The sequence below is a fragment of the Phyllobates terribilis genome, unplaced genomic scaffold (assembly GCF_046119375.1).
Source record: "Phyllobates terribilis strain yellow unplaced genomic scaffold, ASM4611937v1 Scaffold_13__5_contigs__length_258822181, whole genome shotgun sequence".
In the NCBI taxonomy this organism is placed as follows: domain Eukaryota; kingdom Metazoa; phylum Chordata; class Amphibia; order Anura; family Dendrobatidae; genus Phyllobates; species Phyllobates terribilis.
Window position 1 is genome coordinate 10868747 of NW_027362773.1, and position 144179 is coordinate 11012925.

The following is a 144179-nucleotide window of genomic DNA, read 5'->3' on the forward strand; positions in this document are numbered from 1 at the left end:
ATGACATGCTGTATACAAGTGGGGTCCCCATGACATGCGGCATGCACTTGGACCCCCCATGACTTGCGGCATGCATTTGGTTCCCCCATGACATGCTGTATGCAAGTGGGGCCCCCATGACATGCTGCATGCATTTGGGCCCCCTATGACTTGTGGCATGCATGTTGGACCTCCATGACATGAGTCACGTATTAGGGGCCCACATGACAAGTGGCTTACATTTGGTGCACCCATGACATGCGGCATGCACATGGGACCCCCATGACATGCGGTATGCATGTGGAGCCCCCATGATATGCGGAATGCACGTGGGGACCCCAAGACATGCAGCATGCATTTGGGGCCCCCATGACATGCAGCATGAATTTGGGCCCCCATGACATGCGACATGTATGTGAGTCCCCCATGACATGCGCCATACATGTGGGGCCCCCATGACATGAGGCATGCATGTGGGGCCCCCTTGACATACGGCATGCATTTGGGTCCCCCATGACATGCAGCGTGCATTTGGGGCCCCCATAACATGCTGAATGCATTTTTGGCCCCCATGACATGCAGCATGCATTTGGGGCCATCATGACATGCGGCATACATTTGGGGCCCCCTATGACATGCGGCAAGCACGTGGGGCCACCATGACATGCTGCATGCATTTGGGGACCCCATGACATGCGGCATGAACATGGGACCCCATGACATGCGGCATGCATGTTCGGCCCCCGTGACATGCGCCATACATGTGGGGCCCCCATGACATGCGGCATGCATTTGGGGCCCCCATGACATGCGGCATGCATTTGGGGCCATCATGACACGAGGCATACATTTGGGGCCCCCTATGACATGCGGCTTGCATTTGGGGACCCCATGACATGTGGCATGCATTTGGGGCCCCCATGACATATGCATGCATTTGGGGCCACGATGACATGCAGCATGAATGTGGGGCCTCCATGACATGCGGCATGCATTTGGGTCTCCCATGACATGCGGTATGCATGTGGAGCCACCATGACACGCAGCATTCACGTGGGGACCCCATGACATGCGGCATGTATTTGGGGCCCCCATGACATTCTGCAAGAATTTGGGGCCCCCGTGACATGCGGTATGCATGTGGGGCTCCCATGACATGCGACATACATTTGGGGCCCCCATGACATACAGCATGCATTTGGGGCCCCCATTACATAGGGAATGCATGTGGGGCCCCCATGACATGCGGCAAGCATGTGGAGCCCTCATGACATGTGGAATTCATGTGGGGCCCCATTGACATGCGGCATGCATTTGAGGTCTTCATGACATGCGGCATGCATTTGGGGCCCCATGACATGCAGCATGCATTTGGGGCTCAATGACTTGCTGCATGCACGTGGGGCCCCCATGAAATGTGGCATGCACGTGAGGTCCCCATGACATGGGACATGCATTTGGGGCCTTCATAATCTGCGGCATGCATGTGGGACCCCCATGATATGCGGTTTGCATATTGGGTACCCGTGACTTGTGGCATGCACGTAGGGCCCCCATGACATGCCCCATGCATTTGGGGCCCACAAGACATGCGGCATGCATTTGGGCCCCCATGACATGTGCCATGCACGTGGGGCCCCCATGACATGTGGCATGCATTTGGGCCCCCCATGACATGCCCCTGCATTTGGGGCCCCCATGACATTGGGCATGTATTTGGGGCCCCCATGACATGCAGCATGCATTTGGGGTCCCCATGACATGCGGCATGCATTTGGGGCCCCCATGACATGTGGCATGCATTTGGGGCCCACATGACATGCTGTATGCAAGTGGGGCCCCCATAACATGGGGCATGCATTTGGGCCCCCCATGACTTGCAGCATGCACGTGGGGCCCCCATGACATGCCGCATGCATTTTGGGCCCCCATGACATGCGGCATGCACGTGGGGCCACCATGACATGCAGCATGCATTTGGGGACCCCATGACATGCGGCATGAACATGGGACCCCATGACATGCGGCAGGCATGTGGGGCCCCATGACATACGGCATGCATTTGGGGCCCCCATTACATGCGGCATGCACGTGGGACCCCCAAGACATGTGGCATGAATTTGGGGCCCCATGACACGCGGCATGCATGTTCGGCCCCCGTGACATGCGCCATACATGTGGGGCCCCCATGACATGCGGCAAGCATTTGGGGCCCCCATGACATGCGGCATGCATTTGGGTCCCCCATGACATGCAGCGTGCATTTGGGGCCCCCATAACATGCTGAATGCATTTTTGGCCCCCTTGACATGAGGCATGCATTTGGGGCCATCATGACATGCGGCATACATTTGGGGCCCCCTATGACATGCTGTATGCAAGTGGGGCCCCCATGACATACGGCATGCAATTGGGCCCCCCCATGACTTGCGGCATGCATTTGGTTCCCCCATGACATGCTGTATGCAAGTGGGGCCCCCATGACATGCGGCATGCATTTGGGCCCCCCATGACTTGTGGCATGCATGTCGGGCCCCCATGACATGAGTCACGTATTAGGGGCCCACATGACATGTGTCATACATTTGGTGCACCCATGACATGCGGCATGCACATGGGACCCCCCTGACATGCGTTATGCATGTGAAGCCCCCATGATATGCGGAATGCACGTGGGGACCCCAAGACATGCAGCATGCATTTGGGGCCCCCATGACATGCAGAATGAATTTGGGCCCCCATGACATGCGGCATGAATGTGAGTCCCCCATGACACGCAGCATGCATGTGGGGCTCCCATGCCATGCGCCATGCATGAGGGGCACCCATGACATGCGCCATGCATGTGGGCCCCCACATGACATGCGGCATGCATTTAGGGCCCCCATGACATGCTGTATGCAAGTAGGGCCCCCATGACATGCCGCAAGCATTTGGGCCCCCATGACTTGCGGCATGCACGTGGGGCCCCCATGACATGCGGCATGCATTTGGGGCCCCCATGACATGTGGCATGCACGTGGGGCCACCATGACATGCGGCATGCATTTGGGGACTCCATGACATGCGGCATGAACATGGGCCCCCATGACATGCGGCAGGCATGTGGGGCCTCATGACATACGGCATGCATTTGGGGCCCCCATGACATGCGGCATGCACGTGGTCCCCCAAGACATGTGGCATGAATTTGGGGCCCCATGACACGCGGCATGCATGTTCGGCCCCTGTGACATGCGCCATACATGTGGGGCCCCCATGACATGCGGCATGCATTTGGGTCCCCCATGACATGCAGCGTGCATTTGGGGCCCCCATAACATGCTGAATGCATTTTTGGCCCCCATGACACGAGGCATGCATTTGGGGCCATCATGACATGCGGCATACATTTGGGGCCCCCTATGACATGCTGTATGCAAGTGGGGCCCCCATGACATGCGGCATGCATTTGGGCCCCCCATGACTTGCGGCATTCATTTGGTTCCCCCATGATATAATGTATGCAAGTGGGGCCCCCAAGACATGCGGCTTGCATTTGGGCCCCCCATGACTTGTGGCATGCACGTGGGTCCCCTATGACATGCGGCATGCATTTGGGGCCCCCATGACATGCGGCATGCACGTGGGGCCACCAAGACATGCTGCATGCATTTGGGGACCCCATGACATGCGGCATGAACATGGGCCCCCATGACATGCGGCAGGCATGTGGGGCCCCATGACATACGGCATGCATTTGGGGCCCCCATTACCTGCGGCATGCACGTGGGACCCCCAAGACATGTGGCATGAATTTGGGGCCCCATGACACGCGGCATGCATGTTCGGCCCCCGTGACATGCGCCATACATGTGGGGCCCCCATGACATGCGGCATGCATTTGGGTCCCCCATGACATGCAGCGTGCATTTGGGGCCCCCATAACATGCTGAATGCATTTTTGGCCCCCTTGACATGAGGCATGCATTTGGGGCCATCATGACATGCGGCATACATTTGGGGCCCCCTATGACATGCTGTATGCAAGTGGGGCCCCCATGACATACGGTATGCAATTGGGCCCCCCCATGACTTGCGGCATGCATTTGGTTCCCCCATGACATGCTGTATGCAAGTGGGGCCCCCATGACATGCGGCATGCATTTGGGCCCCCCATGACTTGTGGCATGCATGTCGGGCCCCCATGACATGAGTCACGTATTAGGGGCCCACATGACATGTGTCATACATTTGGTGCACCCATGACATGCGGCATGCATATGGGACCCCCCTGGCATGCGGTATGCATGTGAAGCCCCCATGATATGCGGAATGCACGTGGGGACCCCAAGACATGCAGCATGCATTTGGGGTCCCCATGACATGCAGCATGAATTTGGGCCCCCATGACATGCGGCATGTATGTGAGTCCCACATGACACGCAGCATGCATGTGGGGCTCCCATGCCATGCGCCATGCATGAGGGGCCCCCATGACATGCGCCATGCATGTGGGCCCCCACATGACATGCAGCATGCATTTGGGGCCCCATGACATGCTGTATGCAAGTAGGGCCCCCATGACATGCGGCATGCATTTGCCCCCCCCATGACTTGCGGCATGCACGTGGGGCCCCCATGACATGCGGCATGCATTTGGGGCCCCCATGACATGTCGCATGCATGTGGGGCCACCATGACATGCGGCATGCATTTGGGGACCTCATGACATGCGGCATGAACATGGGCCCCCATGACATGCGGCAGGCATGTGGGGCCCCATGACATACGGCATGCATTTGGGGCCCCCATGACATGCGGCATGCACGTGGGGCCCCCAAGACATGTGGCATGAATTTGGGGCCCCATGACACGCGGCATGCATGTTCGGCCCCCGTGACATGCGCCATACATGTGGGGCCCCCATGACATGCGGCATGCATTTGGGGCCCCCATGACATGCGGCATGCATTTGGGCCCCCCATGACTTGCGGCATGCATTTGGTTCCCCCATGATATGCTGTATGCAAGTGGGGCCCCCAAGACATGCGGCATGCATTTGGGCCCCCCATGACTTGCAGCATGCACGTGGGGCCCCCATGACATGCCGCATGCATTTTGGGCCCCCATGACATGCGGCATGCACGTGGGGCCACCATGACATGCAGCATGCATTTGGGGACCCCATGACATGCGGCATGAACATGGGCCCCCATGACATGCGGCAGGCATGTGGGGCCCCATGACATACGGCATGCATTTGGGGCCCCCATTACATGCGGCATGCACGTGGGACCCCCAAGACATGTGGCATGAATTTGGGGCCCCATGACACGCGGCATGCATGTTCGGCCCCCGTGACATGCGCCATACATGTGGGGCCCCCATGACATGCGGCAAGCATTTGGGGCCCCCATGACATGTGGCATGCATTTGGGTCCCCCATGACATGCAGCGTGCATTTGGGGCCCCCATAACATGCTGAATGCATTTTTGGCCCCCTTGACATGAGGCATGCATTTGGGGCCATCATGACATGCGGCATACATTTGGGGCCCCCTATGACATGCTGTATGCAAGTGGGGCCCCCATGACATACGGCATGCAATTGGGCCCCCCCATGACTTGCGGCATGCATTTGGTTCCCCCATGACATGCTGTATGCAAGTGGGGCCCCCATGACATGCGGCATGCATTTGGGCCCCCCATGACTTGTGGCATGCATGTCGGGCCCCCATGACATGAGTCACGTATTAGGGGCCCACATGACATGTGTCATACATTTGGTGCACCCATGACATGCGGCATGCACATGGGACCCCCCTGACATGCGTTATGCATGTGAAGCCCCCATGATATGCGGAATGCACGTGGGGACCCCAAGACATGCAGCATGCATTTGGGGCCCCCATGACATGCAGAATGAATTTGGGCCCCCATGACATGCGGCATGAATGTGAGTCCCCCATGACACGCAGCATGCATGTGGGGCTCCCATGCCATGCGCCATGCATGAGGGGCACCCATGACATGCGCCATGCATGTGGGCCCCCACATGACATGCGGCATGCATTTAGGGCCCCCATGACATGCTGTATGCAAGTAGGGCCCCCATGACATGCCGCAAGCATTTGGGCCCCCCATGACTTGCGGCATGCACGTGGGGCCCCCATGACATGCGGCATGCATTTGGGGCCCCCATGACATGTGGCATGCACGTGGGGCCACCATGACATGCGGCATGCATTTGGGGACTCCATGACATGCGGCATGAACATGGGCCCCCATGACATGCGGCAGGCATGTGGGGCCTCATGACATACGGCATGCATTTGGGGCCCCCATGACATGCGGCATGCACGTGGGGCCCCCAAGACATGTGGCATGAATTTGGGGCCCCATGACACGCGGCATGCATGTTTGGCCCCTGTGACATGCGCCATACATGTGGGGCCCCCATGACATGCGGCATGCATTTGGGTCCCCCATGACATGCAGCGTGCATTTGGGGCCCCCATAACATGCTGAATGCATTTTTGGCCCCCATGACACGAGGCATGCATTTGGGGCCATCATGACATGCGGCATACATTTGGGGCCCCCTATGACATGCTGTATGCAAGTGGGGCCCCCATGACATGCGGCATGCATTTGGGCCCCCCATGATATACTGTATGCAAGTGGGGCCCCCAAGACATGCGGCTTGCATTTGGGCCCCCCATGACTTGTGGCATGCACGTGGGTCCCCCATGACATGCGGCATGCATTTGGGGCCCCCATGACATGCGGCATGCACGTGGGGCCACCAAGACATGCTGCATGCATTTGGGGACCCCATGACATGCGGCATGAACATGGGCCCCCATGACATGCGGCAGGCATGTGGGGCCCCATGACATATGGCATGCATTTGGGGCCCCCATTACCTGCGGCATGCACGTGGGACCCCCAAGACATGTGGCATGAATTTGGGGCCCCATGACACGCGGCATGCATGTTCGGCCCCCGTGACATGCGCCATACATGTGGGGCCCCCATGACATGCGGCATGCATTTGGGTCCCCCATGACATGCAGCGTGCATTTGGGGCCCCCATAACATGCTGAATGCATTTTTGGCCCCCTTGACATGAGGCATGCATTTGGGGCCATCATGACATGCGGCATACATTTGGGGCCCCCTATGACATGCTGTATGCAAGTGGGGTCCCCATGACATACGGTATGCAATTGGGCCGCCCCATGACTTGCGGCATGCATTTGGTTCCCCCATGACATGCTGTATGCAAGTGGGGCCCCCATGACATGCGGCATGCATTTGGGCCCCCCATGACTTGTGGCATGCATGTCGGGCCCCCATGACATGAGTCACGTATTAGGGGCCCACATGACATGTGTCATACATTTGGTGCACCCATGACATGCGGCATGCATATGGGACCCCCCTGACATGCGGTATGCATGTGAAGCCCCCATGATATGCGGAATGCACGTGGGGACCCCAAGACATGCAGCATGCATTTGGGGTCCCCATGACATGCAGCATGAATTTGGGCCCCCATGACATGCGGCATGTATGTGAGTCCCCCATGACACGCAGCATGCATTTGGGGCTCCCATGCCATGCGCCATGCATGAGGGGCCCCCATGACATGCGCCATGCATGTGGGCCCCCACATGACATGCAGCATGCATTTGGGGCCCCATGACATGCTGTATGCAAGTAGGGCCCCCATGACATGCCGCATGCATTTGGCCCCCCCATGACTTGCGGCATGCACGTGGGGCCCCCATGACATGCGGCATGCATTTGGGGCCCCCATGACATGTGGCATGCACGTGGGGCCACCATGACATGCGGCATGCATTTGGGGACCTCATGACATGCGGCATGAACATGGGCCCCCATGACATGCGGCAGGCATGTGGGGCCCCATGACATACGGCATGCATTTGGGGCCCCCATGACATGCGGCATGCACGTGGGGCCCCCAAGACATGTGGCATGAATTTGGGGCCCCATGACACGCGGCATGCATGTTCGGCCCCTGTGACATGCGCCATACATGTGGGGCCCCCATGACATGCGGCATGCATTTGGGGCCCCCATGACATGCGGCATGCATTTGGGTCCCCTATGACATACAGCATGCATTTGGGGCCCCCATAACATGCTGAATGCATTTTTGGCCCCCATGACACGAGGCATGCATTTGGGGCCATCATGACATGCGGCATACATTTGGGGCCCCCTATGACATGCTGTATGCAAGTGGGGCCCCCATGACATGCGGCATGCATTTGGGCCCCCCATGACTTGCGGCATGCATTTGGTTCCCCCATGATATGCTGTATGCAAGTGGGGCCCCCAAGACATGCGGCATGCATTTGGGCCCCCCATGACTTGTGGCATGCACGTGTGGCCCCCATGACATGCGGCATGCATTTGGGGCCCACATGACATGCGGCATGCAAGTGGGGCCACCATGACATGCTGCATGCATTTGGGGACCCCATGACATGCGGCATGAACATGGGCCCCCATGACATGCAGCAGGCATGTGGGGCCCCATGAAATACGGCATGCATTTGGGGCCCCCATGACATGCGGCAAGCACGTGGGGCCCCTAAGACATGTGGCATGCATTTGGGGCCCCCATGACATGCAGCATGCATTTGGGGCCATCATGACATGAGGCATACATTTGGGGCCCCTATGACATGCGGCTTGCATTTGGGGACCCCATGACATGCGGCATGCATTTGGGACCCCCATGACATATGCATGCATTTGGGGCCACGATGACATGCGGCATGAATGTGGGGCCCCCATGACATGTGGCATGCATGTGGGGCCCCCTTGACATGCGACATTTATTTGGGGCCCCTGTGATATGCGGCACGTATTTATGGCTCTCATGACATGCGTCATGCACTTGGGGCCCTCATGACATGTGGCATGCACGTGGGCCCCCCATGACATGTGGCACGCATTTGGGCCCCCACATGACATGCGGCATGCACGTGGGGCCACCTTGACATGCGGCATGCATTTGGGGCCCCCATGACATGCGGCATGCATTTGGGGCCCCCATGACATGCGGCATGCATTTGGGGTCCCCATGACACGCGGCATGCATTTGGGGCACCCGTGACATGCGACATGCATTTGGGGCCCCATGACATGCAGCATGCATTTGGGGCTCAATGGCATGCTGCATGCACTTGGGGCCCCCTTGACATGTGGCTTGCATGTGGGGCCCCCAAGACATGCGGCATACATTTGGGCCCCCCATGACTTGTGGCATGCACTTGGGGCCCCCATGAAATGCGGCATGCATTTGGGACCCGCATGACATGCAGCATGCATGTTGGGCCCCCATGACATGCGGCACATAATTGGGGCCCCCATGATATGCGGCATGCATTTGGGGCCCCCATGACATGCGTCTTGCACTTGGGGCCCCCTTGACATGTGGCATGCATGTGAGGCCCCCATGACATGTGGCATGCATTTGGGGCCCCATGACATGCGGCATACATTTGGGGCCCCCATGACATGCGACATGCATTTGGGGTACCCATGACATGCGACATGCACATGGGGTAACCACGAAATGTGGCATTCACGTGAAACCCCCATGACATGCGCCATGCATGTGGGGCCCCCATGACATGCGACATGCATCTCGGGTCCCCATGACATGCGGCATGCATGTGGGGCCCTCATGACATGCGGCATGCATGTGGGCACCCATGACATTTGGCATGGATTTGGGGCCCCCATGACATGCGGCATGCTTTTGGGGCCCCCATGACATACGGCAGTTATTTGGGGCCCTCATGACATGCGACATGCATTTGGGTACCCCATGACATGCGGCATGCATGTGGGGCACTCTTGACATGCGGTACTTATTTGGGGTCCCCATGACTTGCGTCATGCATTTGGGACCCCAATGACATGCCTCATGCATGTGCCATGACATGCTGCACGTAATTGGGGCCCCCATGACATGCGGCATGCACGTGGGGCCCCCTTGACTTGCGGCATGCATTTGGGGCCCCCATGAAATGCGGCATGCACGTGGGGCCCCCATGACATGGGGCATGCATTTGGGACCTTCACAATATGCGGCATGCATGTGGGGCCCCCATGACATGCGGTTTGCATATGGGGTACCTATGACTTGTGGCATGCATGTGGGGCCCCAATGACAAGCGCCTTGCATGTGGGGCCCCCATGACGTGCTGCAATCATTTTGGGCCCCCATGACACTTGGCATGCATGTGGGGCCCCCATGACATGCGCCATGCATTTGGAGCCCCAATGACATGCTTCATGCATGTGGAGCCCCCATGACATGCGGAATGCATTTGGGGCCCACATGACATGCAGCATGCATTTGGGGCCCACATGACATGCAGCATGCATTTGGGGCACCCATGACATGCGGCATGCATTTGGGGCCCCATGACATGCAGCATGCATTTGGGGCTCAATGACATGCAGCATGACCGTGGGGCCCCATGACATGCGGTATGCACGTGGGGCCCACATGACCTGTGGCATGCATTTGGGGCCCCCATGAATTGCGGCATGCACGTGGGGCCCCCATGACATGGGGCATGCATTTGGGACCTTCACAATATGCGGCATGCATGTGGGGCCCCCATGACATGCGGTTTGCATATGGGGTACCTATGACTTGTGGCATGCATGTGGGGCCCCAATGACAAGCGCCATGCATGTGGGGCCCCCATGACATGCAGCATGCATTTGGGGAGCCCATACTATGCGGCATGCACGTGGGGTCCTCATGACATGCGATATGCATTTGGGGCCCCCAATGACATGCGACATACATTTGGGGCTCCCATGACATGCGGTATGCATGTGGAGCCACCATGACACGCAGCATGCACGTGGGCCCCCATGACATGCGGAATGCATTTGGGGCCCACATGACATGCAGCATGCATTTGGGGCACCCATGACATGCGGCATGCATTTGGGGCCCCATGATATGCAGCATGCATTTGGGGCTCAATGATGTGCAGCATGACCGTGGGGCCCCCATGACATGCGGTATGCACGTGGGGCCCACATGACCTGTGGCATGCATTTGGGGCCCCCATGAAATGCGGCATGCATGTGGGGCCCCCATGACATGTGGTTTGCATATGGGGTTCCTATGACTTGTGGCATGCATGTGGGGCCCCAATGACATGTGCCATGCATTTGGGGCCCCCATGAAATGCGACATACATTTGGGGCCCCCATGACATGGGCATGCATTTGGGTCTCCCATGACATGCGGTATGCATGTGGAGCCACCATGACACGCAACATGCACGTGGGGACCCCATGACATGCAAAATGCATTTGGGGCCCCCATGACATGCAGCATGAATTTGGGGCCCCCATGACATGCGGTATGCATGTGGGGCCCCCATGACATGCAGCGACTATTTGGGGCCCCCATGACATGTGGCATGCATTTGGTACCCCCATGACATGCGGCATGCTTGTGGGTCCCCATGACATGCGGCATGCATTTGGGGCCCTCATGACAAGCGTCATGCATGTGGAGCCCACATGACATGCGACATACATTTGGGGCCCCCATGACATGCATCATGCATTTGGGGCCCACATGACATGGGGAATGCATGTGGGGCCCCCATGACATACGGCAAGCATGTGGAGCCCTCATGACATGTGGAAAGCATGGGGGGCCCCCTTGACATGCGGCATGCATTTGCGGCCCCCATGACATGCGGCATTTGGGGCCCCCATGACATGCTACATACATTTGGTGGACCCATGACATGCGGCATGCTTTTGGGGCCCCTATCACATGAGGCACGGACGTGGGGCCCCCATGACATGCGGTATGCATTTGTGGCACCCATGACATGCCGCATGAAATTGAGGCCCCATGACGTGCACCATGCATATGGGGCTCAATGACATGCTGCATGCACGTGGCGCCCCCATGACATGCGGCTTGCACGTGGGGCCAACATGACATGCGGCATGCATTTGGGGCCCCCATGAAATGCGGCATGCACGTGGGGCCCCCATGACATGGGGCATGCATTTGGGGCCTTTATAATCTGTGGCATGCATGTGGGGCCCCCATGACATGCGGTTTGCATATGGGGCACCCGTGACTTGTGGCATGCACGTAGGGCCCCCATGACATGCGGCATGCATTTGGGGCCCCCATGACATGCGGCATGCATTTGGGGGCCCCATGACATGCGGCATGCATGTGGGGCCCCATGACATGCGGAATGCACCTGGGGACCCCATGACATGCCACATGCAATTGGGTCCCACATGACAAGCAGCATGCATTTGGGGCTCCCATGACATACGGCATGCATTTGGGGCCCACATGACATGCGGCATACATTTGGGGCCACCATGACATGCAGAATGCATTTGGGGCCCCCATGACATGCGGCATGCACTTGTGGCCCCCATGACACGCGGCATGCATGTGGGGCCCCCATGACATGCCGCATGCATGCGGGGCCCCCATGACATGCCGCATGCATTTGGGGCCCCCATGACATGCGACATACATTTGGGGCCCCCATGACATGCGGCATGCTCTTGGGGCCCCTATCACATGAGGCATGCACGTTGGGCCCCCATGACAGGAGGCATGGATGTAGAGCCGCCACGACATGCGGAATGCACGTGGGGACCCCATGACATGCGGTATGCACGTAGGGCCCCCATGACACGCGGCACGTATTTGGGGCCCCCATGACATGTGGCATGCATTTGGCTTCCATGACATGCAACATGCATTTGGGGCTCCCATGACATGCGGCATGCTCTTGGGGCCCCCATGAAATGCGGTATGCATGTGGAGCCACCATGACATGCGGAATGCACGTGGGGCCCTCATGACATGCGGCATACATTTGGGGCCCCCATGAAATGCGGCATGCACGTGGGGCCCCCATGACATGGGGCATGCATTTGTGGCCTTCATAATCTGTGGCATGCATGTGGGGCCCCCATGACATGCGGTTTGCATATGGGGCACCCGTGACTTGTGGCATGCACGTAGGGCCCCCATGACATGCAGCATGCATTTGGGGCCCCCATGACATGCGGCATGCATTTGGGGCCCCCATGACATGCGGCATGCATGTGGGGCCCTATGACATGCGGAATGCACATGGGGACCCCATGACATGCCACATGCAATTGGGTCCCACATGACAAGCAGCATGCATATGGGGCTCCCATGACATACGGCATACATTTGGGGCCCACATGACATGCGGCATACATTTGGGGCCACCATGACATGAAGAATGCATTTGGGGCCCCCATGACATGCGGCATGCACTTGTGGCCCCCATGACACGCGGCATGCATGTGGGGCCCCCATGACATGCCGCATGCATGCGGGGCCCCCATGACATGCCGCATGCATTTGGGGCCCCCATGACATGCGACATACATTTGGGGCCCCCATGACATGCGGCATGCTCTTGGGGCCCCTATCACATGAGGCATGCTCGTTGGGCCCCCATGACAGGAGGCATGCATGTAGAGCCGCCACGACATGCGGCATGCTCTTGGGGCCCCCATGACATGCGGTATGCATGTGGAGCCACCATGACATGCGGAATGCACGTGGGGCCCTCATGACATGCGGCACGTATTTATGGCCCTCATGACATGCGGCATACCTTTGGGGCCCCCATGACATGTGGCATGCATTTTGGGCCCCCATGACACACGGCATGCATGTGGGGCCCCCATGACATGCAGCATGAATTTGGGGCCCCCATGACACTCGGCTTCCATGTTCGGCCCGCGTGACATGCGGCATGCATGTGGGGCCCCCATGACATGCGGCACGTATTTGGGGCCCCCATGACATGCAGAATGCATTTGGGGCCCCCATGACATGCGGCATACATTTCTAACCTCCATGACATGCGGCATGCATTTGGGGCTCCCATGACATGCGGCATGCTCTTGGGGCCCCCATGACATGCGGTATGCATGTGGAGCCACCATGACATGAGGAATGCACGTGGGGCCCCCATGACATGCGGCACGTATTTATGGCCCTCATGACATGCGGCATACATTTGGGGCCCCCAGGACATGCGGCATGCACGTGGGGCCCCCATGACAAGCGGCACGTATTTATGGCCCTCATGACATGCGACATACATTTGGGGCCCCCATGACATTCGGCATGCATTTGGGGACCCCATGACATGAAGCATACATTTGGGGCCCCGATGACAATCAGCAAAAATTTGGGCCCTCATGACACGCGACATGCATGTTCGGCACCCGTGACATGCGGCATGCTTGTGGAGCCCCCATGACATGCTGAATGCACGTGGGGACCCCATGACATGCGTCATGCATTTGAGGACCCCATGATATGCAGCATGAATTTGGGGCCCCCATGACATGCGGCATGCATGTGGGGCCCTCATGACATGCAGCATGCATGTTCGGCCCCCATGACATGCGGCATGCATGCGGGCCCCCCATGACATGCGGCATGCATGTGAGGCCCCATGACATGCAGCACGTATTTGGGGTTGCCAAGACATGCAGCATGCACATGGGGCCCACATGACATGCTGCAACTATTTGGGGCCCCAATGACATGCGGCATGCATTTGGGGCCCCCATGACACATGACATGCATGTGGGGCACCCATGATATGCGGCATGCATTTTGGGCCCCCATGACAAGCGGCATGCATGTGGGGCCCTGATGACATGCGGCATGCATGTTGGGCCCCCATGACATTCGTCACGTATTTGGGGCCCCCATGACACGCGGCATGCATGTGGTGCCCCGATGACATGCGCCATGAATGTGGGGCCCCCCTGACATGCGGCATGCACGTCGGGTCCCCATGACATGCGTATTTGGGGCCCCCATGACATGCGGCATGCATTTGGGGCCCCCATGACATGCGCCATGCACGCTGGGCCCCAATTACATGCGGCACGTATTTTGGGCCCCCATCACATGTGGCATGCATTTTGGCCCCCATGACATGCGGCATGCACGTGGGGCACCCATGACATGCTTGACGTATTTGGGGCCCCCATGACATGCGGCATGCATTTGGGGACCCCATGACATGCGGCATGCGTTTGGGGCCCCCATGACATGTGGCATGCATGTGGGGCCCCATGACAAGTGCCATGCATGTGGGGCCCATGACATGCCGCATGTATTTGGGGCCCCCATGACATGCGGCATGCACGTGGGGCACCCATGACATGCTTGACCTATTTGGGGCCCCCATGACATGCGGCACTTATTTGTGGCCCCCATGACATGCGGAATGTATTTGGTCACCCCATGACATGTGGCATGCATTTGGGGCCCCCATGACATGAGGCATACATTTGGGGCCCCCATGACATGCGGCATACATTTGGGGCCCCCATGACATGCGGCATGCACGTGGGTCCACCATGACATGCGGCACATATTTATGGCCCTCATGACATGTGGCATGAATTTGGGGCCCCCATGACACGCGGCATGCATGCGGGGCCCCCATGACATGCGGCATACATTTGGGGACCCTATGACATGCGACATGCATTTGGGACCCCCATGACATGAGGCATACATTTGGGACCCCCATGACATGCGGCATGCGTTTGGGGCCCCCATGACATGCGGCATGCATTTGGGGTCACAATGACATACGTCATGCACTTGAAGCCCCAATGACATGCAGCATGCATTTGGGGCCCCCATGACATGCGCCATGCATGTGGGGCCCCCATGACATGTGGCATGTATTTGGGGTCCCCATGACATGCGGCACATATTTGGGGCCCCCATGACATGCGCCATGCACTTGGGGCCCCCATGACATGCGGCATGCATGTGGGGACCCCATGATATGCGGCACGTATTTGGGGCCCCCATGACATGCGGCATACATTTGGGGCCCCATGACATGCGGCAGGTATTTGGGGCCCCCAAGACATGCGGCATGGATTTGGGCCCCCCATGACATGTGGCATGCACGTGAAGCCCCCATGACATGTGGCATGCATTTGGGGCCACCATGACACGCGGCATGCATGTGGGGCCCCGATGACATGCGGCATGCATGTTGGTCCCCCATGACATGCGGCACGTATTTGGGGCCCCATGACACGCGGCATGCATGTGGGGCCCTAACGACATGCGGCATGCATGTGGGGACCCCCTGACATGTGGCATGCACGTCGGGCCCCCATGACATGTGGCACGTATTTGGGGCCTCCATGACATGTTGCATGCATTTGGGGCCCCCATGACATTCGCCATGCATGTGGGGCCCCCATGACATGCGCCATGCATGTGAGGCCTTCATGACATGTGGCAGGTGTTTGGGGCCCCCATGACATGCGGCACATATTTATGGCCCCCATGACATTCGCCATGCATGTGGGGCCCCCATGACATGCGCCATGCATGTGAGGCCTTCATGACATGTGGCAGGTGTTTGGGGCCCCCATGACATGCGGCACGTATTTATGGCCCCCATGAATTGCGGCATACATTTGGGGCCCCCATGACATGCTTCATGCATTTGGGGCCCCCATGACATGCTGCATGCATGTGGGGTCCCCATGACATGCGGCATGGATTTGGGCCCCCCATGACATGTGGCATGCAAGTGGGGCCCCCATGACATGCGGCATGTATTTGGGGCCCTATGACATGCGGCATACATTTGGGGCCCCCATGACATGCGGCACATATTTGAGGCACTCATGACATGCAGCATTCACGTGGGGCCCCCATGATATGGGGCATGCGTTTCGAGCCCCCATGACACGCGGCATGCATGTGGGGCCCCGATGACATGTGGCATGCATGTTGGGCCCCCATGACATGCGGCACGTTTTTGGGCCCCATTACATGCGGCACGTATTTGGGGCCCCCATGACATGCGGCATGCATTTTGGGTCCCCATGACATGCGTCACGTATTTGGGGCCCCCATGACATGCGGCATGCATTTGGAGCCCCAATGACATGCTTCATGCATGTGGAGCCCCCATGACATGCGGAAAGCATTTGGGGCCCACATGACATGCAGCATGCATTTGGGGCCCACATGACATGCAGCATGCATTTGGGGCCCACATGACATGCAGCATGCATTTGGGGCACCCATGACACGTGGCATGCATGTGGGGCCCCCATGACATGCGCCATGCATTTGGAGCCCCAATGACATGCTTCATGCATGTGGAGCCCCCATGACATGCGGAATGCATTTGGGGCCCACATGACATGCAGCATGCATTTGGGGCCCACATGACATGCAGCATGCATTTGGGGCACCCATGACATGCGGCATGCATTTGGGGCCCCATGACATGCAGCATGCATTTGGGGCTCAATGACATGCAGCATGACCGTGGGGCCCCAAGACATGCGGTATGCACGTGGGGCCCACATGACCTGTGACATGCATTTGGGGCCCCCATGAATTGCGGCATGCATTTGGGGCCCCCATGACATGCAGCATGAATTTGGGGCCCCCATGACATGCGGTATGCATGTGGGGCCCCCATGACATGCAGCGAATATTTGGGGCCCCCCTGACATGTGGCATGCATTTGGTACCCCCATGACATGCGGCATGCTTGTGGGTCCCCATGACATGCGGCATGCATTTGGGGCCCTCATGACAAGCGTCATGCATGTGGAGCCCACATGACATGCGACATACATTTGGGGCCCCCATGACATGCATCATGCATTTGGGGCCCACATGACATGGGGAATGCATGTGGGGCCCCCATGACATACGGCAAGCATGTGGAGCCCTCATGACATGTGGAAAGCATGGGGGGCCCCCTTGACATGCGGCATGCATTTGCGGCCCCCATGACATGCGGCATTTGGGGCCCCCATGACATGCTACATACATTTGGTGGACCCATGACATGCGGCATGCTTTTGGGGCCCCTATCACATGAGGCACGGACGTGGGGCCCCCATGACATGCGGTATGCATTTGTGGCACCCATGACATGCCGCATGAATTTGAGGCCCCATGACGTGCACCATGCATATGGGGCTCAATGACATGCTGCATGCACGTGGCGCCCCCATGACATGCGGCTTGCACGTGGGGCCAACATGACATGCGGCATGCATTTGGGGCCCCCATGAAATGCGGAATGCACGTGGGGCCCCCATGACATGGGGCATGCATTTGGGGCCTTCATAATCTGTGGCATGCATGTGGGGCCCCCATGACATGCGGTTTGCATATGGGGCACCCGTGACTTGTGGCATGCACGTAGGGCCCCCATGACATGCGGCATGCATTTGGGGCCCCCATGACATGCGGCATGCATTTGGGGGGCCCATGACATGCGGCATGCATGTGGGGCCCCATGACATGCGGAATGCACCTGGGGACCCCATGACATGCCACATGCAATTGGGTCCCACATGACAAGCAGCATGCATTTGGGGCTCCCATGACATACGGCATGCATTTGGGGCCCACATGACATGCGGCATACATTTGGGGCCACCATGACATGCAGAATGCATTTGGGGCCCCCATGACATGCGGCATGCACTTGTGGCCCCCATGACACGCGGCATGCATGTGGGGCCCCCATGACATGCCGCATGCATGCGGGGCCCCCATGACATGCCGCATGCATTTGGGGCCCCCATGACATGCGACATACATTTGGGGCCCCCATGACATGCGGCATGCTCTTGGGGCCCCTATCACATGAGGCATGCACGTTGGGCCCCCATGACAGGAGGCATGCATGTAGAGCCGCCACGACATGCGGAATGCACGTGGGGACCCCATGACATGCGGTATGCACGTAGGGCCCCCATGACACGCGGCACGTATTTGGGGCCCCCATGACATGTGGCATGCATTTGGCCTCCATGACATGCAACATGCATTTGGGGCTCCCATGACATGCGGCATGCTCTTGGGGCCCCCATGAAATGCGGTATGCATGTGGAGCCACCATGACATGCGGAATGCACGTGGGGCCCCCATGACATGCGGCATGTATTTATGGCCCTCATGACATGCGGCATACATTTGGGGCCCCCATGAAATGCGGCATGCACGTGGGGCCCCCATGACATGGGGCATACATTTGGGGCCACCATGACATGAAGAATGCATTTGGGGCCCCCATGACATGAGGCATGAACTTGTGGCCCCCATGACACGCGGCATGCATGTGGGGCCCCCATGACATGCCGCATGCATGCGGGGCCCCCATGACATGCTGCATGCATTTGGGGCCCCCATGACATGCGACATACATTTGGGGCCCCCATGACATGCGGCATGCTCTTGGGGCCCCTATCACATGAGGCATGCTCGTTGGGCCCCCATGACCGGAGGCATGCATGTAGAGCCGCCACGACATGCGGCATGCTCTTGGGGCCCCCATGACATGCTGTATGCATGTGGAGCCACCATGACATGCGGAATGCACGTGGGGCCCCCATGACATGCGGCACGTATTTATGGCCCTCATGACATGCGGCATACCTTTGGGGCCCCCATGACATGTGGCATGCATTTTGGGCCCCCATGACACACGGCATGCATGTGGGGCCCCCATGACATGCAGCATGAATTTGGGGCCCCCATGACACTCGGCTTCCATGTTCGGCCCGCGTGACATGCGGCATGCATGTGGGGCTCCCATGACATGCGGCACGTATTTGGGGCCCCCATGACATGCAGAATGCATTTGGGGCCCCCATGACATGCGGCATACATTTCTAACCTCCATGACATGCGGCATGCATTTGGGGCTCCCATGACATGCGGCATGCTCTTGGGGCCCCCATGACATGCGGTATGCATGTGGAGCCACCATGACATGAGGAATGCACGTGGGGCCCCCATGACATGCGGCACGTATTTATGGCCCTCATGACATGCGGCATACATTTGGGGCCCCCAGGACATGCGGCATGCACGTGGGGCCCCCATGACAAGCGGCACGTATTTATGGCCCTCATGACATGCGACATACATTTGGGGCCCCCATGACATTCGGCATGCATTTGGGGCCCCCATGACATGAAGCATACATTTGGGGCCCCGATGACAATCAGCAAAAATTTGGGCCCTCATGACACGCGACATGCATGTTCGGCACCCGTGACATGCGGCATGCTTGTGGAGCCCCCATGACATGCTGAATGCACGTGGGGACCCCATGACATGCGTCATGCATTTGAGGACCCCATGATATGCAGCATGAATTTGGGGCCCCCATGACATGCGGCATGCATGTGGGGCCCTCATGACATGCAGCATGCATGTTCGGCCCCCATGACATGCGGCATGCATGTGGGCCCCCCATGACATGCGGCATGCATGTGAGGCCCCATGACATGCAGCACGTATTTGGGGTTGCCAAGACATGCAGCATGCACATGGGGCCCACATGACATGCTGCAACTATTTGGGGCCCCAATGATATGCGGCATGCATTTGGGGCCCCCATGAAATGCGCTATGCATGTGGGGCCCCCATGACATGCGGCATGCATTTGGGGACCCCATGACACATGACATGCATGTGGGGCACCCATGATATGCGGCATGCATTTTGGGCCCCCATGACAAGCGGCATGCATGTGGGGCCCTGATGACATGCGGCATGCATGTTGGGCCCCCATGACATTCGTCACGTATTTGGGGCCCCCATGACATGCGGTACGTATTTGGGGCCCCCATGACATGCGGCATGCATTTTGGGTCCCTATGACATGCGTCATGCACGCGGGGCCCCCATGACATGCGGCACACATTTGGGGCCCCCATGACACGCGGCATGCATGTGGTGCCCCGATGACATGCGGCATGAATGTGGGGCCCCCCTGACATGCGGCATGCACGTCGGGTCCCCATGACATGCGTATTTGGGGCCCCCATGACATGCGGCATGCATTTGGGCCCCCATGACATGCGCCATGCACGCTGGGCCCCAATTACATGCGGCACGTATTTTGGGCCCCCATCACATGTGGCATGCATTTCGGCCCCCATGACATGCGGCATGCACGTGGGGCACCCATGACATGCTTGACGTATTTGGGGCCCCCATGACATGCGGCATGCATTTGGGGACCCCATGACATGCGGCATGCGTTTGGGGCCCCCATGACATGTGGCATGCATGTGGGGCCCCATGACAAGTGCCATGCATGTGGGGCCCATGACATGCCGCATGTATTTGGGGCCCCCATGACATGCGGCATGCACGTGGGGCACCCATGACATGCTTGACCTATTTGGGGCCCCCATGACATGCGGCACTTATTTGTGGCCCCCATGACAAGCGGAATGTATTTGGTCACCCCATGACATGTGGCATGCATTTGGGGCCCCCATGACATGAGGCATACATTTGGGGCCCCCATGACATGCGGCATACATTTGGGGCCCCCATGACATGCGGCATGCACGTGGGTCCACCATGACATGCGGCACATATTTATGGCCCTCATGACATGTGGCATGAATTTGGGGCCCCCATGACACGCGGCATGCATGCGGGGCCCCCATGACATGCGGCATACATTTGGGGACCCTCTGACATGCGACATGCATTTGGGACCCCCATGACATGAGGCATACATTTGGGACCCCCATGACATGCGGCATGCGTTTGGGGCCCCCATGACATGCGGCATGCATTTGGGGTCACAATGACATACGTCATGCACTTGAAGCCCCAATGACATGCAGCATGCATTTGGGGCCCCCATGACATGCGCCATGCATGTGGGGCCCCCATGACATGTGGCATGTATTTGGGGTCCCCATGACATGCGGCACATATTTGGGGCCCCCATGACATGCGCCATGCACTTGGGGCCCCCATGACATGCGGCATGCATGTGGGGACCCCATGATATGCGGCACGTATTTGGGGCCCCCATGACATGCGGCATACATTTGGGGCCCCATGACATGCGGCAGGTATTTGGGGCCCCCAAGACATGCGGCATGGATTTGGGCCCCCCATGACATGTGGCATGCACGTGAAGCCCCCATGACATGTGGCATGCATTTGGGGCCACCATGACACGCGGCATGCATGTGGGGCCCCGATGACATGCGGCATGCATGTTGGTCCCCCATGACATGCGGCACGTATTTGGGGCCCCATGACACGCGGCATGCATGTGGGGCCCTAACGACATGCGGCATGCATGTGGGGACCCCCTGACATGTGGCATGCACGTCGGGCCCCCATGACATGTGGCACGTATTTGGGGCCTCCATGACATGTTGCATGCATTTGGGGCCCCCATGACATTCGCCATGCATGTGGGGCCCCCATGACATGCGCCATGCATGTGAGGCCTTCATGACATGTGGCAGGTGTTTGGGGCCCCCATGACATGCGGCACGTATTTATGGCCCCCATGACATTCGCCATGCATGTGGGGCCCCCATGACATGCGCCATGCATGTGAGGCCTTCATGACATGTGGCAGGTGTTTGGGGCCCCCATGACATGCGGCACGTATTTATGGCCCCCATGAATTGCGGCATACATTTGGGGCCCCCATGACATGCTTCATGCATTTGGGGCCCCCATGACATGCTGCATGCATGTGGGGTCCCCATGACATGCGGCATGGATTTGGGCCCCCCATGACATGTGGCATGCAAGTGGGGCCCCCATGACATGCGGCATGTATTTGGGGCCCTATGACATGCGGCATACATTTGGGGCCCCCATGACATGCGGCACATATTTGGGGCACTCATGACATGCAGCATGCACGTGGGGCCCCCATGATATGGGGCATGCGTTTCGAGCCCCCATGACACGCGGCATGCATGTGGGGCCCCGATGACATGTGGCATGCATGTTGGGCCCCCATGACATGCGGCACGTTTTTGGGCCCCATTACATGCGGCACGTATTTGGGGCCCCCATGACATGCGGCATGCATTTTGGGTCCCCATGACATGCGTCACGTATTTGGGGCCCCCATGACATGCGGCATGCATTTGGGGCCCCCATGACACTCGGCATGCATTTGGGTCACCCATGACATGAGGCATGCATTTGGGGACCCCATGACATGTGCCATGCATGTGGGGCCCCATGACATGTGGCACGTATTTGGGGCCCCCATGACATGCGGCATGCATTTGGGGCCCTCATGACATGCGCCATGCATTTGGGGCCCCCATGACATGCGGCACATATTTGGGGCCCCCATGATATGGGGCATGCGTTTCGGGCCCCCATGACACGCGGCATGCATGTGGGGCCCCGATGACATGCGGCACGTATTTGGGGCCCCCATGACATGAGGCAGGCATTTTTAGGCCCCCATGACATGCGCCATGCATTTGGGGCCCCCATGACATGCGGCACATATTTGGGGCCCCCATGACATGCGGCATGCATTTGGGGTCCCCATGACATGCGGCATGCACGTGGTTCCCCCATGACATGTGGCATGCGTTTGGGGCCCCCATGACACGCGGCATGCATGTGAGACCCCAATGACATGCGGCATGCATGTTGGGCCCCCATGACATGCGGCACATATTTGGGGACCCCATGACATGCGGCATGCATTTGGGGCCCCCATGACATGCGCCATGCATGTGGGGCCCCCATGACATGCGGCAGGAATTTGGGGCCCCCATGACATGTGGCATGCATGTGGTCCCCCCATGACATGTGGCATGCACGTGGGGCCCCCATGACATGCGGCATGCATTTGGGGCCCCCATGACATGCGCCATGCATGTGGAGTCCCCATGACATGTGGCACGTATTTGGGGCCCCCATGACATGCGGCATGCATTTTTAGGCCCCCATGACATGCGGCAGGCGTTTGGGGCCCCCATGACATGCGGCATGCATGTGAGACCCCAATGATATGCGTGCATGCATGTTGGGCCCCCATGACATGTGGCATGCATTTAGGGCCCCCATGACATGCGCCATGCATATGGGGTTCCCATGACATGCGGCAGGAATTTGGGGCCCACATGACATGCGGCATGCATGTGGTCCCCCCATGACATGTGGCATGCACGTGGGGCCCCCATGACATAGGGCATGCATTTGAGGCCCCCATGACATGCGCCATGCATGTGGGGTCCTCATGACAAGAGGCATGTATTTGGGGCCCCCATGACATGTGCCATGCATTTGGGCCCCCCATGACATGCGTCATGCACGTGGTGTCCCTATGACATGCAGAATGCATTTGGGGTCCCCATGATATGTGCCGTGCATGTGGGGCCCCAATGACATGTATCACGTATTTGGGGCCCTCATGACATGCGGCATGCATTTTTAGGTCCCCATGACATGTGCCATGCATGTGTGGCCGTCATGACATGCGGCAGGTATTTGGGGCCCACATGACATGCCGCATTCATATGGTCCCGCCATGACATGCGGCATGCACGTCGGGCCACCATGACATGCGGCATGCATTAGGGGCCCCCTTGACACTCGGCATGCATGTGGGGCCCCCATGACATGCGTCAAGTATTTCTGGCCCTCATGACATGCGGCATACATTTGGGGCCCCCATGACATGTGGCATGCATTTGGGTCCCCCATGACATGAGGAATACATTTGGGGCCCCCATGACATGTGCCATGCATGTGGGTCCCCATGACATGTGGCACGTATTTGGGGCCCCCATGACATGCGGCATGCATTTGGGGCACTCATTACATGCGCCATGCATTTGGGGCCCCCATGACATGCGGCGCATATTTGGGGCCCCCATGACATGTGGCATGCACGGGGTGCCCCCATGACATGCGGCATGAATTTGGGGCCCCCATGACATGCGGCATGCACGTGTGGCCCCCAAGACATGTGGCATACATGTGGGCCCTCATGAAATGCGGCACGTATTTGGGGCCCCCATGACATGCGGCATGCACGGGGTGCCCCCATGACATGCGGCATGCATGTGGGGCCCCCATGACATGCGGCATGCATGTGGAGCCCCCATTACATGCGGCATGCGTTTGGGGCCCCATAACACACGGCATGCATGTGGGGCCCTGATGACATGTGGCATGCATGTGGGACCCCCCTGACATTCGGCATGCACGTCGGGCCCCCATGACATGCGGCATGCATGTGTGACCGTCATGACATGCGACAGGAATTTGGGGCCCACATGACATGCGGCATGCACGGGGTGCCCCCATGACATGCGGCATGAATTTGGGGCCCCCATGACATGCGGCATGCACGTGTGGCCCCCAAGACATGTGGCATGCATGTGGGGCCCTCATGAAATGCGGCACGTATTTGGGGCCCCATGACACACGGCATGCATGTGGGGCCCCCATGAAATGCGGCATGCAAGTCGGGGCCCCATGTCATGCGGCATGCATTTGGGGCCCCCATGACATGCGCCATGCATGGGGGATCCACATGCATGCCACATATCATGGGGCCCCACGTGCATTCCGCATGTCAAGGGGGCCCCAAATGCATGCCGTATGTCATGGGGGCCCCATATGTATGCCGCGTGTCATGTGGGCCCCAAATGCATGCCACATGTCTTGGGGGCCACAAGTGCATGCCGCATGTCATGGGGCCCCCAAATGCATGCCGCATGTCATGGGGCCCCCACATGCATGGTGCATGTCAGAGGGCCACACATGCATGCTGCATGTCATGGAGGCCCACGTTCATGCCGCATGTCATGGGGACCCCAAATGCATGACGTATGTCATGGGGGCCCCAAATATGTGACGCATGTGTGTCCGTCTTGACATGCGGCAGGAATTTGGGGCCCACATGACATGCGGCATGCACGGGGTGCCCCCATGACATGCGGCATGAATTTGGGGCCCCCATGACATGCGGCATGCACGTGTGGCCCCCAAGACATGTGGCATACATGTGGGGCCCTCATGAAATGCGGCATGCAAGTCGGGGCCCCATGTCATGCGGCATGCATTTGGGGCCCCCATGATATGCGCCATGCATGTGGGTCCCTCATGAAATGCGACACGTATTTGGGGCCCCATGACATGCGGCATGCAAGTCGGGGCCCCATGTCATGCGGCATGCATTTGGGGCCCCCATGATATGCGCCATGCATGTGGGTCCCTCATGAAATGCGACACGTATTTGGGGCCCCATGACATGCGGCATGCATGTGGGGCCCCCATGACATGCGGCATGCATGTGGAGCCCCAATGACATGCGGAATGGACATGGGGACCCCATGACATGCGGCATGCATTTGGGGACCCCATGACATGCAGCATGAATTTGGGGCCCCCATGATGTGCGTCATGCATGTGGGGCCCCGATGACACGCGTCATGCATATGGGGCCCCCATGATATGCGGCACATATTTGACGCCCCCAAGACTTGTGACATGCACATGGGGCCCCCATGACATGCGTCATGAATGTGTGGCCCCCATGACATGCGGCATGCACGTGTGGCCCCCAAGACATGTGGCATGCATGTGGGGCCCACATGACAAGCGGCATGCACGTGGGGCCACCATGACATGCGGCACGTAATTGGGGCCCGCATGACATGCGACATGCATGTGGAGCCCACATGACATGCGGAATGGACATGGGCACCCCATGACATGCGGCATGCATTTGGGGCCCCCATGACATGCGGCATGCATTTGGGCCCCCATTACATGAGGCATGCATCTGGGACCCCCCTGACATGCGCCGTGCATTTGGGGTAACCATGACATGCTGCTTGCACATGGGGAAACCAAGAAATGGGGCATGCATGTGGAGCCCCCATGACATGCAGCATGCAAGTGGGGACCCCATAAAATGTGGCACTTATTTGGGGCCCCCATGACTTGCGGCATGCATTTGGGACCACAATGACATATGACATGCACTTGGGGCCCCCATGACATGCGACATGCACTTGGGGCCCCCATGACATGTTACACATAATTGGGGCCCCCATGACATACGTCATGCATTTGGAGCCCCCATGACATGCAGCATGCATTTGGGGCCCCCATGACATGCGGCATGCATTTGGGGTCCCCTTGACATGTGGCATGCATTTGGGACCCCATGACATGCGGCACGTATTTGGAGCGCCCATGACATGTGGCATGCATGTGGGGCCCCAATGACATGCGCCATGCATGTGGGGCCCCCATAACATGCGGCATGCATTTGGGGCCCCCATGACACACGGAATGCATGTGGGGCCCCCATGACATGCGGAATGCATGTGGGGCCCCCATGACATGCGGAATGCACGTGGGGACCCCATGATATGCGGCATGCATTTGGGGCCCACATGACATGCGGAATGCATTTGGGGCTCAATGACATGCAGCATGACCGTGGGGCCCCCATGACATGCGGTATGCACGTGGGGCCCACATGACCTGTGGCATGCATTTGGGGCCCCCATGAAATGCGGCATGCACGTGGGGCCCCCATGACATGGGGCATGCATTTGGGACCTTCACAATATGCGGCATGCATGTGGAGCCCCCATGACATGCGGAATGCATTTGGGGCCCACATGACATGCAGCATGCATTTGGGGCCCACATGACATGCAGCATGCATTTGGGGCCCCCATGACATTCGGCATGCATTTGGGGCCCCCATGATATGAAGCATACATTTGGGGCCCCGATGACAATCATCAAGAATTTGGGCCCTCATGACACGCGACATGCATGTTCGGCACCCGTGACATGCGGCATGCTTGTGGAGCCCCCATGACATGCTGAATGCACGTGGGGACCCCATGACATGCGTCATGCATTTGAGGACCCCATGATATGCAGCATGAATTTGGGGCCCCCATGACATGCGGCATGCATGTGGGGCCCTCATGACATGCAGCATGCATGTTCGGCCCCCATGACATGCGGCATGCATGCGGGCCCCCCATGACATGCGGCATGCATGTGAGGCCCCATGACATGCAGCACGTATTTGGGGTTGCCAAGACATGCAGCATGCACATGGGGCCCACATGACATGCTGCAACTATTTGGGGCCCCAATGATATGCGGCATGCATTTGGGGCCCCCATGACATGCGCTATGCATGTGGGGCCCCCATGACATGCGGCATGCATTTGGGGCCCCCATGACACATGACATGCATGTGGGGCACCCATGATATGCGGCATGCATTTTGGGCCCCCATGACAAGCGGCATGCATGTGGGGCCCTGATGACATGCGGCATGCATGTTGGGCCCCCATGACATTCGTCACATATTTGGGGCCCCCATGACATGCGGTACGTATTTGGGGCCCCCATGACATGCGGCATGCATTTTGGGTCCCTATGACATGCGTCATGCACGCGGGGCCCCCATGACATGCGGCACACATTTGGGGCCCCCATTACATGCGGCATGCACGTGAAGCCCCCATGACATGCGGCATGCGTTTGGGGCCCCCATGACACGCGGCATGCATGTGGTGCCCCGATGACATGCGGCATGAATGTGGGGCCCCCCTGACATGCGGCATGCACGTCGGGTCCCCATGACATGCGTATTTGGGGCCCCCATGACATGCGGCATGCATTTGGGGCCCCCATGACATGCGCCATGCACGCTGGGCCCCAATTACATGCGGCACGTATTTTGGGCCCCCATCACATGTGGCATGCATTTCGGCCCCCATGACATGCGGCATGCACGTGGGGCACCCATGACATGCTTGATGTATTTGGGGCCCCCATGACATGCGGCATGCATTTGGGGACCCCATGACATGCGGCATGCGTTTGGGGCCCCCATGACATGTGGCATGCATGTGGGGCCCCATGACAAGTGCCATGCATGTGGGGCCCATGACATGCCGCATGTATTTGGGGCCCCCATGACATGCGGCATGCACGTGGTGCACCCATGACATGCTTGACCTATTTGGGGCCCCCATGACATGCGGCACTTATTTGTGGCCCCCATGACATGCGGAATGTATTTGGTCACCCCATGACATGTGGCATGCATTTGGGGCCCCCATGACATGAGGCATACATTTGGGGCCCCCATGACATGCGGCATACATTTGGGGCCCCCATGACATGCGGCATGCACGTGGGTCCACCATGACATGTGGCACATATTTATGGCCCTCATGACATGTGGCATGAATTTGGGGCCCCCATGACACGCGGCATGCATGCGGGTCCCCCATGACATGCGGCATACATTTGGGGACCCTATGACATGCGACATGCATTTGGGACCCCCATGACATGAGGCATACATTTGGGACCCCCATGACATGCGGCAAGCGTTTGGGGCCCCCATGACATGCGGCATGCATTTGGGGTCACAATGACATACGTCATGCACTTGAAGCCCCCATGACATGCAGCATGCATTTGGGGCCCCCATGACATGCGCCATGCATGTGGGGGCCCCATGACATGTGGCATGTATTTGGGGTCCCCATGACATGCGGCACATATTTGGGGCCCCCATGACATGCGCCATGCACTTGGGGCCCCCATGACATGCGGCATGCATGTGGGGACCCCATGATATGCGGCACGTATTTGGGGCCCCCATGACATGCGGCATACATTTGGGGCCCCATGACATGCGGCAGGTATTTGGGGCCCCCAAGACATGCGGCATGGATTTGGGCCCCCCATGACATGTGGCATGCACGTGAAGCCCCCATGACATGTGGCATGCATTTGGGGCCACCATGACACGCGGCATGCATGTGGGGCCCCGATGACATGCGGCATGCATGTTGGTCCCCCATGACATGCGGCACGTATTTGGGGCCCCATGACACGCGGCATGCATGTGGGGCCCTAACGACATGCGGCATGCATGTGGGGACCCCCTGACATGTGGCATGCACGTCGGGCCCCCATGACATGTGGCACGTATTTGGGGCCTCCATGACATGTTGCATGCATTTGGGGCCCCCATGACATTCGCCATGCATGTGGGGCCCCCATGACATGCGCCATGCATGTGAGGCCTTCATGACATGTGGCAGGTGTTTGGGGCCCCCATGACATGCGGCACGTATTTATGGCCCCCATGACATTCGCCATGCATGTGGGGCCCCCATGACATGCGCCATGCATGTGAGGCCTTCATGACATGTGGCAGGTGTTTGGGGCCCCCATGACATGCGGCACGTATTTATGGCCCCCATGAATTGCGGCATACATTTGGGGCCCCCATGACATGCTTCATGCATTTGGGGCCCCCATGACATGCTGCATGCATGTGGGGTCCCCATGACATGCGGCATGGATTTGGGCCCCCCATGACATGTGGCATGCAAGTGGGGCCCCCATGACATGCGGCATGTATTTGGGGCCCTATGACATGCGGCATACATTTGGGGCCCCCATGACATGCGGCACATATTTGGGGCACTCATGACATGCAGCATGCACGTGGGGACCCCATGATATGGGGCATGCGTTTCGAGCCCCCATGACACGCGGCATGCATGTGGGGCCCCGATGACATGTGGCATGCATGTTGGGCCCCCATGACATGCGGCACGTTTTTGGGCCCCATTACATGCGGCACGTATTTGGGGCCCCCATGACATGCGGCATGCATTTTGGGTCCCCATGACATGCGTCACGTATTTGGGGCCCCCATGACATGCGGCATGCATTTGGGGCCCCCATGACACTCGGCATGCATTTGGGTCACCCATGACATGAGGCATGCATTTGGGGACCCCATGACATGTGCCATGCATGTGGGGCCCCATGACATGTGGCACGTATTTGGGGCCCCCATGACATGCGGCTTGCATTTGGGGCCCTCATGACATGCGCCATGCATTTGGGGCCCCCATGACATGCGGCACATATTTGGGGCCCCCATGATATGGGGCATGCGTTTCGGGCCCCCATGACACGCGGCATGCATGTGGGGCCCCGATGACATGCGGCATGCATGTTGGGCCCCCATGACATGCGGCACGTATTTGGGTCCCCCATGACATGTGGCACGTATTTGGGGCCCCCATGACATGTGGCATGCATTTTGGGTCGCCATGACATGCGGCATGCACGTGGGTCCCCCATGACATGCCGCATGCATGTGGGGCCCCAATGACATGCGGCACGTATTTGGGGCCCCCATGACATGAGGCAGGCATTTTTAGGCCCCCATGACATGCGCCATGCATTTGGGGCCCCCATGACATGCGGCACATATTTGGGGCCCCCATGACATGCGGCATGCATTTGGGGTCCCCATGACATGCGGCATGCACGTGGTTCCCCCATGACATGTGGCATGCGTTTGGGGCCCCCATGACACGCGGCATGCATGTGAGACCCCAATGACATGCGGCATGCATGTTGGGCCCCCATGACATGCGGCACATATTTGGGGACCCCATGACATGCGGCATGCATTTGGGGCCCCCATGACATGCGCCATGCATGTGGGGCCCCCATGACATGCGGCAGGAATTTGGGGCCCCCATGACATGTGGCATGCATGTGGTTCCCCCATGACATGTGGCATGCACGTGGGGCCCCCATGACATGCGGCATGCATTTGGGGCCCCCATGACATGCGCCATGCATGTGGAGTCCCCATGACATGTGGCACGTATTTGGGGCCCCCATGACATGCGGCATGCATGTGAGACCCCAATGACATGCGGCATGCATGTTGGGCCCCCATGACATGCGGCACGTATTTGGGGCCCCCATGACATGCGGCACGTATTTGGGGCCCCCATGACATGCGTCATGCACTTGGGTCCCCCATGATATGCCGCATGCATGTGGGGCCCCCATGACATGCGGCACGTATTTGGGGCCCCCATGACATGCGACATGCATTTGGGGCCCCCATGACATGCGCCATGTATGTTGGGTCCTCATGACATGAGGCATGTATTTGGGGCCCCCATGACATGCGTCATGCACGTGGGGTCCCTATGACATGCAGAATGCATTTGGGGCCCCCATGATATGTGCCGTGCATGTGGGGCACCCATGACAGGCATCACGTATTTGGGGCCCTCATGACATGCGGCATGCATTTTTAGGCCCCCATGACATGCGCCGTCATGACATGCCACAGGTATTTGGGGCCCACATGACATGCGGCATTCATATGGTCCCCCCATGACATGCAGCATGCACGTCGGGCCACCATGACATGCTGCATGCATTTGGGGACCCCATGACATGTGCCATGCATGTGAGTCCCCATGACATGTGGCACGTATTTGGGGCCCCCATGACATCCGGCATGCATTTGGGGCCCTCATTACATGCGCTATGCATTTGGGTCCCCCATGACATGAGGCATACATTTGGGGACCCCATGACATGTGGCATGCATGTGGGTCCCCATGACATGTGGAACGTATTTGGGGCCCCCATGACATGCGGCATGCATTTGGGGACCTCATTACATGCACCATGCATTTGGGGCCCCCATGACATGCGGCATGCATTTGGGGCCCTCATTACATGCACCATGCATTTGGGGCCCCCATGACACGCGGCACATATTTGTTGCCCCCATGACATGCAGCATGCACATGGGGCCCCCATGATATGGGGCATGTGTTTCGGGCCCCCATGACACGCGGCATGCATGTGGGGCCCCGATGACATGCGGCATGCATGTTGGGCCACCATGACATGCGGCACGTATTTGGGGCCCCCATGACATGCGGCACTTATTTGGGGACCCCATGACATGCGGCATGCATTTTGGGTCCCCATGACATGCGGCACGTATTTGGGGCCCCCATGACATGCGGCATGCATTTGGGGCCTCCATGACACTCGGCATGCATGTGGGGCCCCCATGACATGAGGCATGCACGTGGGGCCCCCATGACATGCGTCAAGTATTTCTGGCCCTCATGACATGCGGCACGTATTTGGGGCCCCCATGACATACGTCATGCTTTTGGGGCCCCCATGACATGCGCCATGTATGTTGGGTCCTCATGACATGCGGCACGTATTTGGGGCCCCCATGACATGCGGCATACATTTGGGGCCCCCATGACATACGTCATGCTTTTGGGGCCCCCATGACATGCGCCATGTATGTGGGGTCCTCATGACATGCGGCACGTATTTGGGGCCCCCATGACATGCGGCATGCATTTTTAAGCCCCCATGACATGCGCCACATATTTGGGGCCCCCATGACATGCGGCATGCATTTTTAGGCCCCCATGACATGCGGCAGGCGTTTGGGGCCCCCATGACATGCGGCATGCATGTGAGACCCCAATGACATGCGGCATGCATGTTGGGCCCCCATGACATGTGGCATGCATTTGGGGCCCCCATGACATGCGCCATGTATATGGGGTTCCCATGACATGCGGCAGGAATTTGGGGCCCACATGACATGCGGCATGCATGTGGTCCCCCCATGACATGTGGCATGCACGTGGGGCCCCCATGACATACGGCATGCATTTGGGGCCCCCATGACATGCGCCATGCATGTGGGGTCCTCATGACAAGAGGCATGTATTTGGGGCCCCCATGACATGTGCCATGCATTTGGGCCCCCATGACATGCGTCATGCACGTGGGGTCCCTATGACATGCAGAATGCATTTGGGGCCCCCATGATATGTGCCGTGCATGTGGGGCCCCAATGACATGTATCACGTATTTGGGGCCCTCATGACATGCGGCATGCATTTTTAGGCCCCCATGACATGCGCCATGCATGTGTGGCCGTCATGACATGCGGCAGGTATTTGGGGCCCACATGACATGCGGCATTCATATGGTCCCGCCATGACATGCGGCATGCACGTCGGGCCACCATGACATGCGGCATGCATTAGGGGCCCCCATGACACTCGGCATGCATGTGGGGCCCCCATGACATGCGTCAAGTATTTCTGGCCCTCATGACATGCGGCATACATTTGGGGCCCCCATGACATGCGGCATGCATTTGGGTCCCCCATGACATGAGGAATACATTTGGGGCCCCCATGACATGTGCCATGCATGTGGGTCCCCATGACATGTGGCACGTATTTGGGGCCCCCATGACATGCGGCATGCATTTGGGGCACTCATTACATGCGCCATGCATTTGGGGCCCCCATGATATGCGGCGCATATTTGGGGCCCCCATGACATGCGGCATGCACGGGGTGCCCCCATGACATGCGGCATTCATGTGGGGCCCCCATGACATGCGGCATGCATGTGGAGCCCCCATTACATGCGGCATGCGTTTGGGGCCCCATAACACACGGCATGCATGTGGGGCCCTGATGACATGTGGCATGCATGTGGGACCCCCCTGACATTCGGCATGCACGTCGGGCCCCCATGACATGCGGCATGCATGTGTGACCGTCATGACATGCGGCAGGAATTTGGGGCCCACATGACATGCGGCATGCACGGGGTGCCCCCATGACATGCGGCATGAATTTGGGGCCCCCATGACATGCGGCATGCACGTGTGGCCCCCAAGACATGTGGCATGCATGTGGGGCCCTCATGAAATGCGGCACGTATTTGGGGCCCCATGACACACGGCATGCATGTGGGGCCCCCATGAAATGCGGCATGCAAGTCGGGGCCCCATGTCATGCCGCATGCATTTGGGGCCCCCATGACATGCGCCATGCATGTGGGTCCCTCATGAAATGCGACACATATTTGGGGCCCCATGACATGCGGCATGCATGTGGGGCCCCCATGACATGCGGCATGCATGTGGAGCCCCCATGACATGCGGAATGGACATGGGGACCCCATGACATGCGGCATGCACTTGGGGACCCCATGACATGCAGCATGAATTTGGGGCCCCCATGATATGCGTCATGCATGTGGGGCCCCGATGACACGCGTCATGCATATGGGGCCCCCATGATATGCGGCACATATTTGACGCCCCCAAGACTTGCGACATGCACATGGGGCCCCCATGACATGCGGCATGAATGTGTGGCCCCCATGACATTCGGCATGCACGTGTGGCCCCCAAGACATATGGCATGCATATGGGGCCCCCATGACATGCGTCACATTTTTGGGGCCCCCATGACACACGGCATGTATGTGGGGCCCCATGACATGCGACATGTATTTGAGGCCCCCAAGACATGCGGCATGCACATGGGGCCCCCATCATATGCGTCACATATTTGGGGCCCCCATGACATACGTCATGCATTTGGGGTCCCCATGACATGCGGCATGAACGTGGGCCTCCATGACATGCAGCATGCATGTGTGGCCCTCTGACATGCACCATGCATGTGGGGGCCCCATGACATGCGGCATGCATTTGGGGGCCCCATGACATGCGGCATGCACTTGTGGCCCCCAAGACATGTGGCATGCATTTGGGGCCCACATGACACGCGGCATACATATGGGGCCCCCATGACATACGGCATGCATTTGGGGCCCCCTTGACATGCGGAATGCACGTGGGGCCCCATGACATGTGGCATGCATGTGGATCCCCCATGACATGTGCCATGCATGTTGGGCCCCCATGACATGCGTCACGTATTTGGGCCCCACCTGACATGCGGAATGCCTTTGGGGTACTCATGACATGTGGCATGCAGGTGGAGCACCCATAACATGCGGCATGCACGTGGGGCCCCCATGATATGCGTCATGCATGTGGGGCCCCCATGACATGCGGCATGCACGTAGGTCACCCATGACATGCGGCATGTATTTAAGGGCCCCCATGACATGCGGAATGCACATGGGGCCCCCATGACATACGGCATGCACGTGGGGCAACCATGACATACGGCACGAATTTGGGGCCCCCATGACATGCGGCATACATTTGGGGCCCTCATAACATTCGGCATACATTTGGGGCCTTCATGACATGCGTCATGCATATGGAAACCCCATGACAAGCAGAATGAATTTAGGGCCCCCTTGACATGCGGCATGCATGTGGGGCCCCCCTGACATGTGGCATGCACGTTGGGCCCCCATGACATGCGGCATGCATTTGGAGCCCCCATGATATGCGCCTCGCATGTGGGGCCCCCATGACATGCGGAATGTATTTGGGGCCCCCATGAAATGCGGCATGAATTTGGGGCCCCCATGACATGCGGCATGCACGTGGGGCCCCCATGACATGCGGCATGCATTTTGGGCCCCCATGACAAGCAGAATGAATTTAGGGCCCCCATGATATGCGGCATGCATGTGGTGCCCCCATGACACGCGGCATGCATGTGGGGCCCCCATGAAAGGCGGGACATATTTGGGGTCCCCAAGACATGCGGTATGCACGTTGGGCCCCCATAACATGCGGCACGTATTTTGGGCCCCCATGACATGTGCCATGCATGTGGGGCCCTCATGATATGCGGCACATATTTTAGGCCCCCATGACATGCAGCATGCATGTGGGGCCTTCATTATATGCGGCACGTATTTCGGACCCCCATGAAGTGCGGCATGCATTTGGGCCCCCCATGACATGCGCATGCACGTGTGGCCCACATGACATGCGGCATGAATTTGGGGCCCCCATGACACACGGCATGCATGTGGGGCCCCCACGACATGCGGCATGCATGTGGGGCCCCCACGACATGCGGCGTGCACGTGGGGCCCCCATGACATGCCACACGAATTTGGGGCCCCCATGACATGCGGCATGCATTTGGGGCCCCCATGACATGCACCATGCATGTGGGGCCCTCATGACATGCGCCATGCATGTGAGGCCCACATGACATGTGGCATGCATTCGGGGTCCCCATGACATGCGGCATGAACGTGGGCCCCCATGAAATGTAGTATGCATGTGGGGCCCCCATGACATGTGGCACATTTTTTGGGCCCCCATGACATGTGGCATGCATTTGGGGGCCCCTTGACATGCTGCATGCATGTGGAGCCCCCATGACATGCGGAATGGACATGGGGACCCCATGACATGCGGCATGCATGTGGAGCCCGCATGACATGCGGAATGGACATGGGGACCCCATGACATGCGGCATGCACTTGGGGCCCCCATGACATGCGGCATGCATGTGGAGCCCATTGACATGCGGAATGGACATGGGGACCCCATGACATGCGGCATGCATTTGGGGCCCCCATGACATGCAGCATGAATTTGGGGCCCCCATGATATGCGGCATGCATGTGGTGCCCCGATGACACGCGGCATGCATGTGGGGGCCCCATGAAAGGCGGGACATATTTGGGGTCCCCAAGACATGCGGTATGCACGTTGGGCCCCCATGACATGCGGCACGTATTTTGGGCCCCCATGATATGCGCCATGCATGTGGGGCCCTCATGACATGCGGCACGTATTTGGGACCCCCATGAAGTGCGGCATGCATTTGGGCCCCCCATGACATGCGGCATGCACGTGGGGCCCCCATGACAGGCGGCACATATTTGGGGCCCCGAAGGCATGCGTCATGCACGTTGGGCCCCCATGACATGCAGCATGCATTTGGGGCCCCCATGACATGCGCCATGCATGTGGGGCCCTCATGACATGCGGCACGTATTTGGGACACCCATTACATGCGGCATGCATTTGGGCCCCCCATGATATGCGGCATGCACGTGCGGCCCATATAACATGCGGCATGAATTTGGGGCCCCCATGACACGCGGCATGCATGTGGGGCCCCCACGACATGCGGCATGCATGTGGGGCCCACATGACATGCGGCGTGCACGTGGGGCCCCCATGACATGCCACACAAATTTGGGGCCCCCATGACATGCGGCATGCATTTGGGGCCCCCATGACATGCAGCAAGTATTTGGGGCCCACATGACATGCGGCATGCATTTGGGGTCCCCATGACATGCGGCATGAACGTGGGCCCCCATGAAATGTAGCATGCATGTGGGGCCCCCATGACATGTGGCACATTTTTTGGGCCCCCATGACATGTCGCATGCATTTGGGGGCCCCTTGACATGCGGCATGCACATGGGGCCCCTATGACATGCGGCATGAATTTGGGGCCCCCATGACATGCGTCACGTTTTTGGGGACCCCATGACATGCGGCATGCAAGTCGGGGCCCCATGACATGCGGCATGCATTTGGGGCCACCATGACATGTGCCATGCATGTCGGGCCCTCATGAAATGCGGCACGCATTTGGAGCCCCATGACATGCGGCATGCAAGTGGGGCCCCCATGACATGCGGCATGCATGTGGGGCCCACATGACAAGCGGCATGCACGTGGGGCCCCCATGACATGCGGCACGTATTTGGTGCCCCCGTGACATGCGGCATGCATATGGAGCCCCCATGACATGCGGAATGGACATGGGCACCCCAGAACACGCGACATGCATATGGGGCCCCCATGATATGCGGCACATATTTGACGCCCCCAAGACTTTCGACATGAACATGGGGCCCCCATGACATGCGACATGAATTTGGGGCCCCCATGACATGCGGCATGCACGTGTGGCCCCCATGACATGCGGCATGCATGTGGGTCATCCAAGACATGCGCCATGCATTTGGGGCCCCCATGACATGCGGAATGGACATGGGGACCCCATGACATGCAGCATACATGGGGGACCCTCATGACATGCGGCACGTATTTGGGGCCCCCATGAAATGCGGCATGCAAGTCGGGGCCCCATGTCATGCGGCATGCATTTGGGGCCCCCATGACATGCGCCATGCATGTGGGGCCCTCATGAAATGCGACACGTATTTGGGGCCCCATGACATGCGGCATGCAAGTTGGGCCCCCATGACATGCAGCATGCATGTGGGGCCCACATGACAAGCGGCATGCACGTGGGGCCCCCATGACATGCGGCATGCATGTGGGGCCCCCATGACATGCGGCATGCATGTGGAGCCCCCATGACATGCGGCATGCGTTTGGGGCCCCATAACACACGGCATGCATGTGGGGCCCTGATGACATGTGGCATGCATGTGGGACCCCCCTGACATTCGGCATGCACGTCGGGCCCCCATGACATGCGGCATGCATGTGTGTCCGTCTTGACATGCGGCAGGAATTTGGGGCCCACATGACATGCGGCATGCACGGGGTGCCCCCATGACATGCGGCATGAATTTGGGGCCCCCATGACATGCGGCATGCACGTGTGGCCCCCAAGACATGTGGCATACATGTGGGGCCCTCATGAAATGCGGCACGTATTTTGGGCCCCATGACACACGGCATGCATGTGGGGCCCCCATGAAATGCGGCATGCAAGTCGGGGCCCCATGTCATGCGGCATGCATTTGGGGCCCCCATGATATGTGCCATGCATGTGGGTCCCTCATGAAATGCGACACGTATTTGGGGCCCCATGACATGCGGCATGCATGTGGGGCCCCCATGACATGCGGCATGCATGTGGAGCCCCAATGACATGCGGAATGGACATGGGGACCCCATGACATGCGGCATGCATTTGGGGACCCCATGACATGCAGCATGAATTTGGGGCCCCCATGATGTGCGTCATGCATGTGGGGCCCCGATGACACGCGTCATGCATATGGGGCCCCCATGATATGCGGCACATATTTGACGCCCCCAAGACTTGCGACATGCACATGGGGCCCCCATGACATGCGTCATGAATGTGTGGCCCCCATGACATGCGGCATGCACGTGTGGCCCCCAAGACATGTGGCATGCATGTGGGGCCCACATGACAAGCGGCATGCACGTGGGGCCACCATGACATGCGGCACGTAATTGGGGCCCGCATGACATGCGGCATGCATGTGGAGCCCCCATGACATGCGGAATGGACATGGGCACCTCATGACATGCGGCATGCATTTGGGGCCCCCATGACATGCAGCATGAATTTGGGGCCCCCATGATATGCGTCATGCATGTGGGGCCCCGATGACACGCGTCATGCATATGGGGCCCCCATGATATGCGGCACATATTTGACGCCCCCAAGACTTGCGACATGCACATGGGGCCCCCATGACATGCGGCATGAATGTGTGGCCCCCATGACATGCGGCATGCACGTGTGGCCCCCAAGACATGTGGCATGCATATGGGGCCCCCATGACATGCGTCACATTTTTGGAGCCCCCATGACACACGGCGTGTATGTGGGGCCCCATCACATGCGGCATGTATTTGAGGCCCCCAAGACATGCGGCATGCACATGGGGCCCCCATCATATGCGTCACATATTTGGGGCCCCCATGACATACGTCATGCATTTGGGGTCCCCATGACATGCGGCATGAACGTGGGCCTCCATGACATGCAGCATGCATGTGTGGCCCTCTGACATGCACCATGCATGTGGGGGCCCCATGACATGCGGCATGCATTTGGGGGCCCCATGACATGCGGCATGCACTTGTGGCCCCCAAGACATGTGGCATGCATTTGGGGCCCACATGACACGCGGCATACATATGGGGCCCCCATGACATACGGCATGCATTTGGGGCCCCCATTGACATGCGGCATGCACGGGGGCCCCATGACATGTGGCATGCATGTGGAGCCCCCATGACATGTGCCATGCATGTTGGCCCCCATGACATGCGTCACATATTTGGGCCCCACCTGACATGCGGAATGCCTTTGGGGTACTCATGACATGTGGCATGCAGGTTGAGCACCCATAACATGCGGCATGCACGTGGGGCCCCCATGATATGCGCCATGCATGTGGGGTCCTCATGACATGAGGCATGTATTTGGGGCCCCCATGACATGTGGCATGCACGTAGGTCACCCATGACATGCGGCATGTATTTAAGGGCCCCCATGACATGCGGAATGCACATGGGGCCCCCATGACATACGGCATGCACGTGGGGCAACCATGACATACGGCACGAATTTGGGGCCCCCATGACATGCGGCATACATTTGGGGCCTCCATGACATGCGTCATGCATATGGAAACCCCATGACAAGCAGAATGAATTTAGGGCCCCCTTGACATGCGGCATGCATGTGGGGCCCCCCTGACATGTGGCATGCACGTTGGGCCCCCATGACATGCGGCATGCATTTGGAGCCCCCATGATATGCGCCTCGCATGTGGGGCCCCCATGACATGCGGAATGTAATTGGGGCCCCCATGACATGCGGCATGAATTTGGGATCCCATGACATGCGGCATGCACGTGGGGCCCCCATGACATGCGGCATGCATTTTGGGCCCCCATGACAAGCAGAATGAATTTAGGGCCCCCATGATATGCGGCATGCATGTGGTGCCGCCATGACACGCGGCATGCATGTGGGGCCCCCATGACATGCGGAATGCATTTTGGGCCCCCATGACAAGCAGAATGAATTTAGGGCCCCCATGATATGCGGCATGCATGTGGTGCCGCCATGACACGCGGCATGCATGTGGGGCCCCCATGAAAGGCAGGACATATTTGGGGTCCCCAAGACATGCGGTATGCACATTGGGCCCCCATAACATGCGGCACGTATTTTGGGCCCCCATGACATGCGCCATGCATGTGGGGCCCTCATGATATGCGGCACATATTTTGGGCCCCCATGACATGCGGCATGCATGTGGGGCCTTCATTATATGCGGCACGTATTTGGGACCCCCATGAAGTGCGGCATGCATTTGGGCCCCCCATGACATGCGGCATGCACGTGCGGCCCCCACGACATGCGGCGTGCACGTGGGGCCCCCATGACATGCCACACGAATTTGGGGCCCCCATGACATGCGGCATGCATTTGGGGCCCCCATGACATGCGCCATGCATGTGGGGCCCTCATGACATGCGCCATGCATGTGAGGCCCACATGACATGTGGCATGCATTCGGGGTCCCCATGACATGCGACATGAACGTGGGCCCCCATGAAATGTGGCACATTTTTTGGGCCCCCATGACATGTGGCATGCATTTGGGGGCCCCTTGACATGCTGCATGCATGTGGAGCCCCCATGACATGCGGAATGGACACGGGGACCCCATGACATGCGGCATGCACTTGGGGCCCCCATGACATGCGGCATGCATGTGGAGCCCATTGACATGCGGAATGGACATGGGGACCCCATGACATGCGGCATGCATTTGGGGCCCCCATGACATGCAGCATGAATTTGGGGCCCCCATGATATGCGGCATGCATGTGGTGTCCCCATGACACGCGGCATGCATGTGGGGGCCCCATGAAAGGCGGGACATATTTGGGGTCCCCAAGACATGCGGTATGCACGTTGGGCCCCCATGACATGCGGCACGTATTTTGGGCCCCTATGATATGCGCCATGCATGTGGGGCCCTCATGACATGCGGCACGTATTTGGGACCCCCATGAAGTGCGGCATGCATTTGGGCCCCCCATGACATGCGGCATGCACGTGGGGCCCCCATGACAGGCGGCAAGTATTTGGGGCCCCCATGACATGCAGCAAGTATTTGGGGCCCACATGACATGCGGCATGCATTTGGGGTCCCCATGACATGCGGCATGAACGTGGGCCCCCATGAAATGTAGCATGCATATGGGGCCCCCATGACATGTGGCACATTTTTTGGGCCCCCATGACATGTCGCATGCATTTGGGGGCCCCTTGACATGCGGCATGCACATGGGGCCCCCATGACATGCAACATGAATTTGGGGCCCCCATGACATGCGGCATGCACGTTTGGCCCCCAAGACATGTGGCATGCATGTGGGGCCCCCATGACATGCGTCACATTTTTGGGGCCCCCATGACACACGGCATGCATGTGGGGCCCCATGACATGCGGCAAGCATGTGAGTCGTCCATGACATGCGCCATGCATTTGGGGCCCCCATGACATGCAGAATGGACATGGGGACCTCATGACATGCGGCATACATGTGGGGCCCTCATGACATGCGGCACGTATTTTGGGCCCCCATGAAATGTGGCATGCAAGTCGGGGCCCCATGACATGCGGCATGCATTTGGGGCCCCCATGACATGCGCCATGCATGTGGGGCCCTCATGAAATGCGGCACGTATTTGGGGCCCCATGACATGCGGCCTGCAAGTGGGGCCCCCATGACATGCGACATGCATGTGGGGGCCCTCATGACAAGCAGCATGCACGTGGGGCCCCCATGACATGCGCCACGTATTTGGGGCCCCCATGACATGTGGCATGCATGTGGAGCCCCCATGACATGCGGAATGGACATGGGGACCCCATGACATGCGGCATGCATTTGGGGCCCCCATGACATGCAGCATGAATTTTGGGCCCCCATGATATGCGTCATGCATGTGGGGCCCCGATGACATGCGTCATGCATATGGGGCCCCCATGATATGCGGCACATATTTGACGCCCCCAAGACTTGCGACATGCACATGGGGCCCCCAAGACATGCGGCATGAATTTGGGGCCCATATGAAATGCGGCATGCACGTGTGGCCCCCAAGACATGTGGCATGCATGTGGGGCCCCCATGACATGCGTCACGTTTTTGGGGCCCCCATGACACACGGCATGCATGTGGGGCCCCATGACATGCGGCATGTATTAGAGGCCCCCAAGACATGCGGCAAGCACGTGGGGCCCCCATCATATGCGGCACATATTTGGGGCCCCCATGACATGCGTCATGCATTTGGGGTCCCCATGACATGCGGCATGAACGTGGGCCTCCATGACATGCAGCATGCATGTGTGGCCGTCTGACATGCACCATGCATGTGGGGCCCCCATGACATGCGGCATGCATTTGGGGGCCCCATGACATGCGGCAGGCATGCACATGTGGCCCCCAAGACATGTGGCATGCATTTGGGGCCCACATGACACGCGGCATACATATGGGGCCCCCATGACATACGGCATGCATTTGGGGCCCCCTTGACATGCGGCATGCACGTGGGGCCCTATGACATGTGGCATGCATGTGGAGCCCCCATGACATGTGCCATGCATGTGGGGCCCCAATGACATGCATCACGCATTTGGGCCCCACCTGACATGCGGCATGCCTTTGGGGTACTCATGACATGTGGCATGCAGGTGGGTCACCCATAACATGCGGCATGCACGTGGGCCCCCCATGACATGCGTTATGCATGTGGGGCCCCCATGTCATGCGGCATGCACGTAGGTCCCCCATGACATGCGGCATGTATTTAAGGGCCTCCATGACATGCGGAATGCACATGGGGCCCCCATGACATACGGCATGCACGTGGGGCAACCATGACATGCGGCACGAATTTGGGGCCCCCATGACATGCGGCATACATTTGGGGCCCTCATAACTTTCGGCATACATTTGGGGCCTCCATTACATGCGTCATGCATATGGAAACCCCATGACAAGCAGAATGAATTTAGGGCCCCCTTGACATGCGGCATGCATGTGGGGCCCCCCTGACATGCGGCATGCACGCTGGGCCCCCATGACATGCGGCATGCATTTGGAGCCCCAATGATATGCTCCTCGCATGTGGGGCCCCCATGACATGCGGAACGTAATTGGGGCCCCCATGACATGTGGCATGAATTTGGGGCCCCCATGACATGCGGCATGCACGTGGGGCCCCCATGACATGCGTCATGCATTTGGAGCCCTCATGACAAGCAGAATGAATTTAGGGCTCCCATGATATGAGGCATGCATGTGGTGCCCCCATGACACGCGGCATGCATTTGGGGCCCCCATGAAAGGTGGGACATATTTGGGGTCCCCAAGACATGCGGCATGCACGTTGGGCCCCCATGACATGCGGCACGTATTTTGGGCCCCCATGACATGCGCCATGCATGTGGGGCCCTCGTGATATGCGGCACATATTTTGGGCCCCCATGACATGCGGCATGCATGTGGGGCCTTCATGACATGCGGCATGTATTTGGGACTCCCATGAAGTGCGGCATGCATTTGGGCCCCCCATGACATGCGGCATGCACGTGGGGCTCCCATGACAGGCGGCACATATTTGGGGCACCGAAGGTATGCAGCATGCATTTGGGGCCCCCATGACATGCGCCATGCATGTGGGGCCCTCATGACATGACATGTGGCACGTATTTGGGGCACCCATGGCATGCGGCATGCATTTGGGCCCCCCATGATATGCGGCATGAACGTGCGGCCCACATGACATGCGGCATGAATTTGGGGCCCCCATGACACGCGGCATGCATGTGGGGCCCCCACGACATGCGGCATGCATGTGGGGCCCACATGACATGCGGCGTGCACGTGGGGCCCCCATGACATGTCACACGAATTTGGCGCCCCCATGACATGCGGCATGCATTTGGGGCCCCCATGACATGCGCCATGCATGTGGGACCCTCATGACATGCGCGATGCATGTGAGGCCCCCATGACATGCGGCAAGTATTTGGGGCCCACATGACATGCGGCATGCATTTGGGGTCCCCATGACATGGGGCATGAACGTGGGCCCCCATGAAATGTAGCATGCATGTGGGGCCCCCTTGACATGTGGCACATTTTTTGGGCCCCCATGACATGTGGCATGCATTTGGGGGCCCCTTGACATGCGGCATGCATGTGGAGCCCCCATGACATGGGACATGCATGTGGGGCCCCATGACATGCGGCACTTATTTGGGCCCCCCCTGACATGCATTTGGGGTACTCATGACATGCGGCATGCACGTATGGCACCTATGACATGTGGCATGCACGTGGGGCCCCCATGACATGCGTCATGCACGTGGGGGCCCCATGACATGCGGCTTGCACGTGGGGCCCCATGGCATGTGGCATGCATGTGGAGCCCCCATGACATGCAGAATGCACGTGGGGACTCGATGACATTCGGCATGCATTTGGGGCCCCCATGACATGCGGCATGCATTTTGGGTCCCCATGACATGTGGCATGTAAGTGGGGCCCCCATGACATGCGGCACGTATTTGGGGCCCCATGACATGCGCTATACATTTGGGGCCCCCATGACATACGTCATGCTTTTGGGGCCCCCATGACATGCGCCATGTATGTGGGGTCCTCATGACATGCGGCACGTATTTGGGGCCCCCATGACATGCGCCATGCATTTGGGCCCCCCATGAAATGCTTCATGCACGTGGGGCCCCCATGACATGCGGCATGCATTTTGGGCCCCCATGACAAGCAGAATGAATTTAGGGCCCCCATGATATGCGGCATGCATGTGGTGCCCCCATGACACGCGGCATGCATGTGGGGCCCCCATGAAAGGCGGGACATATTTGGGGTCCCCAAGACATGCGGTATGCACGTTGGGCCCCCATAACATGCGGCACGTATTTTGGGCCCCCATGACATGTGCCATGCATGTGGGGCCCTCATGATATGCGGCACATATTTTGGGCCCCCATGACATGCAGCATGCATGTGGGGCCTTCATTATATGCGGCACGTATTTCGGACCCCCATGAAGTGCGGCATGCATTTGGGCCCCCCATGACATGCGCATGCACGTGTGGCCCACATGACATGCGGCATGAATTTGGGGCCCCCATGACACACGGCATGCATGTGGGGCCCCCACGACATGCGGCATGCATGTGGGGCCCCCACGACATGCGGCGTGCACGTGGGGCCCCCATGACATGCCACACGAATTTGGGGCCCCCATGACATGCGGCATGCATTTGGGGCCCCCATGACATGCACCATGCATGTGGGGCCCTCATGACATGCGCCATGCATGTGAGGCCCACATGACATGTGGCATGCATTCGGGGTCCCCATGACATGCGGCATGAACGTGGGCCCCCATGAAATGTAGTATGCATGTGGGGCCCCCATGACATGTGGCACATTTTTTGGGCCCCATGACATGTGGCATGCATTTGGGGGCCCCTTGACATGCTGCATGCATGTGGAGCCCCCATGACATGCGGAATGGACATGGGGACCCCATGACATGCGGCATGCATGTGGAGCCCGCATGACATGCGGAATGGACATGGGGACCCCATGACATGCGGCATGCACTTGGGGCCCCCATGACATGCGGCATGCATGTGGAGCCCATTGACATGCGGAATGGACATGGGGACCCCATGACATGCGGCATGCATTTGGGGCCCCCATGACATGCAGCATGAATTTGGGGCCCCCATGATATGCGGCATGCATGTGGTGCCCCGATGACACGCGGCATGCATGTGGGGGCCCCATGAAAGGCGGGACATATTTGGGGTCCCCAAGACATGCGGTATGCACGTTGGGCCCCCATGACATGCGGCACGTATTTTGGGCCCCCATGATATGCGCCATGCATGTGGGGCCCTCATGACATGCGGCACGTATTTGGGACCCCCATGAAGTGCGGCATGCATTTGGGCCCCCCATGACATGCGGCATGCACGTGGGGCCCCCATGACAGGCGGCACATATTTGGGGCCCCGAAGGCATGCGTCATGCACGTTGGGCCCCCATGACATGCAGCATGCATTTGGGGCCCCCATGACATGCGCCATGCATGTGGGGCCCTCATGACATGCGGCACGTATTTGGGACACCCATTACATGCGGCATGCATTTGGGCCCCCCATGATATGCGGCATGCACGTGCGGCCCATATGACATGCGGCATGAATTTGGGGCCCCCATGACACGCGGCATGCATGTGGGGCCCCCACGACATGCGGCATGCATGTGGGGCCCACATGACATGCGGCGTGCACGTGGGGCCCCCATGACATGCCACACAAATTTGGGGCCCCCATGACATGCGGCATGCATTTGGGGCCCCCATGACATGCAGCAAGTATTTGGGGCCCACATGACATGCGGCATGCATTTGGGGTCCCCATGACATGCGGCATGAACGTGGGCCCCCATGAAATGTAGCATGCATGTGGGGCCCCCATGACATGTGGCACATTTTTTGGGCCCCCATGACATGTCGCATGCATTTGGGGGCCCCTTGACATGCGGCATGCACATGGGGCCCCTATGACATGCGGCATGAATTTGGGGCCCCCATGACATGCGTCACGTTTTTGGGGACCCCATGACATGCGGCATGCAAGTCGGGGCCCCATGACATGCGGCATGCATTTGGGGCCACCATGACATGTGCCATGCATGTCGGGCCCTCATGAAATGCGGCACGCATTTGGAGCCCCATGACATGCGGCATGCAAGTGGGGCCCCCATGACATGCGGCATGCATGTGGGGCCCACATGACAAGCGGCATGCACGTGGGGCCCCCATGACATGCGGCACGTATTTGGTGCCCCCGTGACATGCGGCATGCATATGGAGCCCCCATGACATGCGGAATGGACATGGGCACCCCAGAACACGCGACATGCATATGGGGCCCCCATGATATGCGGCACATATTTGACGCCCCCAAGACTTTCGACATGAACATGGGGCCCCCATGACATGCGACATGAATTTGGGGCCCCCATGACATGCGGCATGCACGTGTGGCCCCCATGACATGCGGCATGCATGTGGGTCATCCAAGACATGCGCCATGCATTTGGGGCCCCCATGACATGCGGAATGGACATGGGGACCCCATGACATGCAGCATACATGGGGGACCCTCATGACATGCGGCACGTATTTGGGGCCCCCATGAAATGCGGCATGCAAGTCGGGGCCCCATGTCATGCGGCATGCATTTGGGGCCCCCATGACATGTGCCATGCATGTGGGGCCCTCATGAAATGCGACACGTATTTGGGGCCCCATGACATGCGGCATGCAAGTTGGGCCCCCATGACATGCAGCATGCATGTGGGGCCCACATGACAAGCGGCATGCACGTGGGGCCCCCATGACATGCGGCATGCATGTGGGGCCCCCATGACATGCGGCATGCATGTGGAGCCCCCATGACATGCGGCATGCGTTTGGGGCCCCATAACACACGGCATGCATGTGGGGCCCTGATGACATGTGGCATGCATGTGGGACCCCCCTGACATTCGGCATGCACGTCGGGCCCCCATGACATGCGGCATGCATGTGTGTCCGTCTTGACATGCGGCAGGAATTTGGGGCCCACATGACATGCGGCATGCACGGGGTGCCCCCATGACATGCGGCATGAATTTGGGGCCCCCATGACATGCGGCATGCACGTGTGGCCCCCAAGACATGTGGCATACATGTGGGGCCCTCATGAAATGCGGCACGTATTTGGGGCCCCATGGCACACGGCATGCATGTGGGGCCCCCATGAAATGCGGCATGCAAGTCGGGGCCCCATGTCATGCGGCATGCATTTGGGGCCCCCATGATATGCGCCATGCATGTGGGTCCCTCATGAAATGCGACACGTATTTGGGGCCCCATGACATGCGGCATGCATGTGGGGCCCCCATGACATGCGGCATGCATGTGGAGCCCCAATGACATGCGGAATGGACATGGGGACCCCATGACATGCGGCATGCATTTGGGGACCCCATGACATGCAGCATGAATTTGGGGCCCCCATGATGTGCGTCATGCATGTGGGGCCCCGATGACACGCGTCATGCATATGGGGCCCCCATGATATGCGGCACATATTTGACGCCCCCAAGACTTGCGACATGCACATGGGGCCCCCATGACATGCGTCATGAATGTGTGGCCCCCATGACATGCGGCATGCACGTGTGGCCCCCAAGACATGTGGCATGCATGTGGGGCCCACATGACAAGCGGCATGCACGTGGGGCCACCATGACATGCGGCACGTAATTGGGGCCCGCATGACATGCGGCATGCATGTGGAGCCCCCATGACATGCGGAATGGACATGGGCACCTCATGACATGCGGCATGCATTTGGGGCCCCCATGACATGCAGCATGAATTTGGGGCCCCCATGATATGCGTCATGCATGTGGGGCCCCGATGACACGCGTCATGCATATGGGGCCCCCATGATATGCGGCACATATTTGACGCCCCCAAGACTTGCGACATGCACATGGGGCCCCCATGACATGCGGCATGAATGTGTGGCCCCCATGACATGCGGCATGCACGTGTGGCCCCCAAGACATGTGGCATGCATATGGGGCCCCCATGACATGCGTCACATTTTTGGAGCCCCCATGACACACGGCGTGTATGTGGGGCCCCATCACATGCGGCATGTATTTGAGGCCCCCAAGACATGCGGCATGCACATGGGGCCCCCATCATATGCGTCACATATTTGGGGCCCCCATGACATACGTCATGCATTTGGGGTCCCCATGACATGCGGCATGAACGTGGGCCTCCATGACATGCAGCATGCATGTGTGGCCCTCTGACATGCACCATGCATGTGGGGGCCCCATGACATGCGGCATGCATTTGGGGGCCCCATGACATGCGGCATGCACTTGTGGCCCCCAAGACATGTGGCATGCATTTGGGGCCCACATGACACGCGGCATACATATGGGGCCCCCATGACATACGGCATGCATTTGGGGCCCCCATTGACATGCGGCATGCACGGGGGCCCCATGACATGTGGCATGCATGTGGAGCCCCCATGACATGTGCCATGCATGTTGGCCCCCATGACATGCGTCACATATTTGGGCCCCACCTGACATGCGGAATGCCTTTGGGGTACTCATGACATGTGGCATGCAGGTTGAGCACCCATAACATGCGGCATGCACGTGGGGCCCCCATGATATGCGCCATGCATGTGGGGTCCTCATGACATGAGGCATGTATTTGGGGCCCCCATGACATGTGGCATGCACGTAGGTCACCCATGACATGCGGCATGTATTTAAGGGCCCCCATGACATGCGGAATGCACATGGGGCCCCCATGACATACGGCATGCACGTGGGGCAACCATGACATACGGCACGAATTTGGGGCCCCCATGACATGCGGCATACATTTGGGGCCTCCATGACATGCGTCATGCATATGGAAACCCCATGACAAGCAGAATGAATTTAGGGCCCCCTTGACATGCGGCATGCATGTGGGGCCCCCCTGACATGTGGCATGCACGTTGGGCCCCCATGACATGCGGCATGCATTTGGAGCCCCCATGATATGCGCCTCGCATGTGGGGCCCCCATGACATGCGGAATGTAATTGGGGCCCCCATGACATGCGGCATGAATTTGGGATCCCATGACATGCGGCATGCACGTGGGGCCCCCATGACATGCGGCATGCATTTTGGGCCCCCATGACAAGCAGAATGAATTTAGGGCCCCCATGATATGCGGCATGCATGTGGTGCCGCCATGACACGCGGCATGCATGTGGGGCCCCCATGACATGCGGAATGCATTTTGGGCCCCCATGACAAGCAGAATGAATTTAGGGCCCCCATGATATGCGGCATGCATGTGGTGCCGCCATGACACGCGGCATGCATGTGGGGCCCCCATGAAAGGCAGGACATATTTGGGGTCCCCAAGACATGCGGTATGCACATTGGGCCCCCATAACATGCGGCACGTATTTTGGGCCCCCATGACATGCGCCATGCATGTGGGGCCCTCATGATATGCGGCACATATTTTGGGTCCCCATGACATGCGGCATGCATGTGGGGCCTTCATTATATGCGGCACGTATTTGGGACCCCCATGAAGTGCGGCATGCATTTGGGCCCCCCATGACATGCGGCATGCACGTGCGGCCCCCACGACATGCGGCGTGCACGTGGGGCCCCCATGACATGCCACACGAATTTGGGGCCCCCATGACATGCGGCATGCATTTGGGGCCCCCATGACATGCGCCATGCATGTGGGGCCCTCATGACATGCGCCATGCATGTGAGGCCCACATGACATGTGGCATGCATTCGGGGTCCCCATGACATGCGACATGAACGTGGGCCCCCATGAAATGTGGCACATTTTTTGGGCCCCCATGACATGTGGCATGCATTTGGGGGCCCCTTGACATGCTGCATGCATGTGGAGCCCCCATGACATGCGGAATGGACACGGGGACCCCATGACATGCGGCATGCACTTGGGGCCCCCATGACATGCGGCATGCATGTGGAGCCCATTGACATGCGGAATGGACATGGGGACCCCATGACATGCGGCATGCATTTGGGGCCCCCATGACATGCAGCATGAATTTGGGGCCCCCATGATATGCGGCATGCATGTGGTGTCCCCATGACACGCGGCATGCATGTGGGGGCCCCATGAAAGGCGGGACATATTTGGGGTCCCCAAGACATGCGGTATGCACGTTGGGCCCCCATGACATGCGGCACGTATTTTGGGCCCCTATGATATGCGCCATGCATGTGGGGCCCTCATGACATGCGGCACGTATTTGGGACCCCCATGAAGTGCGGCATGCATTTGGGCCCCCCATGACATGCGGCATGCACGTGGGGCCCCCATGACAGGCGGCAAGTATTTGGGGCCCCCATGACATGCAGCAAGTATTTGGGGCCCACATGACATGCGGCATGCATTTGGGGTCCCCATGACATGCGGCATGAACGTGGGCCCCCATGAAATGTAGCATGCATATGGGGCCCCCATGACATGTGGCACATTTTTTGGGCCCCCATGACATGTCGCATGCATTTGGGGGCCCCTTGACATGCGGCATGCACATGGGGCCCCCATGACATGCGACATGAATTTGGGGCCCCCATGACATGCGGCATGCACGTTTGGCCCCCAAGACATGTGGCATGCATGTGGGGCCCCCATGACATGCGTCACATTTTTGGGGCCCCCATGACACACGGCATGCATGTGGGGCCCCATGACATGCGGCAAGCATGTGAGTCGTCCATGACATGCGCCATGCATTTGGGGCCCCCATGACATGCAGAATGGACATGGGGACCTCATGACATGCGGCATACATGTGGGGCCCTCATGACATGCGGCACGTATTTTGGGCCCCCATGAAATGTGGCATGCAAGTCGGGGCCCCATGACATGCGGCATGCATTTGGGGCCCCCATGACATGCGCCATGCATGTGGGGCCCTCATGAAATGCGGCACGTATTTGGGGCCCCATGACATGCGGCCTGCAAGTGGGGCCCCCATGACATGCGACATGCATGTGGGGGCCCTCATAACAAGCAGCATGCACGTGGGGCCCCCATGACATGCGCCACGTATTTGGGGCCCCCATGACATGTGGCATGCATGTGGAGCCCCCATGACATGCGGAATGGACATGGGGACCCCATGACATGCGGCATGCATTTGGGGCCCCCATGACATGCAGCATGAATTTTGGGCCCCCATGATATGCGTCATGCATGTGGGGCCCCGATGACATGCGTCATGCATATGGGGCCCCCATGATATGCGGCACATATTTGACGCCCCCAAGACTTGCGACATGCACATGGGGCCCCCAAGACATGCGGCATGAATTTGGGGCCCATATGAAATGCGGCATGCACGTGTGGCCCCCAAGACATGTGGCATGCATGTGGGGCCCCCATGACATGCGTCACGTTTTTGGGGCCCCCATGACACACGGCATGCATGTGGGGCCCCATGACATGCGGCATGTATTAGAGGCCCCCAAGACATGCGGCAAGCACGTGGGGCCCCCATCATATGCGGCACATATTTGGGGCCCCCATGACATGCGTCATGCATTTGGGGTCCCCATGACATGCGGCATGAACGTGGGCCTCCATGACATGCAGCATGCATGTGTGGCCGTCTGACATGCACCATGCATGTGGGGCCCCCATGACATGCGGCATGCATTTGGGGGCCCCATGACATGCGGCAGGCATGCACATGTGGCCCCCAAGACATGTGGCATGCATTTGGGGCCCACATGACACGCGGCATACATATGGGGCCCCCATGACATACGGCATGCATTTGGGGCCCCCTTGACATGCGGCATGCACGTGGGGCCCTATGACATGTGGCATGCATGTGGAGCCCCCATGACATGTGCCATGCATGTGGGGCCCCAATGACATGCATCACGCATTTGGGCCCCACCTGACATGCGGCATGCCTTTGGGGTACTCATGACATGTGGCATGCAGGTGGGTCACCCATAACATGCGGCATGCACGTGGGCCCCCCATGACATGCGTTATGCATGTGGGGCCCCCATGTCATGCGGCATGCACGTAGGTCCCCCATGACATGCGGCATGTATTTAAGGGCCTCCATGACATGCGGAATGCACATGGGGCCCCCATGACATACGGCATGCACGTGGGGCAACCATGACATGCGGCACGAATTTGGGGCCCCCATGACATGCGGCATACATTTGGGGCCCTCATAACTTTCGGCATACATTTGGGGCCTCCATTACATGCGTCATGCATATGGAAACCCCATGACAAGCAGAATGAATTTAGGGCCCCCTTGACATGCGGCATGCATGTGGGGCCCCCCTGACATGCGGCATGCACGCTGGGCCCCCATGACATGCGGCATGCATTTGGAGCCCCAATGATATGCTCCTCGCATGTGGGGCCCCCATGACATGCGGAACGTAATTGGGGCCCCCATGACATGTGGCATGAATTTGGGGCCCCCATGACATGCGGCATGCACGTGGGGCCCCCATGACATGCGTCATGCATTTGGAGCCCTCATGACAAGCAGAATGAATTTAGGGCTCCCATGATATGAGGCATGCATGTGGTGCCCCCATGACACGCGGCATGCATTTGGGGCCCCCATGAAAGGTGGGACATATTTGGGGTCCCCAAGACATGCGGCATGCACGTTGGGCCCCCATGACATGCGGCACGTATTTTGGGCCCCCATGACATGCGCCATGCATGTGGGGCCCTCGTGATATGCGGCACATATTTTGGGCCCCCATGACATGCGGCATGCATGTGGGGCCTTCATGACATGCGGCATGTATTTGGGACTCCCATGAAGTGCGGCATGCATTTGGGCCCCCCATGACATGCGGCATGCACGTGGGGCTCCCATGACAGGCGGCACATATTTGGGGCACCGAAGGTATGCAGCATGCATTTGGGGCCCCCATGACATGCGCCATGCATGTGGGGCCCTCATGACATGACATGTGGCACGTATTTGGGGCACCCATGGCATGCGGCATGCATTTGGGCCCCCCATGATATGCGGCATGAACGTGCGGCCCACATGACATGCGGCATGAATTTGGGGCCCCCATGACACGCGGCATGCATGTGGGGCCCCCACGACATGCGGCATGCATGTGGGGCCCACATGACATGCGGCGTGCACGTGGGGCCCCCATGACATGTCACACGAATTTGGCGCCCCCATGACATGCGGCATGCATTTGGGGCCCCCATGACATGCGCCATGCATGTGGGACCCTCATGACATGCGCGATGCATGTGAGGCCCCCATGACATGCGGCAAGTATTTGGGGCCCACATGACATGCGGCATGCATTTGGGGTCCCCATGACATGGGGCATGAACGTGGGCCCCCATGAAATGTAGCATGCATGTGGGGCCCCCTTGACATGTGGCACATTTTTTGGGCCCCCATGACATGTGGCATGCATTTGGGGGCCCCTTGACATGCGGCATGCATGTGGAGCCCCCATGACATGGGACATGCATGTGGGGCCCCATGACATGCGGCACTTATTTGGGCCCCCCCTGACATGCATTTGGGGTACTCATGACATGCGGCATGCACGTATGGCACCTATGACATGTGGCATGCACGTGGGGCCCCCATGACATGCGTCATGCACGTGGGGGCCCCATGACATGCGGCTTGCACGTGGGGCCCCATGGCATGTGGCATGCATGTGGAGCCCCCATGACATGCAGAATGCACGTGGGGACTCGATGACATTCGGCATGCATTTGGGGCCCCCATGACATGCGGCATGCATTTTGGGTCCCCATGACATGTGGCATGTAAGTGGGGCCCCCATGACATGCGGCACGTATTTGGGGCCCCATGACATGCGCTATACATTTGGGGCCCCCATGACATACGTCATGCTTTTGGGGCCCCCATGACATGCGCCATGTATGTGGGGTCCTCATGACATGCGGCACGTATTTGGGGCCCCCATGACATGCGCCATGCATTTGGGCCCCCCATGAAATGCTTCATGCACGTGGGGCCCCCATGACATGCGGCATGCATTTTGGGCCCCCATGACAAGCAGAATGAATTTAGGGCCCCCATGATATGCGGCATGCATGTGGTGCCCCCATGACACGCGGCATGCATGTGGGGCCCCCATGAAAGGCGGGACATATTTGGGGTCCCCAAGACATGCGGTATGCACGTTGGGCCCCCATAACATGCGGCACGTATTTTGGGCCCCCATGACATGTGCCATGCATGTGGGGCCCTCATGATATGCGGCACATATTTTGGGCCCCCATGACATGCAGCATGCATGTGGGGCCTTCATTATATGCGGCACGTATTTCGGACCCCCATGAAGTGCGGCATGCATTTGGGCCCCCCATGACATGCGCATGCACGTGTGGCCCACATGACATGCGGCATGAATTTGGGGCCCCCATGACACACGGCATGCATGTGGGGCCCCCACGACATGCGGCATGCATGTGGGGCCCCCACGACATGCGGCGTGCACGTGGGGCCCCCATGACATGCCACACGAATTTGGGGCCCCCATGACATGCGGCATGCATTTGGGGCCCCCATGACATGCACCATGCATGTGGGGCCCTCATGACATGCGCCATGCATGTGAGGCCCACATGACATGTGGCATGCATTCGGGGTCCCCATGACATGCGGCATGAACGTGGGCCCCCATGAAATGTAGTATGCATGTGGGGCCCCCATGACATGTGGCACATTTTTTGGGCCCCCATGACATGTGGCATGCATTTGGGGGCCCCTTGACATGCTGCATGCATGTGGAGCCCCCATGACATGCGGAATGGACATGGGGACCCCATGACATGCGGCATGCATGTGGAGCCCGCATGACATGCGGAATGGACATGGGGACCCCATGACATGCGGCATGCACTTGGGGCCCCCATGACATGCGGCATGCATGTGGAGCCCATTGACATGCGGAATGGACATGGGGACCCCATGACATGCGGCATGCATTTGGGGCCCCCATGACATGCAGCATGAATTTGGGGCCCCCATGATATGCGGCATGCATGTGGTGCCCCGATGACACGCGGCATGCATGTGGGGGCCCCATGAAAGGCGGGACATATTTGGGGTCCCCAAGACATGCGGTATGCACGTTGGGCCCCCATGACATGCGGCACGTATTTTGGGCCCCCATGATATGCGCCATGCATGTGGGGCCCTCATGACATGCGGCACGTATTTGGGACCCCCATGAAGTGCGGCATGCATTTGGGCCCCCCATGACATGCGGCATGCACGTGGGGCCCCCATGACAGGCGGCACATATTTGGGGCCCCGAAGGCATGCGTCATGCACGTTGGGCCCCCATGACATGCAGCATGCATTTGGGGCCCCCATGACATGCGCCATGCATGTGGGGCCCTCATGACATGCGGCACGTATTTGGGACACCCATTACATGCGGCATGCATTTGGGCCCCCCATGATATGCGGCATGCACGTGCGGCCCATATGACATGCGGCATGAATTTGGGGCCCCCATGACACGCGGCATGCATGTGGGGCCCCCACGACATGCGGCATGCATGTGGGGCCCACATGACATGCGGCGTGCACGTGGGGCCCCCATGACATGCCACACAAATTTGGGGCCCCCATGACATGCGGCATGCATTTGGGGCCCCCATGACATGCAGCAAGTATTTGGGGCCCACATGACATGCGGCATGCATTTGGGGTCCCCATGACATGCGGCATGAACGTGGGCCCCCATGAAATGTAGCATGCATGTGGGGCCCCCATGACATGTGGCACATTTTTTGGGCCCCCATGACATGTCGCATGCATTTGGGGGCCCCTTGACATGCGGCATGCACATGGGGCCCCTATGACATGCGGCATGAATTTGGGGCCCCCATGACATGCGTCACGTTTTTGGGGACCCCATGACATGCGGCATGCAAGTCGGGGCCCCATGACATGCGGCATGCATTTGGGGCCACCATGACATGTGCCATGCATGTCGGGCCCTCATGAAATGCGGCACGCATTTGGAGCCCCATGACATGCGGCATGCAAGTGGGGCCCCCATGACATGCGGCATGCATGTGGGGCCCACATGACAAGCGGCATGCACGTGGGGCCCCCATGACATGCGGCACGTATTTGGTGCCCCCGTGACATGCGGCATGCATATGGAGCCCCCATGACATGCGGAATGGACATGGGCACCCCAGAACACGCGACATGCATATGGGGCCCCCATGATATGCGGCACATATTTGACGCCCCCAAGACTTTCGACATGAACATGGGGCCCCCATGACATGCGACATGAATTTGGGGCCCCCATGACATGCGGCATGCACGTGTGGCCCCCATGACATGCGGCATGCATGTGGGTCATCCAAGACATGCGCCATGCATTTGGGGCCCCCATGACATGCGGAATGGACATGGGGACCCCATGACATGCAGCATACATGGGGGACCCTCATGACATGCGGCACGTATTTGGGGCCCCCATGAAATGCGGCATGCAAGTCGGGGCCCCATGTCATGCGGCATGCATTTGGGGCCCCCATGACATGCGCCATGCATGTGGGGCCCTCATGAAATGCGACACGTATTTGGGGCCCCATGACATGCGGCATGCAAGTTGGGCCCCCATGACATGCAGCATGCATGTGGGGCCCACATGACAAGCGGCATGCACGTGGGGCCCCCATGACATGCGGCATGCATGTGGGGCCCCCATGACATGCGGCATGCATGTGGAGCCCCCATGACATGCGGCATGCGTTTGGGGCCCCATAACACACGGCATGCATGTGGGGCCCTGATGACATGTGGCATGCATGTGGGACCCCCCTGACATTCGGCATGCACGTCGGGCCCCCATGACATGCGGCATGCATGTGTGTCCGTCTTGACATGCGGCAGGAATTTGGGGCCCACATGACATGCGGCATGCACGGGGTGCCCCCATGACATGCGGCATGAATTTGGGGCCCCCATGACATGCGGCATGCACGTGTGGCCCCCAAGACATGTGGCATACATGTGGGGCCCTCATGAAATGCGGCACGTATTTGGGGCCCCATGACACACGGCATGCATGTGGGGCCCCCATGAAATGCGGCATGCAAGTCGGGGCCCCATGTCATGCGGCATGCATTTGGGGCCCCCATGATATGCGCCATGCATGTGGGTCCCTCATGAAATGCGACACGTATTTGGGGCCCCATGACATGCGGCATGCATGTGGGGCCCCCATGACATGCGGCATGCATGTGGAGCCCCAATGACATGCGGAATGGACATGGGGACCCCATGACATGCGGCATGCATTTGGGGACCCCATGACATGCAGCATGAATTTGGGGCCCCCATGATGTGCGTCATGCATGTGGGGCCCCGATGACACGCGTCATGCATATGGGGCCCCCATGATATGCGGCACATATTTGACGCCCCCAAGACTTGCGACATGCACATGGGGCCCCCATGACATGCGTCATGAATGTGTGGCCCCCATGACATGCGGCATGCACGTGTGGCCCCCAAGACATGTGGCATGCATGTGGGGCCCACATGACAAGCGGCATGCACGTGGGGCCACCATGACATGCGGCACGTAATTGGGGCCCGCATGACATGCGGCATGCATGTGGAGCCCCCATGACATGCGGAATGGACATGGGCACCTCATGACATGCGGCATGCATTTGGGGCCCCCATGACATGCAGCATGAATTTGGGGCCCCCATGATATGCGTCATGCATGTGGGGCCCCGATGACACGCGTCATGCATATGGGGCCCCCATGATATGCGGCACATATTTGACGCCCCCAAGACTTGCGACATGCACATGGGGCCCCCATGACATGCGGCATGAATGTGTGGCCCCCATGACATGCGGCATGCACGTGTGGCCCCCAAGACATGTGGCATGCATATGGGGCCCCCATGACATGCGTCACATTTTTGGAGCCCCCATGACACACGGCGTGTATGTGGGGCCCCATCACATGCGGCATGTATTTGAGGCCCCCAAGACATGCGGCATGCACATGGGGCCCCCATCATATGCGTCACATATTTGGGGCCCCCATGACATACGTCATGCATTTGGGGTCCCCATGACATGCGGCATGAACGTGGGCCTCCATGACATGCAGCATGCATGTGTGGCCCTCTGACATGCACCATGCATGTGGGGGCCCCATGACATGCGGCATGCATTTGGGGGCCCCATGACATGCGGCATGCACTTGTGGCCCCCAAGACATGTGGCATGCATTTGGGGCCCACATGACACGCGGCATACATATGGGGCCCCCATGACATACGGCATGCATTTGGGGCCCCCATTGACATGCGGCATGCACGGGGGCCCCATGACATGTGGCATGCATGTGGAGCCCCCATGACATGTGCCATGCATGTTGGCCCCCATGACATGCGTCACATATTTGGGCCCCACCTGACATGCGGAATGCCTTTGGGGTACTCATGACATGTGGCATGCAGGTTGAGCACCCATAACATGCGGCATGCACGTGGGGCCCCCATGATATGCGCCATGCATGTGGGGTCCTCATGACATGAGGCATGTATTTGGGGCCCCCATGACATGTGGCATGCACGTAGGTCACCCATGACATGCGGCATGTATTTAAGGGCCCCCATGACATGCGGAATGCACATGGGGCCCCCATGACATACGGCATGCACGTGGGGCAACCATGACATACGGCACGAATTTGGGGCCCCCATGACATGCGGCATACATTTGGGGCCTCCATGACATGCGTCATGCATATGGAAACCCCATGACAAGCAGAATGAATTTAGGGCCCCCTTGACATGCGGCATGCATGTGGGGCCCCCCTGACATGTGGCATGCACGTTGGGCCCCCATGACATGCGGCATGCATTTGGAGCCCCCATGATATGCGCCTCGCATGTGGGGCCCCCATGACATGCGGAATGTAATTGGGGCCCCCATGACATGCGGCATGAATTTGGGATCCCATGACATGCGGCATGCACGTGGGGCCCCCATGACATGCGGCATGCATTTTGGGCCCCCATGACAAGCAGAATGAATTTAGGGCCCCCATGATATGCGGCATGCATGTGGTGCCGCCATGACACGCGGCATGCATGTGGGGCCCCCATGACATGCGGAATGCATTTTGGGCCCCCATGACAAGCAGAATGAATTTAGGGCCCCCATGATATGCGGCATGCATGTGGTGCCGCCATGACACGCGGCATGCATGTGGGGCCCCCATGAAAGGCAGGACATATTTGGGGTCCCCAAGACATGCGGTATGCACATTGGGCCCCCATAACATGCGGCACATATTTTGGGCCCCCATGACATGCGCCATGCATGTGGGGCCCTCATGATATGCGGCACATATTTTGGGCCCCCATGACATGCGGCATGCATGTGGGGCCTTCATTATATGCGGCACGTATTTGGGACCCCCATGAAGTGCGGCATGCATTTGGGCCCCCCATGACATGCGGCATGCACGTGCGGCCCCCACGACATGCGGCGTGCACGTGGGGCCCCCATGACATGCCACACGAATTTGGGGCCCCCATGACATGCGGCATGCATTTGGGGCCCCCATGACATGCGCCATGCATGTGGGGCCCTCATGACATGCGCCATGCATGTGAGGCCCACATGACATGTGGCATGCATTCGGGGTCCCCATGACATGCGACATGAACGTGGGCCCCCATGAAATGTGGCACATTTTTTGGGCCCCCATGACATGTGGCATGCATTTGGGGGCCCCTTGACATGCTGCATGCATGTGGAGCCCCCATGACATGCGGAATGGACACGGGGACCCCATGACATGCGGCATGCACTTGGGGCCCCCATGACATGCGGCATGCATGTGGAGCCCATTGACATGCGGAATGGACATGGGGACCCCATGACATGCGGCATGCATTTGGGGCCCCCATGACATGCAGCATGAATTTGGGGCCCCCATGATATGCGGCATGCATGTGGTGTCCCCATGACACGCGGCATGCATGTGGGGGCCCCATGAAAGGCGGGACATATTTGGGGTCCCCAAGACATGCGGTATGCACGTTGGGCCCCCATGACATGCGGCACGTATTTTGGGCCCCTATGATATGCGCCATGCATGTGGGGCCCTCATGACATGCGGCACGTATTTGGGACCCCCATGAAGTGCGGCATGCATTTGGGCCCCCCATGACATGCGGCATGCACGTGGGGCCCCCATGACAGGCGGCAAGTATTTGGGGCCCCCATGACATGCAGCAAGTATTTGGGGCCCACATGACATGCGGCATGCATTTGGGGTCCCCATGACATGCGGCATGAACGTGGGCCCCCATGAAATGTAGCATGCATATGGGGCCCCCATGACATGTGGCACATTTTTTGGGCCCCCATGACATGTCGCATGCATTTGGGGGCCCCTTGACATGCGGCATGCACATGGGGCCCCCATGACATGCGACATGAATTTGGGGCCCCCATGACATGCGGCATGCACGTTTGGCCCCCAAGACATGTGGCATGCATGTGGGGCCCCCATGACATGCGTCACATTTTTGGGGCCCCCATGACACACGGCATGCATGTGGGGCCCCATGACATGCGGCAAGCATGTGAGTCGTCCATGACATGCGCCATACATTTGGGGCCCCCATGACATGCAGAATGGACATGGGGACCTCATGACATGCGGCATACATGTGGGGCCCTCATGACATGCGGCACGTATTTTGGGCCCCCATGAAATGTGGCATGCAAGTCGGGGCCCCATGACATGCGGCATGCATTTGGGGCCCCCATGACATGCGCCATGCATGTGGGGCCCTCATGAAATGCGGCACGTATTTGGGGCCCCATGACATGCGGCCTGCAAGTGGGGCCCCCATGACATGCGACATGCATGTGGGGGCCCTCATGACAAGCAGCATGCACGTGGGGCCCCCATGACATGCGCCACGTATTTGGGGCCCCCATGACATGTGGCATGCATGTGGAGCCCCCATGACATGCGGAATGGACATGGGGACCCCATGACATGCGGCATGCATTTGGGGCCCCCATGACATGCAGCATGAATTTTGGGCCCCCATGATATGCGTCATGCATGTGGGGCCCCGATGACATGCGTCATGCATATGGGGCCCCCATGATATGCGGCACATATTTGACGCCCCCAAGACTTGCGACATGCACATGGGGCCCCCAAGACATGCGGCATGAATTTGGGGCCCATATGAAATGCGGCATGCACGTGTGGCCCCCAAGACATGTGGCATGCATGTGGGGCCCCCATGACATGCGTCACGTTTTTGGGGCCCCCATGACACACGGCATGCATGTGGGGCCCCATGACATGCGGCATGTATTAGAGGCCCCCAAGACATGCGGCAAGCACGTGGGGCCCCCATCATATGCGGCACATATTTGGGGCCCCCATGACATGCGTCATGCATTTGGGGTCCCCATGACATGCGGCATGAACGTGGGCCTCCATGACATGCAGCATGCATGTGTGGCCGTCTGACATGCACCATGCATGTGGGGCCCCCATGACATGCGGCATGCATTTGGGGGCCCCATGACATGCGGCAGGCATGCACATGTGGCCCCCAAGACATGTGGCATGCATTTGGGGCCCACATGACACGCGGCATACATATGGGGCCCCCATGACATACGGCATGCATTTGGGGCCCCCTTGACATGCGGCATGCACGTGGGGCCCTATGACATGTGGCATGCATGTGGAGCCCCCATGACATGTGCCATGCATGTGGGGCCCCAATGACATGCATCACGCATTTGGGCCCCACCTGACATGCGGCATGCCTTTGGGGTACTCATGACATGTGGCATGCAGGTGGGTCACCCATAACATGCGGCATGCACGTGGGCCCCCCATGACATGCGTTATGCATGTGGGGCCCCCATGTCATGCGGCATGCACGTAGGTCCCCCATGACATGCGGCATGTATTTAAGGGCCTCCATGACATGCGGAATGCACATGGGGCCCCCATGACATACGGCATGCACGTGGGGCAACCATGACATGCGGCACGAATTTGGGGCCCCCATGACATGCGGCATACATTTGGGGCCCTCATAACTTTCGGCATACATTTGGGGCCTCCATTACATGCGTCATGCATATGGAAACCCCATGACAAGCAGAATGAATTTAGGGCCCCCTTGACATGCGGCATGCATGTGGGGCCCCCCTGACATGCGGCATGCACGCTGGGCCCCCATGACATGCGGCATGCATTTGGAGCCCCAATGATATGCTCCTCGCATGTGGGGCCCCCATGACATGCGGAACGTAATTGGGGCCCCCATGACATGTGGCATGAATTTGGGGCCCCCATGACATGCGGCATGCACGTGGGGCCCCCATGACATGCGTCATGCATTTGGAGCCCTCATGACAAGCAGAATGAATTTAGGGCTCCCATGATATGAGGCATGCATGTGGTGCCCCCATGACACGCGGCATGCATTTGGGGCCCCCATGAAAGGTGGGACATATTTGGGGTCCCCAAGACATGCGGCATGCACGTTGGGCCCCCATGACATGCGGCACGTATTTTGGGCCCCCATGACATGCGCCATGCATGTGGGGCCCTCGTGATATGCGGCACATATTTTGGGCCCCCATGACATGCGGCATGCATGTGGGGCCTTCATGACATGCGGCATGTATTTGGGACTCCCATGAAGTGCGGCATGCATTTGGGCCCCCCATGACATGCGGCATGCACGTGGGGCTCCCATGACAGGCGGCACATATTTGGGGCACCGAAGGTATGCAGCATGCATTTGGGGCCCCCATGACATGCGCCATGCATGTGGGGCCCTCATGACATGACATGTGGCACGTATTTGGGGCACCCATGGCATGCGGCATGCATTTGGGCCCCCCATGATATGCGGCATGAACGTGCGGCCCACATGACATGCGGCATGAATTTGGGGCCCCCATGACACGCGGCATGCATGTGGTGCCCCCACGACATGCGGCATGCATGTGGGGCCCACATGACATGCGGCGTGCACGTGGGGCCCCATGACATGTCACACGAATTTGGCGCCCCCATGACATGCGGCATGCATTTGGGGCCCCCATGACATGCGCCATGCATGTGGGACCCTCATGACATGCGCGATGCATGTGAGGCCCCCATGACATGCGGCAAGTATTTGGGGCCCACATGACATGCGGCATGCATTTGGGGTCCCCATGACATGGGGCATGAACGTGGGCCCCCATGAAATGTAGCATGCATGTGGGGCCCCCTTGACATGTGGCACATTTTTTGGGCCCCCATGACATGTGGCATGCATTTGGGGGCCCCTTGACATGCGGCATGCATGTGGAGCCCCCATGACATGGGACATGCATGTGGGGCCCCATGACATGCGGCACTTATTTGGGCCCCCCCTGACATGCATTTGGGGTACTCATGACATGCGGCATGCACGTATGGCACCTATGACATGTGGCATGCACGTGGGGCCCCCATGACATGCGTCATGCACGTGGGGGCCCCATGACATGCGGCTTGCACGTGGGGCCCCATGGCATGTGGCATGCATGTGGAGCCCCCATGACATGCAGAATGCACGTGGGGACTCGATGACATTCGGCATGCATTTGGGGCCCCCATGACATGCGGCATGCATTTTGGGTCCCCATGACATGTGGCATGTAAGTGGGGCCCCCATGACATGCGGCACGTATTTGGGGCCCCATGACATGCGCTATACATTTGGGGCCCCCATGACATACGTCATGCTTTTGGGGCCCCCATGACATGCGCCATGTATGTGGGGTCCTCATGACATGCGGCACGTATTTGGGGCCCCCATGACATGCGCCATGCATTTGGGCCCCCCATGAAATGCTTCATGCACGTGGGGTCCCTATGACTTGCAGAATGCATTTGGGGCCCCCATGATATGTGCCGTGCATGTGGGGCCCCCATGACATGCATCACGTATTTGGGGCGCTCATGACATGCGGCATGCATTTGGGACCCCCATGACATGCGGCATGCATTTGGGGTAGTCATGACATGCGGCATGCACGTGGGGCACCCATGACATGCGGCACGCACGTGGGGCCCCCATGACATGCTTCATGCATTTGGGGCCCCCATGACTTGCGGAATGGACATGGGGACCCCATGACATGCGCCATGTATGTGGGGTCCTCATGACATGCGGCACATATTTGGGGCCCCCATGTCATGCGGCATGCATTTTTAGGCCCCCATGACATGCGGCATGTGTTTGGGGCCCCCATGACATGCGACATGCATGTGAGACCCCAATGACATGCGGCATGCATGTTGGGCCCCCATGACATGCGGCATGCATTTGGAGCCCCCATGACATGCGCCATGCATGTGGGGTTCCCATGACATGCGGCAGGAATTTGGGGCCCACATGACATGCGGCATGCATGTGGTCCCCCCATGACATGTGGCATACACGTGGGGCCCCCATGACATGCGGTATGCATTTGGGGCCCCCATGACATGCGCCATGCATGTGGGGTCCTCATGACATGAGGCATGTATTTGGGGCCCCCATGACATGTGCCATGCATTTGGGCCCCCCATAACATGCGTCATGCACGTGGGTCCCTATGACATGCAGAATGCATTTGGGGCCCCCATGATATGTGCCATGCATTTTTAGGCCCCCATGACATGCGCCATGCATGTGTGGCCGTCATAACATGCGGCAGGTATTTGGGTCCCACATGACATGTGGCATTCATATGGTCCCCCCATGACATGCGGCATGCACGTCGGGTCACCATGATATGCGGCATGCATTAGGGGCCCCCATGACACTCGGCATGCATGTGGGGCCCCTATGACATGAGGCATGCACGTGGGGCCCCCATGACATGCGGCAAGTATTTCTGGCCCTCATGACATGCGGCATACATTAGGGGCCCCCATGACATGCAGCATGCATTTGGGTCCCCCATGACATGAGGAATACATTTGGGGCCCCCATGACATGCCGCATGCACGTGGGGCCCCCATGACATGTGGCACTTATTTGGGGCCCCCATGACATGCGGCATGCATGTGGGGTCCTCATGACATGCGGCACGTATTTGGGGTCCTCATGACATGCGGCACGTATTTGGGGCCCCCATGACATGCGCCATGCATTTGGCCCCCTATGACATGAGGCATGCACGTGGGGCCCCCATGACATGCGGCAAGTATTTCTGGCCCTCATGACATGCGGCATACATTAGGGGCCCCCATGACATGCAGCATGCATTTGGGTCCCCCATGACATGAGGAATACATTTGGGGCCCCCATGACATGTGCCATGCATGTGGGTCCCCATGACATGTGGCACGTATTTGGGGCCCCCATGACATGCGGCATGCATTTGGGGCACTCATTACATGCGCAATGCATTTGGGGCCCCCATGACATGCGGCATGCACGTGGGGCCCCGAAGACATACGGCTTGCATGTGGGTCCCCCATGACATGCCGCATGCACGTGGGGCCCCCATGACATGCCGCATGCACGTGGGGCCCCCATGACATGTGGCACTTATTTGGGGCCCCCATGACATGCGGCATGCATTTGGGGTCCTCATGACATGCGGCACGTATTTGGGGTCCTCATGACATGCGGCACGTATTTGGGGCCCCCATGACATGCGCCATGCATTTGGCCCCCATGACATGCGTCATGCACGTGAGGTCCCTATGACATGCGGCATGCATGTGGGTCCCCCATGAAAGGCGGGACATATTTGGGGTCCCCAAGTCATGCGGTATGCACGTTGGGCCCCCATAACATGCGGCACGTATTTTGGGGCCCCATGACATGCGCCATGCATGTGGGGCCCTCATGATATGCGGCACATATTTTGGGCCCGCATGACATGCGGCATGCATGTGGGGCCTTCATTATATGCGGCACGTATTTGGGACCCCCATGAAGTGCGGCATGCATTTGGGCCCCCCATGACATGCGGCATGCACGTTGGGCCCCGATGACAGGCGGCACATATTTGGGGCCCCGAAGGCATGCGTCATGCACGTTGGGCCCCCATGACATGCAGCATGCATTTGGGGCCCCCATGACATGCGCCATGAATGTGGGGCCCTCATGACATGCGGCACGTATTTGGGGCACCCTTGACATGTGGCATGCATTTGGGCCCCCCATGATATGCGGCATGCACGTGCGGCCCACAGGACATGCGGCATGAATTTGGGGCCCCCATGACACACGACATGCATGTGGGGCCCCCACGACATGCGGCATGCATGTGGGGCCCCCACGACATGCGGCGTGCACGTGGGGCCCCCATGACATGCCACACGAATTTGGGGCCCCCATGACATGCGGCATGCATTTTGGGCCCCCATGACATGCGTCATGCATGTGGGGCCCTCATGACATGGGCCATGCATGTGAGGCCCACATGACATGCGGCATGCATTCGGGGTCCCCATGACATGCGGCATGAACGTGGGCCCCCATGAAATGTAGCATGCATGTGTCGCCCCCATGACATGTGGCACATTTTTTGGGCCCCCATGACATGTGGCATGCATTTGGGGGCCCCTTGACATGCTGCATGCATGTGGAGCCCCCATGACATGCGGAATGGACATGGGGACCCCATGACATGCGGCATGCATGTGGAGCCCCCATGACATGCGGAATGGACATGGGGCCCCCATGACATACGGCATGCACGTGGGGCAACCATGACATGCGGCACGAATTTGGGGCCCCCATGACATGCGGCATACATTTGGGGCCCTCATAACTTTCGGCATACATTTGGGGCCTCCATTACATGCGTCATGCATATGGAAACCCCATGACAAGCAGAATGAATTTAGGGCCCCCTTGACATGCGGCATGCATGTGGGGCCCCCCTGACATGCGGCATGCACGTTGGGCCCCCATGACATGCGGCATGCATTTGGAGCCCCAATGATATGCTCCTCGCATGTGGGGCCCCCATGACATGCGGAACGTAATTGGGGCCCCCATGACATGTGGCATGAATTTGGGGCCCCCATGACATGCGGCATGCACGTGGGGCCCCCATGACATGCGTCATGCATTTGGAGCCCCCATGACAAGCAGAATGAATTTAGGGCTCCCATGATATGAGGCATGCATGTGGGGCCCCCATGACACGCGGCATGCATTTGGGGCCCCCATGAAAGGTGGGACATATTTGGGGTCCCCAAGACATGCGGCATGCACGTTGGGCCCCCATGACATGCGGCACGTATTTTGGGCCCCCATGACATGCGCCATGCATGTGGGGCCCTCATGATATGCGGCACATATTTTGGGCCCCCATGACATGCGGCATGCATGTGGGGCCTTCATGACATGCGGCATGTATTTGGGACTCCCATGAAGTGCGGCATGCATTTGGGCCCCCCATGACATGCGGCATGCACGTGGGGCCCCCATGACAGGCGGCACATATTTGGGGCACCGAAGGCATGCGTCATGCACTTTGGGCCCCCATGACATGCAGCATGCATTTGGGGCCCCCATGACATGCGCCATGCATGTGGGGCCCTCATGACATGACATGTGGCACGTATTTGGGGCACCCATGGCATGCGGCATGCATTTGGGCCCCCCATGATATGCGGCATGAACGTGCGGCCCACATGACATGCGGCATGAATTTGGGGCCCCCATGACACGCGGCATGCATGTGGGGCCCCCACGACATGCGCCATGCATGTGGGGCCCACATGACATGACATGCGGCATGAATTTGGGGCCCCCATGACACGCGGCATGCATGTGGGGGCCCCACGACATGCGGCATGCATGTGGGGCCAACATGACATGCGGCGTGCACGTGGGGCCCCCATGACATGCCACACGAATTTGGCGCCCCCATGACATGCGGCATGCATTTGGGGCCCCCATGACATGCGCCATGCATGTGAGGCCCCCATGACATGCGGCAAGTATTTGGGGCCCACATGACATGCGGCATGCATTTGGGGTCCCCATGACATGGGGCATGAACGTGGGCCCCCATGAAATGTAGCATGCATGTGGGGCCCCCTTGACATGTGGCACATTTTTTGGGCCCCCATGACATGTGGCATGCATTTGGGGGCCCCTTGACATGCGGCATGCATGTGGAGCCCCCATGACATGGGACATGCATGTGGGGCCCCATGACATGCAGCACTTATTTGGGCCCCCCCTGACATGCATTTGGGGTACTCATGACATGTGGCATGCACGTGGGGCACCTATGACATGTGGCATGCACGTGGGGCCCCCATGACATGCGTCATGCACGTGGGGGCCCCATGACATGTGGCTTGCACGTGGGGCCCCATGGCAAGTGGCATGCATGTGGAGCCCCCATGACATGCAGAATGCACGTGGGGACTCGATGACATTCGGCATGCATTTGGGGCCCCCATGACATGCGGCATGCATTTTGGGTCCCCATGACATGTGGCATGTAAGTGGGGCCCCCATGACATGCGGCACGTATTTGGGGCCCCATGACATGCGCTATACATTTGGGGCCCCCATGACATACGTCATGCTTTTGGGGCCCCCATGACATGCGCCATGTATGTGGGGTCCTCATGACATGCGGCACGTATTTGGGGCCCCCATGACATGCGGCATGCATTTGGGCCCCCCATGAAATGCTTCATGCACGTGGGGTCCCTATGACTTGCAGAATGCATTTGGGGCGCCCATGATATGTGCCGTGCATGTGGGGCCCCCATGACATGCATCACGTATTTGGGGCGCTCATGACATGCGGCATGCATTTGGGACCCCCATGACATGCGGCATGCATTTGGGGTAGTCATGACATGCGGCATGCACGTGGGGCACCCATGACATGCGGCACGCACGTGGGGCCCCCATGACATGCTTCATGCATTTGGGGCCCCCATGACATGAGGAATACATTTGGGGCCCCCATGACATGCAGCATGCATTTGGGTCCCCCATGACATGAGGAATACATTTGGGGCCCCCATGACATGTGCCATGCATGTGGGTCCCCATGACATGTGGCACGTATTTGGGGCCCCCATGACATGCGGCATGCATTTGGGGCACTCATTACATGCGCCATGCATTTGGGCCCCCCATGACATGCGGCATGCACGTGGGGCCCCGAAGACATACGGCTTGCATGTGGGTCCCCCATGACATGCCGCATGCACGTGGGGCCCCCATGACATGCCGCATGCACGTGGGGCCCCCATGACATGTGGCACTTATTTGGGGCCCCCATGACATGCGGCATGCATTTGGGGTCCTCATGACATGCGGCACGTATTTGGGGTCCTCATGACATGCGGCACGCATGCATTTGGGTCCCCCATGACATGAGGAATACATTTGGGGCCCCCATGACATGTGCCATGCATGTGGGTCCCCATGACATGTGGCACGTATTTGGGGCCCCCATGACATGCGGCATGCATTTGGGCCCCCCATGACATGCGGCATGCACGTGGGGCCCCCATGACAGGCGGCACATATTTGGGGCACCGAAGGCATGCGTCATGCACGTTGGGCCCCCATGACATGCAGCATGCATTTGGGGCCCCCATGACATGCGCCATGCATGCGGGGCCCTCATGACATGACATGTGGCACGTATTTGGGGCACCCATGGCATGCGGCATGCATTTGGGCCCCCCATGATATGCGGCATGAACGTGCGGCCCACATGACATGCGGCATGAATTTGGGGCCCCCATGACACGCGGCATGCATGTGGGGCCCCCACGACATGCGGCATGCATGTGGGGCCCACATGACATGCGGCGTGCACGTGGGGCCCCCATGAAATGCCACACGAATTTGGCGCCCCCATGACATGCGGCATGCATTTGGGGCCCCCATGACATGCGCCATGCATGTGAGGCCCCCATGACATGCGGCAAGTATTTGGGGCCCACATGACATGCGGCATGCATTTGGGGTCCCCATGACATGGGGCATGAACGTGGGCCCCCATGAAATGTAGCATGCATGTGGGGCCCCCTTGACATGTGGCACATTTTTTGGGCCCCCATGACATGTGGCATGCATTTGGGGGCCCCTTGACATGCGGCATGCATGTGGAGCCCCCATGACATGGGACATGCATGTGGGGCCCCATGACATGCAGCACTTATTTGGGCCCCCCCTGACATGCATTTGGGGTACTCATGACATGCGGCATGCACGTGGGGCACCTATGACATGTGGCATGCACGTGGGGCCCCCATGACATGCGTCATGCACGTGGGGGCCCCATGACATGCGGCTTGCACGTGGGGCCCCATGGCATGTGGCATGCATGTGCAGCCCCCATGACATGCAGAATGCACGTGGGGACTCGATGACATTCGGCATGCATTTGGGGCCCCCATGACATGCGGCATGCATTTTGGGTCCCCATGACATGTGGCATGTAAGTGGGGCCCCCATGACATGCGGCACGTATTTGGGGCCCCATGACATGCGCTATACATTTGGGGCCCCCATGACATACGTCATGCTTTTGGGGCCCCCATGACATGCGCCATGTATGTGGGGTCCTCATGACATGCGGCACGTATTTGGGGCCCCCATGACATGCGCCATGCATTTGGGCCCCCCATGAAATGCTTCATGCACGTGGGGTCCCTATGACTTGCAGAATGCATTTGGGGCCCCCATGATATGTGCCGTGCATGTGGGGCCCCCATGACATGCATCACTTATTTGGGGCGCTCATGACATGCGGCATGCATTTGGGACCCCCATGACATGCGGCATGCATTTGGGGTAGTCATGACATGCGGCATGCACGTGGGGCACCCATGACATGCGGCACGCACGTGGGGCCCCCATGACATGCTTCATGCATTTGGGGCCCCCATGACTTGCGGAATGGACATGGGGACCCCATGACATGCGCCATGTATGTGGGGTCCTCATGACATGCGGCACATATTTGGGGCCCCCATGTCATGCGGCATGCATTTTTAGGCCCCCATGACATGCGGCATGCGTTTGGGGCCCCCATGACATGCGACATGCATGTGAGACCCCAATGACATGCGGCATGCATGTTGGGCCCCCATGACATGCGGCATGCATTTGGGGCCCCCATGACATGCGCCATGCATGTGGGGTTCCCATGACATGCGGCAGGAATTTGGGGCCCACATGACATGCGGCATGCATGTGGTCCCCCCATTACATGTGGCATACACGTGGGGCCCCCATGACATGCGGTATGCATTTGGGGCCCCCATGACATGCGCCATGCATGTGGGGTCCTCATGACATGAGGCATGTATTTGGGGCCCCCATGACATGTGCCATGCATTTGGGCGCCCCATAACATGCGTCATGCACGTGGGTCCCTATGACATGCAGAATGCATTTGGGGCCCCCATGATATGTGCCATGCATTTTTAGGCCCCCATGACATGCGCCATGCATGTGTGGCCGTCATGACATGCGGCAGGTATTTGGGTCCCACATGACATGTGGCATTCATATGGTCCCCCCATGACATGCGGCATGCACGTCGGGTCACCATGATATGCGGCATGCATTAGGGGCCCCCATGACACTCGGCATGCATGTGGGGCCCCTATGACATGAGGCATGCACGTGGGGCCCCCATGACATGCGGCAAGTATTTCTGGCCCTCATGACATGCGGCATACATTAGGGGCCCCCATGACATGCAGCATGCATTTGGGTCCCCCATGACATGAGGAATACATTTGGGGCCCCCATGACATGTGCCATGCATGTGGGTCCCCATGACATGTGGCACGTATTTGGGGCCCCCATGACATGCGGCATGCATGTGGGGCACTCATTACATGCGCCATGCATTTGGGCCCCCCATGACATGCGGCATGCACGTGGGGCCCCGAAGACATACGGCTTGCATGTGGGTCCCCCATGACATGCCGCATGCACGTGGGGCCCCCATGACATGCCGCATGCACGTGGGGCCCCCATGACATGTGGCACTTATTTGGGGCCCCCATGACATGCGGCATGCATTTGGGGTCCTCATGACATGCGGCACGTATTTGGGGTCCTCATGACATGCGGCACGCATGCATTTGGGTCCCCCATGACATGAGGAATACATTTGGGGCCCCCACGACATGTGCCATGCATGTGGGTCCCCATGACATGTGGCACGTATTTGGAGCCCCCATGACATGCGGCATGCATTTGGGGCACTCATTACATGCGCCATGCATTTGGGGCCCCCATGACATGCGGCATGCACGTGGGGCCCCGAAGACATACGGCTTGCATGTGGGTCCCCCATGACATGCCGCATGCACGTGGGGCCCCCATGACATGCCGCATGCACGTGGGGCCCCCATGACATGTGGCACTTATTTGGGGCCCCCATGACATGCGGCATGCATTTGGGGTCCTCATGACATGCGGCACGTATTTGGGGTCCTCATGACATGCGGCACGTATTTGGGGCCCCCATGACATGCGCCATGCATTTGGCCCCCTATGACATGAGGCATGCACGTGGGGCCCCCATGACATGCGGCAAGTATTTCTGGCCCTCATGACATGCGACATACATTAGGGGCCCCCATGACATGCAGCATGCATTTGGGTCCCCCATGACATGAGGAATACATTTGGGGCCCCCATGACATGCGCCATCCATGTGGGGCCCTCATGAAATGCGGCACGTATTTGGGCCCCCATGACATGCGGCATGCATTTGGGGCACTCATTACATGCGCCATGCATTTGGGGCCCCCATGACATGCGGCATGCACGTGGGACCCCGAAGACATACGGCTTGCATGTGGGTCCCCCATGACATGCCGCATGCACGTGGGGCCCCCATGACATGCCGCATGCACGTGGGGCCCCCATGACATGTGGCACTTATTTGGGCCCCCCATGACATGCGGCATGCATTTGGGGTCCTCATGACATGCGGCACGTATTTGGGGTCCTCATGACATGCGGCACGTATTTGGGGCCCCCATGACATGCGCCATGCATTTGGCCCCCATGACATGCGTCATGCACGTGAGGTCCCTATGACATGCGGAATGCATTTGGGTCCCGCATGATATGCGCCGTGCATGTGGGGCCCCCATGACATGCATCACGTATTTGGGGCCCACATGACATGCGGCATGCATTTGGGGTCCCCATGACATGGGGCATGAACGTGGGCCCCCATGAAATGTAGCATGCATGTGGGGCCCCCTTGACATGCGCGATGCATGTGAGGCCCACATGACATGCGGCATGCATTTGGGGCCCCCATGACATGCGCCATCCATGTGGGGCCCTCATGAAATGCGGCACGTATTTGGGCCCCCATGACATGCGGCATACATTTGGGGCACTCATTACATGCGCCATGCATTTGGGGCCCCCATGACATGCGGCATGCACGTGGGGCCCCGAAGACATACGGCTTGCATGTGGGTCCCCCATGACATGCCGCATGCACGTGGGGCCCCCATGACATGCCGCATGCACGTGGGGCCCTCATGACATGACATGTGGCACGTATTTGGGGCACCCATGGCATGCGGCATGCATTTGGGCCCCCCATGATATGCGGCATGAACGTGCGGCCCACATGACATGCGGCATGAATTTGGGGCCCCCATGACACGCGGCATGCATGTGGGGCCCCCACGACATGCGGCATGCATGTGGGGCCCACATGACATGCGGCGTGCACGTGGGGCCCCCATGACATGCCACACAAATTTGGCGCCCCCATGACATGCGGCATGCATTTGGGGCCCCCATGACATGCGCCATGCATGTGGGACCCTCATGACATGCGCGATGCATGTGAGGCCCCCATGACATGCGGCAAGTATTTGGGGCCCACATGACATGCGGCATGCATTTGGGGTCCCCATGACATGGGGCATGAACGTGGGCCCCCATGAAATGTAGCATGCATGTGGGGCCCCCTTGACATGCGCGATGCATGTGAGGCCCCCATGACATGCGGCATGCATTTGGGGCCCCCATGACATGCGCCATCCATGTGGGGCCCTCATGAAATGCGGCACGTATTTGGGGCCCCATGACATGCGGCATGCAAGTGGGGCCCCCATGACATGCGGCATGCATGTGGAGCCCCCATGACATGTGGAATGGACATGGGGACCCCATGACATGCGGCATGCATTTGGGGCCCCCATGACATGCAGCATGAATTTGGGGCCCCCATGATATGCGTCATGCATGTGGGGCCCCGATGACACGCGTCATGCATATGTGGCCCCCATGATATGCGGCACATATTTGACGCCCCCAAGACTTGCGACATGCACATGGGGCCCCCATGACATGCGGCATGAATGTGTGGCCCCCATGACATGCGGCATGCACGTGTGGCCCCCAAGACATGTGGCATGCATATGGGGCCCCCATGACATGCGTCACATTTTTGGGGCCCCCATGACACACGGCATGCATGTGGGGCCCCATGACATGCAGCATGTATTTGAGGCCCCCAAGACATGCGGCATGCACATGGGGCCCCCATCATATGCGTCACATATTTGGGGCCCCCATGACATACGTCATGCATTTGGGGTCCCCATGACATGCGGCATGAACGTGGGCCTCCATGACATGCAGCTTGCATGTGTGGCCATCTGACATGTGGCATGCATTTGGGGGCCCCATGACATGCGGCATGCACTTGTGGCCCCCAAGACATGTGGCATGCATTTGGGGCCCACATGACACGCGGCATACATATGGGGCCCCCATGACATACGGCATGCATTTGGGGCCCCCTTGACATGCGGCATGCACGTGGGGCCCCATGACATGTGGCATGCATGTGGAGCCCCCATGACATGTGCCATGCATGTTGGCCCCCATGACATGCGTCACATATTTGGGCCCCACCTGACATGCGGAATGCCTTTGGGACTCCCATGAAGTACGGCATGCATTTGGGCCCCCCATGACATGCGGCATGCACGTGGGGCCCCCATGACAGGCGGCACATATTTGGGGCACCGAAGGCATGCGTCATGCACGTTGGGCCCCCATGACATGCAGCATGCATTTGGGGACCCCATGACATGCGCCATGCATGTGGGGCTCTCATGACATGACATGTGGCACGTATTTGGGGCACCCATGGCATGCGGCATGCATTTGGGCCCCCCATGATATGCGGCATGAACGTGCGGCCCACATGACATGCGGCATGAATTTGGGGCTCCCATGACACGCGGCATGCATGTGGGGCCCCCACGACATGCGACATGCATGTGGGGCCCACATGACATGCGGCGTGCACGTGGGGCCCCCATGACATGCCACACGAATTTGGCGCCCCCATGACATGCGGCATGCATTTGGGGCCCCCATGACATGCGCCATGCATGTGGGACCCTCATGACATGCGCGATGCATGTGAGGCCCCCATGACATGCGGCAAGTATTTGGGGCCCACATGACATGCGGCATGCATTTGGGGTCCCCATGACATGGGGCATGAACGTGGGCCCCCATGAAATGTAGCATGCATGTGGGGCCCCCTTGACATGCGCGATGCATGTGAGGCCCCCATGACATGCGGCATGCATTTGGGGCCCCCATGACATGCGCCATCCATGTGGGGCCCTCATGAAATGCGGCACGTATTTGGGCCCCCATGACATGCGGCATGCAAGTGGGGCCCCCATGACATGCGACATGCATGTGGGGGCCCTCATGACAAGCAGCATGCACGTGGGGACCCCATGACATGCGACACGTATTTGGGGCCCCCATGACATGCGGCATGCATGGGGAGCCCCCATGACATGCGGAATGGACATGGGGACCCCATGACATGCGGCATGCATTTGGGGCCCCCATGACATGCAGCATGAATTTTGGGCCCCCATGATATGCGTCATGCATGTGGGGCCCCGATGACATGCGTCATGCATATGGGGCCCCCATGATATGCGGCACATATTTGACGCCCCCAAGACATGCGGCATGAATTTGGAGACCCCATGAAATGCGGCATGCACGTGTGGCCCCCAAGACATGTGGCATGCATGTGGGGCCCCCATGACATGCGTCACGTTTTTGGGGCCCTAATGACACACAGCATGCATGTGGGGCCCCATGACATGCGGCATGTATTTGAGGCCCCCAAGACATGCGGCATGCACGTGGGGCCCCCATCATATGCGGCACATATTTGGGGCCCCCCATGCGTCATGCATTTGGGGTCCCCTTGACATGCGGCATGCACGCGGGGCCCCATGACATGTGGCATGCATGTGGAGCCCCCATGACATGTGCCATGCATGTGGGGCCCCAATGACATGCATCACGTATTTGGGCCCCACCTGACATGCGGCATGCCTTTGGGGTACTCATGACATGTGGCATGCACGTGTGCCCCCCATGACATGCGTTATGCATGTGGGGCCCCCATGTCATGCGACATGCACGTAGGTCCCCCATGACATGCGGCATGTATTTAAGGGCCCCCATGACATGCGGAATACACATGGGGCCACCATGACATACGGCATGCACGTGGGTCAACCATGACATGCGACACGAATTTGGGGCCCCCATGACATGCGGCATACATTTGGGGCCCTCATAACTTTCGGCATACATTTGGGGCCTCCATGACATGCGTCATGCATATGGAAACCCCATGACAAGCAGAATGAATTTAGGGCCCCCTTGACATGCGGCATGCATGTGGGGCCCCCCTGACATGCGGCATGCACGTTGGGCCCCCATGACATGCGGCATGCATTTGGAGCCCCAATGATATGCTCCTCGCATGTGGGGCCCCCATGACATGCGGAACGTAATTGGGGCCCCCATGACATGTGGCATGAATTTGGGGCCCCCATGACATGCGGCATGCACGTGGGGCCCCCATGACATGCGTCATGCATTTGGGGCCCCCATGACAAGCAGAATGAATTTAGGACCCCCATGATATGTGGCATGCATGTAGTGCCCCCATGACACGCGGCATGCATGTGGTGCCCCCATGAAAGGCGGGACATATTTGGGGTCCCCAAGACATGCGGCATGCACGTTGGGCCCCCATGACATGCGGCAGGTATTTTGGGCCCCCATGACATGCGCCATGCATGTGGGGCCTACATGATATGCGGCACATATTTTGGGCCCCCATGACATGCGGCATGCATGTGGGGCCTTCATGACATGCGGCATGTATTTGGGACCCCCATGAAGTGCGGCATGCATTTGGGGCCCCCATGACATGCGGCATGCGTGTGGGGCCCCCATGACAGGCGGCACATATTTGGGGCCCCAAAGGCATGCGTCATGCACGTTGGGCCCCCATGACATGCAGCATGCATTTGTGGCCCCCATGACATGCGCCATGCATGTGGGGCCCTCATGACATGACATGTGGCATGTATTTGGGGCACCCATGACATGCGGCATGCATTTGGGCCCCCCATGATATGCGGCATGCACGTGCGGCCCACATGACATGCGGCATGAATTTGGGGCCCCCATGACACGCGGCATGCATGTGGGGCCCCCACGACTTGCGGCATGCATGTGGGGCCCACATGACATGCGGCGTGCACGTGGGGCCCCCATGACATGCCACACGAATTTGGCGCCCCCATGACATGTGGCATGCATTTGGGGCCCCCATGACATGCGCCATGCATGTGGGACCCTCATGACATGCGCGATGCATGTGAGGCCCCCATGACATGTGGCACATTTTTTGGGCCCCCATGACATATGGCATGCATTTGGGGGCCCCTTGACATGCGGCATGCATGTGGAGCCCCCATGACATGGGCCATGCATGTGGGGCCCCATGACATGCGGCACGTATTTGGGCCCCCCCTGACATGCGGCATGCACGTGGGGCACCTATGACATGCGGCATGCACGTGGGGCCCCCATGACATGCGTCATGCACGTGGGGCCCCCATGACATGCGGCTTGCACGTGGGGCCCCATGGCATGTGGCATGCATGTGGAGCCCCCATGACATGTAGAATGCATTTTGGGTCCCCATGACATGTGGCATGTAAGTGGGGCCCCCATGACATGCGGCACGTATTTGGGGCCCCATGACATGCGCTATACATTTGGGGCCCCCATGACATACGTGATGCACGTGGGGTCCCTATGACTTGCAGAATGCATTTGGGGCCCCCATGATATGTGCCGTGTATGTGGGGCCCCCATGACATGCATCACGTATTTGGGGCCCTCATGACATGCGGCATGCATTTGGGGTCCCCATGACATGCGGCATGCACGTGGTTCCCCCTTGACATGCAGCACACGTTTGGGGCCCCCATGACACGCGGCATGCATGTGAGACCCCAATGACATGCGGCATGCATGTTGGGCCCCCATGACATGCGGCACGCACGTGGGGTCCCTATGACATGCAGAATGCATTTGGGGCCCCCATGATATGTGCCGTGCATGTGGGGCCCCCATGACATGCATCATGTATTTGGGGCCCTCATGACATGCGGCATGCAAGTGGGGCCCCCATGACATGCGGCACGTATTTGGGGCCCCCATGACATGCGGCATGCATTTTTAGGCCCCATGACATGCGCCATGCATGTGTGGCCGTCATGACATGCGGCAGGTATTTGGGGCCCACATGACATGCGGCATTCATATGGTCCCCCCATGACATGCGGCATGCACGTCGGGCCACTATGACATGCGGCATGAATGTGGGGCCCCCATGACATGAGGCATGCACGTGGGGCCCCCATGACATGCGGCAAGTATTTCTGGCCCTCATGACATGCGGCATACATTTGGGGCACTCATTACATGCGCCATGCATGTTGGGCACCCATGACATGCGGCACGTATTTGGGGCCCCCATGACATGCGCCATGCATTTGGGGGCCCCATGACATGCGCCATGCATTTGGCCCCCCATGACATGTGTCATGCACGTGGGGCCACAATGACATGCGGCATGCATTTGGGTCCCGCATGATATGCGCCGTGCATGTGGGGCCCCCATGACATTCATCACGTATTTGGGGCCCCCATGACACGCGGCATGGATTTTTAGGCACCCATGGCATGCGCCATGCATGTGTGGCCGTCATGACATGTGGCAGGAATTTGGGGCCCACATGACATGCGGCATGCATGTGGCCCCCCCATGACATGTGGCATGCACGTGGTGCCCCCATGACATGTGGCATGCATTTTGGGCCCCATGACACACACCATGCATGTGGGGCCCCCATGACATGCGTAATGCACGTGGGGCCCCCATGACATGCGGCATGCATTTGAGGCCCCCATGACATGCGGCATGCATGTGGGGCCCCCATGACATGCGGCATGTATTTGGGGTAGTCATGACATGCGGCATGCACGTGGGGCCCCCATGATATGCGGCATGCATTTGAGGCCCCCATGACATGCAGCATGCATGTGGGGCCCCCCTGACATGCGGCATGCATTTGGGGTAGCCATGACATGCGGCATGCACGTGGGGCACCCATGACATGCGGCACGCACGTGGGGCCCCCATGACATGCTTCATGCATTTGGGGCCCCCATGACTTGCGGAATGGACATGGGGACCCCATGACATGCGGCATACATGTGGGGCCCTCATGACATGCGGCAGGTATTTGGGGCCCCCATGAAATGCGGCATGCATTTGGGGCCCCCATGACATGCGCAATGCATGTGGGGCCCTCATGAAATGCGGCACGTATTTGGGGCCCATGACATGCGGCATGCAAGTGGGGCCCCCATGACATGCGGCATGCATGTGGGGCCCACATGACAAGCGGCATGCACGTGGGTCCCCCATGACATGCGGCACGTATTTGGGGCCCCCATGACATGCGGAATGGACATGGGGACCCCATGACATGCGGCATGCATTTGGGCCCCCATGACATGCAGCATGAATTTGGGGCCCCCATGATATGCGTCATGCATGTGGGGCCCCGGTGACACGCGGCATGCATATGGGGCCCCCATGATATGCGGCACATATTTGATGCCCCCAAGACTTGCGACATGCACATGGGTCCCCCATGACATGCGGCTTGAATTTGGGGCCCCCATGACATGCGTCACGTTTTGGGGCCCCCATGACACACGGCATGCATGTGGGGCCCCATGACATGCGGCATGCATGTGGGTCGTCAATGACATGCGCCATGCATTTGGGGCCCCCATGACATGCGGAATGGACATGGGGACCCCATGACATGCGGCGTGCATTTGGGCCCCCATGACTTGCGGCATGCATTTGGTTCCCCCATGACATGCTGTATGCAAGTGGGGCCCCCATGACATGCGGCATGCATTTGGGCCCCCCATGACTTGTGGCATGCATGTCGGGCCCCCATGACATGAGTCATGTATTAGGGGCACACATGACATGTGGCATACATTTGGTGCACCCATGACATGCGGTATGCACATGGGACCCCCATGACATGCGGTATGCATGTGGAGCCCCCATGATATGCGAAATGCACGTGGGGACCTCAAGACATGCAGCATGCATTTGGGGCCCGCATGACATGCAGCATGAATTTGGGCCCCCATGACATGCGGCATGTATGTGAGTCCCCCATGACACGCAGCATGCAAGTGGGGCCCCCATGCCATGCGCCATGCATGAGGGGCCCCCATGACATGCGCCATGCATGTGGGCCCCCACATGACATGCGGCATGCATTTGGGGCCCCCATGACATGCTGTATGCAAGTAGGGCCCCCATGACATGCGGCATGCATTTGGGCCCCCCATGACTTGCGGCATGCATTTGGGGCCCACATGACATGCTGTATGCAAGTGGGGCCCCCATGACATGCGGCATGCATTTGGGCCCCCCACGACTTGCGGCATGCACGTGGGGCCCCCATGACATGCGGCATGCATTTGGGCCCCCCACGACTTGCGGCATGCACGTGGGGCCCCCATGACATGCGGCATGCATTTGGGGCCCCCATGACATGCGGCATGCACGTGGGGCCACAATGACATGCGGCATGCATTTGGGGACCCCATGACTTGCGGCATGCATTTGGGGCCCACATGACATGCTGTATGCAAGTGGGGCCCCCATGACATGCGGCATGCATTTGGGCCCCCCACGACTTGCGGCATGCACGTGGGGCCCCCATGACATGCGGCATGCATTTGGGGCCCCCATGACATGAGGCATGCACGTGGGGCCACAATGACATGCGGCATGCATTTGGGGACCCCATGACATGCGGCATGAACATGGGCCCCCATGACATGCGGCAGGCATGTGGGGCCCCATGACATACGGCATGCATTTGGGGCCCCCATGACATGCAGCATGCACGTGGGGCCCCTAAGACATGTGGCATGAATTTGGGGCCCCATGACACGCGACATGCATGTTCGGCCCCCCTGACATGCACCATACATGTGGGGCCCCCATGACATGCGGCATGCATTTGGGGCCTCCATGACATGCGGCATGCATTTGGGTCCCCCATGACATGGAGCGTGCATTTGGGGAACCCATAACATGATGAATGCATTTTAGCCCCCATGACATGAGGCAATCATTTGGGGCCATCATGACATGCGGCATACATTTGGGGCCCCCTATGACATGCGGCTTGCATTTGGGGACCCCATGACATGCGGCTTGCATTTGGGGCCCCCATGACATATGCATGCATTTGGGGCCACGATGACATGTGGCATGAATGTGGGGCCCCCATGACATGCGGCATGCATGTGGGGCCCCCTTGACATGCGGCATGCATTTGGGGCCCCCGTGATATGCGGAACGTATTTGGGACTCTCATGACATGAGTCATGCACTTGGGGCCCTCATGACATGTGGCATGCACGTGGGCCCTCCATGACATGTGGCACGCATTTGGGCCCCCACATGACATGCGGCATGCACGTGGGGCCACCTTGACATGCGGCATGCATTTGCGGCCCCCATGACATGCAGCATGCACGTGGGGCCACCTTGACATGCGGCATGCATTTGGGGCCCCCATGAAATGCGGCATGCATTTGGGGCACCCCTGACCTCCTGCATGCACGGGGGCCCCCATGACATGCGGCACATATTTGGGGCCCCCATGACATGCCGCATGCATTTGGCCTCCATGACATGCAACATGCATTTGGGGCTCCCATGACATGCGGCATGCTCTTGGGGTCCCCATGAAATGCGGTATGCATGTGGAGCCACCATGACATGCGGAATGCACGTGGGGCCCACATGACATGCGGCACGTATTTATGGCCCTCATGACATGTGGCATACATTTGGGGCCCCCATGAAATGCGGCATGCACGTGGGGCCCCCATGACATGGGGCATGCATTTGGGGCCTTCATAATCTGTGGCATGCATGTGGGGCCCCCATGACATGCGGCATGCATGTGGGGCCCTATGACATGCGGAATGCACCTGGGGACCCCATGACATGCCAAATGCAATTGGGTTCCACATGACAAGCAGCATGCATTTGGGGCTCCCATGACATACGGCATGCATTTGGGGCCCACATGACATGCGGCATACATTTGGGGCCACCATGGCATGCAGAATGCATTTGGGGCCCCCATGACATGCGGCATACATTTGGGGCCCCCATGACATGCGGCATGCATTTGGGGCCCCAATGACACACGGCATGCATGTGGGGCCCCCATGACATGCAGCATGAATTTGGGGCCCCCATGACACGCGTCTTTCATGTTCGGCCCGCGTGACATGCGGCATGCATGTGGGGCCCCCATGACATGCGGCACGTATTTGGGGCCCCCATGACATGCGGCATACATTTCTGGCCTCCATGACATGCGGCATGCATTTGGGGCTCCCATGACATGCGGCATGCTCTTGGGGCCCCCATGACATGCGGTATGCATGTGGAGCCACCATGACATGAGGAATGCACGTGGGGCCCCCATGACATGCGGCAGGTATTTATGGCCCTCATGACATGCGGCATACATTTGGGGCCCCCAGGACATGCGGCATGCACGTGGGGCCCCCATGACATGCAGCACGAATTTATGGCCCTCATGACATGCGGCATACATTTGGGGCCCCCATGACATTCGGCATGCATTTGGGGCCCCCATGACATGAAGCATACATTTGGGGCCCCGATTACAAGCAGCAAGAATTTGGGCCCTCATGACACGCAACATGCATGTTCGGCACCCGTGACATGCGGCATGCTTGTGGAGCCCCCATGACATGCTGAATGCACGTGGGGACCCCATGACATGCGTCATGCATTTGAGGACCCCATGATATGCAGCATGAATTTGGGGCCCCCATGACATGCGGCATGCATGTGGGGCCCTCATAACATGCAGCATGCATGTTCGGCCCCCATGACATACGGCATGCATGTGGGCCCCCCATGACATGCGGCATGCATGTGAGGCCCCATGACATGCAGCACATATTTGGGGTTGCCAAGACATGCAGCATGCACATGGTGCCCACATGAAATACGGCAACTATTTGGGGCCCCAATGATATGCGGCATGCATTTGGGGCCCCCATGACATGCGCTATGCATGTGGGGCCCCCATGACATGCGGCATGCATTTGGGGGCCCCATGACACATGACATGCATTTGGGGTCCCCATGACATGCGGCATGCGTTTGGGGCCCCCATGACATGCGGCATGCATGTGGGGCCCCATGACAAGTGCCATGCATGTGGGGCCCATGACATGCCGCATGTATTTGGGGCCCCCATGACATGCGGCATGCACGTGGGGCACCCATGACATGCTTGACGTATTTGGGGCCCCCATGACATGCGGCACTTATTTGTGGCCCCCATGACATGCCGCATGCATTTGGGGCCCCCATGATATTCGCCAAGCAAGTGGGGCCTTCATGACATGCGGCTCGTATTTGGGGCCCCCATGACATGCGGAATGTATTTGGTCACCCCATGACATGCGGCATGCATTTGGGGCCCCCATGACATGAGGCATACATTTGGGGCCCCCATGACATGCGGCATACATTTGGGGCCCCCATGACATGCGGCATGCACGTGGGTCCACCATGACATGCGGCACGTATTTATGGCCCTCATGACATGTGGCATGAATTTGGGGCTCCCATGACACGCGGCATGCATGCGGGGCCCCCATGACATGCGGCATACATTTGGGGCCCCTATGACATGCGACATGCATTTGGGACCCCCATGAAATGCGGCATATGTTTGGGGCCCCCATGACATGCGGCATGCACATGGGGCCCCATGACATGCGTCATGCATTTGGGGCCCCCGTGACATGCACCATGCATGTGGGGGCCCGTGACATGCCGCATGTATTTGAGGCACACAAGATATGTGTCATGCACGTGGTGCCCCCATAACCTGCGGCCCTTATTTGTGGCCCACATGACATGCGGCATGCATTTGGAGCCCCCATGACATTTGCCATGCATGTGGGGCCTTCATGGCATGCGGCATGTATTTGGGGCCTCCATGACATGCGGCATGCATTTGGGGCCCCCATGACATGAGGCATACATTTGGGACCCCCATGACATGCGGCATGCATGTGGGGAACCCATGAAATGTGCCATGCATGTGGGGCCCCATGACATGTGGCACGTATTTGGGGCCCCCATGACATGCGGCACATATTTGGGGCCCCCATGACATGCGGTATGCATTTGGCGTCCCCATGTCATGTGGCATGCACTTGGTTCCCCCATGACATGCGGCATGCGTTTGGGGCCCCCATGACATGCGGCATGCATTTGGGGTCACAATGACATGCATCATGCACTTGAAGCCCCCATGACATGCAGCATGCATTTGGGGCCCCCATGAAATGTGCCATGCATGTGGGGCCCCCATGACATGTGGCACGTATTTGGGGCCCCCATGACATGCGGCACATATTTGGGGCCCCCATGACATGCGCCATGCACTTGGGGCCCCCATGACATGCGACATGCATGTGCAGCCCCAATGACATGCGGAATGCATGTGGGGACCCCATGATATGCGGCACGTATTTGGGGCCCCCATGACTTGCGGCATACATTTGGGGCCCCATGACATCCGGCATACATTTGGGGCCCCCATGACATGCGGCATGCATATGGGACCCACATTACATGCGAAATGCACTTGGGGACCCCATGACATGCGCCATGCATTTGGGGGTCCCATGACATGCGGCATGCATGTGGGGCCCCCATGACACGCGGCATGCATGTGGGGAACCCATGAAATGTGCCATGCATGTGGGGCCCCATGACATGTGGCACGTATTTGGGGCCCCCATGACATGCGGCACATATTTATGGCCCCCATGACAAGCGGTATGCATTTGGCGTCCCCATGTCATTTGGCATTCACTTGGTTCCCCCATGACATACATGGCGCATGTCATGTGGAGCCCCCATGACATGCGGCAGGTATTTGGGGCCCCCAAGACATGCAGCATGCATTTGGGCCCCCCATGACATGTGGCATGCACGTGAAGCCCCCATGACATGTGGCATGCGTTTGGGGACCCCATGACACGCGGCATGCATGTGGGGCCCCAATGAAATGCAGCTTGCATGTAAGGCCCCCCCGACATATGACATGCACATCGGGCCCCCAAGACATGCGGCACGTAATTGGGGCCCCATGATATGCAGTATGCATTTGGGGTCACCATGACATGCGGTATGCACGTGAAGCCCCCATGACATGCAGCATGCGTTTGGGGCCCCCATGACACGCGGCATGCATATGGGGCCCCGATGACATGTGCCATGCATGTGAGGACTCCATGACATGCGGCACGTATTTTGGGCCCCCATGACATGCGGCATGCTTTTGGGCCGCCCATAAAATGCGTCATGCACATGGGGCCCCCATGAAATGCGTCATGCATGTAGAGCTCCCATGACATGCGGAATGCACCCGGGGACCCCATGACATGCGGCATGCATTTGGGGCCTCCATGACATGCGCCATGCGTGTGGGGCCCCCATGACATGTGGCATGCATTTGGGGCCCCCATGACACGCGGCATGCATGTGGGGCCCCGATGACATGCGGCATGCTTGTTGGTCCCCCATGACATGCGGCACGTATTTGGGGCCCCCATGACATGGGGCATGCATTTTGAGCCCCCATGACATGCGGCATGCATGTGGGGCCCCCATGACATGCGGCAAGCAATTGGAGCCCCCATGACATGCGGCACGTATTTGGGGCCCCCATGACATGCGGCATGCATTTGGGCCCCCCATGACATGCTGCATGCATGTGGGGCCCCCATGACATGCGGTATGCATTTGGAGCCCCCATGACACGCGGTATGCATGTGGGTCCCCCATGACATGCAGCATGTATGTGGGCATTCCATGAAATGCGGCATTCACGTCGGGCCCCATGACCTGCATCACGTATTTGGGGCCCCCATGACATGCGGCATACATTCGGGGCACCAATGACATGGGCCATGCATGTGGGGCCCCCATGACATGCGCCATGCATGTGGCGCCCCCATGACATGTGGCACGTATTTGGGGCCCCCATGACATGCGGCATGCAAGTTTGGCCCCCATGACATGCGGCACGTATTTGGGGCCCCATGACATGCGGCATACATTTGGGGCCCTCATGACATGCGTCATGCATTTGGGGCCCTCATGACATGAGGCATACATTTGGGGACTCCATGACATTTGCCATGCATGTGGGCCCCCATGACATGCGGCATGCATTTGGGGCCCTCATTTCATGCGCCATGCATTTGGGTCCCCCATGACATGAGGCATACATTTGGGGACCCCATGACATGTGCCATGCATGTGGGTCCCCATGACATGTGGCACGTATTTGGGGCACCCATGACATGCGGCATGCATTTGGGGCCCTCATTACATGCACCATGCATTTGGGTCCCTCATTACATGCGGCATACATGTGGGGCCCCGATGACATGCGGCATGCATGTTGGGCCCCCATGACATGCGGCACGTATTTGGGGCCCCCATGACATGCGGCACGTATTTGGGGCCCCCATGACATGCGGCATGCATTTTGGGTCCCCATGACATGCGGCACGTATTTGGGGCCACCATGACATGCGGCATGCATTTGGGGCCCCCATGACATGCGGCATGCACGTGGGTCCCCCATGACATGCCGCATGCACATGACATGCGGCACGTATTTGGGGCACCCATGACATGCTGCATGCACATGACATGCGGCACGTATTTGGGGCCCCCATGACATGCTGCATGCATTTGGGGCCCCCATGACATGTAGCATGCAAGTGGGGCCCCCATGACATGCGGCACGTATTTGGGGCCCCATGACATGCGGCATACATTTGGGGCCCCCATGACATACGTCATGCTTTTGGGGTCCCCATGACATGCGCCATGTATGTGGGGTCCTCATGACATGCGGCACGTATTTGGGTCCCCCATGACATGCGGTATGCATTTTTAGGCCCCTATGACATGCGCCATGCATTTGGGGCCCTCATTACATGCGCCATGCATTTGGGGCCCCCATGACATGCGGCACATATTTGGGGCCCCCATGACATGCGGCATGCATTTTTAGGCCCCCATGACATGCGGCATGCGTTTGGGGCCCCCATGACACGCGGCATGCATGTGAGACCCCAATGACATTCGGCATGCATGTTGGGCCCCCATGACATGCGGCATGCATTTGGGGCCCACATGACATGCGTCATTCATATGGTCCCCCCATGACATGCGGCATGCACGTCGGGCCACCATGACATGCGGCATGCATTTGGGGCCCCCATGACACTCGGCATGCATGTGGGGCCCCCATGACATGAGGCATGCACGTGGGGCCCCCATTACATGCGGCAAGTATTTCTGGACCTCATGACATGCGGCATACATTTGGGGCCCCCATGACATGCGGCATGCATTTGGGTCCCCCATGACATGAGGAATACATTTAGGGCCCCCATGACATGTGCCATGCATGTGGGTCCCCATGACATGTGGCACGTATTTGGGGCCCCCATGACATGCGGCATGCATTTGGGGCACTCATTACATGCGCCATGCATTTGGGGCCCCCATGACATGCGGCACATATTTGGGGCCCCCATCACACGCGGCATGCATGTGAGACCCCAATGAAATGCGGCATGCATGTTGGGCACCCATGACATGCGGCACGTATTTGGGGCCCTCATTACATGCACCATGCATTTGGGGCCCCCATGACACGCGGCACATATTTGGGGCCCCCATGACATGCAGCATGCACATGGGGCCCCCATGATATGGGGCATGCGTTTCGGGCCCCCATGACACGCGGCATACATGTGGGGCCCCGATGACATGCGGCATGCATGTTGGTCCCGCATGACATGCGGCACGTATTTAGGGCCCCCATGACATGCGGCACGTATTTGGGGCCCCCATGACATGCGGCATGCATTTTGGGTCCCCATGACATGCGGCACGTATTTGGGGCCCCCATGACATGCGGCATGCATTTGGGGCCCCCATGACATGCGGCATGCACGTGTGTCCCCCATGACATGCCGCATGCACATGACATGCGACACGTATTTGGGGCCCCCATGACATGCTGCATGCATTTGGGGCCCCCATGACATGTAGCATGCAAGTGGGGCCCCCATGACATGCGGCACGTATTTGGGGCCCCATGACATGCGGCATACATTTGTGGCCCCCATGACATACGTCATGCTTTTGGGGTCCCCATGACATGCGCCATGTATGTGCGGTCCTCATGACATGCGGCACGTATTTGGGTCCCCCATGACATGCGGCATGCATTTTTAGGCCCCTATGACATGCGCCATGCATTTGGGGCCCTCATTACATGCGCCATGCATTTGGGGCCCCCATGACATGCGGCACATATTTGGGGCCCCCATGACATGCGGCATGCATTTTTAGGCCCCCATGACATGCGGCATGCGTTTGGGGCCCCCATGACACGCGGCATGCATGTGAGACCCCGATGACATGCGGCATGCATGTTGGGCCCCCATGACATGCGGCATGCATTTGGGGCCCCCATGACATGCGCCATGCATGTGGGGTTCCCATGACATGCGGCAGGAATTTGGGGCCCACATGACATGCGGCATGCATGTGGTCCCCCATGACATGTGGCATGCACGTGGGGCCCCCATGACATGCAGCATGCATTTGGGGCCCCCATGACATGTGCCATGCATTTGGGCCCCCCATGACATGCGTCATGCACGTGGGGTCCCTATGACATGCAGAATGCATTTGGGGCCCCCATGATATGTGCCATGCATGTTTGGCCGTCATGACATGCGGCAGGTATTTGGGTCCCACATGACATGCGTCATTCATATGGTCCCCCCATGACATGCGGCATGCACGTCGGGCCACCATGACATGCGGCATGCATTTGGGGCCCCCATGACACTCGGCATGCATGTGGGGCCCCCATGACATGAGGCATGCACGTGGGGCCCCCATTACATGCGGCAAGTATTTCTGGACCTCATGACATGCGGCATACATTTGGGGCCCCCATGACATGCGGCATGCATTTGGGTCCCCCATGACATGAGGAATACATTTAGGGCCCCCATGACATGTGCCATGCATGTGGGTCCCCATGACATGTGGCACGTATTTGGGGCCCCCATGACATGCGGCATGCATTTGGGGCACTCATTACATGCGCCATGCATTTGGGGCCCCCATGACATGCGGCACATATTTGGGGCCCCCATCACATGCGGCATGCATTTGGGGTCCCCATGACATGAGGCATGCACGTGTTTCCCCCATGACATGTGGCATGCGTTTGGGGCCCCCATGACATGCGCCATGCATTTGGGGGCCCCATGACATGCGCCATGCATGTGGGGCCCTGATGACATGCGGCATGCATGTGGGACCCCCCTGACATTCGGCATGCACCTCGGGCCCCCATGACATGCGGCACGTATTTTGGGCCCCCATGAAATGCGGCATGCATGTGGGGCCCCCATGACATGCGGCATGCATGTGGGGCCCCATGACATGCGGCACGTATTTGGGGCCCCCCTGACATGCGGCATGCATTTGGGGTAGTCATGACATGCGGCATGCACGTGGGGCACCCATGACATGCGGTATGCACGTGGGGCCCCCATGACATGCTTCATGAATTTGGGGCCCCCATGACTTGCGGAATGGACATGGGGACCCCATGACATGCGGCATGCAAGTCGGGGCCCCATGACATGCGGCATGCATTTGGGGCCACCATGACATGTGCCATGCATGTGGGGCCCTCATGAAATGCGGCACGTATTTGGGGCCCCATGACATGCGGCATGCAAGTGGGGCCCCCATGACATGCGGCATGCATGTGGGGCCCACATGACAAGCGGCATGCACGTGGGGCCACCATAACATGCGGCACGTATTTGGTGCCCCCATGACATGCGGCATGCATGTGGAGCCCCCATGACATGCAGCATGAATTTGGGGCCCCCATGATATGCATCATGCATGTGGGGCCCCGATGACACGCGGCATGCATATGGGGCCCCCATGATATGCGGCACATATTTGACGCCCCCAAGACTTGCGACATGCACATGGGGCCCCCATGACATGCGGCATGCATGTGGGGCCCTATGACATGCGGAATGCACCTGGGGACCCCATGACATGCCACATGCAATTGGGTCCCACATGACAAGCAGCATGCATTTGGGGCTCCCATGACATACGGCATGCATTTGGGGACCACATGACATGCGGCATACATTTGGGGCCACCATGAGATGCAGAATTCATTTGGGGCCCCCATGACATGCGGCATGCACTTGTGGCCCCCATGACACGCGGCATGTATGTGGGGCCCCCATGACATGCCGCATGCATGCGGGGCCCCCATGACATGCCGCATGCATTTGGGGCCCCCATGACATGCGACATACATTTGGGGCCCCCATGACATGCGGCATGCTCTTGGGGCTCCTATCACATGAGGCATGCACGTTGGGCCCCCATGACAGGAGGCATGCATGTAGAGCCGCCACGACATGCGGAATGCACGTGGGGACCCCATGACATGCGGCATGCACTTAGGGCCCCCATCACACGCGGCACGTATTTGGGGCCCCCATGACATGTGGCATGCATTTGGCCTCCATGACATGCAACATGCATTTGGGGCTCCCATGACGTGTGGCATGCTCTTGGGGCCCCCATGAAATGCGGTATGCATGTGGAGCCACCATGACATGCGGAATGCACGTGGGGCCCCCATGACATGCGGCACCTATTTATGGCCCTCATGACATGCGGCATACATTTGGGGCCCCTATGAAATGCGGCATGCACGTGGGGCCCCCATGACATGGGGCATGCATTTGGGGCCTTCATAATCTGTGGCATGCATGTGGGGCCCCCATGACATGCGGTTTGCATATGGGGCACCCGTGACTTGTGGCATGCAAGTAGGGCCCCCATGACATGCGGCATGCATTTGGGGTCCCCATGACATGCGGCATGCATTTGGGGCCCCCATGACATGCGGCATGCATGTGGGGCCCTATGACATGCGGAATGCACCTGGGGACCCCATGACATGCCACATGCAATTGGGTCCCACATGACAAGCAGCATGCATTTGGGGCTCCCATGACATACGGCATGCATTTGGGGCCCACATGACATGCGGCATACATTTGGGGCCACCATGACATGCAGAATGCATTTGGGGCCCCCATGACATGCGGCGTGCACTTGTGGCCCCCATGACACGCGGCATGCATGTGGGGCCCCCATGACATGCCGCATGCATGCGGGGGCCCCATGACATGCCGCATGCATGCGGGGCCCCCATGACATGCGACATACATTTGGGGCCCCCATGACATGTGGCATGCTCTTGGGGTCCCTATCACATGAGGCATGCACGTTGGGCCCCCATGACAGGAGGCATGCATGTAGAGCCGCCATGACATGCGGAATGCACGTAGGGCCCCCATGACACGCGGCACGTATTTGGGGCCCCATGACATGCAGAATGCATTTGGGGCCCCCATGACATGCGGCATACATTTCTGGCCTCCATGACATGCGGCATGCATTTGGGGCTCCCATGACATGCGGCATGCTCTTGGGGCCCCCATGACATGCGGCACGTATTTATGGCCCTCATGACATGCGGCATACATTTGGAGCCCCCAGGACTTGCGTCATGCACGTGGGGCCCCCATGACATGCGGCACGTATTTATGGCCCTCGTGACATGCGGCATACATTTGGGGCCCCCATGACATTCGGCATGCATTTGGGGCCCCCATGACATACGTCATGCTTTTGGGGTCCCCATGACATGCGCCATGTATGTGGGGTCCTCATGACATGCGGCACGTATTTGGGTCCCCCATGACATGCGGCATGCATTTTTAGGCCCCCATGACATGCGCCATGCATTTGGGGCCCTCATTACATTTGAGGCACCGATGACAAGCAGCAAAAATTTGGGCCCTCATGACACGCGACATGCATGTTCGGCACCCGTGACATGCGTCATGCTTGTGGAGCCCCCATGACATGCTGAATGCACGTGGGGACCCCATGACATGCGTCATGCATTTGAGGACCCCATGATATGCAGCATGAATTTGGGGCCCCCATGACATGCGGCATGCATGTGGGGCCCTCATGACATGCAGCATGCATGTTCGGCCCCCATCACATGCGGCATGCATGTGGGCCCCCATGACATGCGGCATGCATGTGAGGCCCCATGACATGCAGCACGTATTTGGGGTTGCCAAGACATGCAGCATGCACATGGGGCCCACATGACATGCGGCAACTATTTGGGGCCCCAATGATATGCGGCATGCATTTGGGGCCCCCATGACATGCGCTATGCATGTGGGGCCCCCATGACATGCGGCATGCATTTGGGGGCCCCATGACACATGACATGCATGTGGGGCCCCCATGACATGCGCCATGCATTTGGGGCCCTCATTACATGCGCCATGCATTTGGGGCCCCCATGACATGCGGCACATATTTGGGGCCCCCATGACATGCGGCATGCATTTTTAGGCCCCCATGACATGCGGCATGCGTTTGGGGCCCCCATGACATGAGGCATGCACGTGGGGCCCCCATGACATGCGGCAAGTATTTCTGGCCCTCATGACATGCGCCATGCATTTGGGGCCCCCATGACATGCGGCACATATTTGGGGCCCCCATGACATGCGGCATTCATTTGGGGTCCCCATGACATGAGGCATGCACGTGTTTCCCCCATGACATGTGGCATGCGCTTGGGGCCCCCATGACACGCGGCATGCATGTGAGACCCCAATGACATGCGGCATGCATGTTGGGCACCCATGACATGCGGCACGTATTTGGGGCCCCCATGACATGCGCCATGCATTTTGGGGGCCCCATGACATGCGCCATGCATGTGGGGCCCCCATGACAAGCGGCACGTATTAAGTGGCCCCGTGACGTGCAGCTTGCATTTGGGGACCCCATGACATGCGGCATGCATGTGGGGCCCCGAAGACATACGGCTTGCATGTGGGTCCCCCATGACATGCCGCATGCACGTGGGGCCCCCATGACATGTGGCACTTATTTGGGGCCCCCATGACATGCATCACGTATTTGGGGCCCCCATGACATGTGCCATGCATGTGTGACCGTCATGACATGCGGCAGGAATTTGGGACCCACATGACATGCGGCATGCACGGGGTGCCCCCATGACATGCGGCATGCATGTGGGGCCCTGATGACATGCGGCATGCATGTGGGACCCCCCTGACATGCGGCATGCATTTTGGGCCCCCATGACACACACCATGCATGTGGTGCCCCCGTGACATGCGGCATGCACATGGGGCCCCATGACATGCGGCATGCATATGGAGCCCCCATGACATGCGGAATGCACGTGGGGCCACCATGACATGCGGCATGCATTTGAGGCCCCCATGACATGCGGCATGCATGTGGGGCCCCCATGACATGCGGCATGCATGTGGGGCCCCATGACATGCGGCACATATTTGGGGCCCCCTGACATGCGGCATCCATTTGGGGTAGTCATGACATGCGGCATGCACGTGGGGCACCCATGACATGCGGTATGCACGTGGGGCCCCCATGACATGCTTCATGCATTTGGGGCCCCCATGACTTGCGGAATGGACATGGGGACCCCATGACATGCGGCATGCAAGTCGGGGCCCCATGACATGCGGCATGCATTTGGGGCCACCATGACATGTGCCATGCATGTGGGGCCCTCATGAAATGCGGCACGTATTTGGGGCCCCATGACATGCGGCATGCAAGTGGGGCCCCCATGACATGCAGCATGCATGTGGGGCCCACATGACAAGCGGCATGCACGTGGGGCCACCATGACATGCGGCATGCATATGGGGCCCCCATGATATGCGGCACATATTTGACGCCCCCAAGACTTGCGACATGCATGTGGAGCCCCCATGACATGCGGAATGGACATGGGCACCCCATGACATGCGGCATGCATTTGGGGCCCCCATGACATGCAGCATGAATTTGGGGCCCCCATGATATGCATCATGCATGTGGGGCCCCGATGACACGCGGCATGCATATGGGGCCCCCATGATATGCGGCACATATTTGACGCCCCCAAGACTTGCGACATGCACATGGGGCCCCCATGACATGCGGCATGCATGTGGGGCCCTCATGACAAGCAGCATGCATTTGGGGCTCCCATGACATACGGCATGCATTTGGGGCCCACATGACATGCGGCATACATTTGGGGCCCCCATGACATGCGACATACATTTGGGGCCCCCATGACATGCGGCATGCTCTTGGGGCTCCTATCACATGAGGCATGCACGTTGGGCCATCATGACAGGAGGCATGCATGTAGAGCCGCCCCGACATGCGGAATGCACGTGGGGACCCCATGACATGCGGCATACACGTAGGGCCCCCATGACACGCGGCACGTATTTGGGGCCCCCATGACATGTGGCATGCATTTGGCCTCCATGACATGCAACATGCATTTGGGGCTCCCATGACATGTGGCATGCTCTTGGGGCCCCCATGAAATGCGGTATGCATGTGGAGCCACCATGACATGCGGAATGCACGTGGGGCCCCCTTGACATGCGGCACCTATTTATGGCCCTCATGACATGCTGCATACATTTGGGGCCCCCATGAAATGCGGCATGCACGTGGGGCCCCCATGACATGGGGCATGCATTTGGGGCCTTCATAATCTGTGGCATGCATGTGGGGCCCCCATGACATGCGGTTTGCATATGGGGCACCCGTGACTTGTGGCATGCAAGTAGGGCCCCCATGACATGCGGCACGTATTTGGGTCCCCCATGACATGCGGCATGCATTTTTAGGCCCCCATGACATGCGCCATGCATTTGGGGCCTCATTACATGCGCCATGCATTTGGGGCCCCCATGACATGCGGCACATATTTGGGGCCCCCATGACATGCGGCATGCATTTTTAGGCCCCCATGACATGCGGCATGCGTTTGGGGCCCCCATGACACGCGGCATGCATGTGAGACCCCAATGACTTGCGGCATGCACTTCGGGCCACCATGACATGCGGCATGCATTTGGGGCCCCCATGACACTCCGCATGCATGTGGGGCCCCCATGACATGAGGCATGCACGTGGGGCCCCCATGACATGCGGCAAGTATTTCTGGCCCTCATGACATGCGGCATACATTTGGGGCACTCATTACATGTGCCATGCATTTGGGGCCCCCATGACATGCGGCACATATTTGGGGCCCCCATGACATGCGGCATGCATTTGGGGTCCCCATGACATGAGGCATGCACGTGTTTCCCCCATGACATGTGGCATGCGCTTGGGGCCCCCATGACACGCGGCATGCATGTGAGACCCCAATGACATGCGGCATGCATGTTGGGCACCCATGACATGCGGCACATATTTGGGGCCCCCATGACATGCGCCATGCATTTTGGGGGCCCCATGACATGCGCCATGCATGTGGGGCCCCCATGACAAGCGGCACGTATTAAGTGGCCCCGTGACGTGCGGCTTGCATTTGGGGACCCCATGACATGCGGCATGCATGTGGGGCCCCGAAGACATACGGCTTGCATGTGGGTCCCCCATGACATGCCGCATGCACGTGGGGCCCCCATGACATGTGGCACTTATTTGGGGCCCCCATGACATGCATCACGTATTTGGGGCCCCCATGACATGTGCCATGCATGTGTGACCGTCATGACATGCGGCAGGAATTTGGGACCCACATGACATGCGGCATGCACGGGGTGCCCCCATGACATGCGGCATGCATGTGGGGCCCTGATGACATGCGGCATGCATGTGGGACCCCCCTGACATTCGGCATGCACCTCGGGCCCCCATGACATGCGGCACGTATTTTGGGCCCCCATGACATGCGGCATGCATTTTGGGCCCCCATGACACACACCATGCATGTGGTGCCCCCGTGACATGCGGCATGCACATGGGGCCCCATGACATGCGGCATGCATATGGAGCCCCCATGACATGCGGAATGCACGTGGGGCCACCATGACATGCGGCATGCATTTGAGGCCCCCATGACATGCGGCATGCATGTGGGGCCCCCATGACATGCGGCATGCATGTGGGGCCCCATGACATGCGGCACATATTTGGGGCCCCCCTGACATGCGGCATGCATTTGGGGTAGTCATGACATGCGGCATGCACGTGGGGCACCCATGACATGCGGTATGCACGTGGGGCCCCCATGACATGCTTCATGCATTTGGGGCCCCCATGACTTGCGGAATGGACATGGGGACCCCATGACATGCGGCATGCAAGTCGGGGCCCCATGACATGCGGCATGCATTTGGGGCCACCATGACATGTGCCATGCATGTGGGGCCCTCATGAAATGCGGCACGTATTTGGGGCCCCATGACATGCGGCATGCAAGTGGGGCCCCCATGACATGCAGCATGCATGTGGGGCCCACATGACAAGCGGCATGCACGTGGGGCCACCATGACATGCGGCATGCATATGGGGCCCCCATGATATGCGGCACATATTTGACGCCCCCAAGACTTGCGACATGCATGTGGAGCCCCCATGACATGCGGAATGGACATGGGCACCCCATGACATGCGGCATGCATTTGGGGCCCCCATGACATGCAGCATGAATTTGGGGCCCCCATGATATGCATCATGCATGTGGGGCCCCGATGACACGCGGCATGCATATGGGGCCCACATGATATGCGGCACATATTTGACGCCCCCAAGACTTGCGACATGCACATGGGGCCCCCATGACATGCGGCATGCATGTGGGGCCCTCATGACAAGCAGCATGCATTTGGGGCTCCCATGACATACGGCATGCATTTGGGGCCCACATGACATGCGGCATACATTTGGGGCCCCCATGACATGCGGCATACACGTAGGGCCCCCATGACACGCGGCACGTATTTGGGGCCCCCATGACATGTGGCATGCATTTGGCCTCCATGACATGCAACATGCATTTGGGGCTCCCATGACATGCGGCATGCTCTTGGGGCCCCCATGAAATGCGGTATGCATGTGGAGCCACCATGACATGCGGAATGCACGTGGGGCCCCCTTGACATGCGGCACCTATTTATGGCCCTCATGACATGCTGCATACATTTGGGGCCCCCATGAAATGCGGCATGCACGTGGGGCCCCCATGACATGGGGCATGCATTTGGGGCCTTCATAATCTGTGGCATGCATGTGGGGCCCCCATGACATGCGGTTTGCATATGGGGCACCCGTGACTTGTGGCATGCAAGTAGGGCCCCCATGACATGCGGCATGCATGTGGGGCCCTATGACATGCGGAATGCACCTGGGGACCCCATGACATGCCACATGCAATTGGGTCCCACATGACAAGCAGCATGCATTTGGGGCTCCCATGACATACGGCATGCATTTGGGGCCCACATGACATGCGGCATACATTTGGGGCCACCATGACATGCAGAATGTATTTGGGGCCCCCATGACATGCAGCGTGCACTTGTGGCCCCCATGACACGCGGCATGCATGTGGGGCCCCCATGACATGCTGCATGCATGCGGGGGCCCCATGACATGCTGCATGCATGCGGGGCCCCCATGACATGCGACATACATTTGGGGCCCCCATGACATGCGGCATGCTCTTGGGGTCCCTATCACATGAGGCATGCACGTTGGGCCCCCATGACAGGAGGCATGCATGTAGAGCCGCCATGACATGCGGAATGCACGTGGGGACCCCATGACATGCGGCATGCACGTAGGGCCCCCATGACACGCGGCACGTATTTGGGGCCCCCATGACATGTGGCATGCATTTGGCCTCCATGACATGCGACATGCATTTGGGGCTCCCATGACATGCGGCATGCTCTTGGGGCCCCCATGTAATGCGGTATGCATGTGGAGCCACCATGACATGCGGAATGCACGTGGGGCCCCCATGACATGCGGCACGTATTTATGGCCCTCATGACATGCGGAATTCACGTGGGGCCCCCATGACATGCGGCACGTATTTATGGCCCTCATGACATGCGGAATACATTTGGGGCCCCCATGACATGCGGCATGCATTTGGGGCCCCCATGACACACGGCATGCATGTGGGGCCCCCATGACATGCAGCATGAATTTGGGGCCCCCATGACACGCGGCTTCCATGTTCGGCCCGCGTGACTTGCGGCATGCATATGGGGCCTCCATGACATGCGGCATGTATTTGGGGCCCCCATGACATGCAGAATGCATTTGGGGCCCCCATGACATGCGGCATACATTTCTGGCCTCCATGACATGCGGCATGCATTTGGGGCTCCCATGACATGCGGCATGCTCTTGGGGCCCCCATGACATGCCGCACGTATTTATGGCCCTCATGACATGCGGCATACATTTGGGGCCCCCAGGACTTGCGGCATGCACGTGGGGCCCCCATGACATGCGGCACGTATTTATGGCCCTCATGACATGCGACATACATTTGGGGCCCCCATGACATTCGTCATGCATTTGGGGCCCCCATGACATGAAGCTTACATTTGGGCCCTCATGACACGCGACATGCATGTTCGGCACCCGTGACATGCGGCATGCTTGTGGAGCCCCCATGACATGCTGAATGCACGTGGGGACCCCATGACATGCGTCATGCATTTGAGGACCCCATGATATGCAGCATGAATTTGGGGCCCCCATGACATGCGGCATGCATGTGGGGCCCTCATGACATGCAGCATGCATGTTCGGTCCCCATGACATGCGGCATGCATGTGGGCCCCCATGACATGCGGCATGCATGTGAGGCCCCATGACATGCAGCACGTATTTGGGGTTGCCAAGACATGCAGCATGCACATGGGGCCCACATGACATGCGGCAACTATTTGGGGCCCCAATGATATGAGGCATGCATTTGGGGCCCCCATGACATGCGCTATGCATGTGGGGCCCCCATGACATGCGGCATGCATTTGGGGGCCCCATGACACATGACATGCATGTGGGGCCCCCATGACATGCGGCATGCATTTAGGGCCCCAATGACATGCTTCATGCATGCGGAATGCATGTGGGGCACCCATGATATGCGGCATGCATTTTGGGCCCCCATGACAAGCGGCATGCATGTGGGGCCCCGATGACACGCGGCATGCATGTTGGGCCCCCATGACATGCATCACGTATTTGGGGCCCCCATGACCTGCGGTACGTATTTGGGGCCCCCATGACATGCGGCATGCACGTGAAGCCCCATGACATGCGGCATGCGTTTGGGGCCCCCATGACACGCGGCATGCATGTGGTGCCCCGATGACATGCGGCATGAATGTGGGGCCCCCCTGACATGCGGCATGCACGTCGGGTCCCCATGACATGCGTATTTGGGGCCCCCATGACATGCGGCATGCATTTGGGGCCCCCATGACATGCGCCATGCACGCTGGGCCCCAATGACATGCGGCACATATTTTGGGCCACCAGCACATGTGGCATGCATTTGGGCACACATGTCATGCGGCATGCACGTGGGGCACACCTGACATGCTTGACGTATTTGGTGCCCTCATGACATGCAGCATGCATTTGGGGTCCCCATGACATGCGGCATGCGTTTGGGGCCACCATGACATGCGGCATGCATGTGGGGCCCCCATGACAAGTGCCATGCATTTGGGGCCCATGACATGCCGCATGTATTTGGGGCCTCCATGACATGCGGCATGCACGTGGGGAACCCATGACATGCTTGACGTATTTGGGGCCCCCATGACATGCGGCACTTATTTGTGGCCCCCATGACATGCCGCATGCATTTGGGGCCCCCATGATATTCGCCAAGCATGTGGGACCCTCATGACATGCGGCTCGTATTTGGGGCCCCCATGACATGCGGAATGTATTTGGTCACCCCATGACATGCGGCATGCATTTGGGGCCCCCATGACATGAGGCATACATTTGGGGCCCCCATGACATGCGGCATACATTTGGGGCCCCCATGACATGCGGCATGCACGTGGGTCCACCATGACATGCGGCACGTATTTATGGCCCTCTTGACATGTGGCATGAATTTGGGGCCCCCATGACACGCGGCATGCATGCGGGGCCCCCATGACATGCGGCATACATTTGGGGCCCCTATGACATGCGACATGCATGTGGGACCCCCATGACATGCGGCGTATGTTTGGGGGCCCCATGACATGCGGCATGCACATGGGGCCCCATGACATGCGGCATGCATGTGCAGCCCCAATGACATGAAGAATGCACGTGGGGACCACATGATATGCGGCATGCATTTGGGGCCCCCATGACATGCACCATGCATGTGGGGGCCCGTGACATGCCGCATGTATTTGGGGCACCCAAGATATGTGTCATGCACGTGGTGCCCCCATAACCTGCGGCCCTTATTTGTGGCCCCCATGACATGCGGCATGCATTTGGGGCCCCCATGACATTCGCCATGCATGTGGGGCCTTCATGGCATGCGGCATGTATTTGGGGAACCCATGACATGCGGCATGCATTTGGGGCCCCCATGACATGAGGCATACATTTGGGACCCCCATGACATGCGGCATGCATGTGGGGAACCCATGAAATGTGCCATGCATGTGGGGCCCCATGACATGTGGCACGTATTTGGGGCCCCCATGACATGCGGCACATATTTGGGGCCCCCATGACATGCGGTATGCATTTGGCGTCCCCATGTCATGTGGCATGCACTTTGTTCCCCCATGACATGCGGCATGCGTTTGGGGCCCCCATGACATGCGGCATGCATTTGGGGTCACAATGAAATGCCTCATGTACTTGAAGCCCCCATGACATGCAGCATGCATTTGGGGCCCCCATGAAATGCGCCATGCATGTGGCGCCCCCATGACATGTGGCACGTATTTGGGGCCCCCATGACATGCGGCACATATTTGCATGTGCAGCCCTAATGACATGCGGAATGCATGTGGGGAACCCATGATATGCGGCACGTATTTGGGGCCCCCATGACATGCGGCATGCATTTGGGGCCCCCATGACATCCGGCATACATTTGGGGCCCCCATGACATGCGGCATGCATTTGGGACCCACATTACATGCGAAATGCACGTGGGGATTCCATGACATGCGCCATGCATTTGGGGGCCCCATGACATGCGGCATGCATGTGGGGACCCCATGAAATGTGCCATGCATGTGGGGTCCCATGACATGTGGCACGTATTTGGGGCCCCCATGACATGCGGCACATATTTGGGGCCCCCATGACAAGCGGTATGCATTTGACGTCCCCATGTCATGTGGCATGCACTTGGTTCCCCCATGACATACATGGCGCATGTCATGTGGAGCCCCCATGACATGCGGCAGGTATTTGGGGCCCCCAAGACATGCGGCATGTATTTGGGCCCCCCATGACACGCGGCATGCATTTGGGGCCCCAATTAAATGCAGCTTGCATGTAAGGCCCCCCCGACATATGGCATGCACATCGGGCCCCCAAGACATGTGGCACGTATTTGGGGCCCCATGATATGCAGTATGCATTTGGGGTCCCCATGACATGCGGTATGCACGTGAAGCCCCCATGACATGCGGCATGCGTTTGGGGCCCCCATGACACGCGGCATGCATATGGGGCCCCGATGACATGTGCCATGCATGTGAGGACCCCATGACATGCGGCACGTATTTTGGGCCCCCATGACATGCGGCATGCTTTTGGGCCGCCCATAACATGAGTCATGCACATGGGGCCCCCATGAAATGCGTCATGCATGTAGAGCTCCCATGACATGCGGCATGCATTTGGGCCCCCCATGACATGCTGCATGCATGTGGGGCCCCCATGACATGTGGCATGCATTTGGAGCCCCCATGACACGCGGCATGCATGTGGGTCCCCCATGACATGCAGCATGTATGTGGGCATTCCATGAAATGCGGCATTCACGTCGGGCCCCATGACATGCATCACGTATTTGGGGCCCCCATGACATGCGGCATACATTCGGGGCCCCAATGACATGGGCCATGCATGTGGGGCCCCCATGACATGCGCCATACATGTAGCGCCCCCATGACATGTGGCACGTATTTGGGGCCCCCATGACATGCGGCATGCAAGTTTGGCCCCCATGACATGCGGCACGTATTTGGGGCCCCATGACATGCGGCATACATTTGGGGCCCCCATGACATGCGCCATGCATGTGGGGCCCTCATGATATGTGGCACGCATTTGGGGCCCCCATGACATGCGGCACGTATTTATGGCCCTCATGATTTGCGGCATACATTTGGGGCCCCCATGACATGCTGCATGCATTTGGGGTCCCCATGACATGCAGCATGCACGTGTAGCCCCCATGACATGCTGCATGCGTTTGGGGCCCCATGACACGCGGCATGCATGTGGGGTCCTAACGACATGTGGCATGCATGTGGGGACCCCCTGACATGTGGCATGCACGTCGGGCCCCCATGACATGTGGCACGTATTTGGGGCCTCCATGACATGTGGCATGCATTTGGGGCCCCCATGACATGTGCCATGCATGTGGGGCCCCCATGACATGCGCCATGCATGTGAGGCCTTCATGACATGTGGCAGGTGTTTGGGGCCCCCATGACATGCGGCACGTATTTATGGCCCCCATGAATTGCGGCATACATTTGGGGCCCCCATGACATGCTTCATGCATTTGGGGCCCCCATGACATGCTGCATGCATGTGGGGTCCCCATGACATGCGGCATGCATTTCGGCCCCCCATGACATGTGGCATGCAAGTGGGGCCCCCATGACATGTGGCACGTATTTGGGGCCCTATGACATGCGGCATACATTTGGGGCCCCCATGACATGCGGCACATATTTGGGGCCCCCATGAAATGCGTCATGCATGTAGAGCTCCCATGACATGCGGCATGCATGTGGGGCCCCCATGACATGTGGCAAGCAATTGGAGCCCCCATGACATGCGGCACGTATTTGGGGGCCCCATGACATGCGGCATGCATTTGGGCCCCCCATGACATGCTGCATGCATGTGGGGCCCCCATGACATTCGGCATGCATTTGGAGCCCCCATGACACGCGGCATGCATGTGGGTCCCCCATGACATGCAGCATGTATATGGGCATTCCATGAAATGCGGCATTCACGTCGGGCCCCATGACATGCATCACGTATTTGGGGCCCCCATGACATGCGGCATACATTCAGGGCCCCAATGACATGGGCCATGCATGTGGGGCCCCCATGACATGCGCCATGCATGTGGCGCCCCCATGACATGTGGCACGTATTTGGGGCCCCCATGACATGCGGCATGCAAGTTTGGCCCCCATGACATGCGGGGCGTATTTGGGGCCCCATGACATGCGACATACATTTGGGGCCCTCATGACATGCGTCATGCATTTGGGGCCCCCATGACATGTGCCATGCATGTGGGGCCCTCATGACATGTGGCACGCATTTGGGGCCCCCATGACATGCGGCACGTATTTATGGCCCTCATGATTTGCGGCATACATTTGGGGCCCCCATGACATGCTTCATGCATTTGGGGCCCCCATGACATGCTGCATGCATTTGGGGTCCCCATGACATGCAGCATGCACGTGAAGCCCCCATGACATGCTGCATGCGTTTGGGGCCCCATAACACGCGGCATGCATGTGGGGCCCTAACGACATGCGGCATGCATGTGGGGACCCCCTGACATGTGGCATGCACTTCGGGCCCCCATGACATGTGGCACGTATTTGGGGCCTCCATGACATGTGGCATGCATTTGGGGCCCCCATGACATGCGCCACGTATTTATGGCCCCCATGAATTGCGGCATACATTTGGGGCCCCCATGACATGCTTCATGCATTTGGGGCCCCCATGACATGTTGCATGCATGTGGGGTCCCCATGACATGCGGCATGCATTTGGGCCCCCCATGACATGCGGCATGCATTTGGGCCCCCCATGACATGTGGCATGCAAGTGGGGCCCCCATGACATGCGGCACGTATTTGGGGCCCTATGACATGCGGCATACATTTGGGGCCCCCATGACATGCGGCACATATTTGGGGCACCCATGACATGCAGCATGCACGTGGGGCCCCCATGATATGGGGCATGCGTTTCGGGCCCCCATGACACGCGGCATGCATGTGGGGCCCCGATGACATGCGGCATGCATGTTGGGCCCCCATGACATGCGGCACGTTTTTGGGCCCCATTACATGCGGCAAGTATTTGGGGCCCCCATGACATGCGGCATGCATTTTGGGTCCCCATGACATGCGTCACGTATTTGGGGCCCCCATGACATGCGGCATGCATTTGGGGCCCCCATGACACTCGGCATGCATGTGGGGCCCCCATGACATGAGGCATGCACGTGGGGCCCCCATGACATGCGTCAAGTATTTCTGGCCCTCATGACATGCGGCAAACATTTGGGGCCTCCATGACATGAGGCATACATTTGGGGACCCCATGACATGTGCCATGCATGTTGGGCCCCATAACATGTGGCACGTATTTGGGGCCCCCATGACATGCGGCATGCATTTGGGGCCCCCATGACACTCGGCATGCATGTGGGGCCCCCATGACATGAGGCATGCACGTGGGGCCCCCATGACATGCGTCAAGTATTTCTGGCCCTCATGACATGCGGCATACATTTGGGTCCCCCATGACATGAGGCATACATTTGGGGACCCCATGACATGTGCCATGCATGTGGGGCCCCATGACATGTGGCACGTATCTGGGGCCCCCATGACATGCGGCATGCCTTTGGGGCCCTCATGACATGCGCCATGCATTTGGGGCCCCCATGACATGCGGCACATATTTGGGGCCCCCATGACATGCAGCATGAACGTGGGGCCCCCATGATTTGGGGCATGCGTTTCGGGCCCCCATGACATGCGGCACGTATTTGGGGCCCCCATGACATGCGGCATGCATTTTAGGCCCCCATGACATGCGCCATGCATTTGGGGCCATTATTACATGCGTCATGCATTTGGGGCCCCCATGACATGCGGCACATATTTGGGGCCCCCATGACATGTGGCATGCATTTGGGGTCCCCATGACATGCGGCATGCACGTGGTTCCCCCATGACATGCGGCATGCGTTTGGGGCCCCATGACACGCGGCATGCATGTGAGACCCCCATGACATGTGGCATGCACGTGGGGCCCCCATGACATGCGGCATGCATTTGGGGTCCCATGACATGTGGCACGTATTTGGGGCCCCCATGACATGCGGCATGCATTTGGGGTCCCCATGACATGCAGCATGCACGTGGGACCCCCATGATATGGGCATGTGTTTCGGGCCCCCATGACACGTGGCATGCATGTGGGGCCCCGGTGACAAGCGGCATGCATGTTGGGCCCCCATGACATGCGGCACGTATTTGGGGCCCCCATGACATGCGGCATGCACGTGGGTCCCCCATGACATGCGGCATGCATTTGGGGTCCCTATGACATGCAGAATGCATTTGGGGCCCCCATGATATGTGCCATGCATTTGGGCCCCCCATGACATGCGTCATGCACGTGGGGTTCCTATGACATGCATCACGTATTTGGGGCCCTCATGACATGCGGCATGCATTTTTAGGCCCCCATGACATGCGCCACGCATGTGTGGCCGTCATGACATGTGCCATGCATGTGGGTCCCCATGACATGTGGCAGGTATTTGGGGCCCACATGACATGCGGCATTCATATGGTCCCCCCAAGACATGCGGCATGCACGTCGGGCCACCATGACATGCGGCATGCATTTGGGGACCCCATGACATGTGCCATGCATGTGGGTCCCCATGACATGTGCACGTATTTGGGGCCCCCATGACATGCGACATGCATTTGGGGCCCTCATTACATGCGCCATGCATTTGGGTCCCCCATGACATGAGGCATACATTTGGGGCCCACATGACATGCGGCATTCATATGGTCCCCCCATGACATGCGGCATGCACGTCGGGCCACCATGACATGTGGCATGCATTTGGGGCCCTCATTACATGCGCCATGCATTTGGGGCCCCCATGACACGCGTACATATTTGGGGCCACCATGACATGCAGCATGCATTTGGGGCCCCCATGACATGTGGCAAGCAAGTGAGGCCCCCATGACTTGCGGCATGCATTTTTAGGCCCCCATGACATGCGCCATGCATTTGGGGCCCTTATTACATTTGCCATGCATTTGGGGCCCCCATGACATGCGGCACATATTTGGGGCCCCCATGACATGCGGCATGCATTTGGGGTCCCCATGACATGCGGGATGCACGTGGTTCCCCCATGACATGCGGCATGCGTTTGGGGCCCCCATGACACGCGGCATGCATGTGAGACCCCAATGACATGCGGAATGCATGTTGGGCCCCCATGACATGCGGCACGTATTTGGGGCCCCCATGACATGTGCCATGCATGTGGGGTCCCCATGACATGTGGCACGTATTTGGGGTCCCCATGACATGCGGCATGCATTTGGGGTCCCCATGACATGCAGCATGCACGTGGGACCCTCATGATATGGGGCATGTGTTTCGGGCCCCCATGACACGCGGCATGCATGTGGGGCCCCGATGACATGCGGCATGCATGTTGGGCCCCCATGACATGCGGCACGTATGTGGGGCCCCCATGACATGCGGCATGCACGTGGGTCCCCCATGACATGCCGCATGCATGTGGGGCCCCCGTGACATGCGGCATGCATTTGGGGCCCCCATGACATGCGCCATGTATGTTGGGTCCTCATGACATGAGGCATGTATTTGGGGCCCCCATGATATGTGCCATGCATTTGGGCCCCCCATGACATGTGTCATGCACGTGGGGTCCCTATGACATGCAGAATGCGTTTGGGGCCCCCATGATATGTGCCGTGCATGTGGGGCCCCCATGACAGGCATCACGTATTCGGGGCCCTCATGACATGCGGCATGCATTTTTAGGCCCCCATGACATGCGCCATGCATGTGTGGCCGTCATGACATGCGGCAGGTATTTGGGGCCCACATGACATGCGGCATTCATATGGTCCCCCCATGACATGCGGCATGCACTTCGGGCCACCATGACATGCGGCATGCATTTGGGGACCCCATGACATGTGCCATGCATGTGGGTCCCCATGACATGTGGCACGTATTTGGGGCCCCCATGACATGCGGCATGCATTTGGGGCCCTCATTACATGTGCCATGCATTTGGGTCCCCCATGACATGAGGCATACATTTGGGGACCCCATGACATGTGCCATGCATGTGGGTCCCCATGACATGTGGCACGTATTTGGGGCCCCCATGACATGCGGCATGGATTTGGGACCCTCATTACATGCACCATGCATTTGGGGCCCCCATGACACGCGGCACATATTTGGGGCCCCCATGACATGCAGCATGCACATGGGGGCCCCATGATATGGGGCTTGCGTTTCGGGCCCCCATGACACGCGGCATGCATGTGGGACCCCGATGACATGCGGCATGCATGTTGGGTCCCCATGACATGCGGCACGTATTTGGGGCCCCCATGACATGCGGCATGCATTTTGGGTCCCCATGACATGCGGCATGCATGTGGGGACCCCCTGACATGTGGCATGCATGTTGGGCCCCCATGACATGTGGCACGTATTTGGGGCCTCCATGACATGTGGCATGCATTTGGGGCCCCCATGACATGCGCCATGCATGTGAGGCCTTCATGACATGTGGCAGGTGTTTGGGGCCCCCATGACATGCGGCACGTATTTATGGACCCCATGAATTGCGGCATACATTTGGGGCCCCCATGACATGCTTCATGCATTTGGGCCCCCCATGACATGTGGCATGCAAGTGGGGCCCCCATGACATGTGGCACGTATTTGGGGCCCTATGACATGCGGCATACATTTGGGGCCCCATGACATGCGGCACATATTTGGGGCCCCCATGAAATGCGTCATGCATGTAGAGCTCCCATGACATGCGGCATGCATGTGGTGCCCCCATGAAATGCGGCAAGCAATTGGAGCCCCCATGGCATGCGGCACGTATTTGGGGGCCCCATGACATGCGGAATGCATTTGGGCCCCCCATTACATGCTGCATGCATGTGGGGCCCCCATGACATGCGGCATGCATTTGGTGCCCCCATGACACGCGGCATGCATGTGGGTCCCCCATGACATGCAGCATGTATGTGGGCATTCCATGAAATGCGGCATTCACGTCGGGCCCCATGACATGCATCACGTATTTGGGGCCCCCATGACATGCGGCATACATTCGGGGCCCCCATGACATGCGCCATGCATGTGGGGCCCTCATGACATGTGGCACGCATTTGGGGCCCCCATGACATGCGGAACGTATTTATGGCCCTCATGATTTGCGGCATACATTTGGGGCCCCCATGACATGCTTCATGCATTTGGGGCCCCCATGACATGCTGCATGCATTTGGGGTCCCCATGACATGCAGCATGCACGTGAAGCCCCCATGACATGCTGCATGCGTTTGGGGCCCCATGACACGCGGCATGCATGTGGGGCCCTAACGACATGCGGCATGCATGTGGGGACCCCCTGACATGTGGCATGCACTTCGGGCCCCCATGACATGTGGCACGTATTTGGGGCCTCCATGACATGTGGCATGCATTTGGGGCCCCCATGACATGCGCCACGTATTTATGGCCCCCATGAATTGCGGCATACATTTGGGGCCCCCATGACATGCTTCATGCATTTGGGGCCCCCATGACATGCTGCATGCATGTGGGGTCCCCATGACATGCGGCATGCATTTGGGCCCCCCATGACATGCGGCATGCATTTGGGCCCCCCATGACATGTGGCATGCAAGTGGGGCCCCCATGACATGCGGCACGTATTTGGGGCCCTATGACATGCAGCATACATTTGGGGCCCCCATGACATGCGGCACATATTTGGGGCACCCATGACATGCAGCATGCACTTGGGGCCCCCATGATATGGGGCATGCGTTTTGGGCCCCGATGACACGCGGCATGCATGTGGGGCCCCGATGACATGCGGCATGCATGTTGGGCCCCCATGACATGCGGCACGTTTTTGGGCCCCATTACATGCGGCACGTATTTGGGGCCCCCATGACATGCGGCATGCATTTTGGGTCCCCATGACATGCGTCACGTATTTGGGGCCCCCATGACATGCGGCATGCATTTGGGGCCCCCATGACACTCGGCATGCATGTGGGGCCCCCATGACATGAGGCATGCACGTGGGGCCCCCATGACATGCGTCAAGTATTTCTGGCCCTCATGACATGCGGCATACATTTGGGGCCTCCATAACATGCGGCATGCATTTGGGTCCCCCATGACATGAGGCATACATTTGGGGACCCCATGACATGTGCCATGCATGTGAGGCCCCATGACATGTGGCACGTATCTGGGGCCCCCATGACATGCGGCATGCATTTGGGGCCCTCATGACATGCGCCATGCATTTGGGGCCCCCATGACATGCGGCACATATTTGGGGCCCCCATGACATGCAGCATGAACGTGGGGCCCCCATGATATGGGGCATGCGTTTCGGGCCCCCATGACACGCGGCATGCATGTGGGGCCCCGATGACATGCGGCATGCATGTTGGGCCCCCATGACATGCGGCACGTATTTGGGGCCCCCATGACATGCGGCACGTATTTGGGGCCCCCATGACATGCGGCATGCATTTTGGGTCCCCATGACATGCGGCATGCACGAGGGTCCCCCATGACATGCCGCATGCACGTGGGGCCCCAATGACATGCGGCACGTATTTGGGGCCCCCATGACATGCGGCATGCATTTTTAGGCCCCCATGACATGCGCCATGCATTTGGGGCCCTTATTACCTGCGTCATGCATTTGGGGCCCTCATGACATGCGCCATGCATTAGGGGCCCCCATGACATGCGGCACATATTTGGGGCCCCCATGACATGCAGCATGAACGTGGGGCCCCCATGAAATGGGGCATGTGTTTCGGGTCCCCATGACACGCGGCATGCATGTGGGGCCCCGATGACATGCGGCATGCATGTTGGGCCCCCATGACATGCGGCACGTATTTGGGGCCCCCATGACATACGGCACGTATTTGGGGCCCCCATGACATGCGTCATGCATTTGGGGCCCCCATGACATGCGGCATGCATTTGGGGTCCCCATGACATGCGGCATGCACGTGGTTCCCCCATGACATGCGGCATGCGTTTGGGGCCCCATGACACGCGGAATGCATGTGAGACCCCCATGACATGTGGCATGCACGTGGGGCCCCCATGACATGCGGCATGCATTTGGGGCCCCCATGACATGTGCCATGCATGTGGGGCCCCCATGACATGCGGCATGCATTTGTGGTCCCCATGACATGCAGCATGCATGTGGGACCCCCATGATATGGGCATGTGTTTCGGGCCCCCATGACACGCGGCATGCATGTGGGGCCCGGGTGACATGCGGCATGCATGTTGGGCCCCCATGACATGCGGCATGTATTTTGGGCCCCCATGACATGCGGCATTCACGTGGGTCCCCCATGACATGCGGCATGCATTTGGGGTCCCTATGACATGCAGAATGCATTTGGGGCCCCCATGATATGTGCCATGCATTTGGGCCCCCCATGACATGCGTCATGCACGTGGGGTTCCTATGACATGCAGAATGCATTTGGGGCCCCCATGAAATGTGCCGTGCATGTGGGGCCCCATGACATGCATCACGTATTTGGGGCCCTCATGACATGCAGCATGCATTTTTAGGCCCCCATGACATGCGCCAGGCATGTGTGGCCGTCATGACATGCGGCAGGTATTTGGGGCCCACATGACATGCGGCATTCATATGGTCCCCCCAAGACATGCGGCATGCACGTCGGGCCACCATGACATGTGGCATGCATTTGGGGACCCCATGACATGTGCCATGCATGTGGGTCCCCATGACATGTAGCACGTATTTGGGGCCCCCATGACATGCGACATGCATTTGGGGCCCTCATTACATGCGCCATGCATTTGGGTCCCCCATGACATGAGGCATACATTTGGGGCCCACATGACATGCGGCATTCATATGGTCCCCCCATGACATGCGGCATGCACGTCGGGCCACCATGACATGCGGCATGCATTTGGAGACCCCATGACATGTGCCATGCATGTGGGTCCCCATGACATGTGGCACGTATTTGGGGCCCCCATGACATGCGGCATGCATTTGGGGCCCTCATTACATGCGCCATACATTTGGGGCCCCCATGACACGCGGCACATATTTGGGGCCACCATGACATGCAGCATGCATTTGGGGCCCCCATGACATGTGGCATGCAAGTGGGGCCCCCATGACATGCGGCATGCATTTTTAGGCCCCCATGACATGCGCCATGCATTTGGGGCCCTTATTACATTCGCCATGCATTTGGGGCCCCCATGACATGCGGCACATATTTGGGGCCCCCATGACATACGGCATGCATTTGGGGTCCCCATGACATGCGGCATGCACGTGGTTCCCCCATGACATGCGGCATGCGTTTGGGGCCCCCATGACACGCGGCATGCATGTGAAACCCCAATGACATGCGCCATGTATGTTGGGTCCTCATGACATGAGGCATGTATTTGGGGCCCCCATGATATGTGCCATGCATTTGGGCCCCCCATGACATGCGTCATGCACGTGGGGTCCCTATGACATGCAGAATGCATTTGGGGCCCCCATGATATGTGCCGTGCATGTGGGGCCCCCATGACAGGCATCACGTATTCGGGGCCCTCATAACATGCGGCATGCATTTTTAGGCCCCCATGACATGCGCCATGCATGTGTGGCCGTCATGACATGCGGCAGGTATTTGGGGCCCACATGACATGCGGCATTCATATGGTCCCCCCATGACATGCGGCATGCACTTCGGGCCACCATGACATGCGGCATGCATTTGGGGACCCCATGACATGTGCCATGCATGTGGGTCCCCATGACATGTGGCACGTATTTGGGGCCCCCATGACATGCGGCATGCATTTGGGGCCCTCATTACATGCGCCATGCATTTGGGTCCCCCATGACATGAGGCCTACATTTGGGGACCCCATGACATGTGCCATGCATGTGGGTCCACATGACATGTGGCACGTATTTGGGGCCCCCATGACATGCGGCATGGATTTGCGACCCTCATTACATGCACCATGCATTTGGGGCCCCCATGACACGCGGCACATATTTGGGGCCCCCATGACATGCAGCATGCACATGGGGCCCCATGACATGCGGCACGTATTTGGGGCCCCCATGACATGCGGCACATATTTGGGGCACCGATGACATGCAGCATGCACGTGGGGCCCCCATGATATGGGGCATGCGTTTCGGGCCCCCATGACACGCGGCATGCATGTGGGGCCCCAATGACATGCGGCATGCATGTTGGGCCACCATGACATGCGGCACGTATTTGGGGCCCCCATGACATGCGACACGTATTTGGGGCCCCCATGACATGCGGCATGCATTTTGGGTCCCCATGACATGCGCCATGCATGTGGGGCCCCCATGACATGCGCCATGCATGTGAGGCCTTCATGACATGTGGCAGGTGTTTGGGGCCCCCATGACATGCGGCACGTATTTATGGACCCGATGAATTGAGGCATACATTTGGGGCCCCCATGACATGCTTCATGCATTTGGGGCCCCCATGACATGCTGCATGCATGTGGGGTCCCCATTACATGCGGCATGCATTTGGGCCCCCCATGACATGTGGCATGCAAGTGGGGCCCCCATGACATGTGGCACGTATTTGGGGCCCTATGACATGCGGCATACATTTGGGGCCCCCATGACATGCGGCACATATTTGGGGCCCCCATGAAATGCGTCATGCATGTAAAGCTCCCATGACATGCGGCATGCATGTGGGGCCCCCATGAAATGCGGCAAGCAATTGGAGCCCCCATGACATGCGGCACGTATTTGGAGGCCCCATGACATGCAGCATGAATTTGGGCCCCCCATGACATGCTGCATGCATGTGGGGCCCCCATGACATGCGGCATGCATTTGGAGCCCCCATGACACGCGGCATGCATGTTGGTCCCCCATGACATGCAGCATGTATGTGGGCATTCCATGAAATGCGGCATTCACGTCGGGCCCCATGACATGCATCACGTATTTGGGGCCCCCATGACATGCGGCATACATTCGGGGCCCCAATGACATGGGCCATGCATGTGGGGCCCCCATGACATGCGCCATGCATGTGGCGCCCCCATGACATGTGGCACATATTTGGGGCCCCCATGACATGCGGCATGCAAGTTTGGCCCCCATGACATGCGGCGCGTATTTGGGGCCCCATGACATGCGGCATACATTTGGGGCCCTCATGACATGCGTCATGCATTTGGGGCCCCCATGACATGCGCCATGCATGTGGGGCCCTCATGACATGTGGCACGCATTTGGGGCCCCCATGACATGCGGCACGTATTTATGGCCCTCATGATTTGCTGCATACATTTGGGGCCCCCATGACATGCTTCATGCATTTGGGGCCCCCATGACATGCTGCATGCATTTGGGGTCCCCATGACATGCAGCATGCACGTGAAGCCCCCATGACATGCTGCATGCGTTTGGGGCCCCATGACACGCGGCATGCTTGTGGGGCCCTAACGACATGCGACATGCATGTGGGGACCCCCTGACATGTGGCATGCACTTCGGGCCCCATGACATGTGGCACGTATTTGGGGCCTCCATGACATGTGGCATGCATTTGGGGCCCCCATGACATGCGCCATGCATGTGGGGCCCCCATGACATGCGCCATGCATGTGAGGCCTTCATGACATGTGGCAGGTGTTTGGGGCCCCCATGACATGCGGCACGTATTTATGGCCCCCATGAATTGCGGCATACATTTGGGGCCCCCATGACATGCTTCATGCATTTGGGCCCCCCATGACATGTGGCATGCAAGTGAGGCCCCCATGACATGCGGCACGCATTTGGGGCCCTCATGACATGCGCCATGCATTTGGGGCCCCCATGACATGCGGCACATATTTGGGGCCCCCATGACATGCAGCATGTACGTGGGGCCCCCATGATTTGGGGCATGTGTTTCGGGCCCCCATGACACGCGGCATGCATGTGGGGCCCCGATGACATGCGGCTTGCATGTTGGGCCCCCATGACATGCGGCACGTATTTGGGGCCCCCATGACATGCGGCACGTGTTTGGGGCCCCCATGACATGCGGCATGCATTTTGAGTCCCCATGACATGCGGCATGCACGTGGGTCCCCCATGACATGCCGCATGCACGTGGGGCCCCAATGACATGCGGCACGTATTTGGGGCCCCCATGACATGCGGCATGCATTTTAGGCCCCCATGACATGCGCCATGCATTTGGGGCCCTTATTACATGCGTCATGCATTTGGGGCCCCCATGACATGCGGCACATATTTGGGGCCCCCATGACATGCGGCATGCATTTGGGGTCCCCATGACATGCGGCATGCACGTGGTTCCCCCATGACATGCGGCATGCGTTTGGGGCCCCATGACACGCGGCATGCATGTGAGACCCCCATGACATGTGGCATGCACGTGGGGCCCCCATGACATGCGGCATGCATTTGGGGACCCCATGACATGCGCCATGCATGTGGGGTCCCCATGACATGTGGCACGTATTTGGGGCCCCCATGACATGCGGCATGCATTTGGGGTCCCCATGACATGCAGCATGCACGTGGGACCCCCATGATATGGGCATGTGTTTCGGGCCCCCATGACACGCGGCATGCATGTGGGGCCCCGGTGACATGCGGCATGCATGTTGGGCCCCCATGACATGCGGCACGTATTTGGGGCCCCCATGACATGCGGCATGCACGTGGGGCCCCCCATGACATGCGGCATGCATTTGGGGTCCCTATGACATGCAGAATGCATTTGGGGCCCCCATGATATGTGCCATGCATTTGGGCCCCCCATGACATGCGTCATGCACGTGGGGTTCCTATGACATGCAGAATGCATTTGGGGCCCCCATGATATGTGCCGTGCATGTGGGGCCCCCATGACATGCATCACGTATTTGGGGCCCTCATGACATGCGGCATGCATTTTTAGGCCCCCATGACATGCGCCATGCATGTGTGGCCGTCATGACATGCGGCAGGTATTTGGGGCCCACATGACATGCGGCATTTATATGGTCCCCCCAAGACATGCGGCATGCACGTCGGGCCACCATGACATGCGGCATGCATTTGGGGACCCCATGACATGTGCCATGCATGTGGGTCCCCATGACATGTAGCACGTATTTGGGGCCCCCATGACATGCGACATGCATTTGGGGCCCTCATTACATGCGCCATGCATTTGGGTCCCCCATGACATGAGGCATACATTTGGGGCCCACATGACATGCGGCATGCACGTGGTTCCCCCATGACATGCGGCATGCGTTTGGGGCCCCATGACACGCGGCATGCATGTGAGACCCCAATGACATGCGGCATGCATGTTGGGCCCCCATGACATGCGGCACGTATTTGGGGCCCCCATGACATGTGGCATGCATTTGCGGCCCCCATGACATGCTTCATGCATTTGGGGCCCCCATGACATGTTGCATGCATGTGGGGTCCCCATGACATGCGGCTTGCATTTGGGCCCCCCATGACATGCGGCATGCATTTGGGCCCCCCATGACATGTGGCATGCAAGTGGGGCCCCCATGACATGCGGCACGTATTTGGGGCCCTATGACATGCGGCATACATTTGGGGCCCCCATGACATGCGGCACATATTTGGGGCACCCATGACATGCAGCATGCACGTGGGGCCCCCATGATATGGGGCATGCGTTTCGGGCCCCCATGACACGCGGCATGCATGTGGGGCCCCGATGACATGCGGCATGCATGTTGGGCCCCCATGACATGCGGCACGTTTTTGGGCCCCATTACATGCGGCAAGTATTTGGGGCCCCCATGACATGCGGCATGCATTTTGGGTCCCCATGACATGCGTCACGTATTTGGGGCCCCCATGACATGCGGCATGCATTTGGGGCCCCCATGACACTCGGCATGCATGTGGGGCCCCCATGACATGAGGCATGCACGTGGGGCCCCCATGACATGCGTCAAGTATTTCTGGCCCTCATGACATGCGGCATACATTTGGGGACCCCATGACATGTGCCATGCATGTTGGGCCCCATAACATGTGGCACGTATTTGGGGCCCCCATGACATGCGGCATGCATTTGGGGCCCCCATGACACTCGGCATGCATGTGGGGCCCCCATGACATGAGGCATGCACGTGGGGCCCCCATGACATGCGTCAAGTATTTCTGGCCCTCATGACATGCGGCATACATTTGGGTCCCCCATGACATGAGGCATACATTTGGGGACCCCATGACATGTGCCATGCATGTGGGGCCCCATGACATGTGGCACGTATCTGGGGCCCCCATGACATGCGGCATGCCTTTGGGGCCCTCATGACATGTGCCATGCATTTGGGGCCCCCATGACATGCGGCACATATTTGGGGCCCCCATGACATGCAGCATGAACGTGGGGCCCCCATGATTTGGGGCATGCGTTTCGGGCCCCCATGACACGCGGCATGCATGTGGGGCCCCGATGACATGCGGCATGCATGTTGGGCCCCCATGACATGCGGCACGTATTTGGGGCCCCCATGACATGCGGCACGTATTTGGGGCCCCCATGACATGCGGCATGCATTTTGGGTCCCCATGACATGCGGCATGCATGTGGGTCCCCCATGACATGCCGCATGCACGTGGGGCCCCAATGACATGCGGCACGTATTTGGGGCCCCCATGACATGCGGCATGCATTTTAGGCCCCCATGACATGCGCCATGCATTTGGGGCCATTATTACATGCGTCATGCATTTGGGGCCCCCATGACATGCGGCACATATTTGGGGCCCCCATGACATGTGGTATGCATTTGGGGTCCCCATGACATGCGGCATGCACGTGGTTCCCCCATGACATGCGGCATGCGTTTGGGGCCCCATGACACGCGGCATGCATGTGAGACCCCCATGACATGTGGCATGCACGTGGGGCCCCCATGACATGCGGCATGCATTTGGGGTCCCCATGACATGTGGCACGTATTTCGGGCCCCCATGACATGCGGCATGCATTTGGGGTCCCCATGACATGCAGCATGCACGTGGGACCCCCATGATATGGGCATGTGTTTCGGGCCCCCATGACACGTGGCATGCATGTGGGGCCCCGGTGACAAGCGGCATGCATGTTGGGCCCCCATGACATGCGGCACGTATTTGGGGCCCCCATGACATGCGGCATGCACGTGGGTCCCCCATGACATGCGGCATGCATTTGGGGTCCCTATGACATGCAGAATGCATTTGGGGCCCCCATGATATGTGCCATGCATTTGGGCCCCCCATGACATGCGTCATGCACATGGGGTTCCTATGACATGCATCACGTATTTGGGGCCCTCATGACATGCGGCATGCATTTTTAGGCCCCCATGACATGCGCCACGCATGTGTGGCCGTCATGACATGTGCCATGCATGTGGGTCCCCATGACATGTGGCAGGTATTTGGGGCCCACATGACATGCGGCATTCATATGGTCCCCCCAAGACATGCGGCATTCACGTCGGGCCACCAAGACATGCGGCATGCATTTGGGGACCCCATGACATGTGCCATGCATGTGGGTCCCCATGACATGTGCACGTATTTGGGGCCCCCATGACATGCGACATGCATTTGGGGCCCTCATTACATGCGCCATGCATTTGGGTCCCCCATGACATGAGGCATACATTTGGGGCCCACATGACATGCGGCATTCATATGGTCCCCCCATGACATGCGGCATGCACGTCGGGCCACCATGACATGTGGCATGCATTTGGGGCCCTCATTACATGCGCCATGCATTTGGGGCCCCCATGACACGCGTACATATTTGGGGCCACCATGACATGCAGCATGCATTTGGGGCCCCCATGACATGTGGCAAGCAAGTGAGGCCCCCATGACTTGCGGCATGCATTTTTAGGCCCCCATGACATGCGCCATGCATTTGGGGCCCTTATTACATTTGCCATGCATTTGGGGCCCCCATGACATGCGGCACATATTTGGGGCCCCCATGACATGCGGCATGCATTTGGGGTCCCCATGACATGCGGCATGCACGTGGTTCCCCCATGACATGCGGCATGCGTTTGGGGCCCCCATGACACGCGGCATGCATGTGAGACCCCAATGACATGCGGAATGCATGTTGGGCCCCCATGACATGCGGCACGTATTTGGGGCCCCCATGACATGCGCCATGCATGTGGGGTCCCCATGACATGTGGCACGTATTTGGGGTCCCCATGACATGCGGCATGCATTTGGGGTCCCCATGACATGCAGCATGCACGTGGGACCCTCATGATATGGGGCATGTGTTTCGGGCCCCCATGACACGCGGCATGCATGTGGGGCCCCGATGACATGCGGCATGCATGTTGGGCCCCCATGACATGCGGCACGTATGTGGGGCCCCCATGACATGCGGCATGCACGTGGGTCCCCCATGACATGCCGCATGCATGTGGGGCCCCCATGACATGCGGCACGTATTTGGGGCCCCCGTGACATGCGGCATGCATTTGGGGCCCCCATGACATGCGCCATGTATGTTGGGTCCTCATGACATGAGGCATGTATTTGGGGCCCCCATGATATGTGCCATGCATTTGGGCCCCCCATGACATGTGTCATGCACGTGGGGTCCCTATGACATGCAGAATGCGTTTGGGGCCCCCATGATATGTGCCGTGCATGTGGGGCCCCCATGACAGGCATCACGTATTCGGGGCCCTCATGACATGCGGCATGCATTTTTAGGCCCCCATGACATGCGCCATGCATGTGTGGCCGTCATGACATGCGGCAGGTATTTGGGGCCCACATGGCATGCGGCATTCATATGGTCCCCCCATGACATGCGGCATGCACTTCGGGCCACCATGACATGCGGCATGCATTTGGGGACCCCATGACATGTGCCATGCATGTGGGTCCCCATGACATGTGGCACGTATTTGGGGCCCCCATGACATGCGGCATGCATTTGGGGCCCTCATTACATGTGCCATGCATTTGGGTCCCCCATGACATGAGGCATACATTTGGGGACCCCATGACATGTGCCATGCATGTGGGTCCCCATGACATGTGGCACGTATTTGGGGCCCCCATGACATGCGGCATGGATTTGGGACCCTCATTACATGCACCATGCATTTGGGGCCCCCATGACACGCGGCACATATTTGCGGCCCCCATGACATGCAGCATGCACATGGGGGCCCCATGATATGGGGCTTGCGTTTCGGGCCCCCATGACACGCGGCATGCATGTGGGACCCCGATGACATGCGGCATGCATGTTGGCCCACCATGACATGCGGCACGTATTTGGGGCCCCCATGACATGCGGCATGTATTTGGGGACCCCATGACATGCGGCATGCATTTTGGGTCCCCATGACATGCGGCACGTATTTGGGGCCCCCATGACATGCGGCACATATTTGGGGCACCGATGACATGCAGCATGTACGTGGGGCCCCCATGATATGGGGCATGCGTTTCGGGCCCCCATGACACGCGGCATGCATGTGGGGCCCCGATGACATGCGGCATGCATGTTGGGCCCCCATGACATGCGGCACGTATTTGGGGCCCCCATGACATGCGGCATGCATTTTGGGTCCCCATGACATGCGGCATGCATGTGGGGACCCCCTGACATGTGGCATGCACGTTGGGCCCTCATGACATGTGGCACGTATTTGGGGCCTCCATGACATGTGGCATGCATTTGGGGCCCCCATGACATGCGCCATGCATGTGAGGCCTTCATGACATGTGGCAGGTGTTTGGGGCCCCCATGACATGCGGCACGTATTTATGGACCCCATGAATTGCGGCATACATTTGGGGCCCCCATGACATGCTTCATGCATTTGGGGCCCCCATGACATACTGCATGCATGTGGGGTCCCCATGACATGCGGCATGCATTTGGGCCCCCCATGACATGTGGCATGCAAGTGGGGCCCCCATGACATGTGGCACGTATTTGGGGCCCTATGACATGCGGCATACATTTGGGGCCCCCATGACATGCGGCACATATTTGGGGCCCCCATGAAATGCGTCATGCATGTAGAGCTCCCATGACATGCGGCATGCATGTGGTGCCCCCATGAAATGCGGCAAGCAATTGGAGCCCCCATGGCATGCGGCACGTATTTGGGGGCCCCATGACATGCGGAATGCATTTGGGCCCCCCATGACATGCTGCATGCATGTGGGGCCCCCATGACATGCGGCATGCATTTGGTGCCCCCATGACACGCGGCATGCATGTGGGTCCCCCATGACATGCAGCATGTATGTGGGCATTCCATGAAATGCGGCATTCACGTCGGGCCCCATGACATGCATCACGTATTTGGGGCCCCCATGACATGCGGCATACATTCGGGGACCCCATGACATGCGCCATGCATGTGGGGCCCTCATGACATGTGGCACGCATTTGGGGCCCCCATGACATGCGGAACGTATTTATGGCCCTCATGATTTGCGGCATACATTTGGGGCCCCCATGACATGCTTCATGCATTTGGGGCCCCCATGACATGCTGCATGCATTTGGGGTCCACATGACATGCAGCATGCACGTGAAGCCCCCATGACATGCTGCATGCGTTTGGGGCCCCATGACACGCGGCATGCATGTGGGGCCCTAACGACATGCGGCATGCATGTGGGGACCCCCTGACATGTGGCATGCACTTCGGGCCCCCATGACATGTGGCACGTATTTGGGGCCTCCATGACATGTGGCATGCATTTGGGGCCCCCATGACATGCGCCACGTATTTATGGCCCCCATGAATTGCGGCATACATTTGGGGCCCCCATGACATGCTTCATGCATTTGGGGCCCCCATGACATGCTGCATGCATGTGGGGTCCCCATGACATGCGGCATGCATTTGGGCCCCCCATGACATGCGGCATGCATTTGGGCCCCCCATGACATGTGGCATGCAAGTGGGGCCCCCATGACATGCGGCACGTATTTGGGGCCCTATGACATGCGGCATACATTTGGGGCCCCCATGACATGCGGCACATATTTGGGGCACCCATGACATGCAGCATGCACTTGGGGCCCCCATGATATGGGGCATGCGTTTTGGGCCCCGATGACACGCGGCATGCATGTGGGGCCCCGATGACATGCGGCATGCATGTTGGGCCCCCATGACATGCGGCACGTTTTTGGGCCCCATTACATGCGGCACGTATTTGGGGCCCCCATGACATGCGGCATGCATTTTGGGTCCCCATGACATGCGTCACGTATTTGGGGCCCCCATGACATGCGGCATGCATTTGGGGCCCCCATGACACTCGGCATGCATGTGGGGCCCCCATGACATGAGGCATGCACGTGGGGCCCCCATGACATGCGTCAAGTATTTCTGGCCCTCATGACATGCGGCATACATTTGGGGCCTCCATAACATGCGGCATGCATTTGGGTCCCCCATGACATGAGGCATACATTTGGGGACCCCATGACATGTGCCATGCATGTGAGGCCCCATGACATGTGGCACGTATCTGGGGCCCCCATGACATGCGGCATGCATTTGGGGCCCTCATGACATGCGCCATGCATTTGGGGCCCCCATGACATGCGGCACATATTTGGGGCCCCCATGACATGCAGCATGAACGTGGGGCCCCCATGATATGGGGCATGCGTTTCGGGCCCCCATGACACGCGGCATGCATGTGGGGCCCCGATGACATGCGGCATGCATGTTGGGCCCCCATGACATGCGGCACGTATTTGGGGCCCCCATGACATGCGGCACGTATTTGGGGCCCCCATGACATGCGGCATGCATTTTGGGTCCCCATGACATGCGGCATGCACGAGGGTCCCCCATGACATGCCGCATGCACGTGGGGCCCCAATGACATGCGGCACGTATTTGGGGCCCCCATGACATGCGGCATGCATTTTTAGGCCCCCATGACATGCGCCATGCATTTGGGGCCCTTATTACCTGCGTCATGCATTTGGGGCCCTCATGACATGCGCCATGCATTAGGGGCCCCCATGACATGCGGCACATATTTGGGGCCCCCATGACATGCAGCATGAACGTGGGGCCCCCATGATATGGGGCATGTGTTTCGGGTCCCCATGACACGCGGCATGCATGTGGGGCCCCGATGACATGCGGCATGCATGTTGGGCCCCCATGACATGCGGCACGTATTTGGGGCCCCCATGACATACGGCACGTATTTGGGGCCCCCATGACATGCGTCATGCATTTGGGGCCCCCATGACATGCGGCACGTATTTGGGGCCCCCATGACATACGGCACGTATTTGGGGCCCCCATGACATGCGTCATGCATTTGGGGCCCCCATGACATGCGGCATGCATTTGGGGTCCCCATGACATGCGGCATGCACGTGGTTCCCCCATGACATGCGGCATGCGTTTGGGGCCCCATGACACGCGGAATGCATGTGAGACCCCCATGACATGTGGCATGCACGTGGGGCCCCCATGACATGCGGCATGCATTTGGGGCCCCCATGACATGTGCCATGCATGTGGGGTCCCCATGACATGTGGCACGTATTTGGGGCCCCCATGACATGCGGCATGCATTTGTGGTCCCCATGACATGCAGCATGCATGTGGGACCCCCATGATATGGGCATGTGTTTCGGGCCCCCATGACACGCGGCATGCATGTGGGGCCCGGGTGACATGTGGCATGCATGTTGGGCCCCCATGACATGCGGCATGTATTTTGGGCCCCCATGACATGCGGCATTCACGTGGGTCCCCCATGACATGCGGCATGCATTTGGGGTCCCTATGACATGCAGAATGCATTTGGGGCCCCCATGATATGTGCCATGCATTTGGGCCCCCCATGACATGCGTCATGCACGTGGGGTTCCTATGACATGCAGAATGCATTTGGGGCCCCCATGAAATGTGCCGTGCATGTGGGGCCCCATGACATGCATCACGTATTTGGGGCCCTCATGACATGCAGCATGCATTTTTAGGCCCCCATGACATGCGCCAGGCATGTGTGGCCGTCATGACATGCGGCAGGTATTTGGGGCCCACATGACATGCGGCATTCATATGGTCCCCCCAAGACATGCGGCATGCACGTCGGGCCACCATGACATGTGGCATGCATTTGGGGACCCCATGACATGTGCCATGCATGTGGGTCCCCATGACATGTAGCACGTATTTGGGGCCCCCATGACATGCGACATGCATTTGGGGCCCTCATTACATGCGCCATGCATTTGGGTCCCCCATGACTTGAGGCATACATTTGGGGCCCACATGACATGCGGCATTCATATGGTCCCCCCATGACATGCGGCATGCACGTCGGGCCACCATGACATGCGGCATGCATTTGGAGACCCCATGACATGTGCCATGCATGTGGGTCCCCATGACATGTGGCACGTATTTGGGGCCCCCATGACATGCAGCATGCATTTGGGGCCCTCATTACATGCGCCATACATTTGGGGCCCCCATGACACGCGGCACATATTTGGGGCCACCATGACATGCAGCATGCATTTGGGGCCCCCATGACATGTGGCATGCAAGTGGGGCCCCCATGACATGCGGCATGCATTTTTAGGCCCCCATGACATGCGCCATGCATTTGGGGCCCTTATTACATTCGCCATGCATTTGGGGCCCCTATGACATGCGGCACATATTTGGGGCCCCCATGACATACGGCATGCATTTGGGGTCCCCATGACATGCGGCATGCACGTGGTTCCCCCATGACATGCGGCATGCGTTTGGGGCCCCCATGACACGCGGCATGCATGTGAAACCCCAATGACATGCGCCATGTATGTTGGGTCCTCATGACATGAGGCATGTATTTGGGGCCCCCATGATATGTGCCATGCATTTGGGCCCCCCATGACATGCGTCATGCACGTGGGGTCCCTATGACATGCAGAATGCATTTGGGGCCCCCATGATATGTGCCGTGCATGTGGGGCCCCCATGACAGGCATCACGTATTCGGGGCCCTCATAACATGCGGCATGCATTTTTAGGCCCCCATGACATGCGCCATGCATGTGTGGCCGTCATGACATGCGGCAGGTATTTGGGGCCCACATGACATGCGGCATTCATATGGTCCCCCCATGACATGCGGCATGCACTTCGGGCCACCATGACATGCGGCATGCATTTGGGGACCCCATGACATGTGCCATGCATGTGGGTCCCCATGACATGTGGCACGTATTTGGGGCCCCCATGACATGCGGCATGCATTTGGGGCCCTCATTACATGCGCCATGCATTTGGGTCCCCCATGACATGAGGCATACATTTGGGGACCCCATGACATGTGCCATGCATGTGGGTCCACATGACATGTGGCACGTATTTGGGGCCCCCATGACATGCGGCATGGATTTGCGACCCTCATTACATGCACCATGCATTTGGGGCCCCCATGACACGCGGCACATATTTGGGGCCCCCATGACATGCAGCATGCACATGGGGCCCCATGACATGCGGCACGTATTTGGGGCACCGATGACATGCAGCATGCACGTGGGGCCCCCATGATATGGGGCATGCGTTTCGGGCCCCCATGACACGCGGCATGCATGTGGGGCCCCAATGACATGCGGCATGCATGTTGGGCCACCATGACATGCGGCACGTATTTGGGGCCCCCATGACATGCGACACGTATTTGGGGCCCCCATGACATGCGGCATGCATTTTGGGTCCCCATGACATGCGCCATGCATGTGGGGCCCCCATGACATGCGCCATGCATGTGAGGCCTTCATGACATGTGGCAGGTGTTTGGGGCCCCCATGACATGCGGCACGTATTTATGGACCCGATGAATTGAGGCATACATTTGGGGCCCCCATGACATGCTTCATGCATTTGGGGCCCCCATGACATGCTGCATGCATGTGGGGTCCCCATTACATGCGGCATGCATTTGGGCCCCCCATGACATGTGGCATGCAAGTGGGGCCCCCATGACATGTGGCACGTATTTGGGGCCCTATGACATGCGGCATACATTTGGGGCCCCCATGACATGCGGCACATATTTGGGGCCCCCATGAAATGCGTCATGCATGTAAAGCTCCCATGACATGCGGCATGCATGTGGGGCCCCCATGAAATGCGGCAAGCAATTGGAGCCCCCATGACATGCGGCACGTATTTGGAGGCCCCATGACATGCAGCATGAATTTGGGCCCCCCATGACATGCTGCATGCATGTGGGGCCCCCATGACATGCGGCATGCATTTGGAGCCCCCATGACACGCGGCATGCATGTTGGTCCCCCATGACATGCAGCATGTATGTGGCATTCCATGAAATGCGGCATTCACGTCGGGCCCCATGACATGCATCACGTATTTGGGGCCCCCATGACATGCGGCATACATTCGGGGCCCCAATGACATGGGCCATGCATGTGGGGCCCCCATGACATGCGCCATGCATGTGGCGCCCCCATGACATGTGGCACATATTTGGGGCCCCCATGACATGCGGCATGCAAGTTTGGCCCCCATGACATGCGGCGCGTATTTGGGGCCCCATGACATGCGGCATACATTTGGGGCCCTCATGACATGCGTCATGCATTTGGGGCCCCCATGACATGCGCCATGCATGTGGGGCCCTCATGACATGTGGCACGCATTTGGGGCCCCCATGACATGCGGCACGTATTTATGGCCCTCATGATTTGCGGCATACATTTGGGGCCCCCATGACATGCTTCATGCATTTGGGGCCCCCATGACATGCTGCATGCATTTGGGGTCCCCATGACATGCAGCATGCACGTGAAGCCCCCATGACATGCTGCATGCGTTTGGGGCCCCATGACACGCGGCATGCTTGTGGGGCCCTAACGACATGCGACATGCATGTGGGGACCCCCTGACATGTGGCATGCACTTCGGGCCCCATGACATGTGGCACGTATTTGGGGCCTCCATGACATGTGGCATGCATTTGGGGCCCCCATGACATGCGCCATGCATGTGGGGCCCCCATGACATGCGCCATGCATGTGAGGCCTTCATGACATGTGGCAGGTGTTTGGGGCCCCCATGACATGCGGCACGTATTTATGGCCCCCATGAATTGCGGCATACATTTGGGGCCCCCATGACATGCTTCATGCATTTGGGCCCCCCATGACATGTGGCATGCAAGTGGGGCCCCCATGACATGCGGCACGCATTTGGGGCCCTCATGACATGCGCCATGCATTTGGGGCCCCCATGACATGCGGCACATATTTGGGGCCCCCATGACATGCAGCATGTACGTGGGGCCCCCATGATTTGGGGCATGTGTTTCGGGCCCCCATGACACGCGGCATGCATGTGGGGCCCCGATGACATGCGGCTTGCATGTTGGGCCCCCATGACATGCGGCACGTATTTGGGGCCCCCATGACATGCGGCACGTGTTTGGGGCCCCCATGACATGCGGCATGCATTTTGAGTCCCCATGACATGCGGCATGCACGTGGGTCCCCCATGACATGCCGCATGCACGTGGGGCCCCAATGACATGCGACACGTATTTGGGGCCCCCATGACATGCGGCATGCATTTTAGGCCCCCATGACATGCGCCATGCATTTGGGGCCCTTATTACATGCGTCATGCATTTGGGGCCCCCATGACATGCGGCACATATTTGGGGCCCCCATGACATGCGGCATGCATTTGGGGTCCCCATGACATGCGGCATGCACGTGGTTCCCCCATGACATGCGGCATGCGTTTGGGGCCCCATGACACGCGGCATGCATGTGAGACCCCCATGACATGTGGCATGCACGTGGGGCCCCCATGACATGCGGCATGCATTTGGGGACCCCATGACATGCGCCATGCATGTGGGGTCCCCATGACATGTGGCACGTATTTGGGGCCCCCATGACATGCGGCATGCATTTGGGGTCCCCATGACATGCAGCATGCACGTGGGACCCCCATGATATGGGCATGTGTTTCGGGCCCCCATGACACGCGGCATGCATGTGGGGCCCCCCATGACATGCGGCATGCATTTGGGGTCCCTATGACATGCAGAATGCATTTGGGGCCCCCATGATATGTGCCATGCATTTGGGCCCCCCATGACATGCGTCATGCACGTGGGGTTCCTATGACATGCAGAATGCATTTGGGGCCCCCATGATATGTGCCGTGCATGTGGGGCCCCCATGACATGCATCACGTATTTGGGGCCCTCATGACATGTGGCATGCATTTTTAGGCCCCCATGACATGCGCCATGCATGTGTGGCCGTCATGACATGCGGCAGGTATTTGGGGCCCACATGACATGCGGCATTCATATGGTCCCCCCAAGACATGCGGCATGCACGTCGGGCCACCATGACATGCGGCATGCATTTGGGGACCCCATGACATGTGCCATGCATGTGGGTCCCCATGACATGTAGCACGTATTTGGGGCCCCCATGACATGCGACATGCATTTGGGGCCCTCATTACATGCGCCATGCATTTGGGTCCCCCATGACATGAGGCATACATTTGGGGCCCACATGACATGCGGCATGCACGTGGTTCCCCCATGACATGCGGCATGCGTTTGGGGCCCCATGACACGCGGCATGCATGTGAGACCCCAATGACATGCGGCATGCATGTTGGGCCCCCATGACATGCGGCACGTATTTGGGGCCCCCATGACATGTGGCATGCATTTGCGGCCCCCATGACATGCGCCATGCATGTGGGGCCCCCATGACATGCGGCAGGAATTTGGGGCCCACATGACATGCGGCATGCATTTGGGATCCCCATGACATGCAGCATGCACGTGGCACCACCATGACATGCGGCATGCATTTGGGGCCCCCATGACATGCGCCATGCATGTGGGGTCCCCATGACATGTGGCACGTATTTGGGGTCCCCATGACATGCGGAATGCATGTGGGGCCCCATGTCATGCGGCACGTATTTGGGGCCCCCAAGACATGCGGCATGCACGTGGGGCCCCCATGACATGTGGCATGCACGTGGGGCACCCATGACACGTGGCATGCATGTGGGGTCCCTATGACATGCAGAATGCATTTGAGTCCCCCATGACAGAATGCATTTGAGTCCCTGATGACATGCGGCATGCATGTTGGGCCCCCATGAAATGCTGCACGTATGTGGGGCCCCCATGACATGCGGCACGTATTTGGGGCCCCCATGACATGCGGCATGCATTTTGGGTCCCCATGACATGCGGCACGTATTTGGGGCCCCCATGACATGCGGCATGCATTTGGGGCCCCCATGACAATTGGCATGCATGTGGGGCCCCCATGACATGAGGCATGCATTTGGGCCCCATGACATGCGCCATGCACGTGGGGTCCCTATGACATGCAGAATGCATTTGAGTCCCCCATGATATGTGCCGTGCATGTGGGGCCCCCATGACATGCATCACGTATTTGGGGCCCTCATGACATGCGGCATGCATTTTTAGGCTCCCATGACATGCGCCATGCATGTGTGGCCGTCATGACATGCGGCAGGTATTTGGGTCCCACATGACATGCGTCATTCATAAGGTTCCCCATGACATGCGGCATGCACGTCGGGCCACCATGACATGGGCATGCATTTGGGGCCCCATGACACTCGGCATGCATGTGGGGCCCCCATGACATGAGGCATGCACATGGGGCCCCCATGACATGCGGCAAGTATTTCTGGCCCTCATGACATGTGGCATACATTTGGGGCCCCCATGACATGCGGCATGCATTTGGGTCCCCCATGACATGAGGAATACATTTGGGGCCCCCATGACATGTGCCATGCATGTGGGTCCCCATGACATGTGGCACATATTTGGGGCCCCCATGACATGCGGCATGCATTTGGGGCACTCATTACATGCGCCATGCATTTGGGGCCCCCATGACATGCGGCACATATTTGGGGCCCCCATGACATGCGGCATGCATTTGGGGTCACCATGACATGCGGCATGCATTTGGGTCCCCCATGACATGAGGAATACATTTGGGGCCCCCATGACATGTGCCATGCATGTGGGTCCCCATGACATGTGGCACATATTTGGGGCCCCCATGACATGCGGCATGCATTTGGGGCACTCATTACATGCGCCATGCATTTGGGGCCCCCATGACATGCGGCACATATTTGGGGCCCCCATGACATGCGGCATGCATTTGGGGTCACCATGACATGCGGCATGCACGTGGTTCCCCCATGACATGTGGCATGCGTTTGGGGGCCCCATGACACGCGGCATGCATGTGAGACCCCAATGACATGCGTCATGCATGTTGGGCACCCATGACATGCGGCATGTATTTGGGGCCCCCATGACATGCGCCATGCATTTGGGGGCCCCATGACATGCGCCATGCATGTGGGGCCCCGAAGACATATGGCTTGCATGTGGGTCCCCCATGACATGCCGCATGCACGTGGGGCCCCCATGACATGTGGCACTTATTTGGGGCCCCCATGACATGCGGCATGCATTTGGGGCCCTCATGACATGCGGCACGTATTTGGGGCCCCCATGACATGCGCCATGCATTTGGACCCCCATGACATGCGTCATGCACGTGGGGTCCCTATGACATGCGGAATGCATTTGGGTCCCGCATGATATGCGCCGTGCATGTGGGGCCCCCATGACATGCATCACGTATTTGGGGCCCCCATGACATGCGGCATGCATTTTTAGACCCCATGACATGTGCCATGCATGTGTGACCGTCATGACATGCGGCAGGAATTTGGGACCCACATGACATGCGGCATGCACGGGGTGCCCCCATGACATGCGGCATGCACTTGAAGCCCCCATGACATGCGGCATGCATGTGGGACCCCCCTGACATTCGGCATGCACCTCGGGCCCCCATGACATGCGGCACGTATTTTGGGCCCCCATGACATGCGGCATGCATTTGGGGCCCCCATGACACTCGGCATGCATGTGGGGCTCCCATGACATGAGGCATGCACGTGGGGCCCCCATGACATGCGTCAAGCATTTCTGGCCCTCATGACATGCGGCATACATTTGGGGTCCCCATAACATGCGGCATGGATTTGGGTCCCCCATGACATGAGGCATACATTTGGGGACCCCATGACATATGCCATGCATGTGGGGCCCCATGACATGTGGCACGTATCTGGGGCCCCCATGACATGCGACATGCATTTGGGGCCCTCATGACATGCGCCATGCATTTGGGGCCCCCATGACATGCGGCACATATTTGGGGCCCCCATGACATGCAGCATGCACGTGGGGCCCACATGATATGGGGCATGCGTTTCGGGCCCCCATGACACGCGGCATGCATGTGGGGCCCCGATGACATGCGGCATGCATGTTGGGCCCCCATAACATGCAGCACGTTTTTGGGGGCCCCATGACATGCGGCACGTATTTGGGGCCCCCAAGACATGCAGCATGCATTTTGGGTCCCCATGACATGCGGCATGCACGTGGGTCCCCCATGACATGCCGCATGCACGTGGGGCCCCAATGACATGCGGCACGTATTTGGGGCCCCCATGACATGCGGCATGCATTTTTAGGCCCCCATGACATGCGCCATGCATTTGGGGCCCTTATTACATGCGCCATGCATTTGGGGCCCCCATGACATGCGGCACATATTTGGGGCCCCCATGACATGTGGCATGCATTTGGGGTCCCCATGACATGCGGCATGCACGTGGTTCCCCCATGACATGCGGCATGCGTTTGGGGCCCCATGACACGCGGCATGCATGTGAGACCCCCATGACATGTGGCATGCACGTGGGGCCCCCATGACATGCGGCATGCATTTGGGGCCCCCATGACATGCGCCATGCATGTGGGGTCCCCATGACATGTGGGACGTATTTGGGGCCCCCATGACATGCGGCATGCATTTGGGGTCCCCATGACATGCAGCATGCACGTGGGACCCCCATGATATGGGCATGTGTTTTGGGCCCCCATGACACGCGGCATGCATGTGGGGCCCTGATGACATGCGGCATGCATGTTGGGCCCCCATGACATGCGGCACGTATTTGTGGCCCCCATGACATGCGGCATGCACGTGGGTCCCCCATGACATGCGGCATGCATTTGGGGTCCCTATGACATGCAGAATGCATTTGGGGCCCCCATGATATGTGCCATGCATTTGGGCCCCCCATGACATGCGTCATGCACGTGGGGTCCCTATGACATGCAGAATGCATTTGGGGCCCCCATGATATGTGCCGTGCATGTGGGGCCCCCATGACATGCATCACGTATTTGGGGCCCTCATGACATGCGGCATGCATTTTTAGGCCCCCATGACATGCGCCATGCATGTGTGGCCGTCATGACATGCGGCAGGTATTTGGGGCCCACATGACATGCGGCATTCATATGGTCCCCCCATGACATGCGGCATGCACGTCGGGCCACCATGACATGCGGCATGCATTTGGGGACCCCATGACATGTGCCATGCATGTGGGTCCCCATGACATGTGGCACGTATTTGGGGCCCCCATGACATGCGGCATGCATTTGGGGCCCTCATTACATGCGCCATGCATTTGGGTCCCCCATGACATGAGGCATACATTTGGGGACCCCATGACATGTGCCATGCATGTGGGTCCCCATGACATGTGGCACGTATTTGGGGCCCCCATGACATGCGGCATGCATTTGGGGCCCTCATTACATGCGCCATGCATTTGGGGCCCCCATGACACGCGGCACATATTTGGGGCCCACATGACATGCAGCATGCACATGGGTCCCCCATGGTATGGGGCATGCGTTTGGGGCCCCCATGACACGCGGCATGCATGTGAGACCCCAATGACATGCGGCACGTATTTGGGGCCCCCATGACATGCGGCATGCATTTTTAGGCCCCCATGACATGCGGCACATATTTGGGGCCCCCATGACATGCGGCATGCATTTGGGGTCCCCATGACATGCGGCATGCACGTGGTTCCCCCAAGACATGCGGCATGCGTTTGGGGCCCCATGACACGCGGCATGCATGTGAGACCCCCATGACATGTGGCATGCATGTGGGGCCCCCATGACGTGCGCCATGCATGTGGGGCCCCCATGACATGTGCCATGCATGTGGGGTCCCCATGACATGTGGCACGTATTTGGTGCCCCCATGACATGCGGCATGCATTTGGGTTCCCCATGACATGCAGCATGCACGTGGGACCCCCATGATATGGACATGTGTTTCGGGCCCCCATGACACGCGGCATGCATGTGGGGCCCCGATGACATGCGGCATGCATGTTGGGCCCCCATGACATGCGTCACGTATTTGTGGCCCCCATGACATGCGGCATGCACGTGGGTCCCCAAAGACATGCGGCATGCATTTGGGGTCCCTATGACATGCAGAATGCATTTGGGGCCCCCATGATATGTGCCATGCATTTGGGCCCCCCATGACATGCATCATGCACGTGGGGTCCCTATGACATGCAGAATGCATTTGGGGCCACCATGATATGTACCGTGCATGTGGGGCCCCCATGACATGCATCACGTATTTGGGGCCCTCATGACATGCGGCATGCATTTTTAGGCCCCCGTGACATGCGCCATGCATGTGTGGCCGTCATGACATGCGGCAGGTATTTGGGGCCCGCATGACATGCGGCATTCATATGGTCCCATCATGACATGCGGCATGCACGTCGGGCTACTATGACATGTGGCACGTATTTGGGGCCCCCATGACATGCGGCATGCATTTGGGGCCCTCATTACATGCGCCATGCATTTGGGGCCCCCATGACATGCAGCATGCACATGGGGCCCCCATGATATGGGGCATGCGTTTCGGGCCCCCATGACACGCGGCATGCATGTGGGGCCCCGATGACATGCGGCATGCGTTTGGGGCCCCCATGACACGCGGCATGCATGTGAGACCCCAATGACATGCGGCATGCATGTGGGGCCCCCATGACATGCGGCACGTATTTGGGGCCCCCATGACATGCGGCATGCATTTTGGGTCCCCATGACATGCGGCATGCACGTGGGTCCCCCATGACATGCCGCATGCACGTGGGGTCCCAATGACATGCGGCACATATTTGGGGCCCCCATGACATGCGGCATGCATTTTTAGGCCCCCATGACATGCGCCATGCATTTGGGGCCCTTATTACATTTGCCATGCATTTGGGGCCCCCATGACATGCGGCACATATTTGGGGCCCCCATGACATGCGGCATGCATTTGGGGTCCCCATGACATGCGGCATGCACGTGGTTCCCCCATTACATGCGGCATGCCTTTGGGGCCCCCATGACACGCTGCATGCATGTGAGACCCCAATGACATGCGGCATGCATGTGGGGCCCCCATGACATGCGCCATGCATGTGGGGCCCCATGACATGCGGCAGGAATTTGGGGCCCACATGACATGCGGCATGCATGTGGGGCCCCCATGACATGCGCCATGCATGTGGGGCCCCATGACATGCGGCAGGAATTTGGGGCCCACATGACATGCGGCATGCATTTGGGGTCCCCATGACATGCAGCATGCACGAGGGACCCCCATGACATGCGGCATGCATTTGGGGCCCCCATGACATGCGCCATGCATGTGGGGTCCCCATGACATGTGGCACGTATTTGGGGTCCCCATGACTTGCAGCATGCATTTGGGGCCCCCATGACATGCGCCATGTATGTTGGGTCATCATGACATGAGGCATGTATTTGGGGCCCCCATGACATGATATGGGGCATGTGTTTCGGGCCGCCATGACACGCGGCATGCATGTGGGGCCCCGATGACATGCGGCATGCATGTTGGGCCCCCATGACATGCGGCACGTATTTGGTTCCCCCATGACATGCGTCATGCATGTGGGTCCCCCATGACATGCCGCATGCATGTGGGGCCCCCATGACATGCGGCACGTATTTGGGGCCCCCATGACATGCGGCATGCATTTGGGGCCCCCATGACATGCGCCATGTATGTTGGGTCCTCATGACATGAGGCATGTATTTGGGGCCCCCATGACATGTGCCATGCATTTGGGCCCCCCATGACATGCGTCATGCACGTGGGGTCCCTATGACATGCAGAATGCATTTGGGGCCCCCATGATATGTGCCGTGCATGTGGGGCCCCCATGACAGGCATAACGTATTTGGGGCCCTCATGACATGTGGCATGCATTTTTAGGCCCCCATGACATGCGCCATGCATGTGTGGTCGTCATGACATGCGGCAGGTATTTGGGGCCCACATGACATGCGGCATTCATATGGTCCCCCCATGACATGCGGCATGCACGTCGGGCCACCATGACATACGGCATGCATTTGGGGACCCCATGACATGTGCCATGCATGTGGGTCCCCATGACATGTGGCACGTATTTGGGGCCCCCATGACATGCGGCATGCATTTGGGGCCCTTATTACATGCGCCATGCATTTGGGTCCCCCATGACATGAGGCATACATTTGGGGACCCCATGACATGTGCCATGCATGTGGGTCCCCATGACATGTGGCACGTATTTGGGGCCCCCATGTCATGCGGCATGCATTTGGGGCCCTCATTACATGCACCATGCATTTGGGGCCCCCATGACACGTGGCACATATTTGGGGCCCCCATGACATGCAGCATGCACATGGGGCCCCCATGATATGGGGCATGCATTTCGGGCCCCCATGACATGCGGCATGCATGTGGGGCCCCGATGACATGCGGCATGCATGTTGGGCCACCATGACATGCGGCACGTATTTGGGGCCCCCATGACATGCGGCACGTATTTGGGGACCCCATGACATGAGGCATGCATTTTGGGTCCCCATGACATGCGGCAAGTATTTGGGGCCCCCATGACATGCGGCATGCATTTGGGGCCTCCATGACACTCGGCATGCATGTGGGGCCCCCATGACATGAGGCATGCACGTGGGGCCCCCATGACATGCGTCAAGTATTTCTGGCCCTCATGACATGCGGCATACATTTGTGGCCCCCATGACATGCGGCATGCATTTGGGTCCCCCATGACATGAGGCATACATTTGGGGACCCCATGACATTTGCCATGCATGTGGGTCCCCATGACATGTGGCACGTATTTGGGGCCCCCATGACATGCGGCATGCATTTGGGGCCCTCATTACATGCGCCATGCATTTGGGGCATGCGTTTCGGGCCCCCATGACATTCGGCATGCATGTGGGGCCCCCATGACATGAGGCATGCACTTTGGGCCCCCATGACATGCGTCAAGTATTTCATACGTCATGCTTTTGGGCCCCCCATGACATGCGCCATGTATGTGGGGTCCTCATGACATGCGGCATGTATTTGGGGCCCCCATGACATGCGGCACGTATTTGGGGCCCTATGACATGCGGCATACATTTGGGGCCCCCATGACATGCGGCACATATTTGGGGCACCCATGACATGCAGCATGCACGTGGGGCCCCCATGATATGGGGCATGCGTTTCGGGCCGCCATGACACGTGGCATGCATGTGGGTCCCTGATGACATGCGGCATGCATGTTGGGCCCCCATGAAATGCTGCACCTATGTGGGGCCCCCATGACATGCGGCACGTATTTGGGGCCCCCATGACATGCGGCATGCATTTTGGGTCCCCATGACATGCGGCACGTATTTGGGGCCCCCATGACATGCGGCATGCATTTGGGGCCCCTATGACATTTGGCATGCATGTGGGGCCCCCATGACATGAGGCATGCATTTGGGCCCCCCATGACATGCGTCATGCACGTGGGGTCCCTATGACATGCAGAATGCATTTGGGGCCCCATGATATGTGCCGTGCATGTGGGGCCCCCATGACATGCATCACGTATTTGGGGCCCTCATGACATGCGGCATGCATTTTTAGGCTCCCATGACATGCGCCATGCATGTGTGGCCGTCATGACATGCGGCAGGTATTTGGGTCCCACATGACATGCGTCATTCATATGGTCCCCCCATGACATGCGGCATGCACATCGGGCCACCATGACATGCGGCATGCATTTGGGGCCCCCATGACACTCGGCAGGCATGTGGGGCCCCCATGACATGAGGCATGCACGTGGGGCCCCCATGACATGCGGCAAGTATTTCTGGCCCTCATGACATGTGGCATACATTTCGGGCCCCCATGACATGCGGCATGCATTTGGGTCCCCCATGACATGAGGAATACATTTGGGGCCCCCATGACATGTGCCATGCATGTGAGTCCCATGACAAGTGGCACGTATTTGGGGCCCCCATAACATGCAGCATGCATTTGGGGCACTCATTCCATGCGCCATGCATTTGGGGCCCCCATGACATGCGGCACATATTTGGGGCCCCCATGACATGCGGCATGCATTTGGGGTCACCATGACATGCGGCATGCACGTGGTTCCCCCATGACATGTGGCATGCATTTGGGGCCCCCATGACACGCGGCATGCATGTGAGACCCCAATGACATGCGGCATGCATGTTGGGCACCCATGACATGCGCCATGCATTTGGGGGCCCCATGACATGCGCCATGCATGTGGGGCCCGAAGACATACGGCTTGCATGTGGGTCCCCCATGACATGCCGCATGCACGTGGGGCCCCCATGACATGTGGCACTTATTTGGGGCCCCCATGACATGCGGCATGCATTTGGGGTCCTCATGACATGCGGCACGTATTTGGGGCCCCCATGACAAGCGACACGTATTTGGTGGCCCCGTGACGTGCGGCATGCATTTGGGGACCCCATGACATGTGGCATGCATGTGGGGCCCCGAAGACATACGGCTTGCATGTGGGTCCCCCATGACATGCCGCATGCACGTGGGGCCCCCATGACATGTGGCACTTATTTGGGGCCCCCATGACATGCGGCATGCATTTGGGGTCCTCATGACATGCGGCACGTATTTGGGGCCCCCATGACATGCGCCATGCATTTGGCCCCCCATGACATGCGTCATGCACGTGGGGTCCCTATGACATGCGGAATGCATTTGGGTCCCGCATGATATGCGCCGTGCATGTGGGGCCCCCATGACATGCATCACGTATTTGGGGCCCCCATGACATGCGGCATGCATTTTTAGGCCCCCATGACATGTGCCATGCATGTGTGACCGTCATGACATGCGACAGGAATTTGGGACCCACATGACATGCGGCATGCACGGGGTGCCCCCATGACATGCGGCATGCATTTGGGGTCCCCATGACATGCAGCATGCACGTGAAGCCCCCATGACATGCGGCATGCATGTGGGGCCCTGATGACATGCGGCATGCATGTGGGACCCCCCTGACATTCGGCATGCACCTCGGGCCCCCATGACATGCGGCACGTATTTTGGGCCCCCATGACATGCGGCATGCATTTTGAGCCCCCATGACACACACCATGCATGTGGGGCCCCCTTGACATGCGTCATGAACGTGGGGGCCCCATGACATGCATAATGCACGCGATGCCCCCATGACATGTGCCATGCATTTGGGGCCCCCATGACATGCGGCATGCATGTGGGGCCCCCTTGACATGCGGCATGCACTTGGGGCCCCCATGATATGTCGCACATACTTGGGGCCCCCATGACATGTGTCATGCATTTGGGGCCCTCATGACAAGCGGCATGCACGTGGGGCCCCCATGACATGCGGCTTGCATTTGGGCCACCCATGAAAAGCGCGGCATGCACATGGGGCCCTCATGACATGCGACATGCATTTGGGGACCCCATGACATGCAGCTTGCACGTGGGGCCCCCATGACATGTGGCACGTATTTGCGGCCCCCATGACATGTGGCATGCATGTGGGGCCCCCATGACATGTGCCATGCATGTGGGGCCCCCATGACATGTGCCATGCATGTGGGGCCCCCATGACATGCGGCACGTATTTGGGGCCCCCCATGACAATGCAATGCGGCATGCATTTGGGGCCCCCATGACATGTGCCATGCATGTGGGGCCTCCATGACATGCGTCACGTATTTGGGACCCGCATGGCATGCGGCATGCATTTGGGCCCCCTGACATGAGGCACGTATTTCGGGCCCCCATGACATGTGGTATGCACGTTGGGCGCCCATTACATGTGTCATGTGTTTGTGGCCCCCATGACACGCGGCATGTATGTGGAGCCCAGATGACATGCGGCATGCATGTGGAGCCCCCCTGACATGGGGCATGCAAGTGGGGCCCCCATGACATGCGGCACGTATTTGGGTCCCCATGACATGCGCATGCATGTGGGGCCCCCATGACATGGGACACGTATTTGGGCCCCCTATGACATGTGGCATGCACGTGGGCCCCCCATGACATGCGTCATACATTTGGGGACCCCATGACATGCGGCATGCATTTGGGGGCCGTATGACACCCGGCATGCATGTGGGGCCCCCATGACATGCGGCACGTATTTATGGCCCTCATGACATGTGGCATACAATTGGGGCCTCCATGACATGCGGCATGTATTTGGGGCCCCATGACATGCGGAATGCACTTGGGGGCCCCATGACATGCGGCATTCATGTGTGGCCCCCTTGACATGCGGTATGCATGTGGGGCCCTCATGACATGTGGAATGCATGTGGGGCCCCCATGACATGCGCCATGCATGTGGGGCCCCATGTCATGCGGCACGTGTTTGGGGCCCCCAAGACATTCGGCATGCACGTGGGTCCCCCATGACATGCGGCACGTATTTGGGGCCCCCATGACCTGTGGCTTGCATGTGGGGCCCCCATGACATGCGCCACTCATGTGGGGCCCCCATGACATGCGGCACGTATTTGGGGCCATCATGACATGCGGCATGCATTAGGGGCCCCCATGACATGTGCCACGCATGTGGCACCCGTATGACACCCGGCATGCATGTGGGGCCACCATGACATGCGGCACGTATTTATGGCCCTCATGACATGCGGCATACAATTGGGGCCCCCATGACATTCGGCATGCATTTGGGGCCCCATGACATGCGGAATGCACGTGGGTCCCCCATGACATGCGGCATGCATTTGGGGCCCCCATGACATGCGGCATGCATGTGGGGCCCCCTTGACATGAGGCATGCACGTGGGACCCCCATGACATGTGGCACGCATTTGGGGCCCCCATGACATGTGGCATGCATGTGGGGCCCCCATGACATGTGCAACGCATGTGGAGCCCCCATGACATGCGGCATGTATTTGTGGCCCCCATGACATGCGGCATGCAATTGGGTTTCCCATGACAAGTGGTGTGCACGTGGGGCCCCCATGACATGCGGCATGCATTTGGGGCGAACATGACATGTGCAACGCATGTGGGGCCCCCATGACATGCGGCACGTATTTGGGGACCCCATGACATGCGGCATGCATTTGGGGCCCCCATGACATGTGCCTTGCATGTGGGGCCCCCATGACATGAGGCACGTATTTAGGGCCCCCATGAAATGCGGCATGCATTTGGTGCCCCCATGACATAAGCCATGCATGTGGGGCCCCCATGACATGCGGCATGTATTTGTGGCCCCCATGACATGCGGCATGCATTTGGGTTCCCCATGACAAGTGGTGTGCACGTGGGGCAACCATGACATGCGGCATGCATTTGGGGCGAACATGACATGTGCCAAGCATGTGGTGCCACCATGACATGCGGCACGTATTTGGGGACCCCATGACATGCGGCATGCATTTGGGGCCCCCATTACATGTGCCATGCATGTGGGGCCCCCATGACATGAGGCACGTATTTAGGGCCCCCATGACATGCGGAATGCATGTGGGGCCCCATGTCATGCGGCACGTATTTGGGGCCCCCAAGTCATGCGGCATGCACGTGGGGCCCCCATGACATAAGGCATGCATTTGGGTCCCCATGACATGTGGTATGCATGTGGTGCCCCCCTGATATGCTGCATGCACGTGGGGCTCCCATGACATAAGGCATGCATTTGGGTCCCCATGACATGCGCCATGCATGTGGGGCCCCCATGATATGCGGCATGCACGTGGGGCCCCCATGACAAGCGGCATGCATTTGGGGCCCCCATGACATGTGGCATGCACGTGGGGCCCCCATGACATGCGGCATGCATTTGGGGCCCGCATGACATCCGGCATGCATGTGGGGCTCCCATGACATGCAGCATGCACATGGGGCCCCCATGACATGTGGCACGAATTTATGGTCCTCAAGACATGCGGCATATATTTGGGGCCCCCATGACATGTGGCATGCATTTGGGGCACCCATGTCATGCGGCATGCATTTGGGGCCCCCATGATAAGCGGCACGTATTTGGGGCCACCATGACATACGGCATGCATTTGGGGCCCCCATGACATGTGGCATGTACGTGTGCCTTCATGATATGCGGCACGTATTTGGGGCCCCCATGACATGCGGCATGCATTTGGGGCCCCCATGACATGCGCCATGCATGTGTGGCCCCATAACATGCGGCACATATTTGGGGCCCCCATGACATGCGGCATGCATTTGGTGCCCCCATGACATGTGCCATGCATGTGGGGTACCCATGACATGCGGCACTTATTTGGGGCCCCCATGACATGCGGCATGCACTTGGGGTCCTCATGACTTGCGGTTTGCACGTGGGGTCCCCAAGACATGCGGCACGTATTTGGGGCCCCCATGACATAAGGCACGTATTTGGGGCCCCAATGACATAAGGCATGCATTTGGGTCCCCATGACATGTGCCACGCATGTGGGGGCCCCATGACATGCGGCACGTATTTGGGGCCCCCATGACATGCGGAATGCATGTGGGGCCCCATGTCATGCGGCACGTATTTGGGTCCCCCAAGTCATGCGGCATGCACGTGGGGCCCCCATGACATGTGGCATGCATATGGGACCCCCATGACATGTGCCACGC